This window comes from Tiliqua scincoides, chromosome 1 (assembly GCF_035046505.1).
Source record: "Tiliqua scincoides isolate rTilSci1 chromosome 1, rTilSci1.hap2, whole genome shotgun sequence".
Classification (NCBI taxonomy): domain Eukaryota; kingdom Metazoa; phylum Chordata; class Lepidosauria; order Squamata; family Scincidae; genus Tiliqua; species Tiliqua scincoides.
The window spans coordinates 110927484-111071662 of record NC_089821.1 but is presented as its reverse complement, the minus strand read 5'-3'; the positions used below and the strand labels follow the sequence as shown (position 1 = coordinate 111071662).

At 44.5% G+C, this 144179-nt stretch overlaps 1 pseudogene; it reads right to left on the bottom strand.

Moving 5' to 3' along the window:
• Positions 1-9322: 9322 nt before the first annotated feature.
• On the bottom strand, positions 9323-9442 carry LOC136638115 (5S ribosomal RNA; annotated as a pseudogene).
• Positions 9443-144179: the final 134737 nt, after the last annotated feature.

Below are 144179 nucleotides of genomic sequence, written 5' to 3'. Positions count from 1 at the left end.
AATGGCCATACCATTGAAGCTGGGTTTCTCTCAACCTCCGAGGACATAAACTCACAGATTTTGATAACCATATGTGTTCTGGTCATGGTTCAGGATGTGGACTCACCTCCCTGCATTACAATCTCTGCGCATGAACTGGAGGTTGTCCATGACTTTGTGTACCTTGGCTCAACGATCTCTGACACTCTTTCTCTCGATACCGAGCTAAACAAATGCGTCGGTAAAGCAGCTACCATGTTTTCCAGACTCACAAAGAGAGTCTGGTCCAACAAGAAGCTGACGGAACATACCAAGATCCAGGTCTACAGAGCTTGCGTCCTGAGTACACTGCTGTACTGCAGCGAGTCATGGACTCTTCGCTCACAACAGGAGAGGAAACTGAATGCTTTCCACATGCGCAGCCTCCGACACATTCTCGGCATCACCTGGCAGGACAAAGTTCCTAACAACACAGTCCTGGAACGTGCTGGAATCCCTAGCATGTATGCACTGCTGAAACAGAGACGCCTGCGTTGGCTCGGTCATGTCGTGAGAATGGATGATGGCCGGATCCCAAAGGATCTCCTCTATGGAGAACTCGTGCAAGGAAAGCGCCCTACAGGTAGACCACAGCTGCAATACAAGGACATCTGCAAGAGGGATCTGAAGGCCTTAGGAATGGACCTCAACAAGTGGGAAACCCTGGCCTCTGAGCAGCCTGCTTGGAGGCAAGCTGTGCAGCATGGCCTTTCCCAGTTTGAAGAGACACTTGGCCAACAGTCTGAGGCAAAGAGGCAAAGAAGGAAGGCCCATAGCCAGGGAGACAGACCAGGGACAGACTGCACTTGCTCCTGGTGTGGAAGGGATTGTCACTCCCGGATTGGCCTTTTCAGCCACACTAGACGCTGTGCCAGAACCACCTTTCAGAGCGTGATACCGTAGTCTTTCGAGACTGAAGGTTGTGTTCTGAAGCCATATGTTCAAAACTCATATGTAAGATTCACTACTTATGAAATAAAAAGGTATTTGGCTTTTTCTGTGGGAGAACACTCATGGATAAGGCCCAAGGAGTGATATAACAGAGGGAGCATGCTATCATGCTCCAGATCAAAAATCTGAAGGAGCCCTTGAGATGTGAAAACAAATCAGGGAAGTGACATGGTTGTAATCATTGGGGACTTCAATTATCTTCACATCCACTGGGTGGAGATGGGGGGAAGGTGGCCATGGGGGCAGGGGGCAGGAGGTCTGATCTAGAGGGTAGAGCCTGCGTTTGCCTGAAGATAACATCCACAGGTCACCAGTTCGAGGCCACCAGCACTGTGCAACCTTGAAGCAGCTGACAAGCTGAGCCGAGTTAGTCCATCTACTCTGAGTGTGGGAGGATGGAGGCCAGAATGTGAAACCAGATCAGAAAGAAACATCTGAATGTTGTGGTTCTTGAAAGATAGAACCTTCTTTCAATTGTAAAAATCCCTACGGGGATTTAAATAGCCTGCCTATGTAAACCGCCTTGAATAAAGTCTGAGGAGAAATCTGACGACCAAGAAAGGTGGTATATAAATACCTGTATTATTATTATTATTATTATTATTATTATTATTATTATTATTATTGGATTCCACTTTCTGGAATTGATCAACCAACACAGGGCAACACAGATTTGCACCTCTGATTTTGCTCACACAGGTCCGAGTTGTCCCATTGCAGCTGCTGGGACTTACCCTGGGGCAAGGGGACAGGATTGCAGTCCAAGACTGTTCTCATTCCCAGTTATAGTGTTCCACAGTCTCAGCTGCGACCAAAGGGAGCATTGTTCATCAGCAACCAACTGATGAATGGATAATGAGACTGCATCTTGTACTGTATAAACAACAGACCTGACTTCCATAACTGTGAACCTTTAAAACAAGAAATGCTGTGTTAAACCCAGCTGTCTCAACCAGCTCACAGTGTTCAACAAAGACCACGGGGAGAGGGGGGAATAATTGCATGAGAAGCTCCAACAGGAACCCTCACTTTTCATAATTATTCTGCTCTCTTTTTATTACACAGATGCACTCCTACACTTAGAGGAATATATGCTTCTTATTGATGCTGTGCAATTCATAGAAAGAGCTGACAAACAATATCCATTCAACGCCTACTGCATGTGGAAAGACCAAGACGGGCCTCAGCAAGCACACCAATGCACCAAGACAGCCACTTGCTCCCACTTGCCAATATGGGAAACTGCTGAAGGGGAAGCAAGAGGCAGTTTTTTTTTTTCCTTTTTAAATCATGAAAACATTGGTTCAGTGAAACCATTGCCAGCTTTTACATAATAGCACACTAAGCATCACGGAAAAAGACATGTGTTAGAGTTCCAAACTTCCAATTTCTCCTCCCACCACCACGCCTCGATGATTGGGCATGACACAATTAGATAGTCCTCAGTCACAGTCTAAATGTATGAGGAACAGATACAGATACTAGTATGGCCTGAAGTTATGGTTGTATAATCCCCACTACAAAGTTCCTGAACTGATGGCGTCGCCTGTGGACTGATAATATTGAGAATTCCTTTATATATTTTGTTATTTATTTTTCACATTTTTATGCTGCCCTTCCCCAATGAAGTTCAAAGTGGAGGAGCTCAGAGCTCCCCCCGAAAAGCTCCTTGTTCCTCCCCTCCTTTTATCCTCACAGCAACCCCGTGAGGTCAATGAGGTGGAGAGAGGTGACTGGCCCAAGATCACCCAGGAAACTTCATGGCTGAGCAGGGATTTGTACCTGGACCTTCCAGGTCTAAGCACAATTCCCAAACCACTACGTCATCCTGGCTCTCATGCATGCATAGCTGCTCTGTTTTTGAGTGGCCACCAGGATGGCATGAGAGGACAGACAGATTGCACACCGGCTGAAGGCCCATGCCCATTAGAAGACATGCCTGGCCTGACTGACCCATGAACTCCCTATACTGGTGCCCAAAGCATCAAGGGTGGGCAAAAGTGCCATGGGGGACCCTGGACACAGTTAGGCCCCTTAGCCCCCAGCCGGACACTGGTTACCAGTGCAAGCTCTTCACGTACAGCCACAAAAGTTGGTACTGAAGCTCAAGTTCTGCAAAACTGTGCATGGCTTAAGTCCACTTTTGTAAAATATGGGCCAGGTGCTTTATTAACCCAATAAACATTACAAAAATATCTGATAATTGACCTCTTTAAAAAAAAATGCCAGCGCAGGGAATCTAAAACCATTAGATCCAATTAAATCCAATGGCACAATTCTAATAGAAAGCAGAGATCATTTTAAAGAATGGTTTATACACGGGGAGAACCGTGCTCAAGAGTTATTGCTGCATATCGCTCTCTCAGATCTGAACACCCCGTCTCACCCTTTTAAGGTTTTATGCAGTCAATTTACGAGATGCCAGGGGCAGGCAGAGGCTCATTTACTCTGCGCAGTAAAAATGTAAGACGAATCCTCACAAAAACTTAGTGTTGTTATAATAAGGAATGAGAAAGAGTTCAAACGCTGCATTTGCTTTCCAAATGGACCTTCAATAAAGCTGAATTACACTGTATAGAGCTGGAGTACATTTCGAGAAAACGTGTGGGCACACACAACACCTGCTCTTTTGATCATTATGTACTACAGCCTGCTAATAAATTTAATGAGCCTTATGGCTAGCAAAGGCTCTTATAAATGGCTGCCCGAGGCGGCTGTCACCACGTAGCAGCCATTTTGTGTGTGCCATGGCTCGCCACATGGCACACTTCTTTGTGCCACTGCAGACAAGCCTTTCTGGGGTGTTATTTGTGGTGGCATGAAGAATTCCTGATTCTGCATGGTAAGCTGCTCCCAACCAAGGGGTTCATTTTGTGGTAATGTGCAGGCCATGTGCAGTATCTGCATATACCCAGCCCCAATTGCATGATGACATTGTGTATGCCAATGTTGCTGGAGAGCACAATGAGGCCACCAGTGCAACTGCTGGTGGCTGTCTGCCAACACCAGCAATGAGGCCATCAGGGCAGGTGAGTCAGTGGTGGGGGCAGGCAATGGGAAGGATAGGGAGGGAGTGGGAGGATATTTCTGGGTAGGGAAGGGGGGAACTGGGATGGGGAAAAGGCAGGAGTGGGTAGATACAATGGCAATGGTGCATGCTGGATCTTACCCCTTATTTCTAAACCTCCCTGCCCCTTTTTTCTCCTCTCCCTTTTGCTCTCCTTTTAGGAGGCCACCAAAATAGGCGGCTTATGTCTGAGGAGACTCATTGCCAATTGCTCAGCCTATCACAAAGTAAGTACAAAATGTTTTTACTTGCCTCTTGCAAGCTGACTGATGCCCCTTCCTCCATAGGATGCAACCAGTGCTGGTGACGGGGGTTAGGATTGGGGCCTTAATATCAGAGGGGGAAGCCCCATACAATGGGAGTTAGACAGGAGAAGTCTGTGGGTACTAGTCAAGATGGTTACATAGAACCTCCATGTTCAGAGGCAGAACTGTTTCTAAATACCATTTGTTAAGGATCAGAAGCAAATGAAGCTTATAGACTTGATGCCCTGCTTGTGTGTTTCTTGTAGGCTGGCCACTGTGGGCAGGGCCTAGGAGAAGGGGGGTAAAGGGGGTAATTTGTACCTGGGCCCAAGGTCAGAAAGGGAGCCCAGGAGCCCAAAAAAGGGGACCCAGAAATTTCCTGGGATCTTACATTTTCCAATCTCACCCAAACTCAATGCCCATGCAGGATGCTGGGGGCATTACCATGGGCACATGATGGTGACTATGGCCACCATCACCATACACACCAGGCCCAGGAATGCATACATTCCTTAACAGTGTCACATCTGGGAGGAAACTAAGAACATAAGAACATAAGAACAGCCCCACTGGATCAGGCCATAGGCCCATCTAGTCCAGCTTCCTGTATCTCACAGCGGCCCACCAAATGCCCCAGGGAGCACACCAGATAACAAGAGACCTCATCCTGGTGCTCTCCCCTACATCTGGCATTCTGACTTAACCCATTCCTAAAATCAGGAGGTTGCGCATACACATCATGGCTTGTACCCCATAATGGATTTTTCCTCCAGAAACTCGTCCAATCCCCTTTTAAAGGCGTCTAGGCTAGACGCCAGCACCACATCCTGTGGCAAGGAGTTCCACAGACCGACCACGCGCTGAGTAAAGAAATATTTTCTTTTGTCTGTCCTAACCCGCCCAACACTCAATTTTAGTAGATGTCCCCTGGTTCTGGTATTATGTGAGAGTGTAAAGAGCATCTCCCTATCCACTCTGTCCATCCCCTGCATAATTTTGTATGTCTCAATCATGTCCCCCCTCAAGCGTCTCTTTTCTAGGCTGAAGAGGCCCAAACGCCGTAGCCTTTCCTCATAAGGAAGGTGCCCCAGCCCCGTAATCATCTTAGTCGCTCTCTTTTGCACCTTTTCCATTTCCACTATGTCTTTTTTGAGATGCGGCGACCAGAACTGGACACAATACTCCAGGTGTGGCCTTACCATAGATTTGTACAACTGCATTATAATACTAGCCGTTTTGTTCTCAATACCCTTCCTAATGATCCCAAGCATAGAATTGGCCTTCTTCACTGCCGCCGCACATTGGGTCGACACTTTCATCGACCTGTCCACCACCACCCCAAGATCTCTCTCCTGATCTGTCACAGACAGCTCAGAACCCATCAGCCTATATCTAAAGTTTTGATTTTTTGCCCCAATGTGCATGACTTTGCACTTACTGACATTGAAGCGCATCTGCCATTTTGCTGCCCATTCTGCCAGTCTGGAGGGATCCTTCTGGAGCTCCTCACAATCACTTCTGGTCTTTACCACTCGGAAAAGTTTGGTGTCGTCTGCAAACTTAGCCACTTCACTGCTCAACCCTGTCTCCAGGTCATTTATGAAGAGGTTGAAAAGCACCGGTCCCAGGACAGATCCTTGGGGCACACTGCTTTTCATCTCTCTCCATTGTGAAAATTGCCCATTGACACCCACTCTCTGCTTCCTGGCCTCCAACCAGTTCTCAATCCACGAGAGGACCTGTCCTCTAATTCCCTGACTGTGGAGTTTTTTCAGTAGCCTTTGGTGAGGGACCGTGTCAAACGCCTTCTGAAAGTCCAGATATATAATGTCCATGGGTTCTCCCGCATCCACATGCCTGTTGACCTTTTCAAAGAATTCTATAAGGTTTGTGAGGCAAGACTTACCCTTACAGAAGCCATGCTGACTCTCCCTCAGCAAGGCCTGTTCGTCTATGTGTTTTGAGATCCTATCTTTGATGAGGCATTCCACCATCTTACCCGGTATGGATGTTAGGCTGACTGGCCTATAGTTTCCCGGGTCCCCCCTCTTTCCCTTTTTAAAAATAGGCGTGACATTTGCTATCCTCCAATCTTCTGGCACCGTGGCCGTTTTGAGGGACAAGTTGCATACCTTAGTCAAGAGATCTGCAACTTCATTCTTCAATTCCTTAATAACCCTTGGGTGGATGCCATCAGGGCCCGGTGACTTATTGATCTTTAATTTCTCAATGAGGTCTGAAACATCTTCTCTTTTAACCTCTATCTGACTTAACTCCTCGGTTAGGAGGGGCCGTTCGGGCAGCGGTATCTGCCCGAGGTCTTCTGCCGTGAAGACAGATGCAAAGAACTCATTTAATTTCTCTGCCATCTCTAAGTCTCCTTTTATCTCCCCTTTCCCTCCCTCACCATCCAGAGGGCCAACCGCTTCTCTGGCGGGTTTCCTGCTTCTAACATATTTGAAGAAGCTTTTATTATTCCCCTTAATGTTGCTGGCCATGCGTTCCTCATAGTCTCGCTTGGCCTCCCCTATCACCTTCTTACATTTCTTTTGCCACAGTTTATGTTCCTTTTTATTCTCTTCATTAGGGCAAGACTTCCATTTACGGAAGGAAGCTTCCTTGCCCTTCACAGCCTCTCTAACTTGGCTGGTTAGCCATGCAGGCACTCTCCTGGATTTAGTGGAACCCTTCTTTCTTTGCGGTATACACCTCTGCTGGGCCTCTATTACTGTTGTTTTAAGCAGCCTCCATGCACTCTGGAGAGACTGGACTCTTTTTACCCTCCCTTTCAACCTCCTTCTAACCAGCCTCCTCATTTGAGGGAAGTCCGCCCGTCGGAAGTCAAGGGTTTTTGTTAGAGATTTGCCTGGTATTCTTCCCCCAACATGCACGTCAAAACGGATCGCAGCATGATCACTGTTCCCCAATGGCTCAGTAACGTTTACATCTCTAACCAGGTCCTGCGTACCGCACAAAATTAAATCCAGAGTCACCTGTCCTCTGGTGGGCTCCGTGACTAGCTGATCTAAGCCACAGTCATTTAGCACGTCAAGAAATCCAGTTTCCTTATCGTGACCAGAACACAAATTGACCCAGTCAATATGAGGATAATTGAAGTCCCCCATGATTACAACCCTGTCCTTCCTTGTCACCTCCCTGATCTGTTTCCTCATTTCAAGGTCCCCATCAGATTTCTGGTCTGGAGGACGATAGCACACCCCCAGTATTACATCGCTGCACAAGCCTGGTAATTTAACCCACAGAGATTCTACGGTGGAGTCGGACCCACCTTCAATCTCTACTTTGCTGGATTCTATCCCTTCCTTAACATAAAGGGCCACCCCACCTCCAACACGCCCCTGCCTGTCCCTCCTGTAGAGTTTATAGCCCAGGATTGCGGTATCCCACTGATTCTCCGCATTCCACCAGGTTTCCGTTATGCCCACTATGTCAATATTTTCCCTTGTCACCAGACATTCCAGTTCTCCCACCTTTGCTCGTAGACTTCGGGCATTCGCATAAAAGCATTTATACACGGAATGCCCCAGGATGGGCTGCTTATTCGCTCCTTTGTCCCCGCATCCTCTCATTGTGCCAAACCGTCTATCACATCCCATCACCCTACCTTTCCCAATTTCTTCTCCTACCCTGCCTTTGTCTTGTTGTTCTCTAACCTCCCCATCCTCATCCCATAGGGATGAGGAGTCCCGAACCGGATGCCCCTCGGCTCCTGTCGGCCTTCCCCCAGGGATCAGTTTAAAAGCTGCTACAGTAGCTCTTTGACTTGTGGATTCGCTTACCATGAAAGAGTGTGGAGGAGCTCTTGCAGAAGTCAATTTTTGTGTACACAGAACACAATGATATATTGCAACGATATTCTATATCTGAAAAATTTTAGAGACTTAGGAGTGTGTTTGGTTTCTTGTATTACTGTATCTAGCTGCCAACGCCAGGCAGGCAGGTAGACCTGAGCTCTGCATTGGGAAGACTGGTAGACCTGAGAGACTATTCCTGTTGCCACTTTCCCCTGGCCTGTTTTGCTCTCATTCCACCCACACCTACTGCCACCACCCCCCCCCCCCCGTTTCAATCCCTCCCTCTTTGGGAAGGGGCCCCAAAGAAACTTTGTACCCCCTGATAAAATTCTTCTCAGAGGCCCTGACTGTGGGTCACAGAAGAGTGGACCAGACTGGAATCATATGGATTGTTCAGGCCCAGATCTGATGAAGCAAGACACTTCCTAAGTTCTCAACACAAACAACATTCACTCCACTTGGACACCAGCAACTATTTTTGTGGTTGCCTTCCTTCTAAATAGAACATAAACATTCAAATGTTTTGATTGTGTTAAAAAAATTAAAGAGATTGCTGCATCAATCAAAATATAGCTTATACATTCATTTTTTTTTTCAATTATGAGAGAGGCTTCCTGCAAGCATGTCAATAAAGCAGCTGTGATCCTCCTCACTACCAAAATAAAAAATTGATTCAATATTTGGCCCTCTATTCACAATTCGTTTATATGGAAATAGGCAGCTCAATCAATATCATGTCTTGTTTGTAATTTAAAGTTAGCTGCGATTATTTGGTCTTTTCAAGCTTGCTAAGATCATTTGCTTGGTGAAACAGCATAACAGTTTCCATTCACTTGTGGGCAGCACAACTGCGCACAGGGGATAAATTTGCCACCACTTCAGAACCTTCATTCTTTTCAGACATTCACAGGTTTTGAAAAATTGGGTGCTTAGGTTTTTCAGGGTTCTTTTTTCTCTACAGCTTAGATAAGATGTGTTCTTCAATACTTTTTGTCTCTAAGCAGGTATTTGAGTGAGTGCACAAGTACATATTTCAGTACATATGTGTAGACTAGACTAGACTTGTGATTTTTTTTTTTTAAAGATACATGGGCAATTTATGACCAAGCTATACTTATGGTCCAGTTCTATCTGAGTGGTATACTGGTGTATCCCATGGTCCCCTGGCATACTGCATGATATGCCATTCTGGTTGGCAACCTTCAGTCTCGAAAGACTATGGTATAAGCCTACAGCACCCGGTATTCCCATGTGGTCTCCCATCCAAGTACTAACCAGGCCTGACCCTGCTTAGCTTCCAAGATCAGATGAGATCGGGCATGTGCAGGGTAACAGTTGCTATTGTGACAGCCTCTTCATCAGTCTGTGAACTGCCGCCACCACCAGTGCAAGGTCCAGAAGGCCACATGCCACCAACAGCGTCCTGCAGACCGGCTGCTGCCACAGTTTTGCTGGCTGTGACTGCGGATTGGGGTGGGGACCAAGCTGGGATGGGAGAGGATTGGGGGTGGGATGGGGTGCATTTCAGAGGTACTGGCAGCTACTGAATCCTATACCCCTGTCCTGGGCCTGACATGCCCCCTTCTGCATAACAGATCTGTGCCAGCAAAAGAGTGAGTACCCTCATCTCAAAATCAGAACACTTCACAGAATAAATGCAGCAACAACTCTGCATCCTATATTTGAGATTTTGACCTGCCAAGCTTCATTTGGCATTCTTAAAAATGAATGCACCAAACCAATGATATGTGTACACATTAGGAACCATCACATAAGATCTCTCACTTAAATAAAATAAAAAAATTGACATGAAGTCTAGTCAAATTCATTAGCTCAGAATTTACTGGCTCCACAGGGATATATTTACATGAACCTGTACAGGACACACCACACTGCTCATAAATTAGGCAATTTTTTTCCAATGAATTAAAGTTTAGTCACTTTTAATTGTGACAGGAACAAAGGCTGAGGTAACAGAGGGCTTGAGCAGGTTTTGCTACTCATGAGGGAAAGGATGAAATTGAACACATTAGCAGGATCCACAAAATAAATATCAATATATTGTTATGGATTTAGACAATGGGTGATCTTGCAACAGCATTAGCCTCCATCCAAGGTATCTGAGTGGATGTAATGAACCAAGGGTGATGTACACTAGAATTAAATTGTGTTCCAGCATTCCCTGCATTCATAAAAGTAGAAAGTAAACAAAACAAAACATTCTTGAGTGAAACAACTGCAGACATGGAATGGGGGATGGAAACGGACATGAATGCCAGTAAGGTTTTTGACACACACAAGCAGAGATGTCCACTGGCTCACAAGTTTCCGCTTTCAAGGAGCTTGGGAAATGAACAAAACATAGCATGAAATAAGTGAAGGGCAAATTGCTTTCTCATTACTAGGACTCAAAGCCATCCAATATAACTGATTGGCTGTATGTTGAAGAGATGCGGAAATACTTCTTCACACAAAACATAATTGACTGCTGGAATGTTCTGTTTCCAGATGGTTGATGACACTTAATTAGAACTGAGACAAAATTCTGCCCCCAACTTTGTGACCCCATTCACAGGCTGCGTGGTGGGGTGGGAGAGGGGAGAAGAGAGATTTTGCAGTGGAATTGTGAATGGGGGAGAAGGGTTCCTCTCATTGGTGGCAATATTCGCTGTGTCTGTTACTGTTAGGTGTTCTTTTTCCCCCCTTTAAAGTTCTTACTATTTCTATCTAGACAGGCATTGATTCTTTCTTCTGCTGTTACTTGGATGGTCTGAAGTCAAATCAGAGCCAGGGTAGACTCAAGAAATGCTTCCTGTCTGGGACAGGAAAAAAAAAACCCTAGGAAAAAAAATGGTAGTCAACAGAGGGGAGAGTGATTGCTTCTGCCAGGATCACTTGAGCGGGCAGGCAGTGATTATAAAAGGTAAGTAGGTACCATACATTTTCAAGAGAACGTTCCCTGTCCCTCTTCCAGTTTGAACCAAAGAAGTTTTTAGGACCTTTTGGCTCAACTCTACACTGAATATCTGATAATCAATGGGTAGGCCTGACAGCTGCCAAGAACAGTGCTGTTTTCCACCATCATAACCCTAACCCTAATCTGTTGGGGGCAAACTGAGATGACAGGCACACTTGAGAGTTGCCTTCACCATGCCAGCATCTTTCCCTAGCCTTTCCAGTGGATAGTTAACAAACACAAAATTCCATATGTCTCTGGGCCCCATTTGGCTGGATACCTCCTCTTCCTGCACCTGCAAATCTTAAAACCATCTAATTCTACCTCCAAACTCATGGTTACAGATTAAAGATTCATCATTACAGATTCAAGCAATTAATATTCTCTAAGAGGTCCCCAAATGTTTTAAAAGCCAGTTCTGATATATCATGCAGGAGCAAACGTATTATAACATGGCCACGAGAGGTGAAATACCCCCCCAAAGGTGAACACATTGATAGCTGTACTTTGTTACTGAGTCTTGTGTCCAACCTGAAGAAGTGTCCAAGCTCACAAAAGAGAAAATGGATTAACTTTTCATTTATGAGATATTTCTGCTAGCTAGAATACTAAATTACCATTTTTTGTGTGTGTTATTTTACAATTCAGTGATCGCTCTTAGGGAGTCATGATGTCATGTGCAATGGAATGAAGCAGAAATGTAAAAGAGGCTGCACAGCTTGAGTTAAGCAATTTCAAATTAAGTAACCACCGTGTCTGGAAAGAAATATTAAAGGGCTTCTTAATAGCGCATAATAATTTGAACAAAAAAGCATTTGTAAAATAAAAGCGCCAGATTACAAATTGTTATTATACATCTTCTCAGCCTAATGTGGTACAGATTGCTGCATAGCATATACATCTTGGCCTCAGATCCATGACTATTTTCTGACAGTAGTTTTACAGGCACCAGTAGTATAATGATATTGTATGTGCCTCCAGTCAAGTGACTATGTACCAGCATGAGAAACTTAGGGCCCAGTCCTAACCAATTGTCCAGCACTGATGCAACAGTAAGGGAACGTTTGTTCCCTTATCTTGGGGCTGCATTGCAGTGCATCGGCATGCGAAAGTTGTTTAGGATTGGACCCTTAAGCTCTTTATGAGAAGCTTTATAGTGCAATCCTAACTTGCATTGGAACAGGCAGGCCAGTGGGCCTGTACTGTATCCAGCACAAGTTTGGGGCCAAAAGCAGCGCAGCTCGAGGCAAGGGGAATTGCTTCCCCTTACCCCATGTCATGCTGCAACAGCCCCAATGGGTCTACTCGGATCTGAGCCACCTCCAGAGGTGGCACAGATCTGACCAGAGGCTACTCCACACTCCCCGGGAATAGGGGTCAGGATCCAGCATAACTGCCAGGTCCTGGCCCTATCTCCAAACTCTCAGCCCACCTGCCCACCCGCTTCCGGGATCACCCGCCCTACCCTCACCCTTGAACACCTTCCCCCTGTGTCCTCCCCACCTTCACCATGCCCCCCAACCCCTGTGCCATCCGAGCTCGGCCAGCGCAACTTACCCATCCTCTGGGGCCCGCAGTGACTTGGGGAGGCTGGTGCACACCCATGCACTTGCCTAACTCCCTTCAAAGTGGTGCAAACGTGCTTTACAGCACTTTTGCAACATTCCTGGGCTGCAAGGGACTTGCGCTGGCCCAACTCCCCCTTAGGACTGTGCCCTAAACCTCCCGCCCTCAAAAACGTTTTACTGACCAAGATGTTCCCATGCCCACTGCTAGTGAGGGATTAGTGGCAGACAAAAAAAACCCCCAAAACCCACATAATTTTGTGTTAAAGTTTCTTTAGTTAATCATGTTAATAACCTAATCTTAACCCTATTCCTAGGTATTCCCATACGCCTCACCCAAACCTAAATAGAATTACAAAAACACACAGAATAATTTTGCACTCCTAGCAAAACTGCACACTTGACCAACAGTACAGTCCTCTTCCTTTCATGGCAATGCATCTAAGATCCTAGGGGAATTTCTAACCCTGTTGTGATCTGGCTTGAGACCCTGCTATTTAACAGAGGAAAAAGTCAAAAATCTCACAGGGTGCTTAGATCAACATAAAGTTGTTATTCAAAGTCTTAACTTTTAACATAAATTATGTACCTTTGACACTGACCCTTCCAGTTAAATTGCCACAGTTTCATGTTTCCTTGTGGGGTGCATATGTAGCTTCTCTATGTGAAAGAGCTTCCCCCATTCACTTCGATGGTCTACATATGCATTTCTACATATGCATTATAAGACACACAGAGGGTTGCATGATACAAAATCATTCAGGGGATGGACAGAGTGGATAAAGAGATGCTCTTTTCCCTCTCACATAACACCAGAACCAGGGGACATCCACAAAAGTTGAGTGTTGGGAGAGTTTGGACAGACAGAAGAAAATATTTTTTTACCCAGTGTGTAATTAGTTTGTGGAATTACTTGTCACAGGAAGTAGTGATGGCATCTTGCCTGGATGCCTTTAAGAGGGGATTGGACAAATTTCTGAAGGAAAAGTTCATTACAGGTTACAAGTCATGGTAGGTATGTGCAAGCTCTTGGTTTTAGAGGCAGGCTACCTCTGATTGCCAGATGCAGGAGAGGGCACCAGAACGCAGGTTGTGTCTGTTGTCCTATGTGCTCCCTGGGGCATTTGGTGGGCCACTGTGAGATAGAGGAAGCTGGACTAGATGGGCCTTTGGCCTGATCCAACAGGGCTCTTCTTATGTTCTTAGGGTTCCAGAAGTGCTTAGGCTTGTGTTTTAGGTTTGGTGGCACTGGTTAACCAGGCAGAGGTACCATTTAAAGTGATGGCTCTCTTAGAATTATCTGGGGAATAGAATTATTTTTATTCATTCCCAAATAGTGTCTGCTTGCTAGTATCTCTGGTGTGTGTAAGAGTGTGAGTGTGGCCATGTGTGTTTTAGCTTGTGAGCCGCTGGGCTTTTTTAACTTCCCATTCCTTTGCTGTGTAAACCACTTTGTGAACTTTTTTTGTTGAAAAGTGGTATATAAACATAATAAACACAACAACAACAATACTATTTTGTGTCAGAAGACATTTAGCAGAACCTTTTTCATCATTTTTGGACAAGAAATGGAAATGCACCTTTCTTGTGCAATTTATGCCACGTTTGAATACGTTTGGAGAAAGCAAACAAGAATATGTTTGGAGAAAGCAAACAAGAAATTGCCTTTTCAGGGTCACCAGAGGCCAATATATGTTTTGCATTCACATGAAAATCAGATTTAAGAAAAAAAACAGTTGGAATTTTCACATGTGAACATGCCCTTGATAGGCATCTGCAGGTTTCTTTCCTTAAAGGAATACAAAAGGGAATAAAAAGTGAAGACTCACAATGGTGTTTGCTTTGCACGTCTCCCTTCGAAAATCCTCCGGTGTGATGTGAGTGAGGAGAAATGTTAATGGTGCCGAAGCAGATGTTTATAGGCAACATTAGAGACTCTTGCCTTTCTGAGCCAAGAGAAGAGCAAAAAGGGAAGTTAAACAGCTCAGTCTTGAAGAGAAAGAGTTATGCTGTTTAAAATTATAATAGACCACGAAAGCGTTCATCTTTGCACTGGGTCGATTTAAAGGTTTAATTTGCAGAAAGCATAATCTGAAGACAGAATTCCCAAAAATGATTTGTCAATGATGGCATTGCATAAAAGACAACAGAAGAGAGCTTTGATCCAAAATGAACCTATATATAAAGTCACTCATAAATAAAAACGACATGAATGAACCTTTGTAAAGAAAAAGAAAAAAAGATGTTATCCCTGATTGTGCCTGAGGACAAATTTTAGACACTTAGTTCTCTCTATGGCTTTAGCACCTGAGCCTCTTGTGAGCAAGATGGCACAATGTAAGGAAACCAACAATAAATGACTCAGAAATGATAAAGATTCCATTTCCCATGACAAGCACACTCACAACACAATCCTAAGCTGCCTGGCACCAGAGGAGCAGTGATGCCAACATGGCTACCACTGTATTCTATGGGTGCCACGGCAGCCACCAGCGTCTCTGTTGGGGAAGGGGACATTTGTCCCCTTTCCCCAGTTTAGAAAGCAAACTCCGCAGTGGGTCTCCTCAAGTCTGTGCCGGCCAATTTGTTGGTGTAGACTGGAGCAGCTCTGTGTCGGGCTTTTCAGCCCAACATGGAGCATTGGATCTGGCATAGCCTCCGCTGGTCCCACCCCCGTCCTAACCCAGTTCCTCCCACCACCCTGCCCTCCCCCAACCTCTCCCCAGAACAGAATGCCCACCCCCACCCCAACAAACCTTGCTGCCACCTGGAACTCTTCCCTTGTTCCAGGCAGTGTCTATCCAGTGCTGAACTCAGTGCCAACTGGCACTGGGCTGGCGCTGGCAGTCCCTACATGGAAGGTGCCATAAATGTGCTTTACGGCATGTTTATGATATCCAGCACTGGTGGTATGCTCATACCGCCAGTGCTAAAGAGCTCAGGATTGGGCTCTCATTTTGCTATTATTTTCATTCACAGTTTTCTGCAAGCGTTTGCTTTGCTTAGAAAACCTGCAAAACCGATTTGGCCAGAGGTGACATGTGACAAAAGAAATGAGTGCCGGCACACAGGGAACAATAGCTCTCGCCTACTGCCTTGTATTCTCTCTTAAAAACTCTTGTCTGTCTCCAGGGCTTATCCTTTGTTAACAAGTAGATGCCAACTAATCTGACAATTACAGCAGATTGTGTGAGACTCTGTAAGGAAGATGGATTTCCCCCCTTCTGTTTCTTATCAGTTATATAAGTGACAGTGAACACACACTAGAACAGTGGTTCCCAAACTTTTCAGAGGCCCTAGAGGCTGCTGTCTGATTTATAAATGCCAAGGGGTGTGGCTATAATGGTGATTAGGCAGCAGTGTTCCCCTCCCCAAGTAGCAGCTTGTTTAACCCTTCATGCCCATTAGCCGAATCTGCTCTGTTAGTTTTGCAAACCACCCAAAAAACCACCAGACCCACAGTTTGGGAACCGCTGCACTAGAAGTGGTGAGGAAAGGTATCATGGATGGTCCAGGAGACTATGTAGGGCAATTCCACCCTGTGGAATGCCCTTCTCACAGAGACCCATAAGCAGGGGGCTTTTGGTATACTACCTGGGAGACCTCCCCCAGATTTGTGGTATGGATTACTTCGAAGATGGATGAGAGAGAGAAGAATGGAGCACCTCTCTTATCTAAGAGCATCACTACACTGTACTGCACAAAGATTATGGGCATAGATGCTGTCTCAGAGATAGGCTGTGGACGCTTCTGACAGTCCTGAATCTTTGGCAGCTGCCCCAAAATGTTGACCACTGAGGCCAGTCCAATTTATACGGTTCCACTCTGCTCTGTTAAAGTATAATGTGAAAACTTGGATTTTTTTGTTGGGTTAGCTTTGTGGTTTCTGGATTTCTAGGTTAGTGGTTTCCCTGCTTCTTTGGCCCTGTATAATTTTGGGGAAGCATAGCGTCAGGACTGCAATTCCTACTGTATGCTGTGAAAAGAAAAATCCTGAAGGAGGAGGAGCCAACAGTGGATGAACAGACATGTCTCCAGGGGCTCCTGAGAGAAAGTCTGTTCCCCCCCCCAAAAAAAAAACTGCAGGTCTGAAGAGAATCTAAAGATCTTTATCAGGAGAGATAAGATCTTTCCACGGTGCAGGTATCTGACAATTTGAAAGCCCGACCCGGGGGGGGGGGCTTTCTTTTCGGAAACCTAATCATCAGGGATAGTACTGGGGGAGATGCAGTGTCTGCAATCAAGCTGCTTGCTCCGTGCTAAGATACCATATGGAAGAAAAAGCATGAAGCGTAAAGTAAGTTGGAAATTTAAGATAAGTATGTGTTAATATTGTCCCTGGCTTTGATTGACTGATCTGGCTAAAAGCCCTGGATACACTGAAGGTGTTAACGTTTTAAGGATGTTGAAAATGCTCTTTATCTTTGTAATGGAATAAATCGGTCGTGGATTATAACTATAAATATAATTTGGTGTGTGGACTAAAATCTAGAGTTGCTTGTGGACATAATTTTCATTAGACTTGAAAGAGTTTTGTCTTCTTGAGACTGTTTCTTTCATTTTGTTTTTCTCCATTAACCACACTTATCTGTAAGAAAAATTCAAAGAATGCCTGACTGAAAAAACATGTGGTGGAAGTAAGGAGAATAATATGCTGTGGACATCTTGTGGATTGGAGGGAAATTGCAAGATGGTGCCTGTTCCAGTTATTTGGACTCAAATGATCCCTAAAAATTTGGGAAAATTGCTCACAATGAGAAGACAGCAGTTGAGTTGGTCCTTGCAGATTCAGGTCAGTTTAATGACTCTCGCTGAACAGATAGATGTGTGCAAGGAGCAATTGGAAGATGTGAAGAAACAAGTAGAAGATACACAGAAGGAGAAAGCAGAAAAGATGATGGTGAGGAATTTAATCATCATCAGAAGAGTGGATACAGATATTAGAAGAGTGGAAAATCAACAGGATCTAGAGGGGATGCTGATGGAGACTGAAATACTGTTAATAATAATAGAGAAGATGAACAGAGTAACATGGGTGCACAAAATACAAAATTTGTTGGAACAAGAAGAAGAAAACATATCCCAGTTAACTGGAAGAATGAACATACCTTATTCAAGAAAGTGTGGGCTTATTGGATTTTGTTATGGACATAAATTATTAAAGATATTACAGGAGAAAAAATGGAAAGAAAGAAAGAAAAAGAAACCTGAGGGTTAAAGAAAATTGGAAGATTTTATTTAGTTAATAACTGGTTTAAATTTACTTAAAAAACAAATACATACGAAATTGATATATATGAATTAGAATGAATTAGAAAAAATAGCTAGAAATGTTAGCATGTGGATGAATTGTTTTATAGGTGGTTATTATGTTAAATGATAAAAAGTGAATATTTAGAAAATATATTACAGGGAATTAGGAAAAATCTATTATATTTGATATAAGAAATATATGAATGAGTAGAAGAGTTAGAAGTAGATGTAAGAATTATTTTATATGTTGTTATATTTTGGTAATTAGACTATTTGTTTTAATATTAATGAGTAATTGAAGTAAGTTATGTTTGATAGAAAGTGAAGACTACATATTTAAAAAATATAGTACAGGCCATTAGGGAAAATTTAGTATATATTATATAAATAAATGGATAAACTAATAAGAGGCAGAAGTAAATGAGTAGTACATTAGGAGATATAGTATGATTAATGAGTAATGGTATATGTTATTTAGCACTCCTAAATTTATATGTTTGTGTGTGTTAATTAAAAATAAATAAATAAAAATAAATAAAAATGAAAAATCCTGCATGTTGGTGCCCATTGAGAGAAAGATTCTATCCCTGATGAGCTGGTTGTGATAATACTGAACTATTTTTTATGTGGTTTATTTTTAGGAGTATTGCTTACATTATTTTAATGTGCTTTGGAAGCTGTTGTGAGTCTGATGAGAGAAAAGCTAGATAAAAACTTTCTAGAATAGAAAATTTAAAACGTATTGTTGGATCAATGCATTCATCACCCAAGACTGCATGAGTGACCCCCTTGCTCCAAATATGTGATCAGCCCTCTCAACAGGGCAGTGCTAAACACTACTTGGGGACAGGATCTGAATCCATGTCCTCCTTTGCAGACCTAGAACAAGCAGACAGCACTGTCAAATCTGAGAGTGCCAACCACCTCTTCCCTATATGCCTATGCCTTGCCTATACACAAGTAGGAGCCAATTCTCTCATACAGATCAGAAACATGGACTCTGCTCAAATCAGACATGAACAAGCTCAAGCTCTTCTTCCAAATTAGACGGATCCTGGGTGTCTCTTCTCATGATCACCATCACAATCATCCCTGCAGACGCGTGTGGCCTCTGGGACACCAAGTGCCAGGTAAGGCACGAGAGTTTAGCATCTGGGCGAGGAGAAGGCAAGGAGACCTCTGAGTTTTGGAGAAGGAGAGGAGGAGGAGCAGGAGGAGGAGGTAAGTGTACTCATTCTAACGCTTTGTCTTTCTAACTCCCTGTCTTCTAACCTTAACCTTACCTTTAAAGCAACCTTAAATCAAAATTGAAAGTTAGCACCTAAGGGAGGTACATAGGGCTACTCGTGAGTAAGAGCAGAGTCCTACTCGTGAGTAAGTGCCCAAGGGTCAGGCATTTAAATCAAAATTGAAAGTTAGCTGCACCTAAGGTAGCACTTAATCGAAGGAAGGGAGGAGGATAAAGTGAAAAGCAGGTTTTCTACTTGTTTAAATTAAACCTATACTTAACCCAGGTTAAACCTAATCTAAGTTAGAACATAACCTAAACAGGTCAGTAAATTGGGACACAGGATCTAGAGAGCAATAAATAATTAAACAAACCCAAATAAAAACTAGCTTGAGGTTACAAAAACAGTCCAGCCTAAGAGAACAGAACTAGGAGGGAAAGGACCTAGGAAGGGCCAATTCCCAACCCATTAAGAGCCCCATTAGGCTAATCCAAGCAGTCCATTCAGGAGCCTGCAGAGTAGGTCACGCCCATCAGCAGCCATTTGCCTTCCTGAGCTTTTGTAAACTCACCTGGGAAGGCCAGCCCCCTTTCAATCAGGAAGGAAGGAGGGGGGAGGAGCCAGCCAGGAGTATAAAGCTAGGCAGGCCATCGCGTGAGGCTCCCTGCAGACGCGTGTGGCCTCTGGGAACCCAGTGCCTCTAGGAACTAAGTGCCAGGTAAGGCACGAGAGTTTAGCATCTGGGTGAGTTCAGCAGCAGGGCGAGGAGGCCAGGGCCCCATACACTGCCCTTCCCCTTCCCTAGAGAAAAGGGCTGCTATCCAGTGTACGGTTTTTATAAGGACCCCTAAATAAAACAACAACAACAACAACAAAAAAGCTATGCAGTCAGACAGCCAGCAGCAGGGTGGGGGCTATCCAGTGTTCTGCATCGAGTGCCACATGTATGATTATATGCCTCTGGGGCATAAGTCATGGGTGTGTCCTCGGTGCAAGGAGCTCCAGGCTCTCAGGGAACGCGTCCGCTCCCTTGAAGCCTTGGTGGCCGACCTGGAGAAGCACAGGCAGCCAGAGGAGGACCGTGGGGAGACTTCTGGGGACGATCAGGCTTCGTCCCAACCTCAGGCGTGCAGCTCCTCGGCTGCCCGGGTGGGAAGTCTCGGGACTGGAGGACGTCATCCTGGAGAGGAGGGAAACAATCCCCTGGGGGGACCCCTTCTCCAGGGGATGGGCCCGTATCCGAACGCACTCGGGATACTCCTCGGCGGGAGGGGGGTCGGGGGCTTCTTGTAGTGGGGGATTCGATTATTAGAAACATAGAGAGGGGGGTTTGCGACGGATGTGAGGACCGCATGGTGACTTGCCTGCCTGGTGCGAAGGTTGCGGACATCACTTCTCGTCTAGACAGGCTGGTAGACAGTGCTGGGGGAGAGGTAGCGGCTGTGGTGCATGTCGGCACCAACGACGTGGGCAAGTGTAGCTGGGAGGTCCTGGAGGCCAAATTTAGGCTTTTAGGCAGGAAGCTGAAAGCCAGGACCTCAAAGGTAGCGTTCTCTGAAGTGCTACCTGTTCCACACGCAGGGCCAGCTAGACAGGCGGAGATCAGGGGTCTCAATGCGTGGATGAGACGGTGGTGTAGGGAGGAGGGGTTTAGATTCGTTAGGCACTGGGGAACGTTTTGGGACAAGCGGGGCCTGTACAAGAGGGACGGGCTCCATTTGAACCAGAATGGAACCAGACTGCTGGCGCATAACATTAAAAAGGTGGCAGAGCAGCTTTTAAACTGATCCCTGGGGGAAGGCCGACAGGAGCCGAGGGGCATCCGGTTCGGGACTCCTCATCCCTATGGGATGAGGATGGGGAGGTTAGAGAACAACAAGACAAAGGCAGGGTAGGAGAAGAAATTGGGAAAGGTAGGGAGATGGGATGTGATAGACAGTTTGGCACAATGAGAGGATGCGGGGACAAAGGAGCGAATAAGCAGCCCATCCTGGGGCATTCCGTGTATAAATGCTTTTATGCGAATGCCCGAAGTCTACGAGCAAAGGTGGGAGAACTGGAATGTCTGGTAACAAGGGAAAACATTGACATAGTGGGCATAACGGAAACCTGGTGGAATGCGGAGAATCAGTGGGATACCGCAATCCCGGGCTATAAACTCTACAGGAGGGACAGGCAGGGGCGTGTTGGAGGTGGGGTGGCCCTTTATGTTAAGGAAGGGATAGAATCCAGCAAAGTAGAGATTGAAGGTGGGTCCGACTCCACCGTAGAATCTCTGTGGGTTAAATTACCAGGCTTGAGCAGCGATGTAATACTGGGTGCGTGCTATCGTCCTCCAGACCAGAAATCTGATGGGGACCTTGAAATGAGGAAACAGATCAGGGAGGTGACAAGGAAGGACAGGGTTGTAATCATGGGGGACTTCAATTATCCTCATATTGACTGGGTCAATTTGTGTTCTGGTCACGATAAGGAAACCGGATTTCTTGACGTGCTAAATGACTGTGGCTTAGATCAGCTAGTCACGGAGCCCACCAGAGGACAGGTGACTCTGGATTTAATATTGTGCGGTACGCAGGACCTGGTTAGAGATGTAAACGTTACTGAGCCATTGGGGAACAGTGATCATGCTGCGATCCGTTTTGACGTGCACGTTGGGGGAAGAATACCAGGCAAATCTCTAACAAAAACCCTTGACTTCCGACGGGCGGACTTCCCTCAAATGAGGAGGCTGGTTAGAAGGAGGTTGAAAGGGAGGGTAAAAAGAGTCCAGTCTCTCCAGAGTGCATGGAGGCTGCTTAAAACAACAGTAATAGAGGCCCAGCAGAGGTGTATACCGCAAAGAAAGAAGGGTTCCACTAAATCCAGGAGGGTGCCCGCATGGCTAACCAGCCAAGTTAGAGAGGCTGTGAAGGGCAAGGAAGCTTCCTTCCGTAAATGGAAGTCTTGCCCTAATGAAGAGAATAAAAAGGAACATAAACTGTGGCAAAAGAAATGCAAGAAGGTGATAGGGGAGGCCAAGCGAGACTATGAGGAACGCATGGCCAGCAACATTAAGGGGAATAATAAAAGCTTCTTCAAATATGTTAGAAGCAGGAAACCCGCCAGAGAAGCGGTTGGCCCTCTGGATGGTGAGGGAGGGAAAGGGGAGATAAAAGGAGACTTAGAGATGGCAGAGAAATTAAATGAGTTCTTTGCATCTGTCTTCACGGCAGAAGACCTCGGGCAGATACCGCTGCCCGAACGGCCCCTCCTGACCGAGGTGTTAAGTCAGATAGAGGTTAAAAGAGAAGATGTTTCAGACCTCATTGATAAATTAAAGATCAATAAGTCACCGGGCCCTGATGGCATCCACCCAAGGGTTATTAAGGAATTGAGGAATGAAGTTGCAGATCTCTTGACTAAGGTATGCAACTTGTCCCTCAAAACGGCCACGGTACCAGAAGATTGGAGGATAGCAAATGTCACGCCTATTTTTAAAAAGGGAAAGAGGGGGGACCCGGGAAACTATAGGCCGGTCAGCCTAACATCTATACCGGGTAAGATGGTGGAATGCCTCATCAAAGATAGGATCTCAAAACACATAGACGAACAGGCCTTGCTGAGGGAGAGTCAGCATGGCTTCTGTAAGGGTAAGTCTTGCCTCACAAACCTTATAGAATTCTTTGAAAAGGTCAACAGGCATGTGGATGCGGGAGAACCCGTGGACATTATATATCTGGACTTTCAGAAGGCGTTTGACACGGTCCCTCACCAAAGGCTACTGAAAAAACTCCACAGTCAGGGAATTAGAGGACAGGTCCTCTCCTGGATTGAGAACTGGTTGGAGGCCAGGAAGCAGAGAGTGGGTGTCAATGGGCAATTTTCACAATGGAGAGAGGTGAAAAGCGGTGTGCCCCAGGGATCTGTCCTGGGACCGGTGCTTTTCAACCTCTTCATAAATGACCTGGAGACAGGGGTGAGCAGTGAAGTGGCTAAGTTTGCAGATGACACCAAACTTTTCCGAGTGGTAAAGACCAGAAGTGATTGTGAGGCGCTCCAGAAGGATCTCTCCAGACTGGCAGAACGGGCAGCAAAATGGCAGATGCGCTTCAATGTCAGTAAGTGTAAAGTCATGCACATTGGGGCAAAAAATCAAAACTTTAGATATAGGCTGATGGGTTGTGAGCTGTCTGTGACAGATCAGGAGAGAGATCTTGGGGTGGTGGTGGACAGGTCGATGAAAGTGTCGACCCAGTGTGCGGCGGCAGTGAAGAAGGCCAATTCTATGCTTGGGATCATTAGGAAGGGTATTGAGAACAAAACGGTTAGTATTATAATGCCGTTGTACAAATCGATGGTAAGGCCACACCTGGAGTATTGTGTCCAGTTCTGGTCGCCGCATCTCAAAAAAGACATAGTGGAAATGGAAAAGGTGCAAAAGAGAGCGACTAAGATGATTACGGGGCTGGGGCACCTTCCTTATGAGGAAAGGCTACGGTGTTTGGGCCTCTTCAGCCTAGAAAAGAGACGCTTGAGGGGGGACATGATTGAGACATACAAAATTATGCAGGGGATGGACAGAGTGGATAGGGAGATGCTCTTTACACTCTCACATAATACCAGAACCAGGGGACATCCACTCAAATTGAGTGTTGGGCGGGTTAGGACAGACAAAAGAAAATATTTCTTTACTCAGCGCGTGGTCGGTCTGTGGAACTCCTTGCCACAGGATGTGGTGCTGGCGTCTAGCCTAGACGCCTTTAAAAGGGGATTGGACGAGTTTCTGGAGGAAAAATCCATTATGGGGTACAAGCCATGATGTGTATGCGCAACCTCCTGATTTTAGGAATGGGTTAAGTCAGAATGCCAGATGTAGGGGAGAGCACCAGGATGAGGTCTCTTGTTATCTGGTGTGCTCCCTGGGGCATTTGGTGGGCCGCTGTGGGATGCAGGAAGCTGGACTAGATGGGCCTATGGCCTGATCCAGTGGGGCTGTTCTTATGTTCTTATGTTCTTATAATGAGACACTTGGGATAAGGTGTGGTCATCAAGAACAAATCCGAAAACACAGACTGCAATGGTTCGGCCACATCTGCAGCATGAATACCAGTTGACTGCCACCCAAACTCCTCTGGCAAGGGGGCCTCCCTACAGAAGGCAACACCAAAGAAAACGTGGCTCACACACATCGAGGAAGATTCAAGGAACCAGCTAGAAATATCTGGCTACCAAAAGCTATTGATGAGACTAGAAATATCAATCACCAAGAATGGAAGCATATCATGAATGACACACGGACTCCAGTGGCACCTATGATTGAGAAGACCAATACGGCAGTGCATTTGTTGAGAGGATGATCTGCTTCCCAAGTGCCAGCTAAGGATTAAAGAAGAAGAAGAAGGTGCACATCAATCTTTGGATCAGAGCCTTTATGTGTATAATTAAGATTTGCTAAATAAGACTGATGGCATGAGTGTCTTGCCACTTGCTGTTTTTCAATTATATCTAATCATCTCCATTTTATTATTATTTGCTTTTCAGAATATGTCAAGCACAGTCTGCCTTTTTGAGGCTCAACATGAAGTGCCATCATCAAAACGTCTTCTCCAAGAAGTCCTCTCCTGGAAAATATTCCTCCTCATTCTAGCAAGTTAAGAACTAGCATTAGAGCATCCTCGCTTCGTATTTCATCAATGATCACAGGGCATATATATTTTATATATTTTAAAAATGAATATTTCAAGGTGGCAGTCACATCTCTGTGCATAGCTTTGCCCTATGTGTTCCTGCTCTCTGAAATACAGGTTGAGACTAATTATTCGGGTGGGTTCCATTCCAAGCACTCACATGGATAAAAAAAAATGCACTATAGCAAATCAATTTAAAAAACAAAGTTTCTTTGCTCCAGTGATTGAAAAGCAGCCTTGCTGACCTTTTGACTCTAAGATAAGAGTCATTAAGAAGACAATCCATCAGCACTTCACTCAGCCCCTGCCTTCACCAATGCAAAATGATCACATTTCTTTCACATGCTGGGGGAAGGGAGGGGTCCGAAGGAGAGAGAAGGATTGATGGATTGTTAGCCTGCTGTTAAAGGACTGTTCAGTTTTTAAAACTGATTTTTAAGGGATGCATTTTTCCCCTTCTCCAGGAATCAGCACATTCTTTCTTATTTGCAGGGGCCATTCATGTTGAGTCAAATCCGTGTGTAAAAAATCTGTGTATAAATAGGCTGGACCTGTATAGGCATGAATTTTTAACCAGTGACATCTTCCTTCACTGCCTGCTGCTTTAGGGCCAAATCATTCCTGAATAATTTCTTTCCTAATTGTCCATTAAAGAGCGCTCCAGGGGCATGGATCCTGAAACTTGATTTTTGCATTTAATACACTGCACTCCCCTCCCCCTGCACATCCATTTTTGCAACTCCAGTACAAAACTATATAAAATGTTATGGTTATCATTGTGAGATTCTCAATCATATACTGAAAGTTAATAATAACAGAATAATTTGACAGATCCCTGATTGCCCATTTTAAATCCAGCCCCCATCTTGCCTTCCCCCTCCAATACCTCCACTAAGATTCATCGTTCAGTTTCCATTCCAATGTTCGTCTGAGGAGCTGAAAGAAAATTACACTAAAGCTCTCTCATGGGGTAGTTGTCATATCTCAGTGACAGACCATGGGTTTTGCATGCAGAAAGTTCCAGATCCAGCTCCTGGCATCCCCAGATAAGGCTTAGAAAGATTAATCTGAAACCCTGGACAGCATCTGCCCGTCAGTGTAGACAATACTGGCCAACATGGACCAATGGTCTGACTTCATATAAGGGAACTTCTCATGCTACTAGCCTACCAACAACCCACTGAAATAACTGAACAACTGAGAAGAACTGAATGGTTCAGGGTTCTGAGGGAGCATCATGGAGTCTCCTCGGGGTAGGGAACATTCATCCCCTTCCGCCAGGTAAGGGCACAGTTCCCTCAATAGGTAAAGGCACAGTTCCCTCAATGGGTCTTCTCCAATCTGTGCCAGCTATTTTGACAGCAGAGACTGGAAGAGCTCCAAGTCAGGCTTTTCAGCCTGACACGGAGCATTGAATCCGGCAGAGCAGGGCTGCACTGGTTCCATCCCACTCCTGCCCCGGTTCCTCCCCCCACCCAGTAATGCCTGACCCCCGCCCTGACAAACCTCACCACCACATGGAGCTCTTCCCTTGCTCTGGGCGGCATCTGTCTGGTGCTGCGCTCAGTGCCAACTGGTGCTGGGCCGGTACCAGCAGTCCCTACACAGAGGGTGCCGTAAATGTGCTTTATGGCACGTTTATGACACCCAGCACCGCCAGTACAATCATACTGCCAGTGCTGACAAACTCAGGATTGGGCTCTTAAACCCATGTCTTCCTAGTCCAACTCACAGTCCAACACCCTCTTGACAATAGCACACTGAGGCTCTCAGGTGATTATAGATTTCTACTCAAAAGGCAATATTACACAGCAAGGCATTCTTCAAATTTAATTGTCTAGTGAATAGTTAAATGTGGTATCCCTTTGCTATTGAATGATTTATTATATTTTCCAGATTACACTTCATTTTGAGCAATGTCCCCTTGCTGCACTTAATCTAAATGATGGAAACGATCTTTTCAATTACTGTTTACTGCCATTTATAAAAACAAAAAAACCTTATCCTTCTGCAACATTAATTAGTATCAGCAAGAACATATAATTTAAGGATATATTATAATGATCCAAGGAAAAACATATGGTGCATAATTCTTCTTCAAACAACCAGCTAACCAATAAATTATTCCAACACACTAGGGTAACTTGCAATACATTAGCTATACAGAGCCAGCACATCAGGGTGCATTTTTCTATATCTTGCTGGGATGCATTATCCTTAATTTTATGCCTATTCAATTCACAGCCTAGATTAACTATTATGCTAATTATGCCATGGCATAGGTCTTCAGCCCAATTAGGAGGATTCCCTTTCAATAGCTTAATTTATTTATCAGCGAGTAAATATGGAGGGTCATGATCCGGCTCATTCACAGAAAGACAGAAAACGATTGAGGAGAGTCAAGAGACCCGGCAGCCAAGAGTTAAGATTATTTCACTCATGAACTCAATACGAGACAAGAAGTATCAACTTTAAACAGGAGGTTAAACTTCACAGGCTTCAGGTCCAGTAGATCTTCACATATTTTTATAATTTATCGCACTGGGGGGATGGTGCTGTAACTCTGTAGTAGAGCTCAAGTCTTGCATGCAATAAGTCTCAATGTCCTGATCCCCAAGCAGATGCTAGCAGGCAAAAATTGCAGAACCTTGGAGAGCTCTAAGTGAGCAACCGCTCCAACAAGGTACAAATAAGGAGTGAAGTTTTTAAATGCTTCCAGACTTGAACTACTCCTACAAGACTCCACCTCTCTGCCTGGAGGCTAGAGAATTCTTAAAGGGGTAGTCTCCTGGCCTAGAGACTGGCACTCCTCCTTTACTCTATTCCACTTCTTCGGCCTGATGCTGACAAGGTGCAGTCTTGTGGTTGTGGTTAATTGTGAGATCACTTCATGTTTGCTAGTTGTGGGGTTCCCATTCTGAACTACCCCTATTGCATACCCAATTCTGTGGTTCAAAGGACTCCTGGCTGGTATCCAGGGCTAGTTTTGTTTTTTGTTTTTACCCTGCTGCTCCTCCCCTCCTCTGCTACTAATTTTGTGGTGGGCAAGCTGATCAGACATTGCTGCCTGAACCAACCCACTAGCATCATCTTTTCTATGCATATGGGATATGTTTAAAAAATGGAGGCGACTCGGTCATGTCACCCACTCACTCTTGGTCTGCAGTGGTACAATCCAAACATAGTTAAGGCTGGCCACCTTAACTAGGTCTTACTCAAAGCTTTGATCTAGCAACAGTGCGCCTGTGCACTGAATGGCTTTCTGTACATATTCTGATGCAGATGAACTTATAGGGACAACACAGACACATTTTCTGGCAAAAGCAGGAAATGCCTCAATTTTGCACTACAGATAATATTTACTGCTTTTTGAAAATCAGGTGCAATCATAGAACAAATTGCAGCCTACCATACAGGTAAATGAATGCATTTTATCACATTCCACTGCAGCCGTGGTCGTGGTTTTTAGTCCTCACCAATTAGAGTACACAGCTAGTGTTGTCAAACTGCTCAGTGTCTGAGGGAAGGGAATTGGCTTTTTATTGTGTCTATAAGGCACCATACAAAACTGTGATTACATATAAATGGCAGAAAGGTGCTAAGGGTCAAAAGATTCCAGCAGCCGTACGACTGGATTTAATTCAGGGCATTGTATGCCTGAGCCGTGTTCCAAGATTTTTCTCAGATCTCACTAGTAAATCTGTGGCCCAGAAATTTTTCCAGTTCAGGTGCATTCGTTAATTGCTTAATTGCAATCTTGGAATTTCCTTTCTATCTTTATCAAAAGAACCATTGTTATTTTCAGTGGCCCTCTTGAGAAGTCGATTGAAAAGTTTGACACACAGAGACAACTGACATACCTATAACAGGAGTAATTGGCATCTGACAAAAGTCAGCTTGGCATTCCTACACAGGTTTTTCCTTTTTCAACATGTACTGCAATGCACCATGTTTCGCAATTCCCATGAGAATATGGATTCAATATGGCCTGGTCTCTGTATGCAGCAGACTGAGGGCCCAATCCTATCCAACTTTCCAGCACCAGGGCAACCACAATGCAGCCCCAAGGTAAGGGAATAAATATTTCCATACCTTGAGGAAGCCTCCAAGACTGCCTCCCAATACAGGAAGCAGTGCATACCCCATCGGTACAGCAGCACCGGCACTGGAAAATTGGATAGGATTGGGCCCTGACATGGCAATGAGGTGATAAGTCTTGAAAGGTGGGCAGGGGGTGGGCCCGGACAGTTCCAGACTACCTAGTTATTATCAGGGGTTCTCCAGTATAACCATTCTTAACAATAATACAAATATTTAGAAAAAATAAATGTCACTTTATTTTTTATTTTATTTCATTTGTGTGTCTGTATGTATAAGAACATAAGAACATAAGAACAGCCCCACTGGATCAGGCCATAGGCCCATCTAGTCCAGCTTCCTGTATTTCACAGCGGCCCACCAAATGCCCCAGGGAGCACACCAGATAACAAGAGACCTCATCCTGGTGCCCTCCCCTACATCTGGCATTCTGACTTAACCCATTCCTAAAATCAGGAGGTTGCGCATACACATCATGGCTTGTACCCCATAATGGATTTTTCCTCCAGAAACTTGTCCAATCCCCTTTTAAAGGCGTCTAGGCTAGACGCCAGCACCACATCCTGTGGCAAGGAGTTCCACAGACCGACCACATGCTGAGTAAAGAAATATTTTCTTTTGTCTGTACTAACCCGCCCAACACTCAATTTTAGTGGATGTCCCCTGGTTCTGGTATTATGTGAGAGTGTAAAGAGCATCTCCCTATCCACTCTGTCCATTCCCTGCATAATTTTGTATGTCTCAATCATGTCCCCCCTCAAGCATCTCTTTTCTAGGCTGAAGAGGCCCAAACGCTGTAGCCTTTCCTCATAAGGAAGGTGCCCCAGCCCTGTAATCATCTTAGTCGCTCTCTTTTGCACCTTTTCCATTTCCACTATGTCTTTTTTGAGATGCGGCGACCAGAACTGGACACAATACTCCAGGTGTGGCCTTACCATCGATTTGTACAACGGCATTATAATACTAGCCGTTTTGTTCTCAATACCCTTCCTAATGATCCCAAGCATAGAATTGGCCTTCTTCACTGCCGCCGCACATTGGGTCGACACTTTCATCGACCTGTCCACCACCACCCCAAGATCTCTCTCCTGATCTGTCACAGACAGCTCAGAACCCATCAGCCTATATCTAAAGTTTTGATTTTTTGCCCCAATGTGCATGACTTTACACTTACTGACATTGAAGCGCATCTGCCATTTTGCTGCCCATTCTGCCAGTCTGGAGAGATCCTTCTGGAGCTCCTCACAATCACTTCTGGTCTTTACCACTCGGAAAAGTTTGGTGTCGTCTGCAAACTTAGCCACTTCACTGCTCAACCCTGTCTCCAGGTCATTTATGAAGAGGTTGAAAAGCACCGGTCCCAGGACAGATCCTTGGGGCACACCGCTTTTCACCTCTCTCCATTGTGAAAATTGCCCATTGACACCCACTCTCTGCTTCCTGGCCTCCAACCAGTTCTCAATCCAGGAGAGGACCTGTCCTCTAATTCCCTGATTGTGGAGGTTTTTCAGTAGCCTTTGGTGAGGGATCGTGTCAAACGCCTTCTGAAAGTCCAGATATATAATGTCCACGGGTTCTCCCGCATCCACATGCCTGTTGACCTTTTCAAAGAATTCTATAAGGTTCGTGAGGCAAGACTTACCCTTACAGAAGCCATGCTGACTCTCCCTCAGCAAGGCCTGTTCGTCTATGTGTTTTGAGATCCTATCTTTGATGAGGCATTCCACCATCTTACCCGGTATGGATGTTAGGCTGACCGGCCTATAGTTTCCCGGGTACCCCCTCTTTCCCTTTTTAAAAATAGGCGTGACATTTGCTATCCTCCAATCTTCTGGTACCGTGGCCGTTTTGAGGGACAAGTTGCATACCTTAGTCAAGAGATCTGCAACTTCATTCTTCAATTCCTTAATAACCCTTGGGTGGATGCCATCAGGGCCCGGTGACTTATTGATCTTTAATTTATCAATGAGGTCTGAAACATCTTCTCTTTTAACCTCTATCTGACTTAACTCCTCGGTTAGGAGGGGCCGTTCGGGCAGCGGTATCTGCCCGAGGTCTTCTGCCGTGAAGACAGATGCAAAGAACTCATTTAATTTCTCTGCCATCTCTAAGTCTCCTTTTATCTCCCCTTTCCCTCCCTCACCATCCAGAGGGCCAACCGCTTCTCTGGCGGGTTTCCTGCTTCTAACATATTTGAAGAAGCTTTTATTATTCCCCTTAATGTTGCTGGCCATGCGTTCCTCATAGTCTCGCTTGGCCTCCAGTATCACCTTCTTACATTTCTTTTGCCACAGTTTATGTTCCTTTTTATTCTCCTCATTAGGGCAAGACTTCCATTTACGGAAGAAAGCTTCCTTGCCCTTCACAGCCTCTCTAACTTGGCTGGTTAGCCATGCGGGCACCCTCCTGGATTTAGTGGAACCCTTCTTTCTTTGCAGTATACACCTCTGCTGGGCCTCTATTACTGTTGTTTTAAATAAACTACTGTAATACTGTTTTAAATAAACTACTGTATACTATTAAATAAACTACAGCAGACTCAAGAGAGTCACATATTTCTTGGACATATATTTGTTTCTTAGCTTGGTTGCTTAATGCTGAATGATAGCCCACAAACAATAATTAACAGCCCAATCTTATCCCCTATGGGCAGGATTTAGGGCCACCAGTGCAGCCACTCATGAGCCAACAGGGAACTAGACCAACTGGGAGAAGTAAGTTTAAAAAAACATTTTACTTACATACTGCTGCCTGGGTCCTTATGAGCCTACTCAGATCTATACCAGCTCTGTTGATAGTGTAGATCTGTTCCACTACAGGGGGCATGTCAGGCCTGGGATAGAAGCTCTGGGTCCCATGGATGTTGCTGCCACCAGCACCAACCGGCCCCAATCCACCCCAGCTCAATTCTCACCCTAGCCTGCCCCAATTCACCCTGCCACCAACAAACCTCTATTGATGACTGGTCTGTGCAGGGCTACTACTGGTGGTAGTCGTGGTGGTAGTTTGGGCAAGCACCAGGCAGTGAAACACAAGCCCAGCACCAGAGCTGGCCCAGCGCAAGCTCGTAGTTTGCGACAGTGTGTGCTGGTGGTAAGCTGGTGCACACAGCACCGGATCAGGCCTTCAGATTGCTAACAACCCTTCCAGAGTTCCAAGACCAGGCTCAAATGATGCAAAATCAAGTGATAGCCAAAATGAGTTTGGAGGGCCTATAGCACACTTCTCTAGATCCTGAACTATGCCACTGCCTCTTCATTCCAACTCTTTACATGACTGACTTAGAATTGGAACTACCTGAGTACACACCATCTGACCTATGCTTCCTACCCCAATATAAAAGAGATTAGAAGTGTTCTAAAAGTGGATCCCACAAAAGTGCAGACACACAGAGGAGGTGATGTGTAGGTAATACACTGATGTTCCTGGGGGGCAAGGGAGAGCTATGAGCTCACAGATATTTTAGATCGGGCTGGCCAAACTTCAGCTCACAAGTCACAAGCAGCTCTTTGACATATAATGTGCAGCTCTCAAAAATATGTGATGTAGCTCTTTTTTGCATCACAATTAATATAAAAATAAATTTTCAAACTTTATAATTATTTAGCAGGTATAAAGTGAGAGTCCACTGGTTAAAACATATGTTTAATGCTAATGGTGAGTAAATATATTTAAGAATTTAAATGTATCTTCTTTCTTTTCAGTTCAGTTCAGTTCAGTTCAGTTCAGTAAGACCTTTATTGGCATAAAATACAGAGAAAGAACAGAACAAGACAGGAATGTACAAAGACAACACAACATAAGCAAAAACATCAGTCTCTGCCCAGAGTCCCAGGGCTCTGCCTGGCTATTACCCCAGATAAAAAGGAAGCAACATTATCCAGAGTCTCAGGATCAGGAGTGGACAGGAGAGACTGAAGCATGGTTGAATCCTCCCAGCCCTGCATCCTAGCTAGCAATGGACCTAGAAATTTCTTGCGTGACACAACATGTAGCGGGCAATAAAAAAAGGTATGCATTAAAGTCTCAACGCAATCCCTACCACACTTGCATTTCCTCTCTAAGTAGGGGATACCGCTGAACCTGCCCGTTAACAAGGCTGATGGAAGAGCGTTACACCTTGCCAGTGTGAAAGCTCTCCGGGCCTGTGGGCACACCAGGTGGTAAAAGAAGGAGGCCGGTATCCCAAAACTGACTGGAATATGGAGTGGAGAACATGTGGTTCTGGCGGCACTAAACAGCTCTTGTTGTTCAATATCTAGAATTCTTCCTTTGACAATTCTGTAAGCTGCATCACAACCAATCATACCTAACTCTTCAGTGTCCAGCCCTATTGACTTAATTTTAGTTAGAAGATCAGTGATCTCAATAGGCAGGACTGGATCCGATAATAATTGTTGCATTAGATCAGAAGAGGTGGGGTTAAATAAAATCCTAAACCAAAATTTCAAAAGTCTTAACCATACAGTAGTCCTTAGTCGAATTAACCCCACCTCGAGACACAGGACCGAGTAGGGAACGCACCTGGGTAAGCCCAAAATCTTCCGTAAAAAGGAGGCTTGGACGCGTTCTAGTGGTTGGTTAATAACCTTATACCAGACAGGAGAACCATAAAGAACCTGGGAAAGAACCTTTCCCTTAAACGCCTCCAGAGCAGCCGGAACATAACCATTTCCGCAGGTGAAAAAGAAACGGGAAATGGCTGAGGAAGCTAGTTTGGATGCGTTCTGCACTGCCCTGCGATGAAAAGCCCAAGTGAGTCTGTAATGGAAGTTGATACCCAGGTAATTAAAATGCTTAACCTGTTCCATTTTGTTACCATTACAAGACCACTTAAAAGCTTTCCATCTGTTAGCAAATACCATTATCTTAGATTTAGCATAATTGATCTGCAATTTGTTGGTCAAAAAATACTCTGTGGCATGACTGAGCAGACGTTTCAGGCCAGTCCTAGTATGAGATATCAGTACTGCATCATCCGCGTACAGAAGTAGCGGCACTTGGCTTGCGCCAAGCTTTGGACAATGGCCATCTACTTCCTTCAGGGAAGGGGCAAGATCATTTAGAAATAGGTTGAAAAGCATGGGGGCCAAGACACAGCCCTGTTTGACCCCTTTGTTAGTGATGATGGAGTGAGTTAGATTCCCCCTCCAGGAGCATCTAACCCTACACGAGGTATTTAGATGGAGGGACCTAATCAGCAGCAGTAATCTTTTATCAATCCCCATGTCTTCCAACTTGGCCCAAAGAAGCTCCCTATCCACAGAATCAAAGGCACCTTTCAAATCAAGGAAGGCTACATAAAGATGGGCCTTACATATCCTGACCTGCTTATAGGCCAAATGAGACAGGATCAGGCAATTATCCAAAGTTGATTTGCCCCGACAGAAGCCAGATTGCTCGGGGCCTAAGATGCCTTGCGAAGTAACCCAGAGAGTGAGTTTATTGCAAAGATATTTAGCATAGATCTTACCTAGTACAGAAAGCAAACTAACAGGCCGAAAGTTTCCTGGTATGGTAGGGTCACCCTTTTTATGAATAGGCACGACTGTTGCTGTAAGCCAGGCATTGGGTAATAGGCCAGAGCTGTCGATCATTGTAAAAAAGTGGGCAAGTAACTGGGCCCACCATTCTGTGTCACCTTTTAAAAGCTCGGGTGGTATTTCATCTGGCCCTGCGGCCTTCCCTGGCTTCAATTGCATAATTAGCTCTTTAATTTCATCAGGGGTCACAGGAGGCCAGATAGGCAGATCCACAGAGGTAAAGTCTGGGTTGGTGTCCGGGGATTTGCTCTTATCATAAAAAAGATCTGTAAAGTGTTGAACCCATGTGGACGAAGGGATAATAGCAGGGTCGTATGTTTCTGATCTACATGAACCCGCTACAACTGCCCAAAATTGTTTATTATTTTTGTGTTGAATCGCTTGATGCAGCTTGTTCCATTGAGTTAAAACAAACTTTTTCTTTTTCTCTGTCAATAAAACTCTGAGTTGTTTTTTGAGAATGGAGAGTTTAACTAAACAACTGGGGTCGTTGTACTTTCTAAAATCTAAATAAGAAGCCCTGATACACATCTTAAGATCCCTACATTCACTGTCAAACCAATCCTTTTTGTCAAAAGCACTGCATGTCTTAACTGACATGGGCCTGGTACTCAGGGCCTTAAAAATGTATCCAATAAAACCTTCAAAGGATTTGATTTGAATAAAGGGATCAGAGTCCTGTCGAATGGCCGATAAAAAATCTCTGCTTGCTGGTTCCGTACATAAACGATGGAAGTTTGAAGAAAGAGCACTGTTAGCCACAATTTTATACCTACACTCTAGATTTGGCTCTACCTCAGCTTGTGATGGAACACTCCCAGAATGGAGGTCAAGGACCAAGATTAAAGGTAAATGGTCACTATAGGTTACATCCCCAATGGTAAAATCCTTCACATGGTGCTTCATTTTAGTGGATACCAAAATGTAATCCACAACGCTGGCGCCACGAGAGGATACAAAAGTAAATTCATCAGCATTGGGGAATTCTTTTAGACCATTAAGCCAAATCATGTTAGTGGTAATGGAAAACTTAGCAAGGGCCATACCGTTGGCATTATAGTGTGCATCTTTGGACCACCTGCTTAGTGCACAAAAGGGGGGGAGGGAGCTGTCATCATCCACATCCCAGGCTCTGCGGAAGATTTCCGCTGAGTTCCCTACCCCGAATTTAAATCGCCCAGCAAAAGAATTTCAGCATGGGGATGGGCCCTTTTAAGCTCATTCATACAAGTCAATAGATCATTCCAGAGCTGGGTCCTTTGTAAGCTACTAAGCAAAGGATGAATATAGGTGTTGACGCAGATTAAGTCAATGTCTGCAAAAGACACCCTCAGTGCTTGTATCTTACAACAACCTGGAAGGATGTCTAAAGGGCATGACTAAAACCGCTTCAGTACAAGGCTGGCTAAACCCACCGAAGGACGACCATTAGAGGTGGGTTTAGTTGCAGGTACTGCAAAAGCCTTGTAGCCAGGGATGTACAGATGGTCCACAACCCATGTCTCCTGCAACAGAATAATATCAAACATTCTGAGATAGCTTAAGAAACTGCTGTCATTTTTCTTATTCTTCCACCCTGCAATGTTCCAGGAAAGAATTCTTAGTTGGGAAGAAGTAGCAGGGGCTGGAGAAGCATTAATTAGTCAATCTTTGCTCCCTGATGGACACTCAGCACCAGAAGGATGATGAGACATGCATCTACTCAGGGCTAAGTTGGTCACATGAGATGGTGTAAAATCCCCAGAATAAGGGACGGGAATTGCCTCAGTGGCTACTTCTGAAGCAGATTGAAGAGCAGATGCTGGCACTGGAAGGGTCAGAGAATGTACTTCATAGGTCAAAGTTTCCATATTATAATTGAGAAGTTCTGCTTTAACCCTGTCCAGGGATCTGATGATATTTAATTGTTCTGGTCTTGTGAGTTCCTTGAAGGCGCTGCTGGCACCCTCCACAATGTCATCCCCCTCCAGCTGTAATTCCATTATCAGATCTTTAGCCACCAGTGCAGGAGGATCTGCCCTAGGGCCTTGTTCCATTGACAAGGGGCCTTTGGGGGCTGGGAGCGCCCTTGGAATGAGTGAATGGTCATCAGTAGGTAAATGCATTGGGAGGTCAGTAGTAATTGAGTTAGCTGAACCTGAATTTTGGCCATTCACTTCTGTGTCCCCAAGGAACCTGGAGGGTAGGTGGGAGCCAGGAATCTCTGGCAGAGCTTTACAGGACTCACGAGCTGATTCCAATTCCTCATCGCAGGGAACAGCAGACGTTGCCCCTGATGGTACCCCATCCAGGGCTTTAGATAAGAGGTTCATATTAGGCTGTGATGAACTTGGGGAAGATGACAAGACCTGGGCTGAGTCCCTAGGCAATTGTTGGATAGCCACAACATGATGCAAGACCTCCTCCGAGTTAGTTGAATGGCACAGCAAACCCACTCCATTGAGATAGTCCACCTCACTGGCCGATTCATTCATCAGCGCAGGCTTAAAGGCTTCAGAAGGAGAGCTATCCATAGGCTCAGCTGCTCCAGTTAGGGGGGGTATGCAGATGGAGGGTGACTGAGCTCCCACCATCTCAGATATCAACGAAGAATGTGCCTGATCTGGTGCTTGAGGTTCGGTGCCAACGCCAGAAGGCTGGACTTGCCATTCGCTATTAGAAGATGAAGATTTCAAGTGAAGCAAAGCATTTCCCAAAGATTTAGTGGCAGTCTTTAACTCATTAACACTCGGCAGCACCAAGGGGCTTGAATCAGGAGAAAAGCAATTGGCAACTCCCACGCTCTGGGTGCGATTATCTCTCCTCCAGTGACTGGGAACAGAGCCAGCCTGCGCAAGGCTCGATGGAAGGAGAGGAGGGGGAGGCTGCATTTTTGGGAGCAGAGGTTTAATAATCATGTTGGCAAACACCCTCCGCAAGAAAATGCCAAAGGACCGAAGAAACAAACTCTTCCCACGCAGCTGGCCTGGGATCCGAGAGGTGCCAAACTTCAAAATAAGCCGGGTCCAATTTGGAAACTGAGGAATCCAAGGGAGTTTTATGATTTCCTGCAGATCAACACAGTCAGCCTGAGATGGATCAAGGTGTAATAATCTGCATAGAGTGTCTTTTGCCCTCAGTTTATTGGCCCAGCGCCCCTTATGAATGGGAGAGTCCTGGAATTCCAGCAGTATCTGATTTTTCAACAAACAGTAAGCAGCTTCTCCACAATCCAGATTCTCACGCAGCCCCAGCTGTTCAGCATCCCGTGGTTTGTTAAAGTTCAAACCCAGAGCTTGAGCAGAGAGGGAAGGTAAAGTGGTTGAACAGCCTTGTGAAGTGAGTCCAGCTGGGCAAGAATAGTATTAAGCTGTTTGCATACAAAAAGAAGCGTGTTTCCAATGATAATATTGTAATCGCCCAACAAGGTCAAGAAGCAGTTACTGGGACCGTTCTGCTGAGATAATGACTGCTTGTCCTGTGGAGAGGGAGCTGAAAGGGTGGGTGAGGGAGGGCAGGCTGACGCCGTGCCAGTATGACTGAAGGGAGACTGGTAATTCCTCTCTGCCTCTGATTTGGAAACATGAAGAGCTTCATATCTGTTGGGAGAAGCGAGGTTCATGAGCTCACCTACTGTGTCTGACCATGCTGGGAGATCCTCCAGGTGTAGCTGCTTGGCTGACTTGATAGGAGAGTTGCCCTGTCCAGGGGAGTGTTTATGCCTTCTCCTCTTCCCCATCGAAGCAGCTTTTTAGAATCCACTGCAATCCAAAGACAAGGGTGCAGACTGGAAACAGCTGGTAGTGTTGCTTTGCTCTAGCAGGACTCAGGAAGCATCCAGAGGAGGAAAAAGAGTCAAAGGATCCAACTAAAGAGAAATATCAGGGCATAAAGCAGGAGCACAGTAGCAGGGATCCTACCAGGTCTCTTTCTTTTCTTTCTGAAACCTTTATTGGCATATCAAACGATTAACAATTGTACTTTACAATTGACATGACAATTTGCATAACACTCAACAATTTAAACAAGATACTAGAATTATTTAAATTCTAACAGCGTTACTTTAAGGATCTCGGATAAATAACCAGCAACAGCTGCAGTTAGGGAATCACAAACATCACTCATAAACTTGGAGAGAATAATATCAGAGGGGATAAGGTCAGAAGGGATCCAAGAATCAAGGTAATGATTCCGAATATCAAAGTGTGCTGGGCAAAGAAAGAGTATATGAAACAAAAAATCAGGAGTCTCATGACAAAAGAGACAGAGCCTTTTCTCCCGTGGAATGTTAAAAAAACGGCCAGAATGAACTGCCGACGGGAAAATGTTGAGGCGAGCTAACATAAAGGCTCGTCTATGTAATGGATTGGTTAATGTATAAAAATAATTAGATGCATGATTAAAGGATGGGGCCAAACCAAGGGAAAGAGGGGAACAAACAGAATTGAGACTATTACTTAGATAATTGAATTCAAGTGCTAAGAGCTTGTCTTTTATCAATGAATATGCTCTTGGAAGACTCATATCTGCCAGGGATTCTAATGAGAGGTCGAGAGAAGCAAGTTTATTTTCTATCAACTGAAACCAAGAAGAAAAATAAGAATCTCTTAACAAATCATATAATAAGGAACCGGAATGAGATTTTAAAAACAGCTTAAGCCAATATTTAAAAGTAAGTAACCAGGCTGTAGTTGTTGGAAGATGGATACCTAATTCTAGGATAATTGTGGAAACACGAATTAAATTTGGAATCCCTAGAATTCTATGAAAAAAAGATGCTGCGATCTGATCAATATCCTTATTAATTGCTTTAATCCAAATTGGGGCACCATAAAACAAATGAGAAAGAATTTTGGACTGAAAGATCTGGATAGCAGCAGGAACATACTGGTTACCTTCATTATAAAAAATTTTTAAAATGGCTTTAAGTTGGGGAGAAAGAGATGAAGTGATAGCTTTCTTATGAAGAGTCCAAGAAAGTTTATAATGAAATATAAGGCCCAAATATTTATAAGACTGGACTTGCTTATATATATTTGGACCATGTTGTCCATGTTGTAGGGGACCAAGAGCGGGAAAACACCATAATTTGAGTTTTGTTTGAATTGATTGTTAGGTCATTTAGTGTGCAGTACTCCTGAAATTTAGCCAAGATGCAGCGAAGTCCAGATTTAGTTAGAGATAATAGTACTGCATCATCTGCATACAAGAGGGTAAAGACAGGGACCCCGTTTAGAACCGGAGTAGAATGAGTAGAAGAAGAAAGAAAAGAAGGTAAATCAGATAGAAATAAATTGAATAATAAGGGAGCAAGGATACAACCCTGGCGGACACCATTGTGAGTAGGAAATCTGTCAGTGAGTATATTAGAATTTGGGATCCGAACCTGACAAAAATTTTGAGAGTGTAATTGACGTAGCAGGAATAATAAACGCAAGTCTATTCCCCATTTAAGTAGTTTAGACCATAAAAGGTCTCTATTCACAGAATCAAAAGCACCTTGGAGATCAACAATTGCAGCAAAAAGGTTAGCTTTATTATAAATAAAATACTTCTCTGCTAAATAAGTCAACGTAAAAATATGATCAAGGGTAGAAGCTCCTGCCCGAAAACCAATCTGTTCCTTTCCGGGGAGGATTTTAGAAATTGCCCAGGAAGAGAGTTTTGTTAAAAGATACTTTGAATACAATTTTCCAATGTTTGATAATAAACTTATTGGGCGATAATTTGAGGGTGATGAAGGGTCACCTTTTTTGTAGACTGGAATGAGAGTAGATGTCAACCAGGCATCAGGAAAACGACCTGTGGAATTAACCAAGGTAAAAAAGGATGCAAGTGGTTCTGCCCACCAATTGGGATTATTAGACAAAGTCTCATTCAAAATGTTATCGGGCCCAGGAGCTTTACCAGGTTTTAAAGAAAGAATTAACTCATGTATTTCATTAGGGGAAACTGGAGGCCATTCCAAGAGATCCTGTGGAGTACTGCTGGGAAGTTGAATTGGGGACAAAGATGAGAATTTTTTTGAAAAAAAGTCAACCCAGGTAACTGCAGAGATAGATGGAAGCAAATTTGAAATTGAACAGGTTGATCTGGAAACTAAAGTCCAAAAGGCCTTTTGATTATGGGAAATAATTGCAGAATGTAATTGGTCCCACTTACGCAGAGCATACTGATGTCTTTTCTCATCAAATAATTCATAGCATGTTCTGCGTAAATAAAAATAGTCTCTTAAAAAAGATGGGATTGGATGAGAACGAATGAAAAAAAAAGAGAGCTTATTTGTTTCTTTAATTGCCAACAATCAGCATCAAACCAAGAATTATGGTTAAAAGGAACCCTGGATGGTTGTGAGGAACTAGAGAAGTTAAGAAAATTAACTAGAGAATCAATTAAAGAATCGTAATCTCTTATAGCTGAGGATGGAGAAGAAAAAGAAAGAAGGTTACGAATGAGAACAATAGTCTCCGGGTGACTAGTCCACTGGGAAAAGGCTTGTTGTGAAGTAAAGGACCATTTATAAGATCAACTGGAGTTAGAAGGAAATGAAGAAGAGTGGGGCACATCATGGGGAAAAGAAAATGTTAATAAAAGTGGAAGGTGATCTCCCTCAGAACGATGGCCCACTGAGAAATCAGAGAGGAAAGGTAAGAGATCAGGGGAAACAAGGGCATAATCAATAACACTTGGGCCTCTCACTGAAAAATGAGTAAACTCTCCTGGGGAATCATTACCTCTAGAGCCATTTAATATAACTACATTAGCAGAGGCACATAAATCGACAAAGGAAGCAGCATAACTATTAAAGGATAAATCTTTGGAAACCCTTGGAAGATGAAGCCAAGGAGGGATTTGGTCATCCATAAACCAGTTCATATGTTGGACTAGCGCAGAATTACTGGGGCCAATTCTAGTATTAAGGTCCTCTATTATTATCAGCAAAGCAGAAGGAAAAGCTTTTAAATTTTCTTCTATAAGTTTTTCAAGAGATTCCCATAGATTGGAGGGAGTAATAGCAGCAGGGGGGATATACACATTAAACAGCAAAATCTTAAAAAAATTTATCTGTAAAAGAAAAATTTGACAATACAAAGATTGAATTGGTATATGAGAAAAGGAAAAAGGTGATGATAACTTTACAAGACAACAAAGTCCAACACGTGGACGTCCCAAAATATTATTTTTGAAAGCGGGTAAATGGTAGGGAGTATAACCAGGAATGGACGGGGAAGACAAAGACCATGTCTCCTGAAATAAAATTACATCAAAAGTTTTCAGAAAATTGATGAAGTCTTTATCTGAAGCTTTTCTGGACCACCCTGAAATGTTCCATGAAATTATAGTAATAGTCATAACGTTATGCAAGGAAGGAGAACAACAATCAGTCAACGGGGAGAGGGGAAAGCAGAATGACTTTTAGGGGAAGCTTGAGGATCGTGTGAAACCTCTAGCTGAGTTATAATTGAGTTAGGAGGGGTGATCTGAGTATCTAAAGGAGGGCCAGATGTAAATTTATTAATCTCATTGTTTTTTAACGTACTGGAACCAATAAAATCAAAATTTAAAGGCGGGGGATATTGAGAGGAAGCATCAATTAAACGAAAAGAGTCAGATAAAGAACTTTTCTTAATAATACAAGTAGGAAAAAGGGATGTATGTGAAAGGGGCATCGGATTCAGGTTAGAGGGAACAACTGGAAGAGATAGAACATCATTTGGAATCAAAGCATCAGTAGAGATTTCTAAATTCGACATAATAGGCATTGGAGAAGGCTGACTAAAACAAGGATCATCCGGTCCTACAGAAGAATTAGGCAACAGGTTTGTTTTGGAAAATGCAATTTCTGGTTTATCAGCCTCCAAAGGGCAAGGAAGGGGAAATAATTTGGAAGCAGACAAAGAGCAATCCAAAAGGGGTATAGTAGAGGAACCATTCTTTGCCGAACAGGGAGACTGTGCTGACGCAGGAACGTCCATATTTCCTCCTTGGAGAGAAATTTTAGATGGAACCAGTTTGGTTATAGAGGTATCACGAAAATAACGATGGACAGATATACCTACTTCCTGGAGAAATCTGGAGGTGGCAAATAAGAGTCTCGGAATATATGAGGAACGAAATTCCAGGAGGAGACGAAGAGGGCGACGAACAGAAGGTAGATGGACTGAATTCCGTAAATCCACCTTAGAAACAGGAACATTCAGCAAGGAGGCTAAATGTCTTCTGGCCAAATGGATTGTAGACCAGGCTGGGTGTCTCCTGGGTGCCAGTTGATCAAATGATAGCACAGCTGCAGAAGCTTGATAAACCAGTTGGCTTGAACGTTCCAGCAAAGTTGCAGAGACAAACTTAGAGTGAGATGTTGAGGCTAAAGTAGAATGTCTCATCTCCAATGCAGATTGAGAAAATTTTTTAACCAAAAAGTTTGATAGCTTAGAAATCATTTGGTGTTGCTCCTTTAAAAGGCTCAATATATGGGAGATCTGAGAAAATATAGAAGATACCGTCTGGGCCGTCAATTGAGAATATTCCTTTAGCTTCGTAGATAATTCACAAGGATCTCCATTAATCATTTGTGCACTCCCCTCCAACTGAGAAGACTGCTGAGTTTCCAGCAGAGGTTGTTCTTTCGAAAGGGGAGACACAGGCTGGAAAAACTCTTCCAGAGACGGCTGACTCTCTTTGGAATTAGAGTTGTAGAAGGGCATAAACTTCTCTAATTTAGTTTGTTTCAGAGAAGGTAATGATGGCTCAAAGTCAGGACTAGACGGAGACAAAGCTCTTTTACGTCTCAATTGGAAAGACTGATTAGCCGTAGTTTTACAAACAATTGAGCTCTGCACAAGGAAATGGCGGCCAAATAACAACAGGCTGACGATAAACTCAAGGGCAAGGCTTAACAAACTCAAGCACTTGAAGTCTGTAAAAGCAAAAACATGCTGGGAAGAAGTTCCTTAGTTCACGAGCAAGCAAAAATAAGACAAAAAAACTCTCCAAATTGGCAGGGAAACTTAAAACAAAGTACAGTTACCGGAGCTCCGAATTCCAACGTCCTGTGGCTTGGACTCTCCCACGTGACCCTCAAATGTATCTTAAATATTGAGGCTCTCAAACAGTGGGGGTCCTGGGACGGTCAGGGGGGCAAAAGCCTCAGGCATCGCCACTGCCTCCTCCCGCCATTGCTGCCATTGCCACCACTGTCGCCTCCACCTGCCCTTCAAAGTCATTCCGTGGGCAGATGAAGCCTTGCACTGCATCTGTGGGCACTCTGAAAGCCTTTGGAGCACCCTTACCCAGTACTTCTGGTTTTCATCTGCTTAACGGCGCTCTGGAGGCCTCAGAATAATAACAACAACAACAACTTTATTTTTACCCCGCCTTTCTCCCCGAAGGGACTCAAGGCAGCTCAGAAGGCTTTTTGAGTGCCTCAAAACATCATGTGAGGCTCCATAGGCTGAGTATCCCCTGGGGGGGTGTTACGGGGGGGCAGCATGTTGCAGTACTATGTCCCAAGGTGGCACAGGGGTCAAGTCTGCAAGCGCTCTGAAGTTTATCATATGTGGCTTTTGCAAGTTTGGCCACCTCTGTTATAGAAGAATCTGCTGGAAGAATTGAAATAGTGTCATCTAAAGAGGAGGACATTTTTCCCAGTGAAAGAGTCCTGTATGCTTGCTTGCTTGTTTTCCTTTTACATTAAGAAACCAGAAAGCATACTAAGTACTCTGGCTACATCTCTCCATCACAATACTAGCATGGCAATGCTGTCAAGTGAATTGCAAATTCTGAGCTAGGTATTTGGTCTAGAAGCGACTGACAGTTACATATATTTTTCCATGGGGAAAACATCATGTTTTGACCCTTATTCTGTACATACAGATCGAATGCATAAATTATCATTTTCTCTTGTTGCCAAGCATTTTCAGATTAAGATGATAACTATTAAGGTTGTATTATTATGTCTGGGGAAGCGAAGAGCTATAAAATATGCATTTCTCTCTTTTTCCCCCATTTTCATTGAAGCAACACTGTTTTCAATCAAGTCTTCCTTTTAAAGAGCTTAGCAGCGCTTCAGGGAATCAGGGCGACATCAGACAAAAAAGCATAATCCTTTATAAATAAACAAAAAGGATCATACAAAAGTATTTAATAGGATTCACTCTCTCTTACCCACAGTCATTTCAAAAATGAAATCCACTTGCCAATCAAAACAAACAGCTTAGTAAGTCAGTGTGAAAAAAACACCCCAAAGCATCCATGTGTAATTGCACAGACATACCAAATGAAATTATATTATTAACTTAATAATGTCTTCCACAGAAGCCGCTCATAACAGGCTCGTTTAAATAATATAGTAGGTTTTGGGTTATAATAGGCCTTATGAGATAATTCCAAGATGTACGTTTTTCATTTATTCATGCTTAGTGGTTTGTAAACCAAGCAGGCTTGTCAAGAGAGTCAGTATGGTAATTGCCTACTAATACAAAACATGCTGCGGCAACATGTGCCGTTTTTCTAGGACCCTGTTTTCAGCTTTCCTGTTCCTGAAAACAGTACTGAACAACTAAGGATTGTCAGTATGAATATAGTGAACCCCAGCTTTACGGTGGGTTCGCTTTATGATCAAATCACTTTACAATGGAGTTTCTGTAGTAAAACAAGGTTCACTATGAAATGATATCCACTTTACAAAAGGCTCATAACTGCCGCCGGTAGGTCCTCACTGGTGACAGAGAACCAATCAGCAATGTGAACACAGGCACTTGGTAGCATCTCTGGGTCCAATCCTATCCAATTTTCCAACACTGGTGCAACCGCAATGTAACCCCAAGGTAAGGGGACAAATGTTCCCATACTTTAAGAGGGCCTCTGTGACTACCTCCCCATCACAGGATGCAGTGCATGCCCCACTGGTATGGCTGCACTGCCACTGGAAAATTGGATAGGATTGGGCCCTCAGTCAATGGCAGTGTTTTTAACTTCAAAAGGTGAGCTGATAGGTAGCGGTCCCAACTGCAGCCTAGGCTTCTGTTGGAGCTCCACTTAAAAATGTCCTCATGGTGATATATTGATAAGAAACAAAGGGCTACGTCTACAACATTGTGGCATGGCAGTGGCACAACCTTTGTCTTTCTTCCCCACCTTCGACAGTTAATTTCAAACAGCTAAACAGCTGAACCTCAAAAACAAAACAAGGAAAACCTGTGTAAGCCTGGGTTCCAGACAGCAGCAGCCCTGACTGTGGCCCTACCCAGACATTATGTCACCATGGATACTGTCAATGGCAGCTATTTTCAACCAGTGTGCCATGGCACATTAGTATGCCATGAGTGGTCCGTAGGTGTGCTGCACGAGTTTGGGGATGGGTCATTTGTTGGTAGGGCTATTGGGGAATGTGAGCCCCCAATCAGCAGAGTAGTGTGCCTTGTCAATTGCCAAAAAAACTGATGGTGTGCCTTGACAATTTTAGCACTTTCTCAGTGTGCCACAAGATCAAAAAGGTTGAAAACCACTGGTCTATGATTACACAACATCCATGACTGTGCCCTGCCCCTATGTGCTCCTTGGTTCCCTTCCTGCCTGGAATCAATGTTTGCCTCTTCAGAAAAAGGCACCATGCCTGAGATAGTGGAGGACACAGAACTGGAGTATGTCAATGGTGAGGCAAAGATTGCTGGCCTGCTCCCATACCTTGTATAACCATTGTGGAGAGTATCCACAGTTATATATGTCCAAACAAGTTTTAAAAGATAGATGCCATGATGGGCCATACCTTTCTGACTAGATTTAGTGTTTGATCTACAAAACACTTGAGTTATGCTGGCATCCAAGATGAAGGAAGGATGGGGCTAGAGCAGCAGAAGATATATGTAGAACAAGCCTTAAATCTAGGTGGAAACATCTATAACAAACACTTAGCCTTAGCTACATCTTTCAATGTCACATTCTCCTTTTTCAGTTACTCCTGGATTTGTTTTTCACATTTTTATACCACCCTTCCTCCCACTAGCTCAGACTCGTGTACGTAGTTCCCTCCTTTCATCCCCAAAACAATCCTATGCATGAGCACAATCCTATGTGAGCACCATCCTATGCATATCAACTCAGAAGTAAGTCTCATTGTGTCCAATGGAGCTTCATCCCAGGAAATTGCGTATAGATTGCTGCCTGAGTTTGGTTAGACTGAGAGATAATGACTGGCCCAAGGTCACCCAGGAAGCTTCACTGCTGAGCTTCCTAGGGAGAGAAATGTTACCAGCAAATATCTTCTACAACTAATTTTAAGCTGCGTTCAGTAATATTGGTATCTGGGAGGGGAGGAGAAAAAGTATGATGTAAGGGATAAAACAGATGAATTGTGGGTAATCCCCCAAATGCTCTGCCATCAGTTTTTTGTTTTTTTTCCAGGTGTTTCTCCTACACTCTGTGCCTTGAAGCTGCAATAATGCAAAGGGAGAAGGAGAGGGAGCGAGAGAAAGGCAGCACTAATAAACATTATTTCTAATTCATGAAGGAGAAGCAAGCTGGATGAAGTCATCTTTTGGGCCCAGTGCCAAATGGACAACTCTGCTTTAGGGGACATTATATTTGCTTGCAGCTACAAAGTGGTTGGTTTCCTGTCAGGAGAAAATCTAGAAGAAGCAATATGAAAGGAAATGTAGCTCCCCAAAGTATTATTTAATCCTATTTAGGCCATCTAAAACCTTGCACTCATGATGATATTTTTAAAAAACTTAATTGATTGTTCTGCAATGATAAATTACATTGTAGGCAATACAACATCAAATATTTCCATTCTCTTTTTAGTTTTCTCCAGAGAAGAGAAGGGAATAAGTTCCCCTCTTTTTGGAAGCTTTCAAGAAAAGGTTGACAGAGATACTTTAGATACTGTATATACTATCCAGTTTGGATGGCCTGGTGGTGTTGACCCTGACCATTACTTCAGCACCATTGGAAATAAATTGCTCAGTTCACAATTCTACATTTCAAGACTTCCACACCAATGTCCAAGGGAGAGAAGAAAGCTTCAAAATATATAGGTTTTAATGAGATGCCTGCCTTGAAGACTGAGAGCTACAGAAATGAAAGTTTGGCATGCATGTTCAGGATACAAACCTACACTTTGGATTTGAACTTCAGTTTCAAGGGATGGAAGAAAGACATGAATACACTGGAAAGCAATAACTAAAGAGAGATGTCTTGAACACAGGGGCTTACTTGTGATGGGCATTGGGCTAAGTACAGCAGCGCAAGGCCCCGATAGGATTGAGGCCTATGACACAGGCATAGAGTACATATTGCTGTTGCCATGGAGAGGTGAATATGACTTCTGTGACCTAAACATTTAACGGTACAGTATTTGCTACACTGTCTCCACATTGCTGAATCTTTACTGCTGAATTCAGGCTCCACACACAGACTGCTAACTTAACTAGTGTTATTAGTAGGTTTCTACGTGTTTTCTTGCAGGGCTCTTAGAACAGGTCTGCAGCAGAGTTTCTTCTAAGTCAAAGGAAGCAAGAGTACAGAGAGTCTAAACGCTGGATTGTTCTTCTGAGGAATATGCACAGTTCATTCACTGTGCTTGAAAATGACTTGCCAACGAGACTGAGAATTTCCCCTCTACCTTCTCTCCATATTCCTGGCAGCTTTTGGGAAAGGCCATAGAAAGCTGATTGGTAAGTCACAGTGAGTATCTGCAAACATCTGAGATCCTGGCCTTTAGCCACCAAGCTTGCCTGCTGGGTCTCCCACTAATATGAGCTAAAACTGCCATTACCTGGGTTCTCAGAAACATCTTGGACCTGCTGTTCTGGAAGAAAGGAGATGAAAAGAGAGAAAGCCTGTACATGTCAGCTGCTTAGCCAGTCCTCCCCCCATTTGTTCCTCATTTACCTCACCTGTACCCTTAGCCCTTTCCCCTTCTCAGTATGTGCAGGGGATGGGAAGAGAGCACAGAACCACATGGCTAGGAGGTGGAGATAGCATCAGCATTCATCCAGAGAACAACACTAACCCAGGTCCTACGCTCTTGAGTCTGCCATACAGATGGTCGTATTTTAACATTTTTAAGTCTACTGAGTGAGAGGGAGCAACCAGTTTCTTGCCCTCCAGACTGTCAGGTGCCTGACTAGACAATTTATTATTGAAGTGAGAAAGATCTTGCCTCTGGGAATAACAGAAGGCATCTCTTTAAAAAAAAAAAAATCATGTTGGTTTCATAGTCAGTTGCTCAGTGTGAGAAAACTCATGCTCTCCAGATCTCTGCCACTGGCAAGAAACCCAGATTTGACAAGCTGTAGTGGCTGAAGTCACAGAGATTCAAGAGCAGGCACTTTCGGGGAAAGAGAAATGAAATTTCTGGGAATTGACAATTATCGCTGACATGCCACCTCTTCTCACCCCGTTGCTGTTATTTCATGGTTGAATTACATATCTCCAATCAGTGTGATGATTTCTAGGGATGGGGGAGAACTCTGCCCCACCGGGAACTGTCTCTGATGAGACAGAGGCATATCCAAAATCTATCCAGAGCCTGTTCCGTTCCGTTATAGCAAGTTCCAAGCTGATCTGGAAATAAGGGAGGATTCCACTGCAAGGAGAGGAAAATGTTTTGCTTATCTCTCCCTGCCTTGAAGATCTCTGAACATGACAATTTGTTCATGACAAAACCTTCCCCATCTCAGTTTCTTCCTTTAGTACTTGTCTATGGATACTCTTGTAGTGAAATTGTATGTATCCCCCTTTGTTCCTTTTGTAGGAAGGTAGAAAAGGGAGGGGTTCACTTTAAATGAAGATGAACTGAAGGAATTAGCACTATCCAATTAGCAACTGGAGTAGGTTTCAGCTGGGAGATAAATACTATGGATGTAGCACTCTTTTGCTGATCTGGGTAGTGAGTGCAAAGGATTTAGAAAGAGTGGTGGGTTAAGGTATGAAAAGCTCACCAGGTAGAACATAGGCTTTTAGTGGTGGCCCAGCTTGTCTTTTATCAATCATTTTAGATTCTATGTGGTTATGTTGAAAGGGGAGTTAGGTTTGAGGGATTACATAACCAGTGAGTGTTTATTTGGGGGAGGGTATTCACAGTTTTATTCTGTAATAGAAGTTTGTCTTGTCAATTTAGTGATTGGGGAGGTTGAAGTTTTGTTTCTCAGTCTCTCTGTTGTAATATTAAATTCTTATTTACCCTTCCCTTGTCTGGATTACCGGGTAATAACCCTCTTAGTTTTGTGTGTGTGTGTGTGTGTGTGTGTGTTTTTGTTTTAAGACTGAAAAGCTCTGCCCAGGGAACCTTTTGGGGAGATTTGGGAAACCTGGGCTGGTGGCAACAGAGAGAGAATTATGTTCCATCACGCTCGACCATGACAACTCTCCTTTGTGATAGTTAAGAATATCGCACACACATTCACTTTGTTTTCTCAACCAATTATATAGATGGGGGTCCTGGACAAAACTAGTTGGCCAGAGGGGGAAGCAGGATATTGGACTAGAATAGATAGACCATTTTCATCTCACGTTACACTGACAAGGTGCTAAAATTGTCAAGGCACACATCAGTGTTTTATAATTTTTTATTATAAACCATCTTTTTTTTTATAATTGACAAGGTACACCACACTGCTGGTGGGGGGCTCACATCCCCCAGTGGCCCTATTAATAAGTGACCCTCCCTTAAACTTCCATGGCACACCTGCAAACCATTCACTGCACACCAAAGTGCCATGGCACAGTGGTTGAAAATTGCTGAGAGAGACCATTGGTCTTATTCAGTGGCTCTCTTCTTATGTTTTATCATTAGGCAGGAGAGCGTGGAGTGCCTCACCAGTGAGATATTTTTAGTACTATCTGAAGATAGCAAAATACTGACACTCCAATCCTACACTCACTTATTTGGGAGTAAGTCCCACTGGATGCCAGGCATCACTTACTGCAATGGGCCACACCATGGATTTTCTATGTCAGGCACCACCATCCATTTTTTGATAATTGACAAGGCACACCGCACTGCTGCATATGGAAGTTTATGCCTTCATGGCATAACAGAGTTGCTAGATACTGGTAACTCACAGAATGGTCTTCTCAACAGCTCAAAGGCACCAAGAGAAAACTCAGAAGTAGCATTACTTACCCCATGCTCTAATTTTTCCTATCAATGCATCACCATATCAAGAAGATTTAATTTTGCACAATGCTCAGTAGGGTAACATTTGTTCCTTTAATACGGGGCTGCATTGCAGGTGCATCCACATTGGAAAGTTGGATAGGATGGGGCCTTTAGGTTTATAGCTGTAATCCTTCAGTGTCCGAACCTAAGCTTGTTCACATTTCTACCAGCCCAGCTCTTGTGCCTGTAACAGCTGCTTGTTCTGAAGACACCAGCAAGTGATAAAGCGTATCTCCATGTTATGAAAAGCATCCCAAATGTATTTCTGTAGGTCATGCTGCTATTCCAAGCACATGATTGAGCCAGGCTGGTTTATGCCTGCTAGTTGATCCTATTCTTAGCTCATCAATGTAGTGTGAATGTTAATCCTGGCTCCCCATTTAGTTCCACAAAGATCACAGAGGTGGAACTAGAAGAACTGGGTGGTTTGCTTTGTTGCACTTTTGCTGTGATGAATCATGTCACATGGAAAGTTCAGCCCAGAGCTACTGAGTCAGAGAAGAAAGACCAAAGGAGGTCAGGGTCCCTGTTCAGGGAATTGCTGTGTAGAAAAGAGTATTTTGTTAGATACTGCTTGTCACATAGGGATGAGAATCGCTTTGACTAGTGAAAATCCTTCTGCACAGTCTTTTTTTTTTTTTTTTTTGCATTTAGTCACCTTAGAATGGGACAGAGGAGTAGCAAAAACCAGTCATAAATTAGTTTTAAATGGTCACTAAATTAGTTAATGGACAGCTCATTCCCCCCCCCCCCTTCCACTGTAATATGGAGCATGTGAAGCAGTACAGTCAAGACAGAAATACCCTCTTCGGGATAAGGCTAGCATCTAAGCCATTAGCAAATACTTCAACATATGTATATTTTATGGTTAAAAGGTATGATTTCTAAATACTTCATTGCTCCCAGGCAATACTATATATACATTGGCCCTCATTCTATTGTGAAAATGTGTTACCACTGGTGCTTGCTTGTTTGAAGTTTTTGGAGTTAAAAAAAAAAAGTAAAGTAAAACCTTGAAATAATTAAAAAAAGAAAAAGCCCATGGCTCTCCTGGTATCTGTTGCCAGGTATTTCATTAATGATCACTGTTATCAGCAGTTTTTCAATTATTCATTCATCTGTGGACCCTTAACTTGCAAAGACTTCGAGAAGTCCATAAACTTTTGCTGGAAGAATGCAAACTCTGTTTTAAACCCCTCAGTTTGAACATCAAGTATAGCTACCCAGAGGAATTCATATCAGAATTGTCTAGGAAACTTCTCAGGGGAAGGAAAAGACACTCAAGAAAGGAAATGGAAAAAAAATGGAGGAAAGGTTGGCAAGGCAGAACATTACTGGAAAATGGTGAAGAAGAAAGGAGAAGATAAAAGAAAAATAGTAGAAGAAGAACCCAGAAACATTTATTTATTTATTTATTTATTTATTTATTTATTTATTTATTTATTTGATTTGATTTGATTTGATTTGATTTGTAATCTGCCTTTCTTCCCGGAGGGCACCCAAGGCGGTTAACAACATTTAAAAGTCATAAAATATAGCAACAATAACATAGATACTAAAACAACCAGCAGCAATAAAACCAGCAATAAAAACAATTGTTAAAAGCTGCCTTCATGCCCCCCATCAGGCATCAAAGGCTTTCTGAAATAAAACAGTCTTTATATTTTAGGCTGCAATCCTATATACACTTAATGGAGAGTAAGCATCACTGAATAAAATGGGACTTACTTCTGAGTACACAAGAATAGGCTTGGACTATTACAACCCAAACCTAACTAGGGCTATGCAGCCCTTTATAAAATGGTTTAAGACAGCATGCACAGTGAGCCACTGCAAATGATAACAGCACTGGAAGTAGCTGGCGCAGAACCAAGGTAACCCATTAGATGTCCATGGATTTTTCACCCACATTTTTATCTCAATGTGATGAGAAGGGCCCTTAAAATTAAAGAAAGAATGTCCCTTAAACCAGGGGTGCCCAAACCCTGGCCCTGGGGCCACTTGCGGCCCTTGAGGCCTCTCAATGCGGCCCTCAGGGAGCCCACGGTCTCCAATGAGACTCTGGCCCTCCGGAGATTTGTTGGAGCCCACACTGGCCCGACACAACTGCTCTCAGCGTGAGTGTGACTGTTTGACCTCTCACGTGAGCTGTGGGATGAGGGCTCCTTCTACTGCTTGCTGTTTCATGTCTGTGATGCAAAGGCTAGCCTTGCTTTGTGCAAGGTCTTTTATAGGCCTTGAGCTATTGCAAGACCTTCATGCATTCATATAAGTTCATCTTTAATATATTCATTTATGTAAACTTATGTAAATTTATTCAAATTTTAAATATAAATTAATTCTTTTTCCCCCCGGCCCCGAAACAGTGTCAGAGAGATCGTGTGGCCCTCCTGCCAAAAACTTTGGACTCATTTCCCATTGTAACAGCAAATCTCTCTCCAGGCCAGTGTTTCTCAAACTGTGGATCAGGACCCATTAGGTGGGTTGTGAGTCAGTTTCAGGTGGGTCCCCATTCATTTCAATATTTTATTTTTAATATATTAGACTTGTTGCTACCATGGTATGTGACTGCATTTGGGGAAATGTTACAGATCTGTACTTTTAGCAAGCTACTATGTATATTCTTTTAACAATGATAGTCAATGGGACTTACTCCTGGGTAAGTGTGGGTAGGATTGTAGTCTAGGATTGTTAAACATTTTCCTGCTTGATGATGTCACTTCCTGCCATGACATCACTTCTGGTGGGTCCTGACAGATTCTCATTCTGAAAAGTGGGTCCCGGTGCTAAATGTGTGAGAACCACTGCTCTAGGCACTTAGAACAGCTTCACTTCAAGGCAAGTGACCCCCTCCCCCTAGCACATGAAAGAATGCAAAGTGGAAGTGATTATCACCTCTTCTTTGCACTTGTTCTCTCTGGGTGAAGGGAGGGGTCGCTGCCTTGGAATGAAGACTTCCTGAGCAGCTGGAGAGAGACTGATGGATTGACTGTCTGCCTGCTGCCGTTGTACAAAGGTAAGCAAGGCTATTTTTAAATTGCTGAACAAAGGGACATTGTTTTTTAAATGGATTTCTTTTAATGTGATTTTTTGCATCCACTGGGATTCTGGGAATGGAACTCTCTTGGATACTGAGACTCAACCTGTATTATGAGGAGCAGGTAGAACTTTGTCCTCTTCCTGAAGAACAGTGTTTCTGGTGCTGTTGTCAGTTGAGAGCCAGGATAATGTAGTGGTTTGGGGGTTGGACTTAAACCTGGAAGATCCGTAGTTCAAACCTCCAGGACTCTCATGGATGCTTCAGCAGCCCTCCAGATACACTCAAATATTGCTGGGATCCCACGGCACCGCGATTTCTGTGGCGCCATCGGGAACTCTATTACTGGGCCACTCTCCTTAAGGTGGAATGGCCCAATTTATATGCTCAATGGTGGGTTGCGACCCACAGTTTGGGAACCACTGTTTTAATGCATATTGAATGTGATATATTATGTATTGACATATATGCTTTTGTGTAGGAGTGCTTTACCTTTCCTAGAGTATTCAGTACAGAAAATAATCTTTTGAAGGGTGTAAGAAGAAAAAGTGTAAGACAAGATGTCTTGTGAAAGATGAAGCAGTCAGTGTTGACAGCAACTAAATTAGATTTGTAATGAATTTATGCTTGAAAGGAATCCAGATGTTTAATTTTTGAAGAAAGCGGGTTGATTTTCCTGCTGCTGCTTAATATTTACAGTTCTGGTATATTTTATATTTCTTTTAATTTTTAGCTATCTGATGTTGAGATGGATAGGTGCATAATTACTATATAATTTTGGATTGAATCTATCATTAATTTTAAGTCGGGTTTCTCTCTCTCTCTCTCTCTCTCTCTCTCTCTCTCTCTCTCTTCCATCTGCCTGGGTCAGCACTGCTTTATAAATAAATAAAACAAGTGAATCCTATGAATCACTGAGGCATTATTTTTAACTTGTAAATTCTACTGCAAGAGACTTGGGCAAAATCACATTGGCTTTAAAAAAAAAAAAGTGCAGGAGGCCTGAACAGAAAAACAGAAATCCTCATTCCTACTGGGAAAATGTAGTGTTACCCACTCCCAAAATTAAAAGAAAAGCCCAGAACTTTTCACGTATCTCTTCCTGAATACTTGTGTACACATACATTTTTCCCTAGATGCTACTTTTTTCCAAGTCTCTCTCTCTCTCTCTCTCTCTCTCTGTGAATTTCACTGAGAAAACAGCAGAGAAAATGGTCAACCTCACCAGCATAACAGTCCCAATCTGAATAGAGTTGCTTTTCTGGAAATATAAAGAGAGAGAGGATTGAATCATTGACCTCCATCATCTCATTTTGTTTCATAGGAAGTAGAAGAGAGAGCTCCTGCTTCAGATCTGGAGCCTAAATAATACAAATTTAGTAATTAGCACCAATTAATACTGACCCTTAATAAGTCATTTAGTAACACCAGCTATTATTACCGTGATGTATATGGTAATTCAAATGACCAAAGCCACTCAGAGCCACTCAGCTTACTGTGAGAGTAACTCAAAGCAAGAATAAATACATTTCAATATTCTGCTTAATGTTATACTGGGGGCTCTGCATTTCACCTCCCACACAGGGCAGCAGGATTAGGCAGACAACCTTGCTCCAAAAAATGACTGAAAAGGCAGGAGAATGAAGTTGCTGCACAGTGTTTGGCAGTTCCACTTTTTATAAAACAGCCCCCTGGGTGCAGTCAGTATGGGAGAAGGTAAATTGTAATCTGAGCATGTATAGGAGCCTCAGGGATCTACCTGGCTTGCAGCTGATGCATGCAGCTGATACACCAATTCATGAAATGGCAAGAGACAGTTTTTAAGATGTGCTTCTACGTCTCCCATTGTTGCCTTTAATCCTTATTTTTAGTGTTACACAAGTTAAGTGGATGTTGTGAAGGAATGTTACACTAACACCGGAAATATGATATGCTTCTTTGACAGCATAAGCATATAATATGCTCATGTTGCAATTCAAGCGCTAATAGGGAGTGTTCTTCATTTTGCTGCTTTTCTTTTTGTCAAAATAATAGCAGTTGCACGCTGCAATATTAATAGCTATTTCTCAGATTCTGTCACTTTTTGCATAAGTACTGTTGCAGTACAAAGTTGTTCACATTCCCTCTGAGGACTGTAAGGACAGTCGTTCTGCTGACAGCAGAAGGCAGAAAAACAGACTAGAAGAAAGGTGAGACAGATCCTAGTTCTGAAATGAACAGTGATGTCCAGAAAGAATCTAGTTGGGAATGACCTATGTTGATGCTAAATTGCCAAACTCTAGCAGTACCCAGACACTAAGACTGATGCTGTAGGTCTGGTTCCAGGAAATTCATTTTGGACTAGGCTATGGAATTAGGATTACCAAGTCAGGTGCATCCCGAAGTCTGGGATTTCTGAGCAGGATCTGGAGATGAAAACTGGACAAAAAATGTTGTACAAGTTCATCATTTTGGGCACACTGGCAATCCTATGCACAGTACCAGGAGCCCAGGTCAAGATGAAACTGGTTCAGGTTCCCTGGGAGTGCTAGGCTGCTCTCTAAAGCTTGCCACAAGGCAACGACATCACTGTGACATGCCAAGGTCTGAATTCCATTATTTTGGATTTGCATATCCCATCCCACCATATTTCTTTCCTTAACAGAAGCAGAAAGGATGACCAAATGGACACAAGTCATGCTGTAACTGTTATGCGTTACAGGAGCTTTTGCATGTCCTTTGCACATGTTGGTGGAGAATTCAGCAATAAAAGAAAATTTTCTGGATGCACTGTACACAGGCATCAACGGTGGCATCCTTCAGTCTCAGAAGACTATGGTGTCGCGCTCTGAATGGTGGTTCTGGAACAGCGTCTAGTGTGGCTGGAAAGGCTGATTCGGGAGTGACAATCCCTTCCGCACTGAGAGCAAGTATAGTCTGTCCCTGGTCTGTCTCCCTGGCTACAAGCCTTCCTTCTTTGCCTCAGTCTGTTGGGCTAGTGTCTCTTCAAACTGGGAGAGGCTATGCTGCACATAGCCTCTGAGGAAGAGGCTCAGAAGCCAACGTTTCCCATCTGTTGAGGTCCATTCCTAAGGCCTTCAGATCCCTCTTGCAGATATAGAAAACACATCCTTTCATCATAATGAGGTTAGCCTCAGCACAACATAAGACTGTTGGGAAAACCGATTTCCAGCTTGGGTGCAGCTGCTCGGTTGCTAGCTCCGGCAAAATGAAAGCTGAACGTCGGAAGGGAAGGAAGCAGAAACATGACAAATAAAGCAAATTCTGACCCCAAAGAGAACAATGATGAAGCATCTACTTCAGCAGCTGAAATGACACGCTGGCAGAAACAAGAAGAAACACACAAAATGCCAGCAAATGAAACTGCCTTGCATTTAATTCGACGGGTGTCTACAACCAGGAAAAGTTCTCGAAGCATACAGCAAACCCAGAGAACTGTCATGTCGGTTCATACAACATCCGAGGTAACGGAGGAGGAATTTTACTCTGCGGATGGCAATACTTTTCCATCTTAACTCTTCATCTGCCAACACCATTCAGACTCTTTCCAGTGTCACAATATCCAACAGCTCGCAAATGTGCACCTCATTTTTTTCCCTGGGGGGGGGGAAGATATCCTTACATCACAGCAGTGGTCTGCCTGTGGGATGCTTTCTCTGCACTAGTTCTCCATAGAGGAGATCCTTTGGGATCTGGCCATCATCCATTCTCACAACATGACCAAGCCAGCGCAGGCATCTGTTTCAGTGGTATGTACATGCTAGGAATTCCAGCTCATTCCAGGACTGTCTTGTTTGGGATTTTGTCCTGCCAGGCGATGCCAAGGATGCGTCAGAGGCAGTGCATGTGGAAAGTGTTCAGCTTCCTCTCCTGTGGTGTATGAAGAGTCCAGGACTCACTGCAGTACAGAAGTGTGCTCATGATGCAAGCTCTGTAGACCTGGATCTTGGTATGTTCCGTCAACTTCTTGTTAGACCATACTCTCTTTGTACGTCTGGAAAACGTAGTAGCTGCTTTGCCAATGCGTTTGTCTAGCTCAATATCAAGAGACAGAGTGTCGGAAATCATTGAGCCAAGGTACACAAAGTCATGGACAACCTCCAGTTCATGCACAGAGATTGCAATGCAGGGAGGTGAGTCCACATCCTGATCCATGACCTGTGTTTTCTTCAGGCTGATTGCATGGTGCATAAGTTGTTGATCTGCTTGTCGATTTTCACCCTAAACCCCACGCAGCCCATGAGGTTAACGGACTGTGGCGAGGCAGCACCTTACTGGACTGCCCAGCTTGAGGGGGGCGGTAGCTGCCCAATGAAGTGCAATGACCTCTCCCACCATCGAAAGCAGCCCCTGGCATCATGCTCTATGCCAATCAAGCAGGAGACTTATCACTGGAAAACTGCTGCTTCTCATGTTGTACCAATGCTGTATAATGAAGTTGGAGTGTCCTCTCCAGTGCATGAAGCCTGGGTAAAGTAGATATGGAGAACAGACTGTTACCCATCAGCAAATCCCCCCTCTCCACGTCGCTGAAATGGTCCAATGGAAAGGCAGATGCCAATACGGTTGGTTCCAGCGGCATCATAGGAGTTGCCAGAACATGACTGAATACAGTCGCGAACTGCCTCAGGGACTCCAGCTCCAGATTTTGCCTTGAGGTTGACTCCTGAAGCCTTTTCCATAACTGGATGTAGCCACAAGGCAGTGGAGGTTTGAGATCAGAGTTTTTCTTCTTTTAGATGAGCTGCCTTCCAGGCTAACAAGTCCCATCTATCCAGATGGCTTAGGAGGCGGCTGTTTAGTTGCCTCTTACGACAGGTACAACCAAACTGAGGGCCAATTCTTTTCCCTCCAGCCCCCAGGTGTTGCACACAGGCATCAAATCCTCCATACAGTCTGAGAGGCTTCCATGCAGTGTCCAATTCTCCTGGCTGTAGTTTTCTCTGCTTTCATGAATGTAACATTGGTGGGGTTTGAAGATGGAGAGGGCTTGATGTATGGCCTACAGGCCACAAAAGCTGTTGTGACCTAGTCCGGTCAAGAAATTTTGGGACTTCCTTATTCCCCATTGGGACTGAAAAGAACTTCCAATATCAGTATCACTGATAGGCAGGCAAAAAAAATATACAAATTGCCATCCTAGATAACCGTGCCCACGTGCAAAAGCAGAAGAGGGCCGGGTGCTGGTGCCCTAAGAACCCTCTGGGCTCGGCCAGCTCCCAGTCCCCATCCAATCCCCTTTCAGGGGAGGAGGCTCTTGTGTTCCTGGCCAGCAAAACAAAGCTCCGATCCCGCTTCATACTTTGCAGGATCGGCAAACTAGAAGTCTTGCCTTTGCTCCAAGCCTGACTGCCTGAACAAGAACCCATGTCTCTTTTACCAAGTTGCCTGCCTCACAATCTCTGTTCTGAATTACAGCTTCAGTTTGCTCCTTGCTTCTACTTGCTTCAGCCTTTCATCCAACTGCCAACGCCTCTGCCACAACACTGCTCCTGCCTGTATCACCTTGTTCTTGCTTCAACCATCCCCAGTTCTTCCGAGAACTGCCTGCAGCCTTATCCTGCCTTTGACAGCAAAGACAGAAAAGAAATATGTTATTAGGTATGAGATCCAAACTGTCAGAAAGTACCATACTGCCAACAAAAATGTACACTTCTGGCATATCTATAATTTGTTGGTGCTTCTGTGCTTTGCTAAAGGGCAGCACAATCCTAACCCACGCTGGAACAGGAGGCCAACTGCCCTGCCCCATATCCAACACAGAGTTGCGACTACCTGCTGCTCAGCCCGGGGCAATGGGAATTCATTCCCCTTACTCCGGATAACACTGCAGCAGCCCCAATGGGGCTACTCAGATCTGCACCACCTCAAAAGATGGTGCAGATCCAAGCAGCCCAGAGCTGCTCAAGGCTGCCCAGGACCAGAGTTAGGATCCAGCACAAGTGCTAGATCCTGACCCCTCCCACTCACCTGCAGCCCACCCAAAAGCCTGCCTCCCCCCACCCTGAAACACCTGCTACCAGGCCTCCCCAAACCCTCCCCAAACCCCTGCGCTCAGGGCCTAGGAGAGAGGGGTAAAGGGGGTAATTTGTACCTGGGCCCAGGGTCAGAAAGGGGGCCCAGGAGCCAAAGGAGGGGGCCTAGAAAGTTCCTGGTACCTGACATTTTCCTATCTCACCTGAACTCGCTGCCAATGCATAATGCTGGGGTACAACCATGTGCATGCAGTGTTAATTGCTGCTGCAAGCCATACACACCAGGCCCAGGAAAGCATCCATGACCCTCCTTAATATAGTGTCAAATCTGGGAGGAAACTGGCCTGCCACAGCAGCTCTTTGTCTTGTGCATAACCATGAAGGAGTGTATAGAAGCTCATAGACCAGAGAGGGGTTACAGCTACTGCAGAAGTTTTTTGATCCATTCTAGTGTGAGCCTAAATACGATGATGCTAATTTTGTGCAATTGATTTTCTGTATTTCAAAAATTTTAGAGAGACTTAGGAGTGTGTTTGGCTTTCCATATTACTTTATCTAGCTGCTAATGCTGCATAATCGGGTAGACCTGGACTCTGCATCAAGAAGCCTAGTAGACCTGAGCTCCAAAGACTATTGTGGCTGTCAGCACGCTCCCCCTGCCCTATTTTGCTTCCCGTTCTGCCTTCCCCCATTTCCCCCCTTCCCCTTTGGGAAGGGGCCCAGAAGAAACTTTGTACCCCTTCCTAAAATTTCTCTCATAGGGCCTGCCTGCGCTGGCCTGCCTCATCTGGTGTAGCCTCACCCTTCTGTCGGCCGAGCGGAGCTCCAGCCTCCCTCCTCGAATGGTGATGTGAAAGTGCTTTACAGCACTTTCATAACACCTTTGAGTCAGTGCAAGGGACTTGTACCTGCCCATCCTGGGGGCTGGATTGAGCCCTTAGGCTGCAAACCTATACACATTTGCCTGGGAGTAACACCTATTGAGGTCAGTGGTGCTTACTTTAGGGTAGACATGCATGAGATTGCACTGTTATTCATACTTACTCCTACTCATACTTACCTGGGAGAAGACATGCAAAGGGTTGGGCTATTAGAATAGCACATCTGAGTTTTGTTGGCTTACCTCAGAAAAGAATACTAGAGGATGCTGGAGTGGTGCAGAAAAATAGAATTAAAGTGCTTGAGGGCCCCTATTCATGAGAATCATACCCTTCCAGATAAAAGGCTCAAATAGTGGATCCTCCAGAGTCAGAAAAAAACAAAATGAACGAGAACATGGGATATATATACATACATTCATGCAGAGTGTGGGAAGAGTGAATGGGAGAAAAAGATATTCATTCCATCAAAATACAAAAGGTTGGGGCTCTCTGAATGATATTTAAACAACTTCAAAACACCAGAAATCAAATACTGTATATCCTTCCATTCATGCCTAAAGAGTACCAAGTGGACAGCCCAATCCTACCCACACTTTCCTGAGAGTAAGCCCCATTGACTCTAATGGGACTTACTTCTGAGTAGACATGCACAGGATTGGACTGACAGGGGTTTAAAAATAGGGATACCCTTGTTGCAACCTTCCTATATTATCACAAGGGAGGTGATGTGCTGAAGGAGTGTGATGCCACATACAGCATTGATCTGATCCAGAATGAAGTCTTAATATGTTACATTCAGTGTTCTTTCTCCTTTTACTGTACAAGGTTTCTGATCAAGTCATTTTTTCCCCAAAAGAAATGATGTAATGCAAATGAATCATGGCAAAAATATCTTGATTAGAATTAAAAGGATGTGTTAGTTGCCACTTAGGTGCAGAGCATTTCATCCTGTAAGTCCCCACTTCCTGTCTAAAGTGGAGTAGATGCTGACCTACCACCTCAGTGAAAAACACGCTTTAGTGCCGTATAGTTCCACTGTAATCACTCTGAGTACATGGACAGGCAATCATTTATGCCGTAATAAGTATGTATACAATACAATCTTTCTCTTCAGGTCAACAGCAGCAAAGATATTTATTTGTCTAAACCACACAGATGATTAGAGAATCATGACATGTATTTTTGGAGATTAGATTTAAATCATTTACATTCAACAATCAATAAGGTCAAATGTGCAATGTTGATTTAACATTTAATAGAATGTCTAATCAATACATTCCATTACCAGATGCCAGCTTTCAGATAGCAGTGGAGTGTAGTGATACATACAATCTAAGTCAATGTAATAATTATGGCATTATTTAAAAAATAATAATGCTTGTATTTTGGTCAGTGTGTTGTCCGATGGTGCATTTTGAATTGCTTTCTTTATAATGAAACTATAGTGTTTTATTTCTTGCCAATACTGTAATTTAAAGATGGTAAATAAAAAGTGTAATTTAAAATGTCACCTTATTTCTGCTTCAGTTCCCACGAGTGTGCACTTACCTGACACTTTTGAGTATAATAATTACACCATAAGACAGGAATAAATATAGAACTTTGTGGGAAGGGAAGATCAGAACCAACAATATGATACCCTTAATAAAAAGTAACAAAAGATGCAGATTAGAATTCTCCCCACAGTCTCAACCCCATTTTTGGATCTATATTTAGATATTCAAATATTTAGATATTTTGAATGTATATATCACAAAGGCCAGCTATCAAATGAAACGCTTAGACATGAACTTGGCTGGGGATTCTAGAGGAAATTGTCTCTAATACTACCCCAACTCAAAGCACTGTTATGTATATAAGTATTGTAACAACATTATGTAATAGTGTCAGTGCTGTTAAAATGGTGTGGATGAGTGAGAGTTGATCCAAACCAGCGAATTAAATCCCTGCTTAAATCCTGGAAACAGGTGGTGCACATATGCCCTTTTTTCAGACCAGCTGCTGGGGCTCTGTGTCCCTACCTTTCAGAATCAATGATATCTCTTGATCAAGTGTTTGGCAGGAAAAAGAAGATGGTTTTAGAGCCTCCTTCTCACTGCCAATTGTCTGAGAGGGCTATTCACAACTAGTCTTCTTCATGGATATATATGTGCACAGCTAAGCTAAGGTTATAGTGCATCAGTGAGTAGATGAATTCTGGATTTGAATATAGATTATGGAGAATCAACATACAATACTCTGTCTCTTCTTGAAGCTTTAGCCCATGTCACGCACTCAGTCTGGGAAGACTGAACCTGCTTGAGTCGGGAAGGAAGGAGAATTGCAGTGTAGGCCCTCACCCAAGATATACACATTCAGTTGACCCTCACCCAGAACATGAGCAAGCTACATGTTTTGCCTGCTGTCGCAAGCCTTCTCCCCCACCTATGCATATAAAAGGCTTCATTGTTTTTTCCTGCTTTGTGACATTTTTCTCCATTTTTTTCTTCTCATCCTGATCAAGGCAGGCATCTCTTTATAATCTGTAAACACCCCCAGTGGCGTTTCTAGGGTGTGGCAAGTGGGTACATCTGCCCTGAGAACCACTTGGAAGGGGGGCAGTAAGCACAGACTTACCCATATTCTACTGATGATATGTTTTTACATCAATTTCAGGGGTCTTCCAAAAAGAGATAGATGCCTGTAGAAAAAAAAATTCAAAGTGTTTCCTTAGACTTGAAGAAGAAGCATTGCAAATGGGCAGTGCTAGCAGGAAAGAGAATCATTTTTTGCAGTACTGTTCAGGGTGCTAACATATAGATCTTTAACTAAATCACTGTCAGAACTGAACTCACCCTAGAAAACCTTACACACACACAGTTTTACTGAGCACACAAATTCACTTGGTGGACAGGGTTGCCTTCCCACCCCATGATCTCCACTTCTCTGTGTAGTCTGCTGAATAAATTCACTTGGTGGAGTGAACAGGGCTGGCTTCCCACCCTGTGATCTCCCTTTCTCTCTTTGTACAGGAGCATAATTTCAGTGTTTGCAATGGGGGCCATTTTCCCGAGATACTTCACTGAACACCCCCAAGGTGTTTTAAAATTCGGTCAGGTAAGCCACTGCTGGTGCTGGGCTTCAGCCCAAGAAGAAAATACCTAACTAGCAAAGCCTAAGAGGATGACTAGATTCAGACTGCTGATGCCTAGGAAAGAGCCTGCAGAAGTTCCCTTGTGCCAGATGCGAGCTCAGTGGGATGAACCTAACAGAGGATATGCAAGGTAAACATGTTGGTGAAGCCAAAGTACTAGGAAATTCCACCCAAATGAAAGATGGCTCTCTAAATGCACAAAAATGGCTTGCTGGCTCCTGAAAGAATGTGGAATGTAGCAGAGTGTATAAAAGTTATGGACGGTTAGAAAAAGAGGAAAATGTAGCTCTTGATGTCCCCCTCTCCGCATAATTTTAAAAGGTAAAACCTTAAGTCTCTTCTATGGAATGTTCCAGTGAACAGCTAACAAACTACAGCATCCATAGAAGCTTTCAAATCCTCAAGCTAAGGGCAGAGTGCATTCAGGTTTTAGTGCCTGAAAGCTTCATGCCGTTTGCTGAGGACTGACATTAGCAAATGACTAGAGTGGCATTTTTTGGCCAGGTCAGTAAAACAAAACTAAGTTAAAGAGTCGTTAGCAAGGGTGAAATAATTTTGTAAACAATATCCCCTCGCTGTCCCTCAGAGTCAGTTCAATTTCCCAGGGCAGTCTGCTGCTGGCCTCAAATTCACCATACTTCAAGAAAAATACTTGGGGAAAAAAGAGGATTTGGTATGAAATTGCTGAATGAGAAAACTCGAATTGATCAGTCATTTTGCTTCTATTTGATTCCGACTTAATTGGAACTCTGGTTTTCTTCTTACTGCATGTATTAAATGAACATTGTAGGGCTAGGATGATGGTATTATCGCAGGGTCAAATTAAATAAGATGTTTGCTGCACGCATAGCAGCTATGCATATATTTCCTTTTGCAAATAGCAGGTATGGGTGACTCGACTCAGAAGACTCGGAGTCAAGTTGCTAAGCATGCATTTTTGGTGACTTGTGCAGACCTGAGTTATGCTTGTATTGAAACCGGAAGTGACTCGGGACTTGGGAGTTTTTCTCAGGAACAAGTGGAGATGCCACTCCATTTGGTCTCTCTCTCTCTCTCTCTCTCTCTCTCTCTCTCTCTCTCTCTCTCTCTCTCTCTCTCTCTCTGGGTACTTGCTTACTTTTTCATATCTTCCAAAGGACCTCATGGGTGATTCGGAAGCTACATTCAAAATGGCACAAACAAGAGACTTGGAGAAAGGAGGGCAAGTTGACTCCAGGATGCAGGGCGGAAAATGGAGGAGAGGAGGGAGATCTAAGTTTTGTTTTTGGGGCTCACCCGTCAGCCCCTTCTGTCCTCTTGCACTGCCTGCCCCCTCCTGCCCTGAGAGCTGGGACACCTCCTCCTCCCTTCCTGTAGGTCTGTCTGATCTGAATCAGGAGTTGTGATGTGAACAGGGGTTTGTAGCTGGGGTTCATCAGGAACTGATCGGATTGATGCTTTCTGCATTGCTGCCCTCACTCAAAGAACAGCAGAGCTTTTGTTTACAAATGGGATGTGGACATCAGGGGACATCAGGGGAGTGTTAAATGAGAACACTGACACATATCCCACATGACACATGACTGACACATATCCCACACATCCCACCAGCAGCTCCATTTTTTCCACATAACTGCGCATGACTCATTTGCCAAAAAAGACTCACACTTAAACAGAGTCCCAAAAGTGCTCTGGATGAGTCCTCATGGCCACCCATAAAAACTCAAGAACAAGTCAAAGGGGAAGGGTGTTACGTGAAAATCTCCTTTTCCCTTCCAAGTTGTGATTTTGTATGTATTATGGACTAAAACTCATGCAAGTCAAACCTCAGAATGCAGGACCCCTTCCCCCAGTACACTTTTCCAAGGCCCTGGTAAAAGTCACAAGTTTAGCAAAGCTCACGGTGATTACATCCCCTCCTCCAGTCAAGGAATGTCTCTTGATTCAATCACTGTTATGCAAAACAAGCATGCACCTCCGGAGGAAGAAGTCTATTGTTCTATTGTTGTAGCTTTATCACTCTTAAACTCCTTATGCAAACTGCCTCCCTCCCCCAGTCATGGCTGATACCCAGTCTTCATGTTCTTGCATGCTCCACGTGTCCTACTGTGTGTAATGAGCATGCGCATCTAGGACAGCTCTAGGTCACATCCGGGTCATTCATATCCAGCTTCCCGGTCAGCCAAGCCCTTTTTAAGAGAGAAGCTTCGCCATGTGCTGTCTCTCTCTCTGGTTGCCCTCCCAAGGGAGTGGTCCTACATAGGACCCTTCCCCCAACTGCTCCCCGGGACAGGTAAATATATCTTGCGTCTGGAACTCTCTCCCTTCCATCCTACCTATTTCTCCCCTTCCCCCCCCCCATCTTTAGTAGCAAACTGGGTTAGGCAGATCAGGGACCCCTAAAATCCTTCCCTACAACCTATCCTTTTCTGATTCCTTCTCAGATACACCAAATACATAGCACATGCAACCACCATAAACTAGGTACATTAGACACAAGTACTAGAAATCTATACTTATCAATTCTCCATGTGTATTATGTTTACCTTTGTGTGTTTTTGTAATAAAAATACGATAATATTTTTAATATTATCTATAAATCGTATAAATCGTAATACGAGATTATCTCGTATAATCTTTGATTGAAAGTTATTTTTCTCCCAGTCTCCTCTTTAAGATAAACAAGGGATTTCTCTGCATTACGCTGTTTCGCTATCCAGCCTATGGTCCTAAAGTTTCCAAAAGGGTAATATAAGAACTCCCCTAAACATAACAGCCCTTTTTGGTAACAAGAGGACTGGGCTATACTCAAGTCTAGCCGTGGTGGACTGGCACATCCCTGGCAAATAGTAGTAGCATCAGGATGTGATCCTATGGCAAGAGGGAAGAGGACTCATATCTCTTTCCCCACCACATGCCAAATCAATTCTGCTTCCCATGTGCCCCCTCCCCATCCAGGCACTCCCTTATTCCTCTTCCTCCCCACCCCATTCCTTCCACCATCCATCTTCTCTGCAAGCTTACCAGCCCTGGCAGAGGGAGGCTTCTCCACCGTGTGTGCTGGCAGCCTCATCAAGCATGCTGCAGTAGCACTTCCACAATAATTTGGAGGTTCCTGTTTGGTAAAATATTTGAAAATTTTTCAGAGATTGTTCAAAAACATTCTTTGATAGCCCAATTCTATCCTCCACCATCTTCCACCATGCAACTGTGCTGAGCTTGAACTGCATGCTGTGGTAGGGGGAATCAGAAGGCTAGCAAGAGGTAAGTAAAACACGTCTGGTAGGCTGCCTGACCATCTATGGGTTTGTTCAGACCCACGCCAGCTACATAGCTATGTAGGAAGGAGCAGGAAGGGCTGGAAAATCAGGGACAGGATCCAATGCACTCCTTTGCCACTGAAATTCATCTCCTCCAGTCTGCTCCCTGTCTCCTGCTCCCCATTCCTGCCTTGAACTGCCCATGAACCTCCCCCTCTACTGCCCTACCTGGAAGCATCTGGGCAGTTCTTGCATGCACTCAAAACTTCTGGCATTTCAATAGATCCCCTGTTGTAAATGGGAGACAGGATTAGGCAATAAGACTAGTGACAATTCTTAAGGACAGTGGGGTTCTGTAAATCCAACAATCGCCTCTGGTTTTCACCTTGAAGAGGCATTTCAAGTCCAATTTGGGGCTCCCGGTTTTTCCTGAAGAAAAGTCTAGAAAATGTTGCAAGAAAGAGAAAGAGGTTTTAAAAAAAGAAATTATCAAAATGTCTCTGGGGGAGGGATGCAGTGTTGGACTGCATAGCCTGACCGTATCCTTGAGGCTTAAACCTTGAGAGAAATCTGTAATCTTGTTCAGTTGTTCTTTCTCCAGTCGTGCTGATCCCTGAAGCTTTACAAGCACCCAAACAAGATGTACAGTAGCCCTTTACCATATTTATCCTACATAGGCTAACTGTATTATTCATTTGTCTACTGTATTATTTTAAAATCACAGAGGAGGGTGACAGATGGCGGTTGTCAAGCTCAGGGAAATGGAGCACTGCTGGAGTGGTGACTATAAATAATGACAAAATAAAAAAAAAAATAAGTGGCTTGTACATCAATATTTTACAAGCATTGTTTTCCGCAAATGAGAGAGGAACAATGTTTTGACTGTAGCCTTCAGCAGCAACTGAAACAGTATTCTTGTTTCCTTTTTATTTGAAAATAAAAGCTGCATTATTATTATTTATTATGAGAAGCTTCTAATGCGGCATCAAAACAAACCATAAATCTCTTTGCCGTTTATTTCCAATGGATCTTTAATCAGTCAGCCTGAAGCTTGACAGATGTATTTAACCAAGTATAGCACTCGATAGTTCAGTGTTTCACAAGTTGGGGTAGATTCCCATAAGGGAACACTGGATGCTTCCTTGGTGTACAGACAATTTATTATGCCTAACTGATCGTTGGCCTGGAATGTGTGACTAGGTTAGGAAAGGGTTCAATGGGATCTGTAATTATCAGAATGAATCCAAGAAGCCAGGTGTAGGTTGACAGGTAAAGATGAGAGATGTTTTCTTTTGGTTTTTGTTTGGTTCAACTTATATAGGAAAGACCAGCCATCTCATGGCTTTGGGGGCATTGTGTGTCCGGGAGGAGCTTACGTCACATTGTAAAGCCCTGCCTTCACTACTCTTTCACAGGGCTCAGTGGTTGGCAGCTTATCACTGGAAATGTAGGAGTTTCCAAAGTGTATGTCACAACACCTTAGGGCATCATGGTGCACTCACAGGGGCACTGCAGGATGTCCCAGGTGGCCCCTTCTACAATTCTCCTGGGCACTGCCATCTTGGATCTTGCAAAATTTCACAAGATTTGGGCACCACCATATTGGATCTTGTGAGATTTGACAAGATCCAGGATGGCAGTGCTCAACAGAGCCGGGCAGAAGAGGCTGCAGGAGCACTGTGACCCAGGTACGTTTGGGTACCACTGGTGTAAGGCAATAGGAGGAAGGAATCACTGATTGACAGGAACCTTCCAGCTCCCTTCCTCCCAAACTCATTTTTCCTTTTAGCATCTCTCCACATTTCCTTGCCACCTTAACGATCCCTCTCTACCTATTCCAGGTGCATAAGGCTCTTGTGTGGTCTATAAGTTCTTGTTCTATCTCGCATTTTCTCTACATCAGAAGTGAATGCAACAAAATAGTGTCCTTCACGTTAGAATCTCAGCATGTCACATGTAAGGTGCTTTCTTCGCATGGATAGTACTAAGATGCCCTGTATTCAAATCCTTGTGTGAAGGCCACTTTCAGTCAGTAATGGAGGCTGTGAGACGAGGCTTTAACCCAAGAAAGATCTGCTGCCAAGTTCCACAGGCGTCACAGGTGCCACTCATCTTTCTGGGATTTGGCATTTGGGGTCTGATAGTATCCCTCAGACGGACACATTTGGCCCAAAGGACACTAGTTCTCTGGAATGTTGAAAGATTGTTCTATAGACCCCCCCGCCCCCCAAAAAAAGTTAGACAAACTTGTTAGCACAGCATCCAGTTCATTTTTGTCCCAACAGTCGAGACATTTGTCATGATCCAGCATACCTGCAACCCAGCCTACTCAGTGCCAAACATGGGTTCTGGTGCATACAAAGAGCTGAGCTGTACACATATGTGGGGATTGCTCTGCCCCTGTGAATTGGGAGTTCTCCAATGGAATCTCCATGTCAGGGTCTGTCCTTCACATCCGAAAGCTCCTCCCTTGCCTGTAACCTGAGAGGCAGGTTACAAAGTCTTCCTGAGGAGAGGGACTCCCTTAATTCCCCAGACTGACCTTGCCTCTAGGCACAGTAGTTTGGGTTTTTTCTTGGTCAGCTTACCTGACCTTCAAAACTGTTTTTTTTCTGGGGTTTAAAAACTTTTAAACAAGTTGTGAGGAAAAGGACTGCAGCCGTCCTGCCTGAGCTCCCCTGACTGCTGTCCATGTTGGGGCAGAAAATGGGGTTGCTTCTCGCCCCCTTTAAGCAGCTGGACAACTGTAGGGCTCATGCTCCCCTCCAGTGTGGGGAAAAGCATAGGAGCCTGGCTGCAGGGCGATTCTTGGCGGTGGGTGACAACTCGAGCCCTTTCCTGCCAAAACTGCACCACAGCGGTAGGCTGTTTTTCCCGCCAAAACTGCACCATGAGAAAAGGCATTCACAGGTAAGCTCAAATCTCCCCAATTTCAGGTATACCAAAAACGAGTCCCCACTGAACATGCAGAACATCTCTGAACACAGTAGATGGAAGCTGTTCCTGCTTATGTGCAGCATCGAAAGAAAACTGAAACTCTATGGAGCCCATTGCATTAGAGTCACCTGGATGATAGCCATTCTCTTTGCTTACTTATTATTTTTATCCTGGCTCTAAAGAGCAAAGGGTCTTTAGACTCTGGCTCTAAAGAGCAAAGGTACATAGTTCTCCCTCATTTTATCCTCACAAGAACCCTGTGAAGGTACCTGTAGATGAGGCTGAGAGTTGGTGACTGGCCAAAGGTCATCCAGGAAATTTTATGACTGAGCAGAGATTTGGATCTGAATCTCTCTTGTCATCGTCTGACATTCGAATACCCCACAAGCTCTTTTTGGACATTAGTGAGCATGTCTTTGGGGAAATCAGAGTAGGATTGCATCCATTGTCAACCTTCCTGACCTCCATGCAGAATCAGGGACCTGGCCTGGTTGTGCAGAAAGAGTCTACTACACAATATACAATTTGTAGTTGTACATACAAAAGCTCTATTCAGATTAATATATGTAGGTCAAGAGAGGGAGCAACAGGCACAGTGTCGCTTTATGCCTTCATTCTCCATACCTTCTAGATGCCTATACTGAACTATTTTTCCTTGATATACACACATGTTGACAGATACACTGACCTTCCTACCCACTGGCGTAGCTAGAGGGGGGGCGGTGCACTAAGTTTTGCAGGGAGCCTCCCTGCAGCGTGCAAGCGGCTTCTCCCCTCCCCTTTGCAGCCATGTGGGCAAGGGGGGAAACGGAGGCAAATGGCTCCCAAGGGGAGGGGGAGGAACTGCTTGCACACTGCAGGGAAACTCCCTGCAAAACTTAGTGTGCCACCCCTCCTCTAGCTACGCCAGCGTTCCTACCTCTGTCAGGCTTGGTGCTACACTGCAATGAGTAAGAGCCATTCTCTGGAGGCCCCAATGACATGCTGGACCCCTGATGGATGGGTGGATAGCTGGACCCCTGATAAAAGCAGTGGCTATGTTGTCCAGCTTCATTCTTTTTCATAATAATACAGTGCAGCTATGCTGTCACTGCATCAAAGTTAGGCAGTGATGGAATGAGCACATTGCTTCATTATTTTAACAGTTTTTAAAATATTGTTTTTAAAATATTTTAAAATATTTAAATATATATTAAATATATATTTAAAAGATTGCTGACATGAAGCACTCCAGATGGACGAATGCAGCGATTTTCAAGCTTTTTACCGCAACAATCCACTTGTCAGCCGCAACAGTTGTGTCGTACCCCAGAATGCCTTGTGGCTTCCAGGTTGCACCCCAGAATACTAGGCTGCAAAGTATGCTGGGGGCCAATGAAGTGGGTCACATTCTGGTGCTACCTGAAAGCCACAAGGCATTCTGGGGCACGATATGACCCAGAGTGCCTTGCGGTTTCCAGATAGCGCCAGCCTCAAAATCCATCAAAAATCCAGTCAACCTACTTGTGGGTGACGACCCACAGTTTGAGAACCACTGGACTAATGGCATCACCATTGCCTTCTGAAGCTTGGCACTGGGTAGAGCCTCCAAACTGGTCTGTAGAGCTTCTGATTATCCTGAATCCTTGGACAGTGTCCAACTTGACTAACCTCTGATGTTGCCTCATCTCTATTTTTTTTTGTCCATTGTGTTTGATCAGAAATAAATTAGCTAGCCAAGGCTGTGTGAAGTGTATGCTATGTTATTTTGCAAGGCAATACTTGATAGCTTAAGGCAGTGGTTCTCACACATTTATCACCGAGACCCACTTTTTAGAATGAGAATCTGTCAGGACGCACTGGAAATGATGTCATGACCAGAAGTGACATCATCAAGCAGGAAAATCTTTAACAATCCTAGGCTGTAATCCTACCTGCATTTACCCAGGAGTAAGTCCCATTGACTATCATTATTAAAAGAATATACATAGTAGCTTGTTAAAAGTACAGGTCTATAACATTTCCCCAGATGCAGTCACATCCCATGGTAGCATCAAGTCTAATATATTAAAAATAAAATATTGAAATGAATAGGGATCCACCTGAAATTGGCTTGCGACCCACGTAGTGGGTCCCGACCCACAGTTTGAGAAACACTGGCTTAAGGTATGTTCCGAGTATGGTTCAACCTTATTCTTCATATCAGCAAATCTAATTGTGCCATTAAAAAAAAAAAAGAGGTGCAGCTCATTTCTCTGTATCGTGGCATGCTAGCCTACATAAACATTCTGAGGTTCATAAAATGGTTAACTATAATGCATGCTTTCTGGGATCAGTGTGTGCAGAAACTGCCAGCATACTCTAAGCATGTAAAATGAAACGAAATAGAGGTGTTTCTGAGACAATAAAAGATTTTATTGCCGTTTCCCTTTCACATTAATTTAAGAGTGGTTTGCTATGGAGTGTTATTGCGCTGTCAATTCCAGGGAATGGAAAGAGACAAATATGGTATGTTGATAGCCCTGCTTAGAACAATCTCTGAGAAAAAGTGGGGGGGGGGCAGGGGAGAGAGAGAGATTCAATCATGAACCTTAAATAGAGTTAGGGGTCTAAGTGGCCAACAAAGCTTCCCTTTTCTATGGTTTAGCTTGTTTTTTCAATAGTGATATATGGTCCAACTATGTTATATTAGTTTTCTAACTGTAATACCAAAAGAGACATAGTAAAGGAAAAAAAAATCCAATCTAACATTAGTATTCCATCAATCAGATACTAAGGTTTCCATTGAATTATTTTTATTATCTTCTGTATTTTGACAGAGGAATATAAACATAGTTAAATGTTCTCCACTCCCCCCCCCCCTAAGATTAGAAGTTCTAGGGTAGCACTGCTCATGCTGAGTTTTCTTTAGAGGAGAGCACTGGAAACTTCTAGTGTAATTACATTACATTACAAACCGCTTTGTAACACTTGCTTTATTTACAAATGTATATATGTCCAGCAGAAGTGAAGGGAAAAAAGCAGGCCCTCCTACAAGGCAGTGGATCTTCTACCCCATGACTGTTCACCAAGACAAGGCTTTACCAGGGCTGGCCCAAGACCTCATGATGCCTGAGGTTGCCAAATACTGAACATGCTAAGTGCTGCCCCCACTTAACTGATCTCTCAGATATCTCATCAAGAGTCTATTTCGAACAGTTATCTTGCTCTGAGAAAAACATCAACCAACTATTAAGAACTATTAACAAGCAATCTCCCTAAAAAAAGGAATAAAAAGTGGTTAATAGATGTGCAAGAGAGCTGACTTCTACCAAGCACCTGATAGCTGCCCAGTCCAAAAATACTAACTTCAGAATAAATAGTTCCCTGAAAGTCAGAAAGCACAATCTAGTTTTAACTCATCAAATTTTGTTCAACAGAGAAAGAAATAGAAAGAATAGAAATTTGGTCAGTAACCCATTAGGGGGCAGTAAATATTGTTAATGGAGAAAGGGAAGAATTCTAAACCTCCTTCAACTGAAGAGTGATATAGAATATTCATTTATTCATTCCTTCATTCCTTCATTTTCCCCAAAGGTGCCCAAGGCAGCTTAGAACTGCAACAGTTGTCATCACCTTGTCAAGAGCTGGGACCATCTCAAAACTCAACCTGCGGCATAGGACCCATCTTCCAGAGCAGGGGTGTCCAAAGTTTTTGGCAGGAGAGCCACATCATTTCTCTGACACTGCGTTGGGGGCTGGGGGAAAAAAAGAATTAATTTACATTTAAAATTTGAATAAATTTACCAAAATGAATATATTAAAGATGAACTTATATGAATGAATGAAGGTCTTGCAATAGATCAAGGCCTAGAAAAGGCCTTGTACAAAGCAAGACTGGCCTTTCCTTCACTGCCACTGCTGCATCACAGATGTAAAACAGCAACCAGTGGAGGGAGCCCTCATCCCACAGCTCATGCAAGACGTCAAACAGTTGCTCTCACGCTGAGAGTGGTTGCGTTGGGCCAGTGTGGGCTCCAATAAATCTCCAGAGGGCCAGAGGCTCATTGGAAACTGGGGGCTCTCGCATTGAGAGGCCTTGAGGGCTGCAAGTGACCCCAGGACCGGGGTTTGGGCACCCCTGTTCCAGAGCACAGTGAGTGAGAACAGTGAGGGAAAGTGAGCACTCCCTCTTCTTTTTCAGCCTGGTGGTGGCCAATCAATAACCTGCTACTATGTCATCCTGCCCCTTGCAGGTTAGTTGAAAAGAGAGTAGAAAGTGGCATGGTGACAATGCATTCAATTTTGAAAGCAGAGGAAGTGGAGTGAGGTGAGGCAAGTCTGAGAACAGAGGAAATACCAGGGCAGGTGAGAGCAAGTGGGTGCATATGAGAATGAGGGGGTCTGCTGAAAACCCCTGGAGGGTTTGACCAGGGCCTAGGAGAGGGGGGTAAAGGGGGTAATTTGTACCCGGGCCCAGGGTCAAAAAGGGGACCCAGGAGACAAAGGAGGGGGCCCAGAAAGTTCCTGGGATCTTACATTTTCTATCTCACCTGAACTCACTGTCTGCACATGATGGGGGCACAGCCACAGGCATGGAGTGGTATCTGCTGCTGCAGGCCATACACACTGGGCCCAGGAACATATCTGTGACCTTCAACACAGTGTCAAATCTGGGAGGAAACTGGCCTGCTACAGTAGCTCTTTGGTTTGTGGCTCCACTAACCATGAAGGAGTGTATAGGAGCTCAGGGACCCAGGTGCAAGGCTACAGCTGCTGCAGAAGTTCTTTTTGGCGCACACAGCACACTGTCCATTCTAGTGTGAACCTAAATACAAAGATGCTAATTTTCTGCAAAGGTTTTAGAGAAACTCAGGAGTGGTTTTCCATATTACTTTATCTAGCAGCCAATGCCACACGGTTGGGTAGACCTGGGCTCCACATCAAGAAACCTGGTAGACCTGGACTCCAAAGACTATTCTGGCTGTCAGCACCCTGTCCCTGCCCTATTTTGCCCCCCATTCTGCCTTCCCCCATTGCTCCTTCCTTGCCCTTTGGGAAGGGGCCCAAAAGAAACTTTGTACCCCTTGATAAAATTCCTCTCAGAGGCCCTGGGCTTGACCAAAGCAACCCTCCAAAGACAACATATCCAGCAGGATTTATCTAATCTGGATACCACATATATAGTTGTACATTGTAGCAGGAAGACGTGCCAGGCACTTTCAACTGCCTGCAACATCAACCACTTATGGACTAGCCCAGTGTTGGCGAACCTATGGCACGCGTGCCAGAGAGGGCACTCCGAGCCGTCTCTGTGGGCACGCATGCTGAGCCAGGCAGCCTGGAGAGGGGAGCTGAAGCTGCTGTTGCTCTAAAGAAAACAGAGGCTTTCTCCGAGACTCCGTGTGTGGGGAGGGTGGGCTGCTTCCCTCCGCCCCCTGAGCTCACTGCCCTCCTCTCCCTTCACCCCCACCTGCCCCGCATTGGTTTCCCTTTTCAATTTTGCCCACACTGCAGGCTTAAGCTCCCTGTTTTCCCTTCCCCAACTCTCCAACGGGCTCAGCCAATCAGCATCCAGCAGGCTCCTGGCTTTTTCTGTTGGAATGGCTCAGGGCTCTTCATTGGCTGACCACCAGCCAATCCTGAGCTGCCCTCCTCCTCAGCCATTGCAGCCCGCCTTTCCTTGAGCAGCTCCCCACTCAGCGCCAGGAGAGGCTTTTCCTCCACAGCACAGGAGCGGCTGGGGGTGAGCAGCGCAGCCAGAGACAAATCCTGTGTGTCTACTCAGAAGTAAGTCCCATTACAGTGGATGAGGCTTACTCCCAGGAAAGGGTGGCTGGCATTGCAGCCTTGGAGCCTGCTCCTGTGCATGTCTACTCAGAAGTAAGCCCCATTAGAGTAAATGAGGCTTACTCCTAGGAAAGAGTGGCTGGGATTGCAGCCTTAGAGCCCACTTCTGTGGGTGGGGTTTTAAAAATATATATATTTTATTGTTTGATAAAATGAGCAGTGGCAAGGTCTTGCAACCACCCCCTCCCTGCCAATATTTCTTTACCCAGCATGTAATTAGTCTGTGGAATTTTTTGCCACAGGAAGCAGTGATGACAACTTGCCTGGATGCCTTTAAGAAGGGATTGGACAAATTTCTAGAGGAAAAGTTCATTATGGGTTACAAGTAATAGTAGGTAAAAGATGTTACTGTATGAGTTTTTTCTAAACTAAAACCTCAGTATTCAGGTTAAATTGCCGCATTGGCACTTTGCGATAAAAAAGTGGGTTTTGGGTTGCGGTTTGGGCACTCAGTTTCTAGAAGGTTTGCCATCACTGGACTAGCCTAATAAGCCTATAGGATCCAATCCAAGAAAAGACAAGGAAAGAATTCCACGTTAATATCTCACCAAGCTCAGACTATACTGCTAGTTTTTTTTAGAAAGTAATGCAGTGTACATCTCTCTTGAGCAACTATATTCAGCCTGAGATTCTATGGAACATGCTTGAGAAATATATGCATAAGCAAATTTTCAAAGCAAATCTTGCCAAACAAAACTTCAGATTATGATCTATAAAGCCATTGATGACTTGAGACCAATATATTTAAAGGTCACTTGCCCCACATAAGCCTGCTCACCTACTCTTTTCTCCACTGAAGGTCTTGCTCTGCATCCCATTGTTCATTTATCTGCCACGTGGCTTAGGACCTTCTCAGTTGCACTATGTGAAACATTCTCCCTTAGGAGGGCCAACATGGCCCCTTCATATGGTAGGCATTTCAGCAGGTGGCAAAGATGCATCCGTTCTGCCAAGCATTTGATATGATGTGAGTTTTTAATTACTGTACATTTTTTAAATATGCTGTAGTCTTTCTTTCACTGTTTTTGAGTTTGTTTTGCTTTGTTATGTAGTATTTTGTGATATTTTAATTTGCTGTGACTTCCTGTGGGGAGGGGGAGCTTTTTAAGACCATGGGTTATAAATGTTTTAATATTAAAAAAAATAAAACATACATGCAGCAAAGTAGTAGTTACTAGCAGCACAATCAAATTTAGCTCAGAAATAAATCCAGCTTTGATCCATGGAGCTTACTCCAAAGTAAACGTCCACCGGACTGTTCTGTTAATAATAATAATAATAAAACTTTATTTCTATCCCTAATTTCTATCCCTCTATCCCTTTATTTCTATCCCTAATTATTATTTCTAATAATAATAATAAAACTTTATTTCTATCTATAAAACTTTATTTCTATCTATTCTATTCTTTATTTCTATCTATACTATAGGTATTCTGTACCTACTTTTTTTTTGCAAGACTTTTTTTTGCAAGACTAGTTTAATCTTAATAGTAAGATACTACTACAGCAGTCTTTTTTTGCAAGACTAGTTTAATCTTAATAGTAAGATACTACTACAGCAGTCCGGGTAGATGGGACTCGTCAGCCTAGGAAGGCAGCTCATCTAAGAGAAGGAAACTCTGACCTCAAACCTCCACTGCCTTGTGGCTACATCCAGTTGTGGAAAAGGCTTCAGGAGTCAACCTCGAGGCAAAATCAGGAGCCGGAGTCCCTTAGGCAGTTCATGGCTGAACACAGTCACGTTCTGGCAACTCCTGCGACGCCGCTGGAACCAACCGTATTGGCTTCTGCCTTTCCATTGGACCATTCCAGCGACGTGGAGAGGGGGGATTTGCTGCATGGGTAACAGCCTATCCTCCATACCTTCTTTACCCAGGCTTCGCGCACTGGAGAGGACACTCCAACTTCGCCATACGGCGTCGGCACAACACGGGAAGCAGCAGTTTACCGGTTATAAGTCTTTGCTCGATTGGCGTAGAGCATGACGCCAGGGGCTGCTTCCGACGGTGGGAGAGATCATTGCATCTCATTGGGCAGCTACCGCCCGCCTTAAGCTGGGCAGTCCCCAGCCAGTAAGGTGTTGCCTCGCCACGGTCCGTTAACCTCATGGGGTGCGTGGGGTTTAGGGTGAAAACCGACAAGCGGATCGACAACTCTGCACCATGCAACAGAAAACAGAAAACTACTGCCCTAAAGCTGGGCACCTGGAACGTTAGGACAATGACACCTGGCTTCTCTGATGACCTGCAAGAAATAGACGACGCACGCAAAACAGCTGTCATCGACATGGAGCTGAGCAGACTGCAAATGGACATCGTCGCCCTTCAAGAGACTAGGCTGCCAGATTCCGGATCTGTCAAGGAGAGAAATTTCTCATTTTTCTGGCAGGGAAAACCACCAAACGAAACCAGGGAACATGGCGTTGGCTTTGCGGTCAGAAATACCCTGCTGAAATCCATCATCCCACCTACTGTGGGAAGTGAAAGAATTTTGTCCCTGCAGCTCCAGTCATCAGCAGGACCTGTCACTCTCATCAGCGCTTATGCACCGACTCTGTCGTCTCCAGCAGAAGCCAAAGACAAATTCTATGATGACCTGGCCACCACTGTCAAGAAAATCCCTGTAAAAGAGCCATTGTTCATCCTCGGCGATTTCAATGCTAGAGTTGGTGCTGATAACAGTTCATGGCCCACTTGCTTAGGTCAGTTTGGCACTGGGAGGATGAACGAAAATGGCCAACGCCTGCTAGAGTTTTGCTGTCATCACGGTCTCTGTGTCAGCAACACGTTCTTCAACACAAAGCCCCAACATAGAGTTTCTTGGAGACATCCAAGATCAAAGCACTGGCACCAGCTCGACCTGATCCTCACCAGACGCTCCAGCCTTCCCAGCATCAAGATCACACGCAGTTATCATGGTGCTGCCTGCGACACTGACCACTCCCTGGTGTGCAGCAGAGTGAAACTGCAAACAAAGCGACTGTATCACACGAAAAAGGAAGGAAGACCTCGCATTGATACCAGCAAGACCCGGGATCAGAGAAAAGTGGAGGAATTTGCACAAGCGCTTGAGGAATCTCTTCCAGGCCCAGCCGACGCAAACGCATCCAACAGATGGGAGCATTTCAAGAATACTGTTTACAACACCGCCTTGTCCATATTCGGCAAGAAGACCAACAAGGCGGCAGACTGGTTTGAAGCCCACTCTGAGGAGTTGACACCAGTCATTGAGGAAAAGAGGAGAGCTCAAGCAGCATACAAGGCCTGTCCCAGTGAGCGCAACCTGCAGGTCCTCCGAACTGCTCGCAGCAAAGTCCAACAGACTGCCAGGAGATGTGCTAACGACTACTGGCTCCAGCTCTGCTCCCAGATACAGATAGCAGCTGACACGGGCAACATCAAGGGGATGTATGATGGTATCAAGCAGGCCCTAGGTCCAACACAGAGGAAAATTGCCCCTCTGAAGTCTGCCACAGGCGAGGTCATCCAGGATCGGGCGCAGCAGATGGAACGCTGGGTGCAGCACTACTCTGAGCTATATTCCAGAGAAAATGTAGTCACCAAAGAAGCACTGAACAACATTGAGTGCCTGCCTGTGCTGGAAGAGCTTGACAGTGAACCAACCCTAGAAGAACTTCACGTGGCCCTGGACTCCCTTGCCTTTGGCAAGGCACCTGGAAAAGACAGCATCCCTGCTGAAGTCCTAAAATGCTGCAAAGAGATCATCGTCACTGAGCTGCATGAAATCCTCTGTCTCTGCTGGAGAGAAGGTGGAGTACCTCAAGACATGAGGGATGCAAACATCATCACGCTGTACAAGAACAAAGGTGACAGGGGTGACTGCAACAACTACCGCGGCATCTCTCTCCTTAGCGTTGTAGGAAAGCTGTTTGCCCGAGTTGTACTAAAGAGGCTCCAGGTACTTGCAGAGAGCGTCTATCCAGAATCGCAGTGTGGATTCCGAGCCAACAGGTCCACCACTGATATGGTATTCTCCCTTAGACAACTGCAGGAGAAATGCAGGGAACAACGACAGCCACTCTTTATAGCCTTCATAGATCTCACAAAGGCTTTCGACCTGGTCAGCAGAGACGGCCTCTTCAAGATTCTCCCCAAGATTGGATGTCCACCCAGGCTCCTCAGCATCATCAGATCTTTCCACAAGGACATGAAGGGCACTGTTGTCTTCGATGGCTCCACATCAGACCCTTTTGACATCCGAAGCGGAGTGAAGCAGGGCTGTGTTCTTGCACCAACCTTGTTTGGGATTTTCTTCGCTGTCCTGCTGAAGCAGGCCTTTGGAACTGCAACAGAAGGCATCTATCTCCGGACCAGATCAGACGGAAAGCTCTTCAACCTCTCCAGGTTGAGAGCAAAGTCCAAAGTCCAGCTGAAATGTCTGCGTGACTTCCTCTTTGCCGACGATGCAGCTGTCACTACCCACTCTGCCAAAGATCTCCAGCAGCTCATGGACCATTTTAGCAAGGCCTGCCAAGATTTTGGACTGACAATCAGCCTGAAGAAAACACAGGTCATGGTTCAGGATGTGGACTCACCTCCCTGCATTACAGTCTCTGAGCATGAACTGGAGGTTGTCCATGACTTTGTGTACCTTGGCTCAACGATCTCCGACACTCTTTCTCTCGATACCGAGCTAAACAAGCGCATCGGTAAAGCAGCTACCACGTTTTCCAGACTCACAAAGAGAGTCTGGTCCAACAAGAAGCTGACGGAACATACCAAGATCCAGGTCTACAGAGCTTGCGTCCTGAGTACACTTCTGTACTGCAGCGAGTCATGGACTCTTCGCTCTCAACAGGAGAGGAAACTGAGCGCTTTCCACATGCGCTGCCTCCGACGCATCCTCGGCATCACCTGGCAGGACAAAGTTCCAAACAACACAGTCCTGGAACGTGCTGGAATCCCTAGCATGTATTCACTGCTGAAACAGAGACGCCTGCGTTGGCTTGGTCATGTCGTGAGAATGGATGATAGCCGGATCCCAAAGAATCTCCTCTATGGAGAACTCGTGCAAGGAAAGCGCCCTACAGGTAGACCACACCTGCGATACAAGGACATCTGCAAGAGGGATCTGAAGGCCTTAGGGATGGACCTCAACAAGTGGGAAACCCTGGCCTCTGAGCGGCCCGCTTGGAGGCAGGCTGTGCAGCATGGCCTTTCCCAGTTTGAAGAGACACTTTGCCAACAGTCTGAGGCAAAGAGGCAAAGAAGGAAGGCCCATAGCCAGGGAGACAGACCAGGGACAGACTGCACTTGCTCCCGGTGTGGAAGGGATTGTCACTCCCGGATTGGCCTTTTCAGCCACACTAGACGCTGTGTCAGAACCACCTTTCAGAGCGCGATACCATAGTCTTTCGAGACTGAAGGTTGCCAATATATAGCAGGGAATATATTTCTATCCCGCCCTTCTCCCCAAAGGGACCCAGGGCGGCTAACAACATAAAACAGATTAAAACATAATTTCACAAACAGATAAAAACACATTAAAAAACACATTAGCAGAACCCATAAAAACAGTAGTCAGATAAAAGTCAGAATAAAAGAGTATAAAACAGCAGTACTTAGAGGAATCAAGCCTGTAAAAAGCAACTAAAAGATGTATAAAAGATGTTTAAAAGACCATGAAGTCAGAAGGCTTGATTAAACAACAAGGTCTTCAGGCCTCGCCGAAAAGTCTCCAGAGAGGGAGCCATTCTCAAGTCAAGGGGAAGGGAGTTCCACAACGTTGGTGCCACTACTGAGAAGGCCCTATTTCTTGCCGCCGCCCCACGTACCTCCTTAGGCGGCGGCACTTGTAAAAAGCCTTCTCTGATGACCTGAGAGGACGAGCCGGATTGTACGGGAGTAGGCGATCTCTAAGATAGCCTGGCCCAGAGCAGTATAGGGCTTTAAAGGTCAAAACCAGCACCTTGAATTGGGCCTGGAAACGAATGGGCAGCCAATGTAGCCCCCGGAGAAGCGGGCTGACAGAGTCAAACCGCCTAGCTCCAGTGACCACACGGGCCGCCGCATTCTGCACTAATTGCAGTTTCCGAACCGTCTTCAGGGGCAGCCCCACATAAAGCGCGTTACAATAATCTAACCTCAATGTCACCGTAGCATGGATCACCATGGCCAGGTCTGCATGATCCAAGTACGGACGCAGCTGGCGCACCAGCCGAAGCTGAGCGAAGGCCCCCCTAGCCACAGCCGCCACCTGGGAATCCAGGAGCAGCTGTGAGTCCAGGTGGACCCAGAATCACTCTATTCATGCATGTTCACCCCACATATACCCTTCAGCTTGGTATGTTTGGTTGCTGAAGTGTACAACTGTAATTACATTTGCTATTTCCAGCTTTTCAGATTGAGAAAGAAACCACTACTAACACGAAATGTGACCAGAAGTAAATGTTTCAAAGATGAGACCAATGAGCTTGTTAGCATTCCATGGGATCAGACAATATTGGCTATAAATGCTTTCCTTGTCTGCACTTCCTTTTGACTTTTTCCTTACATTAGCAATGCAAAGATAAAGCCTTTCCTAATATTCATTTGTTCTGCTGTGCAAACAGAATTGTCACTTAAAGAGCAAGAATTCGTTTCATTCCTTGTCTTTGTAAATAGAGACAATTCAATTAATAAGAGTCACTAGGGAACCCCTTGTCTTTTCAGTTGTCTTTCCAAGGATATTTTAGAAAATATTCCATATATGGAATATTTTCTAAAATATCCTTGGAAAGACAACTGTAAAGACAAGGGGTTCTCTAGTGACTCTTATTAATTGAATTGTCTTTCCAAAGAGAGAGCGATATATTTGCAGCAGCAAATTCTTGTGTGGAGTGAAGTCTTTACTTCATTTCTTGTCCTGCAATGAATCCCACTACCCTGCACCCCACAATAAAGACACACGCAAGGGTCTATGGAAGAAAGGGTCACTTTATTAACAATTTAACAACATATCAAATGCAGCAGGCACTGACCCTAAGTCTTGAGGGTTCTACATGGGGGAAACTGAACTGCCTGTTTACATCCCCCGCATCAGTTATAGGCGACAGCACCTGACTCTGGACTGTGGCAGGCCAGAGGCCTGCTGTCCCCTTCTTTGTCACCCCGAAGGGTCAGGGTAGCTGGCAAGCCAGGCCACCCAGGTGAACCTTGCCGCCAAGCCAAGGTTTATCCAGTTCACCTCACCAAACTGGGACCAAGCACAGACTCCCCTCAGCCCTTGCCACCCCAGGGTGTACACCAAGCTTGCCTTACCTATCCAAACCTGCAGACACCTGCATAAGGTGACCAAATTAAACAGTCCAAACCACTGCAGTCTGGGGTAGGCAAAAAAAACCCACCAACATTCCAGCCAGTTAGTTGATGGTAAAAAATTTCTACAGGGCACCCCGAACAGGCAACCAGCTAGCCTTCAGCCTGAAAGAGAATGGGCGGGCAGGTGACTACTGCTTGGTCCCGACTGAGTGGGCTCCAGGCTTGGTGCCCACATGGCCCTGATCCAAAGTCCTCCCAGTCAATCAGCTGGGATATCGCCCCTCCTGTACCTCGTGTGGGGGTGGGGGCAAATGCCAGTGTTGCGTTTGCCCCCGCACCACCAGAACAACCTCAAACCTCTGCAGCCAGAAAGTTTACACATGTCTACATAATTGTATTCTCACTGGGGAAAGCCTGGGGCACGTTAACTCACCACCACTTCAAGCTGTGGTGGGATGGTTGTGTGTATGGGTACCCATGTGCGGGCTTCAGCCCATGATCATATTTTGGCACACCACTGCAAGACTGTGAAAAGAAACATTGGCTATGAAAACCAAATGCTGTGCATCACATCCCAATGGATTTGTGCAACCCGCTAGCTGTGTCTGACATGGCTGAGAAGTAACATGCATCAGAGACAAGCCATGGCTACTGGGTGCTGACCTTTTCACATGAAAATCTGAACTTGATGGTGCTCAAGCAAGACGTGAGTCATTCAGTTTGGTCGACACTGGCGCTTGTGATTCATCCACTACACTTAGCACTAGTGGCCTGGTCTTGACCGCTCTCATTTGAAGTATCAGGTGTGCCATGTCAGCACATCCCATTTCCATAGTGCACATCGGCACTACCAAGGCACTCAGTTCATCTTAGTTCCCACAGGCTTATGCAGTGAACAGGGAATCGATACTGGCTATGCAGCCTGCATGTCTAACACGTATTGTAGAATGTTTTGTTATTTTGATATTAGCTGTTGTTATGGGCTGATGTAAGTCTCTTGTATATTCTATTAGGGGAGTGGAAATGACAGGCAGAAACACAGGCACAGCCTTAACAAGAAAAAAAGAAAAAATACCTGTCTTACTGGATTATACCACTGCCGTAGCTAGAGGGGGGGCAGAGCACTAAGTTTTGCAGGGAGCCTCCCTGCAGTGTGCAAGCAGCTCCTCCCTCTCCCCTTGGGAGCCGTTCACCTCTGTTCCCCCCCCCCCGCCCACATGGCTTCAAAGGGGAGAGGAGGCTTAACAGAGGCGAATGGCTCCCAAGGGGAGGGAGAGAAGCAGCTTGCACGCTGCAGGGAGGCTCCCTGCAAAACTTAGTGTGCCACCCCCCCCTCTAGCTACGCCAGTGGATCATACCATACCACAAGGCAGCATTCTGTATCTAAACATGGCCAGCATGATGCCTTTAAGCTTTCAGGTAGCTGTGACAGTATTGGTCACAGCCCATTGTTTGTCCATAATATTTGCTTTCATTTGCACACTAGTATGCTAAACTATATATGTGAGAAACTAACATTTGGGCATGCCTTAAGGCGCTGTACTCTGCCTTCCTACGTCCCTCACTACCTATAATGGGAGAACACAAATAACTTACTATGAGTGATCTAGATATATAGGACAGGTTGCCAGTTGAATAGAAGATGATTTCATTGATGAATGGATAGCTGGAAGACAGTATCAGTTTAATGAGCTGAAAAATAAGGATGATGTAATTTTTATGGATTACCATACAATTTAACACGTGCTAAGCGATACAGTGACTTATGGTAAAATCCTATTGTATCTCTGCATTGGCAGAGCAAGTGCTCCACTGGTGCAGACTGCCACAAATGTGCCATAAAGCACATGACAACTGCATGCCCACCAAGAAATGCTGGTGGGAAGGCCTGTGCCATCCTGGCAGTGCCAGTGCAGGACCCAGTGTGTGCTAGAGCAAGTAAAGGCTTCTCTGAGCAGTACAGGGGAAGGGTAGGGGTGCGGGGACGGAGCAGAATGGAACAAGGGCAGGGTGGGCAGATCAGGCCCAGGAGGGGTTGAGATTGACAACAGCAGCATGAGCCGTATCATATCCCCCTTCCAGGACCTGATCCACTGACATGGATCCACTTGGACTTGTGCCTGCAGTTAGCTTTCTTTAAAGGCATTTTATTTATAATATACCACTTTTAATGCCTGGGAAGGAGATAAAGTAGGGTATAAATTTGTAGATAAATCTGTTACGAAGCAGACACCAATGGGAAATGATAGCTGGATTAAATAAAACTTTCTGGTGATCCAGGTGTGAAATTATGATTTTGATGTGACTCTAGGATGTAGGTGGAATTACCTAAAGTCGGCCCCAAGTCATGGTCTCAGGGCGCATGTGGCTGCCACTGTGCTGAAGCTAAGCAAATCTAGGTCTGGTGCAGTGCCACTGGAGGATCCCATGGACACCAGTTTGAGTTCCATGATGGAAAAAAGGCAGGGTATTAACGCAGGACATAAATCAGGGTGTGAAACCTGCACCGGATGGTCTTGACTTTCAGTGTATTTAAGAACTTAAGAAAAGCCCATTGGATTCCGTTTCCTGTATCTCACAGTGGCCTGCCAGATGCCTCAAGGAGCACACAAGAAAACAAGACACCTGCATCCTGTTGCCTTACATCTGGCATTCTGAGGTAGCCTACTTATAAAACCAGGAGGTTACATATATCCATCATGGCTTGTATTCCGTGATGGCCTTTTCCTCCATAAATCCGTCCAATCCCCTTTTAAAGGCATTCTGGTATTGTGATGGCAAACCAAAAGTGGTTTCCGATTACACTTTTAAGCTGTTTACAAGCTTGGGGAGGCCGGCACTTGCTACTGTGAGTATGCAGCCCCCTTCTGGCTCCAGCAGTGGCACAATCCTAGGGATCACATCGCTGCCATTCCCCACCCCTGCAAAGGCTTCCTGTGGTCCCAAAGTCTGAGTGGGTCTTTGGGAACCGCTGCATTAGCATATATATGAAGTTTTGATGTTTTTATTTATAACATTTAGGCATTAGCAAGAAAGAGGCCTGTTTGTCACTATTTTGGTAATTGTATTCGTTTGTGCTCTGTTTGGGGGTTGAAACACAAAGTGTTTGTTTTGTGGGTGTGATTTTGCCATTTAAGCATGGATTGCTGAACTGATGCCCCATATCCTCCTCAAAACTGTTCTTTAATATTAAAGAGAACTGTTTCTTGGCATGCATACTCACAGGAAAGTAAACGCATGCCTCTTTCACCAATGACATTTATGCAGGCTTTTTCCCTACATCGGGATAACCTCTGTGTGAGAGAATGTCATGTGTTTAATCGCCTTGAGGCATGCAGCACCCATGCAGGAATTCTCCATTTGGCACTCAAGATTTGTAATCTAACTCATATGCTTTAGATTAACTCTGCAGTTGGGACTACAGTGGATTTTGGTGAGGGTATGTATTAGTAGAAACATGTGTGTGCCATAATTATTCTGATTAAGCCATCTTTGCTAGTAGACACATAGCCTAACTCTATGCCTTACAAGCACACACCCTGATGCAACCATGCCAAAGCACCTCACTCTGCATCCTGCAAAGGGGGCAGTCCTGGAGGTTTCCTCAGGATTAAGCCTCCATGGTACAGAGGGCTCTATTCAGTGGTGGAGGTCCATGTGGACCCTGGTCAGGGATCAGGTCCAAGAAGGGGTTTTGGATTTAGTGGGTGCTGCTGCTGCTGAACCCACCCCTTTTCCCAAACCCGATCCAACCTCCTCCCTTCCCCTGCCACCATCCCATTCCACCCTTCCTCTAACCCGTTTAAACCTCCCTGAGCCCTGTTCCACTTCCCGCACCACCTAACCTTTGTTGACAGATCTTTAGTGGTCTGTCACTGCACAGGGGGCTGCTCTGGTCTTGCTACTAACAGGCTGTTTATGACAGCCATAAAGCACTGCCAACCACTGGAATACTAGTTCCAGAGGCGGGGAGGGAGGTTAGGATTGGACTGCTGGGCTACGATCCTATTCACACTTTCCTGGAATGTCACCCTATTGAACACAATGGGACTTTCTTCTGAGTAGATAAGCATAGGATAGGCTACCAGAGGAGCTTCTTGGTTAATCCATTTTTGCCTGGCCCACAGGTGTACACATTTGGTCCCTGTTGAGTTTATGCAACTGATGAGTTTATGCAAGAAGTAGTCAAACTGTGACATCACGACACCCAGTGCTTTTTTTGTAAAAAAAAAAAAAAAGAAAGAAAGAAAGAAAGAAAGAAAGAAAGGTGCAGGAACTCACAACTTGTTAATCTTTTATTTATTTAATTTTTTTATTTATTTTTAAACCATTTTTATTGGAGAAATAGGTAATAAGATACAACTAGACAACACGTGATTAATACATACAGAGAGGATAACAAAAATGCATTCAACACTATTGAATACAGACATATTAAAAATAAAATATTGAAATGAATGGGGACCTACCTGAAATTGGCTCATGACCCACTTAGTGGGTCCCGACCCTTAGTTGGCAACCTTCACTCTCAAAAGACTATGGTATCACGCTCTGAATGGTGGTTCTGGCACAACGTCTAGTGGGTCCCAACCCACAGTTTGAGAAACACTGTTCTAATGTAAAATGCATTAAAATACACTGTGCCTACAGTTATCAAGTTAACCACTCTTTGCCATTGGCAAAAAATAGTTCAGGACGATCTTTAATCTATATCAAAGACTTGCAAAACTGAGGGTCAGAAAAACATTTTATCAAAATTTATGGTGGTTTTTTTTATGAATTTGGGTTGCTGATTCCAAAAATGGCCATAGCATAGGCTTCCTCATGAGGAAGCTCCTTGAACCATTCACTAATGAGACTATGCAATTTCCAAAACTAGAAATGATAGGGAAAAACTGATGCCATTTTTGGAATCAGCACCCCAATGGTGTCATTAGGATTTGCGTCACCCAGTGCAGGAGGCCTGTGCATCACCCCATGCAGTGGGCGGGGCAACGCCCCAGGTGGTGGGCGTGGTGCTGTACCATCACCCTGCCCCCACTGGTTTATCGGCTGTACCTTTTGTTAGAACACAGATATTTCAATGTGGTTTGTTTCATTGCATTCTGCATGAAATTACGCATAGATTCTCTACATCAGGACCCACTGGAAGTGATGTCATGGCCAGAAGTGACATCATCAAGCAAATTAAAATAAATAATTATAAATAATTAAATTAAAAGAAATAATTAAATAAGGGGGAGCCAGTCCTGTTCCACCAAGTGAATCTACTCTGAAGTAAGTCCTATTGTGGTCAATGGGGCTTACTCTCAGGAAAGTGTGGGTAGGATTGCAGCCTGTGAGCTCAATCCCATGCATGTCTACTCTGAAGTAAGTCCCATAGTGGTCAATGGAGCTTACTCTGTAGCCTGCCTGCAATAACTCCCCCCCCCCCCCAAAAAAAAGAATCAGTGAGATTTCCAGTCCTCCCCCGTGCCCAGTTTAAAGTTCTTCTATTTCAGGCAGATCAAGATAAAGACCCTCCTGGTTTTGTAAGTGCAAAATAGAAAACTTTCCCCTTACCACCTGAAGCCTCTTTTTTGTCCTTTTTAGGGGGGGGGGGAGAGGCTCCCTTCTGGAGTATCTCCAGCTCCATGGGATCGGGACCATTCTGGTGTCCTCACATTCCCCTTTGCCAACAGCCAAGGCACGTCTGCCTACTCACAAGTAAATGCGACGTGAGGCTGCTTGCTTTCCATAGGCTCAATAGACTGCAGCTGGGAGGGAGGCAGGGACCTCCTTCTCCCTTTTGTGTTTTTGGGGGCTGCATTCATTGGATCAGGACCATTCTGACCTCCTTGGAGTCCTCTCAGCTGCCCTTTCCGACGGACTACTAGCGAGTAAACACGGCCACGTGGCTTCCTTTCTGGCTGAGGCTCGCAGCTGGGAGGGATGGGACCTTCTCGGGTGTTTTTGGGAGGCTGCATTCATTGGATTGGGGCCATTCTGCTGTCGTTGGATTCCTCTCGGCCTGCCCTTTCCAACGGACTGTGGCAAGTACGCCTAGTCACAAGTAAACGTGCGCTACGGCTCACTTTCCCTTTCTATAGGGCTCCATGCATTTTTTCCTGCAGGGGACTGCATAAAAAAAGGTGCAGGAATGCCGTTCCTGTGCGCTCTATTACAAAAAAAGCCCTGATGACACCCCAGTTTGAGAAGCCCTGCCTCTGGCCCCTTAAATGGTGGGGCAAGGGGGAAGAGGGAAGGCAGCTAAGTGATCCCCAGGATCGTGCTGCTGCTGGAGACAGGAAGGAGGTTTTTATTTACCTGGAGCCAGCACCAGAGTCCTGGGGGGGTCCTGAGGGTCCGGGGAGCCCTCTGCAGGGCCACCCGTGCCTCCAAACAGCTAAAAATAAGAAAAAAAACAGGCACTTCCAGTTTTCATCGAAGGAGGAGGTGCAGGTAGCCCTGCAGAGGGCTTCCTGGACCCTCAGGCCCCTTTCCCAGAACTCCAATGCTGGCTAGATGTAAGTTTTAAAAAAAAACCTCCTGTCTCTAGCAACAGCGCAATTCTGCGGATCACATCATTGCCTTAGCCCCACCCACACACACACTTACCTTAGGTCTCAAATTCCTGAGGATTTTGGGAACTGAGGCAAACCACCATCTCTCAGCCTCATCTTCCCATCTGCAATAGGAGTATAAAAATATTGGGCAGATGTAAGCATTGCTGAGATAATGTATGTGAAGCACATACAACCCTCCAAAATAGTATGTAAATGATAGTGTACTATTGCTATGATCTCTTCCTGGTATAGATTATGTGCATAAGATATTAACCTGCTGCATTATAATACACTATCCATGATAAATGTAAGAAGAGTCAGGAAAAAAAAAAACCATTACGTTTTCATCATATCTGGAAAATTCCCCCAAATGCCTAGCCCATTTTTAAATTATCCTTTGCTTTAAAATAAAGCCTAAGATCCTGTTAAATGACCAATCAGAAAACAAGATGCTGACATCTTAAAGCCAACTTACACTAGACCTTCTTAAGAGATTAGGTGCTGACATTTTTTTGTTCTAGCCTAAGCCTCATTAAGTCTGAGCGATAAACTTGCCACAGCAAATCCTGAACAATCAAAAGCTCATCAGCATGCAATAATGCTCTGCACATTGAAAAGAGGGAAGAACTAAGAGGTATCCGTGGTGACTGGCAAACTTCAGAGAGGATGCTGCCGGCATGGGGGAGCAAAGCAATGTGTTCGTTGATACTTGTCAGTGCACTAGGCTTGGCAGTGAAGCATCGCAAAATGAAACATTGCAACACCTTAATTATTCTCCACCATCCGTGGCGGTGACTAGAACTCTCTTGAAGTGCTGATGCTTCTGACTTGGAAACCTGCTGTGCTCCCCTTGTGCTTAAGCATTCCTCCTGTTTTTCAAAGGCAGCTAAGCACACAAAACAAGGCATTGATCATGATTGATGAAGCACCTTGTAAAGCTCAGCCTTTCACCTGCGCATCAGAATAATTGTGTTGAAGCCATATTAAATAGAAACGAGGAAGTGTGCTTGTTAAAGAGTTGCAAGTCCCATTCGCAGCCCTTCAAAACACCCTGGGAGGAATACCTAACCTCAATCTACTCCTCCATCTGGAGCAGTCACATGGTGAATCTAGCCCAACAAATCTGTCAGCCATGACACATTGGCAAGATATGACATTATAGCAAGAACATTTGAAGTCTTCTCTGAACGCTGCTTAAAGAGAATAAATGTGGCTCTTATTGTGTGTTTTACCGTGAAAGTCAGTTTTACTAGAATACCGAATTCGCTGTAATGGGCAACTTTAACTGCTGTGTTACTGTTCTACTTATAGATGGCACTATGTCCAGAATGGACACTGACACTGCAGTCCTAAACAGGTTGACTCAGAAGTAAGTCCCTTGAAATTCAAGGGGACTTAGGCTCCAATAAGGATGCATAGAAGTGCAGCCTCTCAGTGGAATCCTATGCATGTCTACTCAGAAGTAATTGAATTCAATGCAACGTACTCTAGGGTAAGTGCGTAAGATTGCAACTTTACAGCCCAAACTCATGGGCCGTTTATGATGGCAGGACTTGTGTTACGCCAGTGCAAATGCTGTGGCACTGCTGTAAATGACACACTGCTGCTGAGTGCAACAGAGCCACCAGCGCAAATAGTTTAGCTGCTCTGCATACCCACTACCAACAGATCCAGCCCATCCTAGAGGTGGTAAGGTTATGGCAGGGTGGGCTTTGGGCAGATCAAGGGAGGTTCAGGGCAGGGAGGAAGAGGGCAGGGGCAGTTCAGGGACTGGAGGGGGTGGATCCCAGAGGCAACAGTGTACCAGGATGCTATCCTCCTTTTTGCAGCCCAGTATGCCTTCTTCTCCTCCTTGGACTTAAGCCAAGCCTTTTTGTCACTCAAGGCAAATGGCCAGCTGCCACTCCACTCCCTGCTGCCACCTCCTCCTCTATCTGGTAATGGGGTTAATAAAGAACCCGATAGAAGAAAGTTCTCTTCCTATGGACAAGGTGTCCAAAACATGGTGGTGTTGTTCTGGTTTGTTTGGGGGGGGGGGGACTAAAGTGAAATGAAAAAAATTTGGGACTGCTGCTTCACCCCATCCACTGCCTGTAATAGAGGGCCAGGGGAAGGGCAGCAGCTGTCTTTTTCCATACAGATCTCTTGTGAGTAGCAAGCAAGTTGCACAGTTTTTCCCTTCAGATTCCTGCAAAACTGAAAGACTTGCTGCTCACCCCAATAGTCCTCAGTGACATGCCATGGACAGGGAGCAATCAAGAGACAGAGAAGTCAGTCCTTTCACTTCGTATAGAGTTCACCCGCCATCAATGACGGGGAACATCCCTCATCTGCTCTCACAGTGTTACAGCACAATCCTATGCATGTTTAATCAAAAGATCATTGTCTTAAGTTCTACTTAACCAGAAGTCCCACTATGTTCAATGGGCCTACTCCCAGGAAATGTGTATAGGATTGCAGCAGACAACCAGTTCAGCTGAGCACCTCCTAAGACCTAGCGAAAGAAGAAAGGGGTGCTGGGTATGCAGAAAATTTAGGGAGATTGGGCACCCTTCTCATGGCACTGATCACCAAAGCAGCTGCGCTGTTTCTATCAATGGAAGGATTGGGACCCATCCTTCTTCATTACTTGTCACAAGACAGCCTAGCTGAGAGGGCAGGTCTGACTGTTGGTATTGTTCTGACTCCTATCGCATTCCTTTCATCTGATTTTTCTCATTCTCAATTCCCTAGAATTCCCTAGAATTATGATTCTTTTATATTCCTGTTCACTCTTTTAGGTTAGTATCATTCTGACCTTGCCAGTCTGGCAGAGTGGCACCTTTTTAAAATGGTGGTTCTCTTGTACTATATTTCACAGGGCACGAACAATGGTCATCTTCAGTCCAACACAACTTTCCAGAGGCTGTTGCCAGTGTCTTGTTTATGTTTCCTTTTAGATAGCAAGCCTCTTTGGGACAGAGAACCATCTTCTCACTTCTTTTACTATTTATGTAAACTGCTTTGTGAACTTTGCAGTGGAAAGCAGCCCTGTATATAAATATTTCAAGAACAATTGTGATGATCATCTCCTAGAGCGTTTTGGGTCAATAATCCTGCAGTATATTTATTTATTTAGATATTTTTAAGTTGCCCTTTGGCATGAGTTTCCAGGATGGCATACAATTAAAAGTAAAAATAAATACAGTAAATAAAATATAATGGTAAGCAGAATAATGGTGTAGAAAGTAAGGCTTATGTCCAATCCCTCAAGTCCAAGCAAATCATATAAACAATAATAAAGCCAACTACAAATACGCTTAAATTCTTGGGCAATTTTTTTTAAAAAGCCTTCACCTAACACTGAAAAGATGTTCATGTCAGCGCAAAGAGGGTTTCCCCAGACAGGGCAGTTCGCATGCGAGGTGCCATAACCAAGAAGGCCCTCTTCTCAGTCAACACCCTTCAAATATCAGGATTGAGTGGACTTGCAAGGGGGTCCTGTGAGGTGCAGCAGCCCAATCTGCTGCACGGGGACTGGAAGAGGACACATCTGCCCAACCCCATGCTCAGCAATGATGTCATCACTGAACATCAGAGTTCCCCGAGATGCCAGCTGTTTCACAACTGTGGCAATCTTGGTGCTGGACAACTCCAAGAGTTGTGGGAAAGAACAGGAGGGAAGATGGAGGTGAAGCAGACACTAGAAAGCAAGTGGAGGAAAAGAGATTGGAAAGGCAGAAAGAGGAGGACAAGATAGGCTGTGAGATAAGGAGCCATAAGGAGGTGAAAGGCAAAAAAGAAAAGGAGTGAAAAGGAGGAGGAGGCAAGACCAGCATTGCAGGGGCAAAGACAAAAGAGCAGGGAGTAGAAGAAAGAGGCTACACAAGGGAGAAAAAAAGAACAAACAGCAAGAAGAAGGAAGACCAAGGAAAACAGCAAGGAGTTAAGGGCATGTCTGAGAAGCAGGAGGGAAGAAAGGGGACATGAAGCACCCAGAGAGCATGGTTGTCCTCCTCCTCCCCACCCAACAGGCAGGTCCTTAGGGTAGCAGAGCAGGTTTCTGGGGCAGCCTTTGGAAGGGTGAAGCCCCCTTCTCAAAACATACCCCCGCTGGTGCAGGAACTCCATGTAATAAAGGAGCCAGGGAGCAACCTGCATGGTATGAATGACTGGTGGCTGAGAGAGTTCTCAAACAGAATTTTGGGGCTTGTATTCTTCTCTCCGTGGCTAATAAGGTGACTCCCCCCTCTTGCATGCCTTCCCCCACAGACAGTTGTAAATAAAAAAACCCTCTGGCAGTGCAACCTTTGGAATTTTCTGCTGTTTTTCTGTACTGTTAGGAAGACATGTTGGTCCCTCACCCCATGATTCATAGCAACCTGCATGAGACGAGGCAGCAGGAGCAGGAACGCCACAGGTCCCTGAGATTCAGTGGCTCTGCAATCTCATTGTGGCTCCTATGAGGAAAGAGTATCACAAACAAAATCAGTCAGTGGTGGAATGAAGAAAACATTTTATTTGCCAGCAATGAATGTGATTCTCAAAAGTGCTGGGGATTCAGGAATTCTGTGGTGTTTAAAAAGAAATTAAGGTGTGTAGTACATGGAGTTAATCATCATCTAAGAACGCACCACAAGACACGTTTTCTGTTTTTTGTTCTTCAATTGAAATTTATAGATGGATAAGAACTGCATGGAACGACACTGTTCTTCACAAGGGGCTGGAAAGACCCTCTGCTAGGTTCCACCCTAATAGCACAAGCCTATGCATGTCTACTCAGACATCTCATTGTGTTCAGTGGGGCTCCTCCCAAGAAAGTGTATATAGGATTGCAGTGTGACAGCCCAATCCTATGCATGTCACTTCTGAGTAGACATGACTCAGTCTACTTCTAAGTTCCTTTAGAGTCAATGGGACTTTTTCCCAGGAAAGTGTGGAAAGGATTGGGTTGTCAGCACACTTTCAGTGGTGTAGCTAAGAGGGGCAGGGGGGTACATTGCCCCGGGCACCAGGCCTTGAAGGGGTGTCTTAGAGGCCTCTGAAAGGTACTTCTGGTTTTTGCTGAAAACCCAAAGTGCCTTTTGGAGGCCTCTGAAATGTCATTTGGGGGTGTTAAAATGGCAGGGGGTATGGGAGAAAGCTCCTTTGAACACAATGGAGCTGACTTCTGAGACATGCCTAGGGTTGTGCTGTAATTTTCTGGCAGCGAAGGTATGAAATACAACAGTGATTAAAAATTAGCCCATCAAATGTGACCATTCGACAAGGAGAAGGCAGAAGTTATGTTCAAGAATGGGATTTCTGCTTCTGACCCAAACAGAGCATGTCAGTCCCTAGTACACTTGAATTGTTCAGCATTTTAAAATATTAATAATTGAAGATAAGAATATATTGCAAGGTATTCCACAAACCTTGTATGACATATGATTAAATGTGTCACCACACAGACTGTTTTTTTCTTCTGTTCTTTCATTTCTCTTTTCAATGCGTTTCTATTCATTAGAGTTTGCAAAGTGGAACATTAACTCCATATATAATGCATGAACTCTTTGGTGACTGCTTGCGATTCCAAGTGTTAAACCTTAACTGTCATTTTATGTCCAGCCATATTTCTCCAGCTCTGCCCACTTTACCTGTTTTTTCAGAGACTGGGGGGAAAAAGCATGGCAGGAGGTGGGTAACATTTAGGATCTGATTTGCCTCCCTGCAACTGACAATGATGTTCTAAGCAGACGTGTCACTGAAAGGAAGACAGCTACTAATTGAATGAGCAGTGACTTGAAGTGTTTGCAACCCTTTAATAATTCATCTAACATTGTGAGCCATAAAATATCAGCTTAGCGGAAATGATCCAAAAGAAGGAAATCGGCAGTGCTTTGTGCAGCCCTTCATAAAATGCAGCTCCTTTGCTTCTGTGATCAGGTAATATTTTTTCAATTTTTCAAAAACATTTGTGATTCTGCAGAGAGCTGTCATACCGTGATGGCCAATTCTTTAAAAGAAGAGATGGACTTAGAACCCAATCGTATTCTCCCCACCCCTGCCAATGTAGCCACGCCAAAAACGAGAGTGCTGTATCCTGTGTGAGGGGGGGGGTGGATTGGGGGGGCTTCAGCGGGCAAAGCGGAATTATTTCCTCTTGCCCGTCCATAAACCTCCCACTCTGCAGTGGGTCTCCTTGAACCATCGTTAGCTCTGTAGCTGAGAAGAGAAGGGGCAAGGAGGCTGCTAAAAAGGGGATAGAATCCAGCTTCCACCGTCGCTGCCAGATATGGCCCCTCCCACCATTTCCTTGCCCTCAGTCGTCCCCCTCCTCATCCAGTTTCACCCCTTCCCTTACCTTGAGATGGCCTCTGGAAGTGCCCCTCTCCAGGATGCAGTTCATGCTCTGATGTCCATGGCATTGGCGAGAGGGGAGGTATTTAGTATTGGGTTTGAAGTTTGTCCCATCCTTTGTCCAGGGAGCTCAAGGTGGTGTGTAAAGTTCTCAATACCCCATTTCATTTTCACAGGAACCCTGTGAGGTAGTTACTACACACTTCAATACCTTTACTGGCATATTTAAAATTGAAGAGAATAAATAACATAATGAATAGAACAGCTTTAAAGATGTTAACTTCGAACTTTGGCCTTAGAGACTACTGCTAAAAATTCCGCCACCAAGTTGGTAACAGGAGGGGAATAATCACTAAGAAGAATTGGGAAAGGATCAACAAGGGAAACAGGAAGAGAAGAAAGAAAAGAATCAAGTGAGTGAACCCTGAGATTGTGATGAGCAGTGCACCGAAGAAGGATATGATCCAGAGTGTCTGGTTCAACTGAGCAAAATAAACACTGTGAGGTAGTTTAGACAACAGGCCCAGGCTTTAGTCACCTAGCAAGCCTTGGACCTAGATCACCCTGCTCCTAGGCTGTCATTGTAACTACTGCACCACACTGGCTCTAAATGGCAAACTTCAAACCACTAACATTAATTGATGGGAAAGTAGGCTTGAAGAGTCAGAAAATGTATACATTGGCCTACTGCAACATCAGCACAATGACACAGGCTGTGATATGATGTTTATGTATGTTCTTTAAATACCTGGGTGCAAACTTAATTTTTCCCATTATAACTAATAGTTATAGCTGCAGTCACTGGCACTTGCATTGAAAGGTCCAGCATATGCAGTTTTTCACCAGCTAATAAGGGCATGCCCACATTTCCCACTGAAATGAACTTTAATAGTTATGTCCTCTTTCCAGGAGATCATGTAAATTGTAATACCATGAGAGATCTCCAGAAAATGAATAGAACCTAACAAAGTTTCAATTCCCAGGGGTAATGGAAATGTGCAAGATTCTTCAAGGAGATAGGGTGTAGTGTCAACAGTGGCCCCTTGCTCTGCCAGGCAAGGATAGGGTTAATCCCAGGGCTCTAACTAGCAGTGGGTCTGCTGCACAGCTGCAGCAACTAGAGACAACAAGGTCATTAAGGAATAAAAGCAGCACCTGAAGGAGGGATAGTTGTGTGGGTGTAGGAGGAAGGTGTTTGGAGAGATTGAGGGAGGGAGAGAGGGAGGGGTGGATTAATGGACTGGCTGATGGACGGACTTCTGGCACTGCTGACTGACCAATGGACTAACTGACTAATAGACAGATGGGTAAATGGAACATAAGAACATAAGAACATAAGAACAGCCCCACTGGATCAGGCCATAGGCCCATCTAGTCCAGCTTCCTGTATCTCACAGCGGCCCACCAAATGCCCCAGGGAGCACACCAGATAACAAGAGACCTCATCCTGGTGCTCTCCCCTACATCTGGCATTCTGACTTAACCCATTCCTAAAATCAGGAGGTTGCGCATACACATCATGGCTTGTACCCCATAATGGATTTTTCCTCCAGAAACTCGTCCAATCCCCTTTTAAAGGCGTCTAGGCTAGACGCCAGCACCACATCCTGTGGCAAGGAGTTCCACAGACCGACCACTCGCTGAGTAAAGAAATATTTTCTTTTGTCTGTCCTAACCCGCCCAACACTCAATTTTAGTGGATGTCCCCTGGTTCTGGTATTATGTGAGAGTGTAAAGAGCATCTCCCTATCCACTCTGTCCATCCCCTGCATAATTTTGTATGTCTCAATCATGTCCCCCCTCAAGCGTCTCTTTTCTAGGCTGAAGAGGCCCAAACGCCGTAGCCTTTCCTCATAAGGAAGGTGCCCCAGCCCCGTAATCATCTTAGTCACTCTCTTTTGCACCTTTTCCATTTCCACTATGTCTTTTTTGAGATGCGGCGACCAGAACTGGACACAATACTCCAGGTGTGGCCTTACCATCGATTTGTACAACGGCATTGTAATACTAACCGTTTTGTTCTCAATACCCTTCCTAATGATCCCAAGCATAGAATTGGCCTTCTTCACTGCCGCCGCACATTGGGTCGACACTTTCATCGACCTGTCCACCACCACCCCAAGATCTCTCTCCTGATCTGTCACAGACAGCTCAGAACCCATCAGCCTATATGTGAAGTTTTGATTTTTTGCCCCAATGTGCATGACTTTACACTTACTGACATTGAAGCGCATCTGCCATTTTGCTGCCCATTCTGCCAGTCTGGAGAGATCCTTCTGGAGCTCCTCACAATCACTTCTGGTCTTTACCACTCGGAAAAGTTTGGTGTCGTTTGGTGTCGTTTGGTGGACTTCTGAGGATTACTGGAATGGGGACTGCTGGAGACAGTGGAGATTGGGGGTGGCTGCCACTCGCAAGATGTGCTGAGGACCACATTGTTGCTGGAGAAACTGCTGGCAGGAGAGAGAAGGAAGGAGGGCCCCTGCAAGTTGAACAGGTGAGCTACCCTGGTAGTGGGGTCCAGCAGTGCAGGGCTAGGGCTGTTGTTAGGGAATACAGGGAACCTAATTAGCTGAAAGTGGGCATAGGTTCTCTAGGTGTAGCTTGGATTGGAATTTGGCAAAACACCAGGACGCTTTGGGAGAAATCATGGTTCTGGTCTGGATGTAGGAAGTATGCACCAGTGCAGGCTGTCATTTGGGAGTAAGGTTCCTGCCCCAAGGCTTGTTGGGTTCAGTCAAGAAAGTAGATAGAGAATGCAGCCCAAGGGTGGGCACACTATTTATCAAAGCTCGGTTTCACTGAGGACGCTGACATTTACAGAAGGAAAACCTAAGAAATGCCAACTATATAGGTGGGGCCTCGGTGTCTGCAAGGGATCTGTTCTTGAACCACCCACAGATCCCGAAGACCATGGATAATGAAATCTGCTGTTTCAGCCCTTTTAAACCCTCCAAAAGTGACCAGACATCTGCACTGGTCACCTCTGGTAGGCTTTCTGAAGCCTTCAGAGGCCACACGTGTCTGCCTGTGGCCTCTGCAGACTTCAGAATGACTCACAGAGGCAAATATACACAAGTTCTGGTTTTCAGATGAAAATGGGAATGTTTTTATGCCTTTAAAAGGCATTAGGTGGGTTAGGGAAGCTGGGACTTCTCTGACGCTCAGAATGCCGTTCAAAGGCATAAACCTTTGATTTATGGCATAATTTGATTTATGGCATAAACCATAAATTTTTGCCTGAAAACTGGAAGTCCCTGGTTTTGCCTTTACACAGTATTCTGAAGCCCACAGAAGCAGTGAGCTGACACATGCAGCCTCTGCAGGCCTCAGAAGCAGAGCTCTGCCCTTCTTTGGAGGGTTCAGGTTGAGCCAGATCTGTGGATGGAAAATCCATGGATAAGTAGGCTCAACCTGTAGTTCCAAGCTGATCACCAATACCTAGTACAGAGGTTCTCAAACTGTGGGTCCACGCCCCCCCCCACCACACTTCTCTGATGCACGCCATTAAGTCAAACGGGTACAATACATCTCTAAGTGCCTTGGCCATCTCTTCTGCACTGAGCATATGTCTGAGAAGCTAGTCGGGGGGGTTAGACTAGATGACCTTTTAGGTCATTCCATGATTTTGGTGATCTTCAGGGCTGTATGTCAAATGGGCCGAAAGTAAGCACTGAGCATATGTCTGAGAAGCTACAGACGGGGTTGGACTAAATGACCTCTTATGTCCCTTCCAGCTCCATGATTTTGGTGATCTGTGGGGTTGTATGTGAAATTGACTGAAAGTAAAGTCAGAGTGTGTAGCAGAGAAGCATTTGGAATCTTTAGGGTAATTTGTGAAATGGGGTGCGTTACTGAAGATGGGAATGGTGGTGCTTATCCTGGCAGCTAAGTGATTTCAAAGCCTACAGGGCTCACTCCTTGCTTGTATCTCTGGTTCGATCTTCAGAAAACTACAGCTCTGCCATGGTCTTTCACCATGGCTGAACCTTTGTATTTCTTCCACTTCTTTCTCCCTTTCCCCCAGTTCCTTTCCTTTCCCTTCCCACTACCACCAAATCTCCAGTTTTCCAATCCCAAGTCTCCCTGGGTATAAAGCAGCTTCATAGGTATTTAATTCAAAAAATTTTCTGCTGTACTTTTGTCAGGGAAAGATGTAAAACAAATACTATATCTCCTTTCATGTGTAAAATGGCATACAAAACAAAGCACACCCAAACCAGCCAAAGCAGGTTGTTTTCTGCTATAGTCTGTCAGCAGGGCAAATGCACAGAAAAGGGAATCAAAATATTTGAATGGGAAATCTGTGCATGATGGGCTGTTGCCTTACCAGTGATTTTGCTTTACTGTTGCCAGCTGACAGTTCTGGCATAAGTTTAAAACTTCCTATTACTTGGTGGTGGTTTTACAGATGTTTTATTTTTATTCTTTTTGCTTGATAGCAATGGTAGTGGGGGGGAATTGGAAGAAGCTTTTGAGCTGGAATGTTTTCTCTTGCCATTTACAGTTTCAGTTCCTAGGTAAGAACAGTGATGTCACTTCCTGCTTGATGACATCACTTCCAGCGCTGGCATCAGTGATGTCACTTCCTGTTTGATGGTGTCACTTCTGGCCATGACATCACTTCCGGGTTGATGACATCATTTCCGGTGGGTCCCAGGCAGATTGTCATTCTCAGAAGTGGGTCCCGGGCTGAGAAGGGCGAGAACCACTGCCCTAGTAGACTCTGTTTAATTTTTAGTTCGCTTAACTGACTTACAGCCCAATCCTAACCAGCACTGGTGCAGTGGAGCTGCTTGGCCCACATGCATCCAGTACTAGAAAGGAGCAGACTAGAGGTCCCCTTACCTGGGGCAAAGCTCCAGCCTGTAGCTCCAGCTACTCTGATCTGCGCTTGCCAAATGAATGGCAAGTCTGAGAAACCCTGTAACAGGCTTCCAAGCCAAGGAGAGTTATTAAGATTTGGTATGCATCAGTGCCACTGATTCCTCCCCCCCCACGTCCAGTTCTCCTCCATCTCCGTCTTCCCCCACCCTATTAAGTGTTGGTATTGAATAAAGATGAGAAAGTAATATTAATCACCATGTGGCTCCATAGCCAAGATAGAGAAAATGATACACAGTCAATATATGTTTGCAACACATTTAGGGTCCATGTGGAGGCTGCTGGATTTGATGTTGGGTAGTAAGAAGAAAGTGCATCATCTCAGGATACGGAGAAACTTTCTGCAGTTTAAAGTGGATTTTGATAATGGATTGTACTTTACTCCAGTCTCTCAATAGTGCTCACTGGATAAGAAAGGGAACACTTCAGGAGTAAGGAAAAAAAAAAACATGCTTCAAGTGATACTTACCGTTTTGGAATGGCTATAATTTTGTCATGCTGCTTTTCCTCTCATTTGAAAGAAATTAGCCTCATTAGTAACTCAGGATGTTAATTGGCTGGTTAGAAATGGCATCATACACCTGTTTTAGAGAAACATGTTTATATTTTCCCCAGCAGCCATACAATAAGGAAGAATGAAAGCATGACCACTGAGAGGAGAGCTAGGAAGTGGTTCCTGGGCACCTTTTGTTTTACATGCCCTCTCATTCTCAGCACTTAGACCAGGGGTCTCCAAACTATGGCCTGGGGGACAATCCAGCCTACCACAAAATTTTTATCCAACCCCAGCAACTATTTTTTTGGTCAGAGCATTTGCTAATGTTTGACATTTTTACTTCATTTCTCAGTTGAAGCATAGCAAAGTTTCTTCGTAATTGTCACATTTCTTTTTGTTCTGAATCACATCGCATTGATTACAAGAAATAAATCCAAGTAAAATGTATTATTCATTTAAATTACATTCCTTCATTTATAAAACTGACTTTTTTCAGCCCACAAAAAATGTATAAAATATACATTTTCTCCTACTGGAAAGTTTGGAGACCCCTGACTTACAGCTGAATCCTGAGCCGAATCCTGCCAAAAATGGCTGCTGCCGCATCCTACATGCTCCGGGCAGCCGCCAGCAGCTCCTCAGGAGAAGGGAACTTTCATCCCCCTCTCCTGGGTAAAATGAATAGCCCTGCAATGGGGCTACTCGATTCTCCGCCAACCCAAAGGTCGACAGAGGATCAAGAGCCTCTGTGTCAGGCAGTGAGCCTGACACAGAGGCTCTGGATCTGGTGGAGCTTTGCTCCACTGGTCCTACCTCCCTTCCCGCTCCCTCTGTTACCAAAAAGGCTGCTTTGTTTCTCATTGTTCATTCATTGGCAACCTTATTTATATTAGCCTTTTGGAAACTTTTGGGACCATAGTCTGGATACCAAGACAGCGTTAAGCTAAGAGATCCCTTGTCTAGCTTAATGAGGAGCCTGGGAGGAAGGTAACTTTCAATCAAAGGATTATATTTTTATTGCAAAAACACACAAAGATAACATAATACACATGGAGAATTGATAAGTATAGATTACTAGTACTTGTCTGGTGTACCTAGCTAATGGTGAATGCATGTGCTATGTATTTGGGTGCATCCGAAAAGGAATCAGAAATGGATAAGGTGTAGGGAAATATTTAGGGGTTCCTTAATCTGCTAAACCCAGTTGCTGACTAAAGATGGGGGAGAAGGGAGGGATAGGGAAGAGGGGAGGGAGTTTAGACGCCAGATATATTTACCTGTCCGGGGGGGGGGCAGTTGGAGGAAGAGTCCCATGTAGGACCACTCTCGCAGGAGAGCAATCAGAGAGAGAGAGAGAGACCGCATGTGCTCTGAGTTCTCTCTTATAAGAGTTGTCTTTGACCTGGAAGTTGATCTAAACTGACCGGAAGTATCTCAGAGCTGTGGGCATGCTCAGTAACACACAATGGTACATGTGGAGTATGTAAAGAAAAGGTGGAAGGGTCCAGAACTCAGCTATCAGCAAAGCTTGACTCTGGGGGAGGGGGGGGGAGTAGCTTGCTTCCTGTTGCTACTGGATTTTGGAGTCTGGAGGTGGCTTAATGGCTGTGATTTAGTTAACAATAGACTTTGCTGCCAAAGTCCTCCTCCTTTAATGTGTTTGCATATTCAGTGATTGACTTAAACAATAAAGACATTTCCAGTGTCTCTCCAGAGAATGAGTCTTTCAGACTGGAGGTGGCCAACATGAGAAATGAGTGAGCTTACGATTTGACTCCTTTTGTGGCCTGAAAGAGAAGTTTTAGGCCTGCATTTTAGTCCATGATATATATATAAAATCACAACTTGGAAGGGAAAAAAGGAGATTTTCACGTAACACCTCCCCCAGAACACCACCTCCCCAACCTCTCCACAGGTTCCCCCTTCCAGAACGCCCCCTCCCTGCCCCCTCTCCCCAGAACACCTCCTCCCCAACTCCCCCCACTTACCTCTCCATTGCTCAGCAGTTCATGTTTAGGGTTGGGCAGATACGAATCACAATGGGTACAATCTAGCTAGGGTGGAGAATTTTTCATTTCACTTCTATACACACTTGCCTGAGAGTCAGTCCCATGGAATTGTACTTCTGAGTGGATCCACCGAGGACTGCACTGTTTAAGCCTATTCTCAGTTCCTGTGTTGGGTTTCCCCATTCTTTGATTTGCTTTTTCGTATTAATGTTTTTATACATCTGATAGTAAATGAGCTTAAGCCAGGTAACACAAGAAGGTGGGTCTTAAACAGGCATGTGAATGCATGCTTTCAACCAAGAATTTGGTGGTTTTTCTTTTTTACAAACAGCATTGAGGGCCTGTCAAAAATGTGGGGGGAGGGGGGCTTACTGATTTCTAACTTAATCTCTCTCGCGCGCACTCACACACGCAAACAATTTATAGTTAAAAATAGTTGTATATCGGCTTTCAACAGCTTATAAAAAATTATAAAGTACTTTAACTTTATTTTACAAAGTATACTGCTATGGATAGCTTTATTGTACAGATTGCCAGGAGTGTAATCGGGCTAGAAACCGCCATGGGGGGAATTAGGTGTTCAGGTGCTCCAATGCCTCCACAGAAGCTTTGAGCTGTCTCCACCCTTTGCCTCATTCCTCCCCCCTAGTTTTGCCCCTCCCTGTCCCATTTCACTTCTCCCCACCCCGCCACTGTCTAATCTGCTCTGGTGGGTCCAGGGAGATCCACGGACACTTTCAAACTCTGTTCCGCTGTTGTAAATGGGTGTGCATGGATAGGTTTGCTTGTGAAATTTTTAGAAATATGCTCAAAGCAGTCTTTCCACCAACCTGTTAGTTTCAGGGGCAAACTAGATATAATGTGGAGATCTATGTTCATGTTCATTTTATTTTGAGGAGCTCATAGCAGCTAATATGAGCAGTTAATTTTCCAAATCAGGGAAATGATATAGAAAATATTCCTCTAGTCCAGTGGCTTCACTAGGGTGGTGTGGGGAGTGCAGACTGCACCGGTGACACCATCAGGGGTGATGCCAAAAGCTCACCCCCCCCCATTCAAAGGTACCTGGACGCAGGCCTCCCAATCAGCTCAGCCTCCTTCGTTCACTCTCCATAAAACCAGGTCTACCAGACAAGTAGACCTGGCTCTACCTGGGGACACTCAGTAGACCTGGGCTCTGGAGATTTTTCTGGCTGAGATTGGTAAGAGAGGAGAGCCATAGGGGTCCATAGGTGCGACACTATGAGTAACCCCACTGGGTGACACCAATCCTAGTAATGCCACTGCTCCACCCCCAGTCTTCCCTAGTCATTAGACTTGCAGAATTACCTATTCCTTGCTGGATTATTTAATGAATGCCACATGTACATTGGTGGTGGGTAACAGAGTCAAAGCCTTTTCAGTGTTGGCACCACACCTCTGAAATTTCTCCCTAGGGAGATCCATTGGGCCTTCTCTTTGCTTATCTCTACACAGTTGTTCAAGATTTTTATTTTGCAAGTCTTATAAATTCTGCTGTTACTGTCTTCCAATATCTGATTTCACGCAAGATAGGATGTGAGATCACCACATTGCACATTTCCCCCTTCAACAAATAGGGGGCAGGGGAATCCATGGTATGGCTATGTCACATCATAGACAACTAGACATTCCTGGAAAGAGTCACGGAACCATTGCCTCTATTTAGGTGAGCCTAGGAGAGAGCGAGTGTACTGGCTGCAGCCTTTGGCATGATGTCATCATTTCAATTACACATTCATTCCCCCACAGACCAAAGCTCAAGGCTCTTTTGGAGGAGGTCTGAATGCAAAGCAAACATAAAGCTAATAATCCCTAAGCTTTGGGGTGGTGACTGTGAAGCCCGCAGCATAAATGCAAAATATTTCATCCTTTCTGCTGCTGTTTCTATTGAGAAACATCAAAACACTTCAGCTGAAGCAGTAAATGACATTTACAGAATTACTGAGTTTTTTTTGATGTTCTGTTTGGCAAAGAGGATTAATTTCTCCTCCCCCCCCCCCCCACACACACACAGGAGGGGGAACAAACACTCAGACACATACATTTTCCACCCAGGAAATGAGTCATGGAATACTAAGCCATTTTTACTGGTCACAATTTAGAAAGAGATCACTAGATATTCCTATCCTGCTAGATATACTTCCCATATAACCATTGTAAAAGTAGTTAAAATAATTAACAACCCAGTCCTAACCTTTTTCCACATTACAGGTACAGCTGCACCAAAAAGATGTATGCTGTATCCAGTGGGGGGATGGAGAGGGAAGCTTATGAAGGGAAGGGGGATTTAAGCCTCCCATACCACAAAGGGTCTGCTTGGACTTATTTCCCTGTTGCAAGTCTAAGGAGAGAAAGAGAGCAGGGAGACTGCCCATGGAGGGGATAGGATCTGGGGCACACCACTGCCGCAGGATACACCCTCTTCTGCAGCCTCTCCTCCCCCTCCCCACCCAGTTTTGCCTCCACCCCCCACCCCTTCCCACTTCTTCTGCAGGCTTGCCCACTCAGCAGGTAGCAGCAGACTGGCAACATGTATGAGAAAGCTCTAGTCTTCCTGCTACTTGGCACGCTGCCAGGGTGCACTTTACAGCACTCAGTGTTGGCGGAATGCATATTTGGCTAGGCGGGCTGCCCAATAGGATTGGGCTGGGGAAGTCAAATCCTGAGCTTCCCTGTGTCCGCTGCAACAGTGGTGCCAAAGTGGCTACCGCTGTATCCAGTGGGCACTGGGAAGCAGCTGGAGATCTCCTCGGTGGGAGGGGACTTTGGATCCCAGAGAAAGCCCCAAGCCTTGCAATGGGGCTTCTCAAGTCTGCGCTGGCTATTTTGCCCGCACAAACTAGAGAGACTCTGTGTCAGACCTTTCTGCCCAACTTGCAATATCTATGAATTGTTCCCGCCATAATATTGGCAGTCTTTACGAAAAAGAGCTTGGGGGGATTATATAGGACAGAGCTTTTTGTGCTCTCCCCTAAAGATTTTTTAAAAAGAAAAAAAATGCTTGAACTTGTTTCATTTAACCTAAGACAATTTTATAGAGACTGAAATCTTCAGGTCCATCTTGAATTCAGAGGGAAAAATCATAACAGGATAGTGAAGTTCTTCATTGAACCCACCCAATTCTTCTCAACCCCTTTTAACACTTTTGTAGTTTAATTTGTTTCTTATCACCGCAGGGCTCTCCAAATAGAAAAAAGCCTAACAATATATCCTACTCAAGACTTTCAAGTGGCTTTTTTGAAATATTTCACCTGCAGTGAAATATGAACTATCAGGAATTATTGTTAAGGATAGATTCAGTCCTGGCAGGATACTTATTCAGCTGAGAAAGGGTATATATTTTGACTTCACACAGTTTGCTCCTATATGAAGGGGCCTATTTGATGGATATTTTTCTTCTTTAAAAAAAAAAATACTGCTCTTTGTTCCTGAAGTGATGGGTGTTGGAAGAACTAATTTTTTTTAAAGAGGAGCATCAACAAAATACAATAGAGATCAGATGATACTTCTATCCCCAGTGCAGCTGGACTCTCACTCCCATCCAATCTTCCTCCATGCAAGTGTTCATTCTAGTCTTAATAAAGTTTAGTTGCCAAAGAAAGTCCCTATGGCCTTTACCCCCTTTGGATGCTTCCCATTATGAAGTGGGGAACGCACTTTCTACCATAGCAATATTTGAAAATGCAGTTTAAATAATATAATCATGCCCGCCTATTTGGAGATAATTGGTGCCTCATAGTTTAACCCTTAAGGTTCATGTTTATACATTACTGGATTATTAACCACTTGTTGGAGTTTCATGTAAACAGACCCAAATGGAAGCTATTACACTTTATTATTTATTTATAGTATTTTTATCCCGCCTTTCTCCCACACAAAAGGGGATTCAAGGTGTCTAACAAGAAAATCAATACAATATTGAAAGCCATTAAAACACCCAGGATCTCAACAGTTAAAATCTTTAATCTTGCCTTTAAGCTACAGCATGCAAAACGAAAATCTACCTGTGGTGTTAGATTGAAGGAAAAAACAATAAGAAAGTGTATATATAAACAGCCAGTAGTAACATGCTTCCTAGATCTCTTCCATAAGATTTCAGGAGTTTTGCATGGATCTTCTTTGCAGCTATAGCAAACTTTGCTACTTGGTAAGTGGCGGTAACATCTGTAAGATTTGATTTTATTTATATCTTCCTTTTCCATTAAAAAAAACATACACATTGTCTTTTATTTATAGAAACAGGCTATTTATAGACTAAGAAAGTTAGGATTGCAAAGTTCCAAAGAAAGCATCTCACAATTCATCATCATCATATACTGCTTAAAAAAAAGAAAAGTCGTTCACATAGGATGCAATCCTAACCAACTTTCCAGCACTGGCATAGCTGTGCCAGTGGGGTATGTGCTGCATCCTGTAGTGGGGGGGGGCAGTCATGGAGGCCTCCCATGGTAAGGCAATTTTGTTCCCTTACCTCGGAATTGCACTGCCCTTACCTCGCTGATGGAAAATTGGTTAGGATTGCACCCATAGTGGTTTACATGGCAAAATAAATTCAACATATTGATTCACAGCACAACCAGCAAACCCATGCCCAGCAACCATACATGCCCAAAGCATAACATTAGCCATTCAATCAACAAATCAGCTAACATTTCTGTTCAATAACCGTAATTTCAATATTACACAAAACAGTTTATAAAATACATCCCCATGCACACTTATCTCTTACCACAGATCAACCTGCACATGAAACCGTACTCAGCAGTTGACGGGGGCAAAAATATTCTGTTTGTGTTCGATGTCTTATGATTTCCAGGAGATTGCATTGATGGCAGTGGGTGGAATACAGAATTTGGTGTTCTCTAGTTTTCCGCTCTTCTGAATTATATACTCTTTCAAGATTTTACTACCTTGACAGGGGAAATCCAGAGTTCAACGGCTCATTTATAAGAACATAAGAACAGCCCCACTGGATCAGGCCATAGGCCCATCTAGTCCAGCTTCCTGTATCTCACAGTGGCCCACCAAATGCCCCAGGGAGCACACCAGATAACAAGAGACCTCATCCTGGTGCCCTCCCTTGCATCTGGCATTCTGACATAACCCATTTCTAAAATCAGGAGGTTGCGCATACACATCATGGCTTGTACCCCATAATAGATTTTTCCTCCAGAAACTTGTCCAATCCCCTTTTAAAGGCGTCTAGGCTAGACGCCAGCACCACATCCTGTGGCAAGGAGTTCCACAGACCGACCACACGCTGAGTAAAGAAATATTTTCTTTTGTCTGTCCTAACCCGCCCAACACTCAATTTTAGTGGATGTCCCCTGGTTCTGGTATTATGTGAGAGTGTAAAGAGCATCTCCCTATCCACTCTGTCCATCCCCTGCATAATTTTGTATGTCTCAATCATGTCCCCCCTCAGGCATCTCTTTTCTAGGCTGAAGAGGCCCAAATGCCGTAGCCTTTCCTCATAAGGAAGGTGCCCCAGCCCCGTAATCATCTTAGTCGCTCTCTTTTGCACCTTTTCCATTTCCACTATGTCTTTTTTGAGATGCGGCGACCAGAACTGGACACAATACTCCAGGTGTGGCCTTACCATCGATTTGTACAACGGCATTATAATACTAGCCGTTTTGTTCTCAATACCCTTCCTAATGATCCCAAGCATAGAATTGGCCTTCTTCACTGCCGCCGCACATTGGGTCGACACTTTCATTGAGCTGTCCACCACCACCCCAAGATCTCTCTCCTGATCTGTCACAGACAGCTCAGAACCCATCAGCCTATATGTGAAGTTTTGATTTTTTGCCCCAATGTGCATGACTTTACACTTACTGACATTGAAGCGCATCTGCCATTTTGCTGCCCATTCTGCCAGTCTGGAGAGATCCTTCTGGAGCTCCTCACAATCACTTCTGGTCTTTACCACTCGGAAAAGTTTGGTGTCGTCTGCAAACTTAGCCACTTCACTGCTCAACCCTGTCTCCAGGTCATTTATGAAGAGGTTGAAAAGCACCGGTCCCAGGACAGATCCTTGGGGCACACCGCTTTTCACCTCTCTCCATTGTGAAAATTGCCCATTGACACCCTCTCTCTGTTTCCTGGTCTTCAACCAGTTCTCAATCCATGAGAGGACCTGTCCTCTAATTCCCTGACTGTGGAGTTTTTTCAGTAGCCTTTGGTGAGGGACCATGTCAAACGCCTTCTGAAAGTCCAGATATATAATGTCCACGGGTTCTCCCGCATCCACATGCCTGTTGACCTTTTCAAAGAATTCTATAAGGTTCGTGAGGCAAGACTTACCCTTACAGAAGCCATGCTGACTCTCCCTCAGCAAGGCCTGTTCGTCTGTGTGTTTTGAGATCCTATCTTTGATGAGGCATTCCACCATCTTACCCGGTATGGATGTTAGGCTGACCGGCCTATAGTTTCCCAGGTCCCCCCTCTTTCCCTTTTTAAAAATAGGCGTGACATTTGCTATCCTCCAATCTTCTGGCACCATGGCCGTTTTGAGGGACAAGTTGCATACCTTAGTCAACAGATCTGCAACTTCATTCTTCAATTCCTTAATAACTCTTGGGTGGATGCCATCAGGGCCCGGTGACTTATTGATCTTTAATTTATCAATGAGGTCTGAAACATCTTCTCTTTTAACCTCTATCTGACTTAACTCCTCGGTCAGGAGGGGCCGTTCGGGCAGCGGTATCTGCCTGAGGTCTTCTGCCGTGAAGACAGATGCAAAGAACTCATTTAATTTTTCTGCCATCTCTAAGTCTCCTTTTATCTCCCCTTTCCCTCCCTCACCATCCAGAGGGCCAACCGCTTCTCTGGCGGGTTTCCTGCTTCTAACATATTTGAAGAAGCTTTTATTATTCCCCTTAATGTTGCCGGCCATGCGTTCCTCATAGTCTCGCTTGGCCTCCCGTATCACCTTCTTACATTTCTTTTGCCACAGTTTATGTTCCTTTTTATTCTCCTCATTAGGGCAAGACTTCCATTTACGGAAGAAAGCTTCCTTGCCCTTCACAGCCTCTCTAACTTGGCTGGTTAGCCATGCGGGCACCCTCCTGGATTTAGTGGAACCCTTCTTTCTTTGCAGTATACACCTCTGCTGGGCCTCTATTACTGTTGTTTTAAGCAGCCTCCATGTACTCTGGAGAGACTGGACTCTTTTTACCCTCCCTTTTAACCTCCTTCTAACCAGCCTCCTCATTTGAGGGAGCCTCCTCATTTGATTTGTCATCATTTAATAGTTACATGATGACAAATTTGTCACAGATGCTTTCTTAGTCCAACTTTTTGCACTATTCAGACTGGGCAAAGAGGCACCTCTTCAAGTGGTGTCTGTCTTTCATTTAGCAGGGGAAGAGCAAGTGCCCCATTTCAATGCAACATAGTTGATGCTGGTGTCTTGCTTGTATTTCTTTTTAGATTGTGGTCCTTTCTGAAGACAGGAAATCATCTCATTCTTTTTGCTATGTGTAACTCTTTGAGAAGTTGTTGTTGTTGAAGTTGCATAGGGCGCAATGCTAGAATACGCTTGGGCTGATGAAAGTCCCTTGTGCCCACCCAAGAGTCGCAAAAGTGACGTAAAGCTCTTTCACGCTGACAAGAGAAGGGAGACTGGTGCACACTCGCCTCCAGAGGCTGATGCAGGCCCTGATCGGCTGGTGCAACAGTCCACGCCAGCTGAGCTGTGCTGGTGCAGGGGTCTAGGGGCATGGGGAGGGCAGGATGGAGTTGTTCTGGACAAGGGGAGGGCAGACAGTGGGTGGGCTTGTGGATGAGCAGGAGGTAAGGGAGGGTGAGGCCAGGATCCGGCACTTATGCCAGATCCTAACTCCAATCCCAGGCAGTCTGGGCCAGCCCCAGGCTGCTCGTATCTGCGCCACCTCTTTAGGTGATGCAGATTCAAGTAGATCTATTGGGGCTGCTGCAGTGTGACACAGGGTAAAGGGAAGTGATTCCCCTTGCCCCAGGCTCCACCGCTTTCAGCCCCAATCTTGCCTTGGATGTAGCACAGGCCTGCCTGATATAAATATAACTTAATAACAATAATTTTGGAAAGACCTCAACTGCATTGTACGAGGGTCGCCCAGAAAGTAATGCACCACATTTTTTTTCTTCAACAATTATTTATTGAACACAATGAAACTTACACACAAGAAAGAACGATATTTCTTCTACACTCCCTATTTTTCCACGTAATCTCCGTCCAGTTCTATGGCCTTCCTCCAGCGAGACACAAGGGCATGTATGCCCTGTCGGTACCACTCCTTGTTCTGGTCACGAAGCCATTTCTGCACTGTGTGAATCACCTCTTCATCATCCTCAAAATGTCTTCCGCAAATGGCATCCTTTAATGGCCCAAACAAGTGGAAGTCTGAGGGAGCTAGGTCAGGGCTGTAGGGTGGATGGGGTAACACAGTCCAACCCTGTTTAGTGATGTGTTCCGAAGTCCTCAAACTTGTGTGAGGCCGAGCGTTATCATGTTGAATCAAACATTCACCTGGGTTGTTATGGCGCCGAAGTCGCTGGAAGCGCTTCTTGAGTTTGGTCAATGTCTTCACATAAGCTTCAGAATTAATGGTGCTGCCTCTTGGCATCACATCAATGAGTATGACGCCCTCACAGTCCCAAAACACAGTGATCATGACCTTACCGGCGGAAGCAGTTGCTTTGAATTTTTTCTTCTGTGGAGATTGAGGATGACGCCATTCCATCGACTGTCGTTTTGTTTCGGGCTCAAAATGGTGAACCCAGGTTTCATCACCTGTCACAATCCTGGACAAGAACGCTTCCCCCTCATCTTCAAAACGTTTCAGCAACTCGGAAGAAATGTTTTTTTCTGAGAGATTTGTGGTCCACCGTAAGACAGCGTGGAACCCATCGTGCACACACTTTTGAGTAATCAAGAGCACGGATGATTGCATCCACACTTCCTTTGCTGATTGACAGCTTCAGCGCCAACTGCCTAGTCGTTATGCGTCGGTCCTCGTGAATGAGCACATCAGCAAGCTGCGTCTTGTCAGGTGTGACAGCCGTGGATGGCCGCCCTGAACGCTGCAAATCTTGGAGCTCTGCCGAACCGCCTTCTAATGGCCTCACCCTCTGTGCCCAACGACTAACCATACTTCTGTCAACGGCAGATTCTCCATAAACTGTACACAAACGTTTGTGAATGTTCCCAACAGTTTCTTTCTGCGCAGTGAGAAATTCAATGACGACACGCTGCTTGTAACGTACATCACTTACAGACGCCATTCGAAACACTGCTGCAGCTACGCTATCTGTCTGAAGAAACCAAAAATTTGTGTGCGCACTCCTGAAAATTCAAATAATTTATATCTAAAGTTTCGCATTCGTACCATTACTGTAGGCTGAGAAAAAAAATGTGGTGCATTACTTTCTGGGCGACCCTCGTACAAAAATGGTTGGCAACCTTCAGTCTCAAAAGACTATGGTATAAGACTACAGCACCCGGTATTCCCAGGCGGTCTCCCATCCAAGTACTAACCAGGTCTGACCCTGGTTAGCTTCTGAGATCAGACAAGATCGGGCATGTGCAGGGTAACTGTTGCTGCAAAAACTGTAAAAACTCTGCAATAAGTCAACTTTAAAAACTCTGCAATAAGTCAACCCCACAGATAAGTCAAGGGCAGGCTTTGAGCCAACAACCATGGAATTTTCTATGACCCTCAGATAAGTCGGGGGTTAAACTTAGGGGGGTGTCTGACTATAGTTTTGTCTGATTTTACCCCAGGCCAGATCCTAAAAAATAACCTACCACTAATTGCTACCTAAGGACTGTAGTCTCTAACTTATTAAAAACATAGTAAAAGATCATAAGATACACTTTTATTCTTTAAATTCTGGTCTTCACCACCTTTTTGTAAACACTATCAGAGTAAGTGCACTGTAAACTACATACCAGTAAAACAGTGGTTCCCAACCTGGTATTCATGTACTCCCAGGGACACTCAACAGGACCTTTAGGGGTACTTGAAAAAGAATGAAATAATGGCAGAAAAAGGCAGGCCATGCTCCAGAATACCTTGCAAGGACCAGCAAGGCAGGAAGGAAGGTAGCTAGTTGGCTGTGAAAGCCCCACCAACAGCTAGTTTTTGGTCATCAATTCATCTATGAACCAGTGATTGAAAACCAGCACAGTAAAAAAGCTGAAACATAATATGGAAAGTGATCAATCACCCAGAATTTCTCAGCACACTTCTGGTGCAAAACAGTGCAAAGACAGAGTCTTCTGTTCTTCAAACAGATGAAAGGAGAAAATATGTGATGAATACATGAAGTCTGGGCTTTCATATGGAGGAGATGAAGGCTTGTATTATTAATTACAAACATTTTGCAAATAGGAAGGGTACAATTTATGGAAATGGGCTGCCAAGGGATATGCAAGTGAAAAAGGTTGGGCACCACTGCAGGACATCCATGAATCAAATCCACCTTTAAGGTGTCTGGTGTGTTAAGCCAGAAGCTCTACATACAACATACAACTCATAACACATAACTGAGAGTGTGCAAATCAATTTACAGCAGAGAGATGAAATATTTGCAGCTGTTTTTACTCAGAAGTAGACCCACTGCTTTCCATGGCCATTAATGGTGCACTGAATTGTAGCCTGGGAAGGAGGGTCCCATCCTGGTGTTTCCAAAAACAGACCTGCTTTGCAAGCATTTGCCAAGCACAACCAGGCTGCAGCAGAAGGAAGGAGAAGAAAAGGTCAACTTTGGCTGGAATGTCCCTGGAAAGTAACAGTAGCAACTAAGGAGGTGCCTGCCTGAGCTGAGCAACAGCTGAACTCAGCTGAGAAAGGAAACTGTTCAGAGTTGAAAGGCTCTGCTCTCTGTCCTGGAGATCAGGCAAAGTGAGAATTGGAGCTTGATTACTTGGCAAAAATTTAAGGTACTATAGGTGAGTATCTATGGTACTACTAATCAGCTTGGCAATTGGCTATAGCAGGGGTGCTCAATAGGTGGATCGCGATCTACCGGTAGATCGCGAGGCAAAATGAGTAGATCGCGGAGTGCCGACCCCCCCCTTCAAGTGCCTCTGGGAAGAAACGCCGGGAGTAAGGCCCATTGTACTCAATGGGGCTTACTCCCAGGTAAGTGTGGCTAGGATTGCAGCCTCACAGCCTAATCCTAGGCATGTCTACTCAGGAGTAAGTCCTGTTATACTCAGTGGGGCTCAAGGTACACCAACATACATTGTACACATAAATGTTATATGTTATGATGGCCCGAACATTGTAAAAAAAACTCTGGTAGATCTCCGGGCCTTGCTGGGTTTCAAAGTAGCTCTCGAGCCAAAAAAGTGTGAGCACCCCTGGGCTATAGTGTCCATTAACAACATAATGAGGGCATTGACTTATAAAGGTTTCAGTGAAATTGACCTGAAATTGAGCAAAAAATCAAGTTCCATGACCACTGATTTGAGTATACATTAGACACTGATTTCTTAGCAAATGGCCTCAAGACTGAGCTTTCAGCCTTGCCCTTTTGACATAAGTTAATAGTCAGAAATGCTTTGAAGTAGCTTATTGCTACATAAATGAGAAGTATCATTACTTGTTAACTCTGTTTAGTGTGTCACCTGGGGACATATATATATCATATATATATCATATATATATATGCACCTTCGTTTTTAATTTAGTGCATAGCTTGGGGATTCTCAAGTACTCTCCAGATTTCTAAAACGTACACTGAAGATGCTCCCTTGTGTAATGAATCAGTGCTTATCTCCCTGACCTTGTATGCTTTTCATTCTGACATCAGGCTTTGCTCCTTTGTCCCTTCTTATTATACCTCATCATGAAAGCTTCTATTTCCTCCAGCCTGCTATCACTTGAAGTGCCTTAGCTTAATCCTATTCCCCTACAGATTTAACGGATTTTTTTTTCTTTCAAGATCTGAAATATATATATATCTAATTTAAAAATAATTTGGCACTAAACCCACACTCAAAACGTTTTCTGCTATTTTCCTTAGAAGAAACCAGAGGATTAAAAGCAGCTCACTTGATGAAAGGAATAGGTAGGTAGCCAAGAGCTGGCATTTTTTAAAAAAGTAAAGTTTAAATGTTCTAACTGAAATCACAAGAGGCACATGGGATAATCATGAGGTAAATGAGCAAATCACCTAATGTGCGACACCAAGGATATAGAGTAGAGCAGAGGTTAGAGGTGTGCAGATTAAAAACAGTCGTTAACATCAACAAATTAACCCAACGGTGAGGAAGGTCAATTACTGGTAGATAATATGTCCATTAGACACCCTTATACTGTGACTTTTTGATACACATGAATTTATCATTCTTCTCCTAGAGCGAGAGATTCTGTCTCAGAATCAACTACTGACATTTGGACAAACTGCCTTCTGTGAGCTGTCCACACAGACAGCAAAAAATCATTATAACAGAATGGTTTATTAAAGAAAAAGAAGCATGTCGTGAATTTTCATTGAATTGTTGTGAAATGGATATGATTTAACAATACCCTTCACATGCTGTAGGGACAAATCCTTGCTTGCTTAAGGAGGGAGCCTCAACATAGGATGCTGAGCCTTTATACCAAGTCAGACCACTAATCCACCTAGGTCAGTATGGTCTGCACTGATTGGCAGTGGCTTCCACTATTTCAGACATGGGTCTTTTCCAACCCTATCTGGAGATGGAACGTGGAACAACCTTCCACATTCAAGGTAGGTCCCCAACCACTGAGCTACAGCCTCTTCCCCATAAGAGTTCTGCTCCCTCCATCAGCACAAGCACAGACATCGTACTAGGTGGTGAAAAGGAGCCTCTACTTGCCTCACATCCCCATCTGGTCTGCTCCATTTGTTCTGTCTGTGCCCAGACAAGAAAAGTCTTTGTAACTAAATAGCTAGCAAACCAAATCCAGTACATTCTCCAATCTATCAAGATTGTAGATTGTGCCCACTGATATATGAGAAAGGAATCAGGGAATGGGCAATCATGCAATGCACGTTGTCACTGCAGCCACAGCACTAATGGAGTGGGCCTTCCACTGCCTCCGTGGTGGCTTGTGGGGTGAGCACTCTGGGGTGGGCAGGGAGGAGGTGGGAGGGAGGCAGTTCTGAGCAGCGGGAGGGCGGGTGGTGACGGCCTCAGCAGTAGGCGAATGGGGAGCAGGAGGCAGGGCTGGGACCCAGCAGTTACGCTGGATCCCAACCCCCATTTCCAGGGAACTCAGAGCAGCTTCAAGCCACACCACTCTCCTCAGACTTATGCCACCTCAAGAGGTGGCACAAGTCCAAGAGACCCATAGGGGCCAGGGTGGCTTACCCGGAGGTAAGGGGAAATGTTTCCCCTTGCCTCTGGCTGAGCCACTTTGGGCACCTATCCTGTGCTGGATACAGTGCAAGCCTCCTGTTCCAGCACAAGATAGGATTGCACCCTTAATCACTCAGTAACCACTGCTTCTCCTATAACCTGGGATGCATTATAAGCCAGAAGTACAAAAAATGTTCCTTGGCTGAGATAGTGACTTCCAGGAAGGACTGACTCCCCGGGATCTCCTTTCTTTATATACCAAGCGCTGATGGAGACTCTGTTCCTAAAGAGTGCACAGCTCACGTGCTTTGTGGTTCTTTTTTATTTTTTATCATCGTTTCATGGAATCATTGCTCTTTAAATCAGGGTGGGGGGAAGCTTCACTCTCACATCCATTTCATCTGCAAAATACTGGTGAGTTGCTGAGGCACCTACTGTGTTCTGCAATCTGTCTTGATGGCAGACAGAAGTGTCCATGAATTCAGGGGTTGCTGGCAGGGAAGCCCAAACAGGTGACATAAAGTGTAAATACCGACAGTTCATCAGTCAGAGCACGCATCTCTGTTTCTGATCCCATGAAGGAGTGGGCAGAGTGGGAGTGGGCTTTCTGATCCCATGAAGGAGTGGGCTTTCCCCCAGAGAGGGGGGAAAAACTCCTGTAGAAAGGTGATGCTTTTAATCAAAATAAATGTCAGTGGGGGGGGGGGGGGAAGAGTTAATCAATTTGAACTTGAGGTCCAGGAGTGAATCAGTACTTATAAACAACTACTTTTAATTCTGGAACACTTGTTCTGGAAGCACAAGTTCTCAGATTAGAAAAGAAGTTGAATGAATATATAATAGAATAGAATATAAATTTATTATTATATAACCATAGGTCATTACAATATATGAGAGCACATATTACAATATATACATATAAAAGCACACAATAACATTACAACCTACAAAACATGTAAAATAAGGCAAGAGATTTTAGTACTTAACGTAGGTCAGAACCGTAAAATAGAGGATATTTTTGGAATAGTTCAAAAGTGGGAAAAAGCTTAAACAATTGTCGGGATCTTGCAAACTAATAAAGAGGACAGAGAAATTTGAGTTTAAGACAACAAAAATTTGGCTCGTATTTTCTTTGCCACAAGGGCAAAGATAGCCACTTTATAAGTGACATCAGGGTCAGAGTCAAAATGTATGATGAAGACTGTATTGACCTCATGGGGGCTGGTTGCAGGGGTAGATTGTAGGGTTCGAAAAATGTTTGTAGCTGGAGCTGCCAGTTTGTTTCCAGGTTCAATTCACAGTACCCATATTGAACTCAAAGTCTAAGTTCTGAATTCCCAAGAGAATGCCTCGCCCCACACATTCTCCTGATCATATTAAGATCTTCTCATGGGACATTGGGGTTGCCTGCAATGGAGTCATCAGCAGCACTGCCTTTTCATGTCCCATACCACAGCAAGTGGAAATCACCTTCATATGAATTCTTCTGGCCCACCGAAAACAAGCGAAACTGTTTATTTGATCAGGTCTTTGGGGAATAAACAAATTTCTCCTTTTTGGGCTGTTTTAATGTGTACTTAAACATTGTAGCTTTGATTTCATATTTTTATTCTACCTCTCCTCCAAGGAGGAGATAGACATGGCTCTCTCCCTCTCCCCCCCCCCATTTTATTCTTATAAGAATCCCGAAAGGTTGTTCAGGCTGAGTGGTTGGCCAAAGTCACATGCCGTGAGTTTCATGGCTGATGCTCTAGACCACGTTGCTTTCCTTTTAGCATTCAGATGTTATATTTTCATTCTTTTAATTGTTATATGTTGGATTATTTTATGAGTGTACACCACCTCATGAACCCATTTGGATGAGAAAAGTAGACTATGAATGAATGAGATAATAAATTATTAAATAATAGTATTATAAATTATAGTATATAATATAAATGAAAAAATACATCATCATCATCATCATCGCAGAGTCAGGTGAGCATTATTGACTGGTTTGTTTGATCCAGACATCATTCTTCTTGGGATGCCTGGCTTTTATCCTATTTTGATATTATAAACACCATTGCAAAATGTAAACTGTTTCCTGTAAAGCTGCTTTTTGTGATATATGATCATTTCTATGGGCCCCTATGCTGTTCAGGTGCTCTTCGAGGTGTTTTGGAATAGTACTGAGGGCGCCAATCACCACTGGTATCACTTTGGTCTTCTTCTGCCACAACCTTCCAATTTCTATTTGTAAATCTTTGTATTGTTTTTTCCAGGTCTCTTTCTTCTACTCTGCTGTCACCTAGTATTGCTATATCAATGATTTTGACTTTTTCTTGACTACAGTTATGTCTAGTGTATTGTGCAGTAGATTTATCTGTCCATAGTTGGGAATCTCATAATATTTTGGCATCTTCATTTTCAATGACTCTTTCAATTTTGCGATTCCATCTGTTTTTGGCTTGCAGGTAGCTTGTATTTTTTACAGATGTTCCAGTGTATCATTGTTGCTATTTTGTCATGCCTTTTGTGTGATCTTTCTACAGCTACGAGGGTCGCCCAGAAAGTAATGCACCACATTTTTTTCTCAGCCTACAGTAATGGTACGAATGCGAAACTTTAGATATAAATTATTTGAATTTTCAGGAGTGCGCACACAAATTTTTGGTTACTTCAGACAGATAGCGTAGCTGCAGCAGTGTTTCGAAATGGCGTCTGTAAGTGATGTACGTTACAAGCAGCGTGTCGTCATTGAATTTCTCACTGCGCAGAAAGAAACTGTTGGGAACATTCACAAACGTTTGTGTACAGTTTATGGAGAATCTGCCGTTGACAGAAGTACGGTTAGTCGTTGGGCACAGAGGGTGAGGCCATTAGAAGGCGGTTCGGCAGAGCTCCAAGATTTGCAGCATTCAGGGCGGCCATCCACGGCTGTCACACCTGACAAGACGCAGCTTGCTGATGTGCTCATTCACGAGGACCGACGCATAACGACTAGGCAGTTGGCGCTGAAGCTGTCAATCAGCAAAGGAAGTGTGGATGCAATCATCCGTGCTCTTGATTACTCAAAAGTGTGTGCACGATGGGTTCCATGCTGTCTTACGGTGGACCACAAATCTCTCAGAAAAAAAACATTTCTTCTGAGTTGCTGAAACGTTTTGAAGATGAGGGGGAAGCGTTCTTGTCCAGGATTGTGACAGGTGATGAAACCTGGGTTCACCATTTTGAGCCCGAAACAAAACGACAGTTGATGGAATGGCGTCATCCTCAATCTCCACAGAAGAAAAAATTCAAAGCAACTGCTTCCGCCGGTAAGGTCATGATCACTGTGTTTTGGGACTGTGAGGGCGTCATACTCATTGATGTGATGCCAAGAGGCAGCACCATTAATTCTGAAGCTTATGTGAAGACATTGACCAAACTCAAGAAGCGCTTCCAGCGACTTCGGCGCCATAACAACCCAGGTGAATGTTTGATTCAACATGATAACGCTCGGCCTCACACAAGTTTGAGGACTTCGGAACACATCAATAAACAGGGTTGGACTGTGTTACCCCATCCACCCTACAGCCCTGACCTAGCTCCCTCAGACTTCCACTTGTTTGGGCCATTAAAGGATGCCATTTGCGGAAGACATTTTGAGGATGACAAAGAGGTGATTTGCACAGTGCAGAAATGGCTTCGTGACCAGAACAAGGAGTGGTACCGACAGGGCATACATGCCCTTGTGTCTCGCTGGAGGAAGGCCATAGAACTGGACGGAGATTACGTGGAAAAATAGGGAGAGTAGAAGAAATATCGTTCTTTCTTGTGTGTAAGTTTCATTGTGTTCAATAAATGTTGAAGAAAAAAGTGTGGTGCATTACTTTCTGGGCGACCCTCGTACTAATTAGATGGTCCTCTGTTTCATCTTTTTCTTTACAGAGACAGCACTTGCTGTTTGCTGTATTTTTTTCTACTTTTGCTTTTATTCCATTTGTTCTTAATGCCTGTTATTGTGCAGCCATTATTAGACCCTCGATTTCTTTCTTCAAGTTGCCCTTTTTAAGCCACTGCCAAGCCTTGGTGATGTTTGTTCCTCCAGTAATATCTCACATATATTGTCCATTTCCCCTGGGCGCTGAGGATAGGAATAGGCCCTCAGTTTGGCTGTACTTGTCGTAAGAGGCGACTAAACAGCCACCAGGTAGATGGGACTTGTTAGCCTGGGAAGGCAGCTCATCTGAGAGAAGGAAAACTCTGATCCCAAATCTCCATTGCCTTGTGGCTACATCCAGTTGCGGAAAAGGCTTCAGGAGTCAACCTCGAGGCAAAATCCGGAGCTGGAGTCCCTGAGGCAGTTCATGGCTGAACACGAAGTTCTGGCAACTCCTGCAACACCGCTGGAACAACCGTATTGGCTTCTGCCTTTCCATTGGACCATTTCAGCAACCTGGAGAGGTGGGATTTACTGCATGGGTAACAGTCTATCCTCCATATCTACTTTACCCAGGCTTTGCGCACTGGAGAGGACACTCTGTTCCAGAACCACCATTCAGAGCGCAATACCGTGGTCTTCTGAGACTCAAAACCTCTGTGTTGGGCCCACTGCCTGACATGGAGGCTTTTGATTTATTGCCAACCTTTTTGGTGGTGAATCAAGTAGCCCCATTGTGAGGCTAATCCCTTTACCTGGGGGTAGGGGACAATAGTCCCCTTCTCTCGAGGAGCTGCCAGCAGCTGCCCAAAGCATGCAGGCTATGGTGGCAGCCATTTTTGGCGCTGCCACAGCCCTGCGCAGCTCAGGATTGGGCTGCCCATGTTCACACACTACTAATGATGCCTTTCTTATACCATCTTCAACACTCAGAAAAATCTATAGTCTGTCTCCAGAGTGTGTGTGTGTGTGTGTGTGTGTGTGTGTGTGTGTGTGTGTGTGTAAACACACACCCCTAGTACTCCCTTGTACTACTTTCTGAATGACTTGAAGTATTGCAAACAATATGCCAGAAAGTCCCAGTGCTGGCACAAGGCAACCGCCTCTTGCAGAGGAAGTGCCATCCACAATGCTTTGCAGGCTGGCAATCAAAAACACAATGCCTGGCACCTGTGTTTTAGGGCAGGCATCCATTCAACGCAAGCAGGTACCATTCCATTCTGACAGATGGGTATAAATGTACATAGCTAAGAGCCTATGTACTGCATTGCACTTGTACTGAACAGCAAACTTCAAGGGCAGGATTTTCTTGTCTTCATCATGTCCATGTTGAGCTTTGAACACATGATTAAAGGATCTAGATGCAAATTGGATTACTGTTATTCAGTCATTCCCAATTAACATTGCTCAAGGAAGCATAAAAGAATATTGTATACAAAAAGACACAACCTCCGTGAGAAGTACTTTAACGATGGCCTAAAGCTGCGGATTTTCAAATTTTCCAGGAGTTTGAAAACTGCAGTAAGTCCTTGCAGGGGAGGGGAGGGAGGCAGTGAGGAGGTATTGGCAATCCCCAGGATCACATCCCTGCAGCTCTCCTGAGCGACTGGGATGCACTCACCAGTCCCTGCAGCAGCTGTCCTGGGATGCAGGGAGCCCTGCGTGAGCATCTGCAGGGCTCCCCAGCTTGTCCGAAGTGAAAGCGGAGCAATCGCACTCCACTTCCTGTTTTGTGGAGGTGGAACGCGATTGCTCCCCTCTCACTTTTGGAAGATTGGGGAGCCCTGCAGATGTTCACACAGGGCTCCCCGCACCCCAGGACAGCTGCTGCTGGGACTGGTGAGTGCATCCCAGTCCCTGCAGCCCCCCTGAGCGACATGATCCTGGGGATTGCGTCGCTGCCTCCTTGCTTCCCCCACCTCTTAAGGGTCATGACACTCCAGTTTGAAAACCACTGGCCTAAAGGTACGCTTGAAGATTCATTGCAAATCAGTATGAACTTAGTGTACAAAAGTCAGATCAAGACAATATTGTCTCTGGGTTAAAAAAAAAAAAAATGGTGTTGCCAGGGTGGTGACCACCATTTTTCATGAGCAGCATGTTTTTTTTATCCACAATGAATTTGGATCATGTTGCATCCCACACACAGTAGTATGGATATTTAAGGTGACATCTATCTGGAGATAGCTACATATTGCAGAGCCTGTTGCTCCATACACGTACAGCAGTAACAAAGTAATATTTAAAAATACAAAATTTATTTTTATTTATTAAAGGATTTTTTTAATCCCTCCTTTCCTCTGTCGGAGCAGATGCCCAAGGTGGCTTACAATTTTATAGATAAAATTATACAATTTATAAAAACAATAAAATCAGAAAAAAGATACATAAAACCAAATACATAAATTGGAGGTCAAAACTATTTACACTCAAGGATCAGCTAAAGAGGCACAGGACCTGAGAAGGACCCATTTATATCCGTTCATTAGGGTCCCTATTCATTTTGTAATGAACAGGAATGAACTGAGTAGACCTCATTTAGTTCATTTTCCCATTCATTACAAAGTGAATGCACACCTCTACCAGGAATATCCATCCACGGTTGCCAAATGCAAGCTTCATTTACTAGTAAATATGTATGAATTTATAATTATTCTGACCTATCATAATTCTCTGTTTCTTATTAGTAAATGTCTTCATATGTCTGCATTATTGCCTTATTGTGAATTGTTTGCTGCATGTCCTGTATTTGATAATACATCTGTTAACACTGGGGATCTATTCCTGAAAAGCCAGGCTCTATCTGAAACATTGCTATTGGAGATCTCATTGGAGGAAACTGGTGCTGATTGGCTAGAATGCACAGCTCCCATTGACACAGTAACTATCAATCTATCCAAGATAATGAGTGCTATAGAAAAACAGTACTAAAGGAAACAATATTATCAGAGGTATTGCTGTATTGTTCTTTAGCATGATCATTGGATCATTTGTTTGTGGGTTCCTTTTGAAATCATTTTTGTATGTGTGTCAGTGCTTACTGTAAATCACCTTGAGCATATTAATAATAATAAAAATAATAATATTTATATACCGCTTTTCAACTAAAAGTTCACAAAGCGGTTTACAGAGAAAAATCAAATAACTAAATGGCTAAATATAACACTAATTGGGGTGCTTCCCAAAATGTATAAATGCTTTTTTCTTCCAAGAAGCACCCAAAGCAGCTCACAACAATTTTTTAGAAACATTCAAAACACCTGTATATAACATACCAAAGCAAATGTAGCTTTATGTACCCAGTATAGTCTCATCAGAAATTAGAAGACTTGTTGCAACACATTTCTTCAGCTATTGCTGATATGCCACAGCATAACAGAATGTGAGCTTGTGGACTCGCTCTCAAAAGCTCATTTATGTATATATTTGCCTTTTCTTGGTTGAAGAACTCAGCATATTCCAAACAATGACATCACTATGCCTAAGAGTTTATTGCAGTCCTGTGCACATGTGAAGATGGTTTGACCATGCATTTAAGGTTTTTCAACAATAGCAGTTTAAAACAAGCTGTGAAGGATATAAAGGGAATTAATTGATGGCCAGGTGCTATCCCAGCAGGACTGAAGAATTCTGTGTACAATGTAAAAACGCTCTGGACATCATGTTAATTATGTTTCATCTGTTCAGCTGTTGATCTATCTTTAAGGTGGCCAGAGAAACCAGTTACAAATGGCATCTTTCTATAGTTCTGCATTTTTGGGGAATTTTCCTCTTCACTTTCCCCAGTCTGCATAAATGGTTGCCATGGTAGATGGTGCAATGACCAGTGAGAATTTGACAGTGATCACAACCACGTTTCATCTGGGCTGATGAATCACAAGGCAATTATTATTTTGGGCCAATGCAAGCTGGGTCTGAATATGATCCAGCGAGATGGAGAGGAAACCCTATACATTCAAGTCCCTATCCCCTGAGCCACTGTATTGAAATAGTTAGTCACTGCTATTCCACTGCTATGCTGCAGCCTTTCTCAGCAGGCACCCTAATTATGATGGTTAGCAGCTGTGCATTATTTATGGCTTCTGTGGTGTTCAGCTCCATTAAAGAGAGATACTAACAAATCTAATTGTGTCATGCACATGGAATTCATTGAAGCCATTTTGAGATGGAGGTGCCTTCATCATGTTTGTTTTATTTAATTCTTTGAGGGAAAGAAATACAAATCTCATTGCTCCTGGCTTTAAATTTTCAAAGGTATTTAAAAACATAGGGTTTTTAACATATATGTATAAATTGAATCCACATGAGATCCACCCCTGAATTGTATTGGGGGAATCTAGAAGAGAAAGCAGCCAGACCTTGCAATTTGGATTCAGGAATTTTTGTAATCCACACACAGAGTTTCTTGGCCACTTCTTCTGTATAAGATAAGTTATTTCTAATGCAAAGAGTGTGTTCTGCACTTCTCATCGCAGTCATTTCATCACACCACAAAGCCGTAGAATTAACCTAGAAATGGTTAATATTTCACTGAAATGGAAAAGAGAAGCAGAAGATTACTTACTTTTATAGAGTGCCCTTATTAATGCTATTCAGCCATTTGGTCCAAAGATGATCCTGCCAGCCCTGGCTATCCTAAAGGGGTGAAAAGAGACTTTTTCTTCGAAAGTTCAAATATGAATATATTCTAATGTCAGGCATGCTAGAAAGTAAACTCCAAACTCCACTTAAAGACGGGGGTGGGGGAATCCACCTACTGGCTAGTATCCATATTATCAAATACCTAAATTGATGTTATTGGAATATTAAGAGAAATCTTCATTCCTTTGTCTCCTACGGGGGGGGGGGGAGAAGGAAAATACTTTTCTTGGCATTGGACATGTTTGGATAAATGCTCTGCTTTACTTCCATGCTGCTCTTGAGAAAATATCTGTGTGAAGGATCCCTTTACTGCAGAAGAATCAGTCAGGTGCTTGTTTCCTTGGAAGTTTGTCCTGCTTTGTTGAATGAATACTCCCACGTAAGCATCCATAGGATTGCAGTGACTCCTATGGCCTCTATTGGTCCTTGAGCTAAGGAAGCAAGGTTGCCTCTATGTAGCCATAAGACAGATTCTACCCTGTCAGGGGCTCCAGCGGGGGGCGGGGGGCGGAGGAGTTCTTGGGCTCCTGCCTGCTACTTGGGTCCCTGCCAGTGTAGGCTCAGCAGTCCAGGTAGGGTTTCCCAAGCCACACCCACCTGGTCTGTCTTCCTCCTTCCCCGGAGCAAAAAGCAGGGAGGGAGCTGACAGCATCCTACGCAGCCTCAGTGCCTCCTCCAGCCTTTTCTTGCACCAGTGAAGTCCCAGTGATGTAACTAGGGGGTGCGGGCTGCCCCGGGTGATACACTTGGGGGGGGACACACCTCTACTGGCCAAAATTTTTAAAATCTTGGTATTTTCAAATAGTTCCATCATGTTATATATCACCTGATGTGTGCTTTCATGCAGAATGCAATGAAACAGACCGTGTTGGAATATCTCTATCAAAAGTTATAGCAAGAAAAAGAAAAAGCAGAGGGTGAAGGGATGGTCACTGCCCTGCCCACTGCATAGGAGGAGGTCCATCATGGGGGTGACACACTGGCCTCCTACACTGGGTGACACAAACCCCAGTGATGCCAGGACAAAGACCGTCAAACCTTTTGCTTCTTTTGTAGCAGCTCCAAGTCCTTTCAGAAACATGCCAGACTGTCCAACTGTCTGCCTTATTTGTGAGTACAAAGGAGTCCTTGAAATGCTCCTGACACAAATTTTGCTGATCCAGGATGCCGTGTGCACCATCTTTCTCTCTCTCTCTAATGAAGTCTCATTATCAGAGTTTTCCACCCAATTACACAGATTCCTACACTTTGTGAGAGACGACTGCATTGTGTTTGTGTTGCTAAATGCAGGCAGTAATAGTGGGCAGCAGCCGGGAAAAGAATGAAAACCTGAAGAGAGAGAGGAAACAAAAAACCTCATCACATTGTGATTCCTGCTTTCAGTTGTCTGTAGTAGAGCGGTTGTGGCTAGAGAAAGACTGTAATCCGGTCTAACGCAAACGTTCCACTTCAAGGGCCCACAAATAAGATTGTTTCCCTCACAAAAGGGACTTTTCACAAGAGGGTCAGGCTGCTTCTATTCTGAAGCACTGCTGGCAATGTCCATCACTGTGTGTGTCACGTGCGTGCAACATAGAAAAAAAAATCCTATAAAAAAAACCCATATTACTCCTCAATTGTCTTATTACCTTATAGTTTTATGTTCTCCCTTTCAGATGCTTTGCATGAGGAGATGGGGTGGGTGATATTTAATAGAGGTGATGGTGGTTGTCATTTCTGCTTTGTTTCTAGTTAAGGGAAAACCAGAAGGACAATGGGTGTGATTCTTTCCGTTGCTACTGCAGACTTCCCCTTACATTTTTTCCTCTGGAATCTGTAATATGATATTCTCTGGACAGTGGAAACCTCCCAAATCCCACACCCCAGAGAAAAGGTCTGCAATGGCGCCCCCTGCAGGATGTTGCTGCCCCCATGCGTAAATCTGCACCCCTACTTACCTGGAGTTCACGGAGCCTTGTACGACTCCAGAATGCACGGGGGAAGCTGACTGAAGCTTCCCTAGGCTCTTAAACTGTGCTTCTGGCAAACCAGAAGCACATTTTCTGACTGCATCAGGAGCCTCAGCTAGGTTTCCACATGGTCCTAGATGCATGCAAGGCTCCACACCTGGGGCATTTGGCACTTTCACTGAATGGCAGGTCTGTTACTTTCTCTGGAGCAGAGTTTGTGGGATACTAATGTAGAGGGCACTTCAATCTTAAGCTGTGCTGGCACAGCCAGGCCACATGGCCTGCACTGCATCCAGTGCAGCTTAGGAGCCAGCTGGAATCTCCTCGGAGTATTTCCTCTTACCCTTGGTAAAGTCCCAGCCACCCCAATGGGGCTTCTCAGATCCGACAACTATATAGCAGAAAGCAGATCACTGTGGATTGCATCCACAGCAGGATGGAGACAGGCATCAGTGGCAGACTTGCAGTAAAGGACACCCCAAATCAGCTGCCCTCTTGCCCCCCACAATCTGTCGCTGATCCAACCCACCTCACCTCATGGATGGGCTGCCCATGCCTTCAGTACACATGTCAAATGTCTCTGCTTTGCTTCACCACCATCAGTAGTGTTTGTGACTGAATGTGCTTTACTGCATTTGACTTAAATGCAAGCCATTTGGAAATGGCAACAGTACTGCTATCTATGCTTGGCCAGCCACCAAGATTTCACTACCCAATCAGAGCAATCTCGTATTTGATGTTTTGTGCACATCATCAAAACAGTATCAAAAAATTGTCCTATATTGGGAAGAAAATGTTACATAGGGCACAGTCCTAACCAGGTCTGCTCAGAAGTAGGTCCTATTTTGTTCAGTGGGGCTTATTCTCAGGAAAGTGTGGTTAGGATTGCAGCCATTGTTAAACATTATTTTAACAACTGAAAAGACTTAACTTGGTTTCATCCTGTTGTCCATGTTGTGCTTGGGGCAAGTGTCCTATTTACCTCTGGCCCTGCCTTCACCTCTGCACCTGCTGACCTCACTCCCAACATCTGCCCATTCAGCCAAAGGTGAGAAGGGACATAACACGCATACAACTCTATGTGCGATTGAGACCCTGGCACAATCCAGGTTTCTGACTGTGTTTAGAGACCCAAAGCGCATACAGTTGTAGGCGAACTTCTTGCCTTCAGCCGCACATTTGGTGGTTGGAAACAGGGCCAGCCAGCCCCTTCAAACAGGGCCCCTTCAAACATTCTTCCAACAGATGTGCAGGTGAGAAAAAGGTAGCATGAAACTATTTCCAAGAGGCCTCTTTTGGCAGAATGAGAAGGTGCCTTCTTGAGAGATCCAATATAAGTGGAATATACTCTAATAAAATATGTCATTTGAACATGTGCTGCCTGCTACAGGTAGAGCATAAACAAGTGTGTGAGAGAGCCACAATCCTTGAAAAAGAAAATCTAAAAAGGTTTCTCCCCTATGTGCCCTTCCTATTTATTGACCTGTCTTATAGTTTTAGCAGTCACTCAGCGCTTGTTTAAACTGGCATATGATCTCTTTCAATGTGAACTTTAAACAACGCCTGAAGCGTGGAGTTAAAGCAAAGGATTATTTCTGACATTTGTGAACATATGACCTTAAACAAAGTGAGCGCCAAAGGAATTTTAAACCTCCACTTGCAAGCTGTTAATGGTTTGGTTCTGACAGCCTTACTCTTATTTAAACCTTTGCCTCTTGGATCTCGCCTCAGAAATCAGGCGAAGGCCATGTCATACGTTACCCAGCAAGAGATCTGGATTTGCCAGAGAGCCCCAGCCCTCTGACAAGCGCACTGTGCAAGGCACATGCTTTACAACACATTCTCACTTTAATTTATAGATGTACCCTTAAACAAACAAGTCTTTGGTGAACATCTAAAATAGTTATGCATGAAGAGCCCAAGTGTCACGTACAAAAATACGTAAAGTCATCGGTTTTGCACAGAACGTTGAACGTTTCCCTGTCCCGTCCCCCCAAGCTTCAGCCCCAGCCCTGGTACACCCTGAGCTGAGGGGGGGGTGCGCCACCCCTCCATCTTTTTTTTCAGTGTCAGATCTGTTCCTGCTGTGCAATTCCTCCTCCCTCCTGCTCTCCTGCATGAACTGAGGGCAGAGGAGCAGAAACACGATTGCTTAGAGCAGTGGTCCTCAACCGTTTTTCACTTGCATTCCACTTGGCAGTCCATTTTCATAAATTATACCCTTTGTATTAGCAAACTGTTTGTAATTAATATAGCTGCTGTTGTTTCAAATTTATATATAAATAAATGGCCCAATAATGGGATTAAAAAGCCAATTTTCAAACACTGATCCGTATCTCATAACGCACAAATTAAAAAATTGATTTAAAACGTAACTAAAAATGATGACAAAAACGACCATATTTAGAGAAGACCCAGGAGAATTCACTCATTGAACACTGTGCACTGGACTGACTGAAATGCATGCTTACATGGTACCAGCACGATGTCCCTTGAATGTTCACGAAGAGGAAAAAAGTGATAGTTGAGCTGGTGAAGGAGTGTGTTGCCAAGAATGTGTGCTGCAGTGACATGTTCACAACCCACTGTTCAGGGAAAAACTTCTCGCCATTCACCAAAATAACAAAGCGAAGGAACGTGAAATTTTATTAAGGTTAAATAATGAAGAAAACCCGCACCACGGCTTGTCGTAACTTTGAATTAATTTCACAACTGTTGACTTGTAGCTTGTCTTACATTGTGGACAAACGTACCTTTTCCCACCATTATTCAATTTTTTTTCATATATCCCTAAATGTTCTAGTGTGTACCCCTGGTGGTATGAACAAGCACTCTATTCCTGCTCCCAGTGGCCCCACCAGGTGCTTTTTCAGCAGTGCAAGCAGCAGGTAGGGAGAGAGGAGCAGCTGTCTAATGGTGGAGTACTCCAGGTAAAGCATGGGAAAGTGCTCTACCCACCTCTACCTATGTGCCACCATTGACCTCAGGACTTACCAGGGCTCATTAGCAGGTTGGCTCTGCCAAAACCTTCCTTTTTTCATGGCATATATTCACCGGAGAACATTTGTTTTTTCCCCCTGTTTACAAATAATGTTTAAAATCTTGCATGTTTTGCTGTAATGCAGGGGTGTTCAAACATTTTAGCAGGAGGGCCACATCATCTCTCTGACGCTGTGTCAGGGGCCGGGAAAGAAAGAATTAATATACCATTTAAAATTTGAATAAATTTACATAAATGAATATTTTAGAGATGGAACCTATATGAATGAATGAAGGTCTTGGAATAGCTCAAGGCCTATAAAAGGCCTTGCACAAAGCAAGGCCAGCCTTTCCTTAGCTGCTACTGCTGCATCACAGACGTGAAACAGCAAGTAGGGGAGGGAGCCCTCGTCCCACAGCTCAGATGAGAGGTCGAACAGTTGTCCTCATGCTGAGAGCAGTTGTGTCGGTCCAGCACGGGCTCTAGCAAGTCTCCGGAGGGTCAGAGGCTCAATGGAGACTGGGGGCTCCCCAAGGGCCTGATTGGGAGCTTCTGAGGGCCGCAAGTGGCCCCCAGGCCAGGGTTTGGGCACCCCTGCTGTAATGTGTACCAAAGGCTGATCTTCTCTCAAAAGTTCTCAACACAATGTATTTATATATTTATTTACGAGGTAGCTCATAAGATAGTTCTGTTGACACGCCATTCATTCTTTTCATCATCATTCAGAAGGGATTCATGAGGCCAATTCACAGGACAATTTTGTGCAGTGGGCATTGCACATGTGAGTGTCTGTCCCTGCTGACAGTTGTCACTGAATGTGTTGGAAAGGCTTCATCAGTGATAGATCATGTATGATGAACGTCTCCAGGAGTTGGGTTTTCACATATAGTCACATGTGGCTCCACAGTGACCCTTTCCTCTGTTTCAACTCACTCTTGTCCTTTGTACAGGCAAACTCTGGTATCCACAGGGGTTCCATTCCAGAACCCCACACAGTTAACTGAAACCACAAATACCAGGGCAGGTCTGTGGCCTTCCAGTGAGCACCTGTGTGCTCTGCTCCATGCACTTTTCTCCCCAAACCTCTGGAAGGTCCTCCAGAAACAGGAAGTGATGTTTTAAATGCTTTATAAGTGAATTCACAGATATGGGATCTGCGGATATGCTCCCCCACCCATATTCTCATATTCCGAAAGCTCCAGGCTTTCAGAATCATGCAGTCAATCTGCGGGAAATAATTTGGGTTCAATCCTATCCAAATTTCCAGTGATTTTTTTTCAACCCATAGTATTCAAGTAGGATGGATTCACACAATTGCAGGTTGGCGTTCCTCCTGCTTTGTAAAAGTAAATTCTTATATTCCATATCTTTTATTCCCAGCCTCGAGGGAGCCATGCATACAAAAGGAGTCTACCATATCTATTATTAGCAACATGTACTTTTGGGTGAAAACAGTGTAATTTTTTTTAAAAAAAAGATGGACAGAAATGCTTTTAGACAATATAAAGCACCTGTGGGGCTGCTTTTGCTGACATCATATCCGGAGGCAAGTTATTAAAAATAGATATAGTACTTCAGTACACACATCCCTGCTAGAGGAGTGTAACACATATAGCAAAGGAAGGCTAAAATCACGTGTCATCATTAGATGTATACTTCTCTGAGTACTGAGCACCCACATTTCAGTCTCATTCATAAATTACGTAGAGGTTAACTGAGATTTCGGGGGAGTGGCTGCTCAGTGTGCCATCACTAATTAAGCTGTGATTGATGTGCATGTGGAGAGGCTTTCACATGGTGGCCCCCAGGACATGACAGGGGGCCATGAGATGGTCTCTTATTCTCAGGTTTTAAGAAGGTTTTGAAGATCTGTTTGTTTCACTAAACTTTTGATGGTTGACTGATGAGGTGGAGAGATTGCTATTGAAATTTGTGGTGCTCTTTTTCGATAGCTTTTATTGTCTGTTCATTGTTGAAACTGTGGATTTTTGCTGTATTGTAATTGTGCTTTTAATTTGGTTTTGTTAGCTGCCGTTGAATGGCAGGATATAACTTTAAAAATAAATAAAATCTCCCCATTGAAACCAGTCAGAGGTTTTTTTGGCCACATTTATAGATATCACCCCATAAATACAATACTAACCCAAAACTGAAATAAAGAGAAAAATGGACAGAATGCTGCTCTTCACACATGCTCTTCACACATCTCCACACTCTTTCGAACACCAAGATTAATTTTGGTGCCAAAGAAACGAATGTGATCCTTATGTAATCCTTAGATGCTTAGATGCCATTGACCGTCTTACTGATATCTGGGATAGCACATCCCAGGAGAAATACTACAGGAAAATGCTGGGGGAAAGTCATGATTGGAGAAAAACAGCTGATTGACAGGCTTTGTTGTATGTGGCAATACTTCATGACAGTTCTATTGATTTCTAAATAAGTCATAGATCTGTACATTTCCTCAAGAACATCACACAGGTAGGGTACAAGTGTTTTGCTTGAAGGAAAATATTTTTTTAAAAAAGTTGGAGGAAAGAAAAATGAATAACCACATGAGAACATTCTTAAGACCTCTATTTACTCATTTCCTTCCATTAACCAAGAGATGAAAGTCCAAGTTAACTTCAAATTTGCAGTAGTTGATTGACTTTCAGCGCAATCCTATGCATGAATACTCAGAAGTAAATCCCACTGTGTTCAATGGGGCTTACTCCTAGGAAAGTGTATATAGGATTGCAGCTATTCTGATCCTGGTGATTTGTTTTAGTCTGTGAACCAAACAGGATGGAGGAGTGACAGATCCATGTGTTTAAACAGAGCTCTGGCTGCAGTAGCCAAGCATCATTTCTCTGGGTAAATGATTTTTCAAACTTCAGTGGAGAACCTCATTTTTCAGACTTGAAACACAGCCCCCACCCCCACCCCCGGCATGAAGGCTGTTTCTGAAAAACTGAAATATTGACTGGTGTCTTCTTAGCTTCTTTCAGGCCCCTGTGTTACATTTCTGGCTTCCTGATTTGTATGTAGAGCCAGACATAGTCGTATGATATGTATGTATATATATATATATCTACTACAAAAGAGGCTGAACTCATTTATTAACATACGTTTGGGGTCCTGTGAATCCTACCAGCAGCACTGGCTTCCTCTGTCCTGGTGATCAGCATCCCTACTTACAACAATGCTAATTCCTCTGTTCTGCTACCTAGCAGTTGCTACACCTCATTGACTCTTTCTGCTTGTGCATAAGAAATTCCAGAGTTCCTGTGAAGCAGCACCCCATGTTTTCATTTGGTATAAGGCACCATGCCCAATGACATTGCTATATACATCATACATAACAATTGTAGGACTTGGAGTTCTGTTGTCTTGTGTGTTCCCTGAAGCATTTGGTGGGCTGCTGTGAGATACAGGAAGCTGGACTAGATGGGCCTTTGGCCTGATCCAGCAGGGCTCTTCTTATGTTCTTATGACTTGGAGCTACATTGGGAAGTGCACTGCTCACTGAGTCCCAAATCAGAATTTTAGTTCAGGCACCCTCTCTCCTCCAACGAGGACCTAGGTCAGGAGCTCATTTTTCTGAAAGTCACTTATTCTGTTCTGACAGAACATTGCTTCTCATTGGCTCCAGGAAATCTTAAAATATTTTAAATATTGGGATACCCTATACAGAGATAAGGAAATGAGTTTGCACAAATATCCTCAATTTTGTCTCCGTTTAATGGGATGCAGTCTACCACGAGTCTCGCAGGACCTCCAGATAAGGATGGAGTGTCCCCTTCCTTCCCATGTGGGGACATAAGTGGATTCTGTGCCACTTATAAAAGGCAGGGCATGAAGATCTAATACCAAAAGGGGTACACAGGTAAGGGATGGAGAACCTTCTGTACTTCTGCATTTTACCTCCACACAGGTTCTTTCCCCAAGAACTTCAGTACTCAGCTGAGCTCCAATATCAGCTGTGACTCACCTGAAAGAGAGCTACTGGAAATAAGAGTTGGGGGGGGGGGTCTATATTCTTCACTCATGTTTCTCTCACCTTTCTTCATGATTGGAACATATCTGAATGGATCTACCTTCACCTCATCTAGCTTGTTCTTAAGATACCAACATAGTCCCAACTGCAGTTGCAGAATCAGCAGTGTCACTAGGGTTTGCACCCCCAGGAGCATGTCACCCCTGAAGGACCTCCTCCCATGCAGTGAGTAAGGCAGCACCATTGCCCCACCCCGCTGGTTTTTTTGTCTATAACTTTTGATAGAATAGAGGTATTTCAACAGAGATAGGGAAAGGTGCTTGTGAGGAAGAGCTGCAGCTTGCCCTGGAACCTGATTGAAAGGGAGGAAAGAATCTAAGCAGCACCGCTGTTTTTGAAGACATTAACAAGGTGCTTATGCAGTGCTGTGTGCCATTCCCTCCTTCTGTGTAATGGAACAGCCAGGAGGGAGGGAGAGAAGGGGGGAGAGAGGAAGCAAGGGGATTTCCCCCCCCCAATCTGCAGTTGTACTGAGTTTATAGATGGTGGGGTTTAAGACCCAGCAGCAGCCAGCCAGCCTGCCTGCCTGTCCGCCTACCTGCTGAGTCATGTGCTGGCTAGCTGCATTGGGAGAGGTTAAGCATGGCCAGCCGGAGCGACATTGCACAGGACAAGCTCATGCCTGTCACTTCTCTGGGCTTCTCCTGGCTGCTGCAACACCCCTGAACTGCCCTGACCCCCCCTGAGTGTTCTGCAGTTAGGATGAGGAGATGGTCTATGCTGGATTTTTTGGTAAAAATTTCTCGTCTTATAGGCAAGTATCTGTGGTATATTAGGAAAAGTACAGAAGCGTGAACTGGACAATAGAGGGGAAAACTTTGTCCCACATTTTTCGTTTCTGAAATAAAGACAACAAATTAACACTTCTAAACATAAATGGAAGTGAGCGCATTAGCACCTTTTCTTTATTCGTGGTGATCAAGAAAAATACCCTGAGTTCGTACCAAGTGCCTTTTTCAAGTTTTCAAGTGCCTTTTTCAAGTTCATGACAGGAGTCATGAACCACTTGTTGGGAAGGGGGGCTTTCCTTCCTCACCCACCCAGTGTCGGTTGGGGACAAAATGCCCAAGGAAAGTAGGATACTTAGGGCACAATCCTAACTCAATTTCCAAGACTGACATAAGGACAATGCAGCTCCGAGGCAAGGGAACAAGCATTCCCTTACTTTGAGGAGGCTTCCGTGAGTGCCACCCAACTGCAGGATGCAGCACACGTCCCCTTGGCACAGCTATGCCAGTGCTAGAAAGCTGGTTAGGATTTGGGCCATACATAGGTAACTGTGTGTGAATTGACTCATTGATACTATAGTCCAGCCAGACTTGCAAACGTGAACTTATGCTTAGTGTTGGCGATATCTCCATGTGTACAGTACACATACGTGAAGTCTCTCAGGATGATGCTGTGAATGGTGCAGCCTTTGCTTGCACATAAGAATCCTGTGGATCTCCAGAGAGCAACCTTAGATTAGATGTAACTTTTCCCCATCAAAGCAGTCTTTCTGCAAGACAGATGTACCTACAAAGCTGTACCATAAGTCAAAGCCATTGTTTCCACCAGGCCCTTGATTTGTTTGAATACTGAGTCAGGTCTGCTGCTGAGGTTGATTTTGGTTTTATTGTAGGTGTTGTATATTGATATTCAAGAATTGGATGCTTTGTAGCTTTATTTTACATTTTTTAAAAAGACTTTGATTTTGATTAACAGGAGGGTTGTACCTAATAACTAGTACAATATACAAGCGCACAAGCTTGACCTCTTCTGCACATCACTGTTGTATCTTGTTGTGTGATGTGACATGTGTTGCTCCATAATCCTTTAGGCAGAACCCTTGCTTCCATTTTGCAAATCGATGGGGCTCCGTGACCCCTTCTTTTATTATTTGGGAAGCTACCTTAAATGATAAGAAAGGAAGAACATCAATATTGGAGATAGTAGTTGTAGTAGTTGGCAACCTTCAGTCTCGAAAGACTATGGTATCGCGCTCTGAAAGGTGGTTCTGGAACAGCGTCTAGTGTGGCTGAAAAGGCCGATTCGGGAGTGACAATCCCTTCCACACTGGGAGCAAGTGCAGTCTTTCCCTGGTCTGTCTCCCTGGCTATGGGCCTTCCTTCTTTGCCTCTTTGCCTCAGTCTGTTGGGTAAGTGTTTCTTCAAACTGGGAAAGGCCATGCTGCACAGTCTGCCTCCAAGTGGGCCGCTCAGAGGCCAGGGTTTCCCACCTGTTGAGAGATAAATAAATATACCAAGTTGGAGGGCTCCATTCCAAACAGGGTTCGTAGATTCTAATGCAACACCTGCCAGTTTGCAAAAGCTGCTGCTTACTGTTTACAGACCCATCATCGCCAAGCAGGATCGTGAGCTGCCCTCCACTTGTGACCAATGAAATCTCTGCAATCACTCTGAGAATCTGCACATCTTGGCAGGTTTACCACTAGAATTCATCATACAGTGATTATTATAGACTGCCTGCACTGACTGTGTTATTTTCCCATTTGTTAACACATGGGTACTCATAACTATGATAACTGAGGAAAAACGCATTCATTTACATGCTGATTATTCTTGTTTTCTGGGCAGAAATCACACAGCACCATTGCTTCCCTTATCTTTTGCTTTTCTTTCAAACAGGAAGAATAGCAGGGCTAATTATGGTGGTGCTGTCACTGGCAGCATGAAGGACAACTCAATTCGATGCAACAACTGCAGTAAATTCCAAATGTGAAAACAAAAACAAAATAAGAAGGCAGATAAAGAACTACAGTCAGAAGATGGAAAGGCTTATAATCCATTTGGATGATCTTTAGGCAAATTCTACTCACAGCAACATATCCTAACCTGGTTTGGGTTGATATGTGTGTGGTGACACACCAAAGCAATATGGATTCCGGTCTGTACACTAAGCATGCTACACCACTGGAATGACGTAAGCTCACAAATAAGCCCCACTGTGCTCAGTGGGGCTTACTCCCTGTAAGGAGGTAATTCCCTGTAAATAAGTTAGGGCGCAGTCCTGAGGTGCTGGAACAGACAGGCTAACTGGCCTGCGCTGAATCCAGCGCAAGGTAGGTGCAAGCTGGGGCGCAACTCAGAGTAAAGGGATTACTCTGTTGGGCCACTTGGATCTGTGCCTGTGAAATCACAGATCTTGTGCTGCTGCGGCCAGTTCCAGCCCCCTCCTGGGCTTGATCTGCCTCCCCAGCTGCCCCCCACCCAAAAACGCCTCCTCCCCACCTCCATTCTGCCCTCCCACCACCGTCTCTTGCCCCTTGGGCTGGTCTGCCCAGACCGGCAAAAATCTACCTTTTCCAGGCACAGGTCCGGCACTGCCAGGCTAGCACAATTCATGCACTGACTTAACTTACTCCCGAGTAGCCGCCAATGTGCCTTATGTGGCGACATTTGGGAGCTAGTGCAAGGGACTTGTGCCGGCTCAGGGTGTTGGTGGATTGCTCTGCACAGTCAGCACAATCCTATGCCTGTCTTCTCAGAAGTAAATCCCATTGTGCTCAAGTACTTGTGTATAGGATTGCAGCCTTAGACGTTCAACCTTTACCTTTTTGGTGCCTTTTTGGTTTAGAGCTGGGATCGGCAACCTGTGTTTTTAGAGCTGAATGCGGCTCTTTCAGCCATCTGCTCTGGCTCCTGCAGGCTGGGATTTAAAGGGGCAGGACGGGCAGCTGCTGCTCTGGCTCCTGCAGGCTGGGATTTAAAGGGGCAGGACGGGCGGCTGCTGCTCTGGCTCCTGCAGGCTGGGATTTAAAGGGGCAGGACAGGCGGTGGCTGCTTTCCCCTTGGGCGGAGGGGGAGATTGTTTTGTGCAGGACGGGCTGCTGCTGCTTTCCCCTTGGGGGGAGCCGGAGATTGTTTTGTGCTGCGGGGGAGGGAAAGGGGGGCTTGGCCGCTCCTGCCTGGGAGGATGGTGTGCTGGGGCTTCGCCTGCTCCCGTAATGCGCTGTGCGCCCTCTACGTTGTGTATATGGTGAGTGCGGCTGACAGCAACCAGGCTTCCCTCCTGGCTTCCTGCCACCCTGAGTATGGCTGGCAAGGGGTGGGGGCGCCAGGCGGGTGGGCTTCCAGTGGGGGGTCAGTGGGGGACGCAGAGGCAGGAGGGGGAGCCCAGGCAGGGCTGCCTGGGTGGGGGGAGGCAGGGGCAGCTCCCAGGAGAGGGCAGAAGGCGCCTGCAGTCCCCTTGTGGGCATCTCCTGTGCACACAGCTGTGGGGTGGGGCTTGGCACAGTGAGGCAATGGGGATGACCTCACTTTTGTCTTGTAGGGCAATAGGTGAGGCAGAGCAGTGGGAGAGGGGGGGAGTGTTGACTTTGCAAGGGTGGGTGGGTGGGTGGGGAAGAGGGAGGCTGTGGAAGGGCTGCCTGTGTAACTCCATCTTTACCTTGCTTTTCTGGGGTGCCGTGGGGAGCAGGAGGGCAGAGATGGGGCTGTGGGAGCCTTAGAAAGGTGTGCTCTTTCAGGAGCAAGAAAGATGGGGGTTGACCTGGGGAAAATGAAGAGTGCTAAATTCAAGGGTGCCGTCTTAGCATGCACCATCCCAGTGTGTGCCCAGGGTGACCAGAGGTCCTCTTTTTCCAGGACATGTCCTATTTTTTAGCCCCATGTCCTGGAAAAGAACTTAAATGTCCTGCTTTTCCCTGTGAGCAGGCAACACATCCCCTCTTGTAATTAATAAATTATATGTAATACAGTTTTAAATTCAATAATAAGTAATTTTAAATTAGGCACATGAGATCAATAATACAATAAATATATAATCTATATATTGATCAATATATAAACAATATAGATGAGTGTTTTTAGCTTTTATTTTGTGGTCCTACATTTTTCTTCAATATCCTACATTTTGGGGTGACTTGTCCTCTTTTATTGTTATGACATCTGGTCACCCTGTGTGTGCCTCAGAGTGCCATCTCAGGGCCCAATCCTATCCAGTTTTCCAGTGTTGGAGCAGCCATTCTAATGGGGCATGCACTGCATCTTGTAGTGGGGAGTCAGTCACAGAGGTCTCCTCAAGGTATGGGAACATTTGTTTCCTTATGTCTGGGCTGCATCAGTGCTGGAAAGTTAGATAGGATTGGGCCCTCAGTCAAGATATATCTATCTTGACAATAAGTATATTGTCTGGTTAGCACAGGAAGGGGAGCTTGCAGCAGATCATAAAGGTAAAAAAAACTATATATGCAGTGTTATCATTTTAGATGTCAAAAGTGTTTTGTGGCTCCCGAGGTTTTCTTTTCTCCGGAAAATGGGTCCAAATGGCTCTTTGAATGTTTAAGGTTGCCGACTCCTGGTTTAGAGTCTTATTTTTGCTGCCATTGACATTCTTGTTTAATACTCTAAAACACACAATACTCTTGTTTACCTAAATGAGATTTGTTCCTTCTCTTTGCAAACTGTATCTTGCAAACCGTATCTTTGCCAGGCAAAGACTGAAATGTGATCTTCACAAAAGAATTCAATGCCTGGTTGGCTCAAGCTGAGAACAGTGATCTCAGTTAGTGAATCCAGCTAGCTCAAGTTATCAGCTAACTCCTTTCTCCAAGGCTGGGATGGCTGCTTGTTCAGTTATCCCATGTTGCAGCTATAATGGTTTTAAACATGGATGCTCTGAGCCACTGCTTACAATTTAAAATTATTTTTCAAGTGAATTTAAAACCCTGCTCTGTTTTGGTTGGCTATCAGAGATCTACACCCCTATCGGCATCCTTAAACTGTTGTCTCACATGTAACTCCCTGCAGCCAAAGCACACCTGGGGATGCCCTCTTTTCATAAGGTCAGATTTGTGGGTACCTGGGATATAGCTACTGTGGTGCTAAAGATGCAGGATATGCTTCCCAAGGAATTAAATTTTAGTTAAGTACGTGACCTGGTACTGATCTATCAGGGGGTGTCAGTGCCAGTGCCAGGTTATACACTTAAGTAAGATTAATGGCCCAATCCTACCCAGGGCCAACTCAGAGCATGAAGCAAGGCCAATGCAGCATTTCCTGCATGATGTGGGCTGTCTGGAAACTAGGCGAAACATTTTTACCTGCTTCTCTGTTCCCCAACGGGTCTCCTCAGACCTATGCCAGGACTTTGGCCGGTGTACATCTGAGGAGCCTTTGGAGTGGGGTCCTGGTCAAGAAAGGGGATAGGATCTGGCATGTAATAGTGCCACCAAGATCCATCTCCTACCAACCCCAGCCTTGCCCAATCCCTGCTCCTGTCCATCCCTGCCACCAATTTACCTATGACAATGGAGGTTCTGCAGGCCACTGTTACCCAAGTGTGGCCTTCTAGGACTTGTGCTGGCAGCAGCTCTCTGCAGAACAGCAGAGTGGCAGCCAAACCAGCAGCTTGCATGGTAGGCTGAGGGAGATTATGAGATCTGTCAGTTTATTGTACCCGTAGGATTGGGCTGCTATTCCCATTGAATCCACTGGTGTTTAGTTCCAAGCAGATATGCATAGGATTGGACTATGAGAGAGGGTCCCTTCAACCCAATAAGTTGATGCGTTGTTGCAAAGTTTGCACAGAGAACAAAAAGCTGGTGTGTCTTGCAACTGCCCGTGCCTCCAAAGGGATGCTTGCTTCACATTTGGGGCCTCCAGAGTGCTGTCATAAAATATTACTGTAACATGAGCACAGTAAATGAGCCAAAGTGATGTCATAGTTCAACTAGGACTGGGGAGACTTGAATTCAAATTCTTACTCAGGGTGAAGCTGAACTACCTTGGCCCAGTCACCAGTCCATTTCTCGCTCTAAACTATCTCTCAGGATTATTGTGATTGAAAGTGGTGGATGTGGGGGATGACAACAATGACTGTGTACTGCCCTTCACCTTCTTCTAAAAATACAGAATAATAATGTAATAACAGCTAGCTAGGCAGATAGCTAAGGACTTTGTGGAGTATATTCTAGATGGGATCTGCCCATTCATGTCTGTTACCGAACATCTCATGACTTGATGACTTACAACAGAGTGTGTGAGTGTCTTCCACTGAGAAGTATTGCATTCAAAATGAAGACACACAGGCACTACAAAAGCTAGTTCTGGAGTATTTATTTTCTCAAGGCAGATTCTCTCTTCCTGAAGTCATTCCAGGTTTAATTGTTTGCTCTGTACTCCAGTGCAGAGTCAACTTCCTTTGCTCCTTCACACATGCGTGTCATCATCTGAGCATTTGCTCATCAGACAATGCACAATGGCACTTTCGTAAATCTTTTTCTCTTTAACAGTTGTGCCAAATACTCAACTTTATCCCCAAGAAGGAAAATTTGCAAAATGAAGTTGCAAGTGATGGTGGACCCCCCAAAGATGGAAAACCATGATGTCACATGTCCAACGTAAACCTTATGTGGCATGATTGTACTGAAGATTCCCATGTTTTTAATTCCCCTCTGCTCAATTACTGAACAAAACAAGGAACCTCCAGGTATGAACCTGTCATTGAAATGGTAATAGACTGTACAAGCTGTGATTAAAAAAAAAAAAAATCAGACTCCTGAAGGCTCCTTAATTCAAACATATGCAAGATATTTAGCTTGCTGAGATGGAAAAGAGACAATGAGTGAGCTGAGCTTAAGTTATCAAAGGTTTTGCTATCAAGCAGAGAATGCCTCTTTAGAAATGTATGCTAATATATTTATACTATAGAAGAGGGAGGCTTTATTCTTGGATATTGTTTCTGACTTCAAAAGATATTATCAACAAGTGGTATGAATGATAATTTGTGGCCACTTTGCAACCAAAAAGAGAAGCCACATGTACTGTGACAACGTCATAGACATTTCCATGTCTCACTGCATGCCCCCCTTTACATCTCTAACATGGGGTGACTGTGGGGTAGCTTTGGACTGTGTGACAAGTGATGTCTCAAGGACAGAAGTCAGGGGAAAAAGAACTGCTAATTTGCTGTCACCTGAAGGTAAAAAAATTAAGGAAACATTTTTTTAATGTATTCACACACACACACACACACACACACACACACACACACAAGTTATTCCTATAAAGCAGAGAATGCCTTGTTTGACATCTATGCTAGTATATTTCTAAGGGAAGGAGGACGCCTTTTTCTGGTATTGTCTTTGAAACCCTGGAGGTCAACTGCTGCCTGTCAGTGAAGACAGTTCTGAGTTGGATGGCCCAATCATCTGACTCGGTACACAGCAACGCCTTCTGTTCCTGGCACAATTTTGCAGAGATGGCTTTGTTTTTCTTTGCAAATCTCATATCACTCGAAAATAGGAGGTTGTGGATCAGACCATTTGTTCTGACAGGGAGTAAACATTATGCCAGGGAAGTCAGCCTGTTCTATGGAAATATCAACAGATGCTCCCAGAATAATGCCTTTCAGAAGAAGTTCATAAAACCATTCCGGGAACGGTAATAATACCACAGAACCTATCCATAACACCTTGTAGCGGTACCAAATTATTCCGTCAGCCTATAAGACTGTAAGACTGAGAACTTGCTCACTGACCCTTGGACATCAGGTTGTAGTCTGCAGCCATTTGAAATAATGTGCTGAGGCGTGCAAACACAACAACATGGCTGTTCTCAATATTGGTTCTTTTGTTGTAAAGGACTATTCCAGTATCGGTGTTCAGAAAACAAATGCGTATTGTGTACACAAATCTGAAAACCAGATGTGACACGCAAGGCATGAATGTTTGGATAAATATTGCTAAGTGCTGCTTAGGGAATGAATTGTAGAATTACAACACACCCCCTCACAAATAAAAGTTACGTCTGGTGGGAATTTTCCCGGTGCTTAGCAGCAAGCTGTTGCTCACAGCTGAAAAGTGATTTCTGTCATTCCAGTACTGTTAAGCCTCTTCTCATTTTTCTGTGCCTTAGAACAGAATGAAGCAGAACCATCCAACCTGCAGGCTGAGAGCTACCTATTGCACAGTTTGTGGGACCTTATTATAACCTTGGTGATCTCAGCTGCTCTTTTCAAAGTCTTCAGTCTCACAATTTCAGAAATAAATTTGGAGATGAGATGGCAGGACCATCAGAACAAAGGAAGCAAAGAGCATCGTCGAGTAATTTAGTTACGACAATTTAACAGAGTTAAGGAGCAACATGTATTTTAACCATGGAAAGGCACCGTGGGCTCCATGGAGATCAAATCGCTATCAAGAAGCTTCTCCCAGAAGTAGAAGTACAGCAACAAAGGTGTGGGTAAGAGTAAGCGATTGGATGCGGAAGGTGAAGCCTGGAGGATCCCATGCCAGACTCAGCTCTGGTCCCCTGCTGGCACTCAAGATGCAATAGGTGTCGCATCAGCAGCCTTGCATCCTGAAAACTAGCATCCTGAAAACATGGGATAGACATGGGCCATTAATGTAACATGAGCTACATACTTTGGCAAGGTGATGGTCTAAACCTTAACATATGCACCTAATCAAAGTTCTCAGTTTACCTCCTACTGAACCTTGTTGCTTCTTCTCAGCTCCTTTTTAAAAAGGGTAGCACCTGTGCACTCCTGCTAAGGACATCACCAGCCATCCTGGAGTTCCACACCCCTTCAATTACTGTACATCCTTGTTCATCCTCCCTGGTTCCCACTGCTAATTTTATTTGTGTGTTCTTTCTAAACTGTGGGACATACTGGCTGCTGTGATCAAGGCTGATTTGTCTCTTCCAGGCAGTTGGTGGGATCAGTTCTTTCTGCAAGACCTGAGGTCAGGTAAGAAGAATGCCAGTGCCAAGTGGGGCCATTGCAGAAATGTGTGAATCATATGCTGGTGGTCTTCAGAACTGCCTTTTTCCATGTTCTCACACATGGTCCCTCCTATTAGTACTCTCCCCTTTCTGTAGCCTTTCTGTACTACTGTCAAATAGTACTCTCTGTAACTCATAGCTTTCTTATCATTCTGTGACTTGAGGTACTCATTGGTATCTCAACATCTAATGTCTTCTTTGAAGTCTCACTAGCACATTATTCTGTAGCAGTTTCATTCATTCTCTCTTGAGACACTAGCTGGCCTGAATCTGATGTAGGTACACCAGCAGCTGTTTCATCCATCATTAGCTCCAGTACTCTGCAGTTCTCTTCTGTTTTTTTTTTTTTTTTTAGACAGCTGCATCATCAACCTGAACTGTGTATGATCTCGGAGGTCATACTTTGTTCAGTCACTTTTACAGGTTTTCACAATTCATTTTGATGGATGGTAACTGGTTCTTTGTGGGAGGGAGTTATTTCTGGAGGTTTGACATTTGATTCATGGCTGGACAAATTCTTCAAT